This window comes from Nyctereutes procyonoides, unplaced genomic scaffold, assembly GCF_905146905.1.
Source record: "Nyctereutes procyonoides isolate TBG_1078 unplaced genomic scaffold, NYPRO_anot_genome, whole genome shotgun sequence".
In the NCBI taxonomy this organism is placed as follows: domain Eukaryota; kingdom Metazoa; phylum Chordata; class Mammalia; order Carnivora; family Canidae; genus Nyctereutes; species Nyctereutes procyonoides.
The window spans coordinates 7,739,043-7,879,881 of NW_026575020.1; the positions used below are offsets into that span (position 1 = coordinate 7,739,043).

Genomic DNA, 140,839 nt, shown 5'->3' on the forward strand with positions numbered 1-140,839 from the left:
GGGATAGGAGAGGAAGAAACGTGAGCCCTTTTCCAACATGTTCTTATGTAGGTTAGTCAGAAGTATTTATACCAAACACCGAAAGCTAAATCCTAAATGCTGAAAGCTGCTGCCCGTGTTACCACCGGCCCAGAATATCCCCGACGACAGTGCTGGCATTGAACTCTTCACAATCCTTTGTTTTTCTCATCAGTTACATGGTTTACCTTCTGCTGCTTTGTTATCTAGCTGGGGGGCGGGGGGGGGGGGAACTCAGGTGAAACTGGGGTCCAGGATTCTAACAAATGACTGAGCATGCCTGGCCTCCACCCGGTTGCTTTCCGCAGGCTTTGCTCCTCTCAAAGCATTTTAAGCCGCGAGGTTAAATCCTCAACGTCTGCTCTCCACTTCCCAGCTTATTAAAATGGTTCTTCTTGCCTTCTGTCCCTGACCAACTCTCCCCCCCTTTCAAGACTGACCCTTTGATTATCAGCATTATTACTACCTAAATAGCCATGCTTTTTTTTTTTCTTTTAAACTCTAGCTTCACTAAAAATATTCCTTCCTCTTCTTTCCTCCTTCAACTCTTGGCGCAAGCACCTAGATCTCCAGGGGTCACTTGGGCTAAACGGGGTTCACCGCTCCTCTGACTCTGGTACCTCACCGGCCCCCGCCCCCACCCCCACCCACGGCTCTCAAACCCGCACAGAACCGGGGAAAGAGGTGGGCGCTCACCCTAGAGCGAAACTGGGAATTCTTTGGAGCTACCGCTGCTGGAGAATGGTTTTGCCTCCTTCCGCGAAGTGAAGGACTTGCTGCTCTCTACGGGCAAGGACAACGTCTCCTCTACCAGACAACAAACTTCCTGAGGATGGACGCTACCCTTTTTAGTTCCTTTTACACGCCCCCATTCCCATCACGTTGAGACACAGGATGGCTTTTGAAATACAATTTCTTGGGCAAAATATCCCTTCCCAACTTTGAGGTTATACGATAAACAGGAATGCCCTTTAGCCAGTTAGGCAACGAAGGGGTTAAACTTCAGCCACCTGACGGATTCTGGGGGTTTCCTTCCTCGACTTCAGAAATTAAAACGACCGGGAAGGGAAATTTTGCCCAAGGTAAAGATGAGAACCGTTAGCTTCTACCGTCAGGTTTCAGCCCCAAACAAGAATGGCTGCCCACGTCCGCAAAATGTACCAACCCCCTAACTAAAAATGGCTGGCCTGGATTTCTACCACTGGGCTACTTTCTGCCCAATTCAAAAATGGCGCTCACTAGCCTCAGCAAGAGGAGCGAACCTCCCAGCACCCTCTCCGGCCCGCAGCGTCAGGTGACGCGAGCCCCAGCCGGAAGTGAAGGAAAAAGCGCCTCAGCCCGCGGCGCCTGCGCAGAAGGGTCTAGACGCTGTGAAGCAGGAGGCACTTGGGATCGTCTGCAGGATTGGGACTGCTACAGAGGCCGCCACGGAGCCCGCCGGAGCCACCGTTCCTGCTGCTGCTGCCGCCGCTGCCCGAATCGGAACTGTCGGGCCGCAGCCGCCGGCAATGCCGCGAAGGAAGGTGAGGGGAACAGGACAGAAGGGATGGCGGGTGTCTGAGGATAGTCGATTGAGCAACGTGACGCAGTTAGCCACGCCTCACAGTGGTTGGGTTCCAACTTCCCGCTTCCCCGAACCTAGCTCAGCAAGCCTCCCTCCTGTCCATACCCAACAGAAAAATGTGGGCCCGATCCTGGCCTCGGCCTGTGCTTGCAACTATTCCCGCCCTCTGCTTGCCTGGCTCGGAGGCGTTCTTCTCGGTAATTGGTCGCTGAAACGCCTAGAAGCATATTGATTGGCTGGTGGCACCGCCCATTTGGGTCCAACGGTCACCTCCCCGCGTGCGGGGGCGGTGTCGGGGCCCGGCCCTGCCGCGCTCCCACTGGCTGTGGAGAACGATCCCTCCTCTCCTGATTGGCTTGGCTTGGCAGTCTGTCCCGTGGGGGCGCGGTGTAGCAGTAGCGCCATTGGGTGGCGCGAATCCCCGCCCTTCCGGCCGCTGATGCTGATAGGTGCATAGGCGGCGTTTTGGAGCATCCTTCCTTTCCAGGCGGGGGGCACAACAAAGCAGAGGACTGGGTGGTAGGGAACCAGCGCCCACTCCCGGGGGATCCCACTCAGGCCTGTTGCGTCTGAGCCCGTAATTTTTCCCTATTGGCCCAATTGGACAGCGGCCAGAAAATGCCGTTTGTAAAGCAAAAACTTTCTCGAGTTAGATGGGATTTCTGAGGTCACCTAGGGACACCCCCATCCCTTTTCTTTGCAGCTGTACAAACAGGCCTGATGGAAGTGCCCCAAGCCACTCCCATTAGGCAGTAGCCGACGGAGCCAGGACTACAGAACAAATCTAATTCAGTTCAACACATGTTTATTGACTACTTGCTACTGTGCTAGTTGCTGGGGATTCACGAATTAATTAGACATGATCCCTGGCTTAAGGAGATCACAGTCTGATGGGGAAAACGGACATAAAAAACTGTAGAAGGAGCTAGTAAATTCTCTACTTGGGGGTATATACTAAGTATTGTGGGAGGGAAGTGAGGGAGCAATTAAGTATGCTTTGGAGTAAGATGGGAAGTAGATGGTGGAAGCCAGAGAGAAGAGCTGAATTCCAGGGTCAAACCAGGAGGGGATGGTCAGGGATCGAAGTATCTAGGTAATTGGACTAGATGACCTTTAAGACTCCTCCCTTCATCCTAGGGATTTTCTGTGACTCTGGAGCCTCTGCTCCTTTCTGGGCAGGTTACCCTTGATATATTTGGAAAGTTGTGTGGTATTCTTGCTCATTTCTGCAGAAATATTTCTTTTCACAGAAGTTTTCAAATAAAGTATTTGTATCTTTTATCTTCTTAAATGGTCTACATTGGTAGACGGTATTTATGTTAAGGCTCACCAAATGCTGGAATAGTATTGGTGCCTTGGAATAGGTCCACAGTCCCCTTTCTGCAGTTTCCAAATACAAAGAGCTTTTGAAAATGTAAGTGTTTTTAGTAACTTACTTGGTTGGCTGAATCTGTCCTGAACTATCCTGAGGCTACTTAGAGTTTTTGTGTCTCTTTGGGTGTGATTGTTTATATGTCCTGCTGTAGAAATACTAATGTGTTTGATGATGGGGTGTTACTTGCGGGATATATGCAAAATATCTCTCTTCCAAAAAGCCAAAAAGTTATGAATTTCAAACACAACTGGCCCGAAGGGTTTTGAATAGAAAATAAGGGGCTTGTAGTTTGAAGTTTTGTTTGGTTTTCTAAGCAAATTCTCTATCCTTTTTGGCTTGGTAAACAGTATAGTGTTAATGTTCAACTGTTAAAAGTTACTGTATGGCTAATCAGGGTTCAGGAAGCTAATAATTGACAAATAATTATTAATTAAAGAGATGATAATATCTGTTTTTGAGTATCTACAAGTCTTCGTGTGCAAGCTGCCCTTTTTTTTTTTTTTAAGCACTTTGGTATTCATGTGGAGAAACTTCATAGTTAGACCACATAAGGAAGAAGGATTTTAGTCTTTAAGTTCTCTTGGTATCAGAGTTGTGGACCATGATATTTTGATGTAGATGTTTAGTAGATGTTTAAAATAATGTGATGGCTGTTTGTGGAGACTTTGAACAAAAGCTGCTCTAAAGTTAAAAGGACTCTAGCATTGATTTCTCACCACCATGGACTTTAAGTGCATAGTTATGTCAGCCAGACCATTTTGAATCGGGTACTTTTATTTCCAGTTTGTAGTACTGACTGATAAATGGACTTACTACAGAATTAGTGTTAATAAAGTAAGAATTAATTCTCTTTCGTTCATTTAATAAAGGTGCTTTATTTGTAGGTTGTTCCATTTTAAATGCCTTAAGAAAAGAGAGTTTGGCAGTTGAATCCTTCCTTAGTATTTTCAGTATCATGGTTCATTTTATTTCCAGTGTTAACACAAACCCACAGAGTAAATGCTTCTGTGCTAATGTCTGGATCTATGGTGTTACAGAGGAATGCAGGCAGTAGTTCAGATGGAACCGAAGATTCCGATTTTTCTACAGATCTCGAGCACACAGACAGTTCAGAGAGTGATGGCACATCCCGGCGATCTGCCCGAGTTACCCGCTCCTCAGCCCGGCTGAGCCAGAGTTCCCAAGGTATAAGAATTCATTCTTCCTGACCATGCCTCATAGCCAACTCACTGGTCATTATACTATTGTGTTAATATGGAAACTGGTCTGGTCTCTTGGCTTGGTGTAGGTGACCGAATCTGGTAAAATGCAGAGTGTATGACTGCAGAAGTATCAGGTCTTTAAAAATGTTTCTGTTTGGGGTATTGTCCAATTTGTAGATCCAAAGGAACTATGTCTAATATAATGCTGTGTGACACATGTATGTCTTAAGTCGTTTAACTTTTCCCTACAGCTTTTCCATCAGCATGGAAATGGGAATGCCATCTCTTTACTTTATTAGAATGGCTTAGACTTAGGGATTTAAAATAGTATCTTGAACTTGTTTTGGGAGGATGTTCAATACTTCTCAGACTTCCAAAACTTATATTTATTTCTGTAATTTAGCCAGACACAATTAGTAGATATAACTAGTTATACCAAACTATCAGTTGCAAATACCTAGAATTTTGCTTTGGTAGTAAAGAACGGAGAATCTCTGTGTTGAAAGGTAGTTTGAAGGTTCTCTAGTACAATTAGCCATCTGGGCTTAGATTTGGAGGGTACCCCTGATCCCTCCTGGTTCTGCTCTGGGATTCCCTATGGTGGAAGGAAGGTTGTAGTTAATACACAAAGCTGATGATCAATAGGTGATAACAAATTAAGGGGGAAAATTTGTAATATGCTTCAAGCACATTAGTAGTGCCAATTTTGTTATTGCTTTATGAACACATTGCAAAAGGAGAGAAAAACAGTTTTTTAAGCAAGAAAATGGGAACATTCTCAACAACCGTTCTTAACTTTATTTTTGAGTTTAACATTTCAGCTGGAATGTAGCTGTCGTCTCTGGATTCTCAGTTTGAAAGTTTTTATTTTTTTTTTAGCATAGTGAGAATTTTGATACATGACTGCTGTAATTCAGATATGATGCTGTACTAGAATGCCATGATAGAAAAAAATCATAGTTCCTGCCCTTAAGGTGCTCACACACAGTTCAGTGCAAGATATAGATGTTTCAGCTGATCGTGGTCATGTATTGTGGTAAGAGCTCTGAGAGGTTTGCATAGAGTATCTAGGAAGCTCAACAACTGCCTCCAAGAAGCAGACAACTTGGGGCAGGTGTCCAAGGTGGAAATCCTAAAGAATTTAAAGATTTTTTTTTAATTTATTCATAGAGACAGAGAGAGAGAGAGAGAGAGGGAGAGAGAGAGAGAGGGAGAGAGAGAGAGAGGCAGAGGGAGAAGCAGGCTCCTTCCAGGGAGCCTGACGCGGGTCTCCGGGATCATGCCCTTGACTGAAGGCGGCGCTAAACCGCTGAGCCACCAGGGCTGCCCGGAAATCCTAAAGAATCTAACAGGAACTCACAGTTGAAAGATGGGAAAATGTTATTGTAGGCAGAGGGAGCAGTTTATGCAAGGGAAGAGACATAATATTCTTACAAAGCATAATTGATCATCCCTGGACATCTGAAAGTTGTAAATATTAAAAACAGCTAGGAAATACCTGGGTCCTGGGTCTCTTCCTTTTTTTTTTTTTTTCCTGGGTCTCTTCCTAGTTGTACTTCATAACTGTGGAGTTGCACAACTTCTAGGGATATTGTTCACAATGTAGTCTATGTAAGGTGGCCTTCTCAAAAGCAAAATGTAGATTCTTATGAATTGAGCCTAACCTAGCTGTGTACTAACTTTTTTTTAACCCAAAAGTTTGAAAATTTCAGTTTTCTTCTTTGGAGAACTGTAAAATTTACCTATCCCTTTAAGATCTTTTGTCATTTAAAATATGCTTTAATTTCAGCTTTGAATCTTTTTCTAGTTCTTTTTTAAGTGTCATCAAATTAGAGATGTAAAAAGGATGCTGGGTGCTTCAGAATAGGTTTTGTTATTTCAAAGAATCCCAAAAGCTATGTTCTTGCCTCTTCATAAATCTATTATGACTTTGCTTCAGAGTATCCAAGAGGGTAATCAGGAAGAAAAGAACCTAAGCGATCCCTAAGGAAAGGAAATATTTGTATATTGTTATATCTTTAGTAGTAGAATGTCTGTTTTAGTGGATTGGAATAAGGGAAGAGAGGATACAGCTAATATTTAGAAAGCGCTAGATCTAGGTACCAGAAGTCACGTTAAATGCTTTATATGAAATATCTCACTTCTCATGGTAAATGTGTGAGGAATGTGCAACTAGTATTTTGCCTTTTTTATAGATCAGGACAAAGGCTTGAAGAGATGAACTTGCCCAAAATGCTATATAGCTAGTTGGTATGGTGGAGTGGAATTGAATGAGAGTCAGTCTTGATTCCAGAAGCTAAACTATTCTATACTATATATTTTTTTTAAAATAATTTTTATTTATTCATGAGAGACGCAGAAAGAGAGAGAAGGGGGCAGAAACACAGGCAGAGGGAGAAGCAGGCTCCCTGCAAGGAGCTCGATGTGGGACTCGATAACAGATCCTGGGATCACACCCTGAGCCAAAGGCAGACGCTCAACCACTGAGCCACCCAGGCGTCCCTATTCTATACTATTTTGTACCTCTATACCTGATCTTGGCTCTTTAGCTTATATTTTATTTAATAAAATAGGTATTTTACCTATTTGTCAGATTTTCTGAAGCATAAAGAGGAGGGTATACATGCTAATAAATCATATGGATAATAAAACCCAAATTTCCTTCTTCTCTAATTGTTTTATTATCTCTTAAAATTGGGGATCAGATTCCAGTCCTGTTCGAAATTTGCAATCTTTTGGCACTGAGGAGCCTGCTTATTCTACCAGAAGAGTGACCCGTAGTCAGCAACAGCCTACCCCAGTGACTCCGAAAAAATACCCCCTTCGTCAGACTCGTTCGTCTGGCTCAGAAACAGAGCAAGTGGTTGACTTTTCAGATAGAGGTGAGTGAGTATGGGATGATTTGGTCAATTACAGAGAAGATCTGGTCAATTTTTTCTTAAGGAAGGCTTGGGGCCACTGCAGATAGATGCTTTATACTGACCAAATTCAGCTAGGTAAATGCTGTTTACCTGATTGCTTTCTTGAATATCTCACTGAGGATAGTTTTGTATTAGAGTACTCTTGAAGACTAGAGTAATTAAATTATTAGATTGGACCCATAATAGGCAAAAGGAACTGGAGCCCTCTTACCTGTAGATGAAGAAAGTTTGAACCAGATTTTCTTAAAGTCATGCTTGTCAGTCCACTTATCTCTGTTTTTTGAGGAGAGTGATCTTTGGTAATGGGGGATGGTGAGCTGTTGAGATTGTGATTGACCAGCCCAAATTAGGCCTTAGAGCAGCAATTACAGACTGAGCAGCATCTAGCCTGCCAATATGCTCTGTTAGTTTGCTTGCACAACGTTTACCTTTTTTTTTTTTAAGATTTATTTATTTATTTTAGAGACAGAGATGGTGGGGGGCAGAAGGAGAGGGAGAGATACCAACAGATTCATGTTGAGCGGAGCCCAAGGTGGGGCTTGATCTCAGGACTCCCAAGATCATGACTTGAGCCAAAACCAAGAGTTGGACGCTTAAGCCACTGTGCCACTTAGGTGCTTCAGTGTTTACATTTTTAGAAGTTTGTTACCAACATTTGAAAATAGGGAATTTCACATCAAAACATAAAAACCTGGGTTACTAGTTTCTTTTAAAAACTGGAAACTCTGGGAATGTGTGGTGGCCATTCACTCACAGCATTGATTACTGGAGTGGAAAAGTAATTGTCTTCTTAAGGTGGACAGTCGGTTCTCTATTTGGCCTTGCCCAGCAAGTGTAGGCATTTGGTTTACAACCCATGATTTACAATCCGAATTGTTAGATTACTGACACGCTAGCTCGAGAGTCAGGTTCATTCACACTCACACCAAGTCACTCATCAAGGAGGACACCTGTTTTCATTTCTCTTCCATCCTGTGTGTTTCCTGGAAGGAGAGTTGGATAGTCATTTTAAAGAAAAATTTACTTCCATCCAGTTTTGACTACCTGTGATGGGGGGCTTATGAGAAGCACAGATAAGTGAAATATATTAGGTAAACCCCAAAAACTGGATTTTACTTAGGATGTAAAGTAGCACAAAGGAATGATGTTAGTTTCATTTTCCTAGTAGCTTTATAGCAGATAAGTGGTTAAAAGTCACTGGTTAAATGATAGCCATAAACTCTTCTGAATAGTAAACCTAAATGAACCCCATTTATGAGCTCTCCCAATTGCTTTGCTTTAGAAACTAAAAATACAGCTGATCATGATGAGTCTCCACCTCGAACTCCAACTGGAAATGCCCCTTCTTCTGAGTCTGACATAGACATCTCCAGCCCCAACGTGTCTCATGATGAGAGCATTGCCAAGGACATGTCCCTGAAGGACTCGGGCAGCGATCTCTCTCATCGTCCCAAGCGCCGTCGCTTCCATGAAAGCTACAATTTCAATATGAAGTGTCCTACTCCAGGCTGTAACTCCCTAGGTGAGTGTGACCAGCTTTCTGACACCTGTGTTCTATGGTTTTTGCCCTCTGAAATTAGGATCATGAAGAAATGTTTCATCTTCTCTTGTGATCTAGCTCTTTAGGTTCTTCAGTGGTGCTCAGAATATCACTGGGTTGCCCACTCAAACAAGAAGTATTTTTGCTTCTTGGTCTGTAGTCAATAAGAATAGATCTGGTTGCAAGGACATTAAGTGGGATGCACCCACCAGTTTATTGAAAGCTCCCTGTGAAAATTTCCTCCTCTTTCCTGCAAAAATAAAACCGAAGACCAGTTATCTTCAAAATGGCTTGTTGTGTGGTACATAGTTGGAGCTTAATGAGGAGTATAAGCTAATGCAGAATATTGGTTGTATGGTTAGAGCTGATAAGGAAATGAGAAAAACAGATTTCTTCTTGCACGGCCATGAAACTAAAAGGGCACAGATGAGACCCTGGTCTTTTGTGACTTTGGTGGTTGTAGGTCTTCTATATTTGATAAATATAAACCAGACAAGTATCTCTTCTCAGATAAATGAGTATCTCAGTGTTTTTTTTTATGACCTTTACCTTTTACTGACAGATTCTTATGATGGTTTAAACCTTACTAATGCTCCTTAAGTGAGCTTCATTCCAAGTGTTGGGCTTAAGTTTTTGTCTAGAGTTGGAAGGCACTGATTGACATTACAGGCCTTTCTCCCCTGAGTCTGCTTCTCAAATCTGTGAACTTTTCAACCTGGCCGGCCATCAGGTTCAGAAAAAAGTTAGAGCAGAGTAAGCTGTTGCTTTGCAGGCCCACAGTATGTTTTCCCTAGCATTTAATTTATCTGGATCTTTTCCTGGTCTTCGCACCACTTTCTCAGATAATTTCAACTCCTCAGGATGCATAGAGTATAATAAGTTCCCCTAAACCATCACACCAGTCATCACTCAAAGAAAATAATTGTTTCCGGCCTAAATCAGTATCCTTGGGTAAATGATGAAAAACTAAGAATAGACATCATCATATAAACATTAGTATTTAAGAGTTAGCTAATGTACTTTAAGATGGTAAGGGGATCTACTTTTCATATGGCAAGGAAAGAGACTCAAGCTCTGCTAGTCACTATCCATGCTTCCCTAAATTCTTACTTTTATGTACTCTGCCACATACCAGACACCGTTTTAGTTTCTGGGGGTGTAGCTGTGAACATGTCAAACAAAGTTCCTACTGTCATGGAGCTTATAGTCTAATTGGGAAAGGCAAGACAGGTAGATACATAATACGTCAGCTAGAGATATTTCCTTGAAGGAAAACGAGGGAGTGCTGAGAGGGTAAGGTATTGTGCATATATACAAACCATACACACACAAACAGGTGGTAAGGGTATGGGACACGAGAATGCTTAAGCAGTTTGAAGCACACTTACGGGCCAATATGCCTAGGACAGAGCAACCAGAATGGATAGGAGGAGATGAGGTCTGCGTTGGACCTGACGGTATGTTATTTATGCTCAGTCCTTAACCTCCTTGGTGGAGTAGATGAAAGGATAAATATAAATCTGTTGCATCAGAGGAAAGTTTACTTTGACTTCTCGTATTAATATACTGGCAAAGTTTGAAACATATGAACCTGAACTTCCAAAATTATTTTTTGATCCATCTGTTTAAAGAATACAGAGAATTCATTACATTGATAGTTTATAAATTTTTTATTTTTATTTTTATTTTTATTTTTAATTTTTTATTTATTTATGATAGTCACACAGAGAGAGAGAGAGAGAGAGAGGCAGAGACACAGGCAGAGGGAGAAGCAGGCTCCATGCACCGGGAGCCCGACGTGGGATTCGATCCCGGGTCTCCAGGATCATGCCCTGGGCCAAAGGCAGGTGCCAAACCACTGCGCCACCCAGGGATCCCTTATTTTTATTTTTTAATAAAGATTTTATTTATTCATGAGAGAGAGAGAGGTAGAGACCCAGGCAGAGGGAGAAGCAGGCTCCATGCAGAAAACCCGATGTGGGACTAGATGCCGGGTCTCCAGGATCACGCCCTGGGCCAGAAGCAAGCACTAAACCACTGAGCCACCCAAGCATCCCATAGTTTATAAATTTTTAAAATTGTCCAGTATGGATTGATATTTAGATTATTTCTCATTTTATCTATTTTGAATAATACTGTAATGGAAGTATTATATGTATGTATTTTAGTGTCTTGCTAGAAAACCTGTAGGAATAAATTTATAGCAGTAGAATTGCTAGATCAATAAATTAACTGTCCCTTTTTAACACTTTTAATATAGACACATTAAATTGGTTTTATTTCATATATTCTAAAATAAGACATGACTTGAATAATTTACCCAGAAGTTATAGATACATAATATTTTAGAAATATCTATAGAAGTATGTCTAAGAAATATCTATAGAAAGAAGGGTTTCTATAACATTGACACTTTACATTTTATACATGATGTTGGATCACTGAGGGTAGTTTTTTCTATGCAAGATAAATTGAATGGATCTCCAAAAATCACATTTTTAATAATATAGTCCTGGAGAAATGGCAATCTACATATCATGTATTGATTCCTTTCTCCCCCAATATGTGAATTATTTTCATTCTTTAAAGCTTACTCTAAATCATGTATGATTTTTTAAATCCCGTATGATTTTTTAAATCCCGCTGTCTTCATTACCCAGAGGTTTTGTAAACCCTTTGGTTAAAGAGACTTATAAAAAGGAAATAATGTTCAGTTCCCTCTGTGTTTCCCAAAACCACATGAAAAATAGAAAAGTGAAGAGGTATATCCCTTAGATAAAATGAGCTTTCTATATTATTACTATTAATGTCCTCTCATAAGAGTGCCTTGTGGTAACTTCCTATTTTATTTCAGTGTTTAGTTTTAGGTGTACAATATAATGATTCAGCAATTCTATATATTACCCAGAGCTCATCAAGATAAGTGTACTCTTGAGCCCCTTTAAATCTATTTCACCTCTTTCTCCCCCCCCCCCAACCCCTTTGGCAGCCACTAGTTCTCTGTATTTAAGAGTCTGGTTTATTCCTTTGTTTTGTTTCTTATATTCCCCATATGGATGAACTCCTATGGTATTTGTCTTTCTTTAACATATTTCACTTAGCATAATACCCTCTAGGTCCGTCCATATCATAAATGGCAAGATCTCATTCTTTTTTATGGCTGAGTAATGTTCCTGTGTGTGTGTGTGTGTGTGTGTGTGTCTGTGTCTGTGTATACATATATACATATATATGTAGAACACGTCTTCTTTATCCATTTATCTATGGATGGACACTTGAGTTACTTTTGTAGCTTGACTATTGTAAAGACTAACTGCCTGTTTAAAAATCTGATTACAGAAGAAGAAGCCTAAGTCTTTTATTTATTTATTTATTTGTTTGTTTGTTTGTTTATTTGTTTATTTATTTATTTATTGTTTTGGAAGCCTAAGTCTTTAAACAGAATCAGCCCCCTTCCAAAAAAATGAATATATTTAATCTAGGTCAAAATTGCCAAAATATGTTTATTTCCATAATAGAAGAGTCCATTTTCTTCTTCATTTTCCATAAGTTTCTTTTGGATTATTGCAAAATGCTCAATTCAGGTTTGATATCATTGCATAATAGGAAGCAATACTTAATATCGATATAACTTGATAATTTAGCATAGAAAAGTTAAATATCACCAAAAGAAAATGTTGTTTTTGCTCCTTTTTAATAAATGTATGGCTTTACGATTTTTTGGAATTTGAGAAATACATAATCAGAAGAACAGAAGGAACTACTACTAGTATATTGAACATACTACAAGTATATTCAAAGATTGCCAGATGCATTCTGTGGAAGAAAATAATTTTTTTAAGATTTTATTTATTTATTAATGAAAGATAGAGAGAGGCAGAGACACAGGCAGAGGGGGAGAGAGAGAGAGAGAGAGTGAGAGAGAGGCAGAGACACAGGCAGAGGGAGAAGCAGGCTCCATGCAAGGAGTCTGACATGGGACTCAATCTCGGGTCTCCAGGATCAGGCCCTGGGCTGAAGGCAGCGCTAAACTGCTGAGCCACTGGGGCTGCCCGGAAGAAAAGAATTTATTGTGGGTGCAAGTTATGGCCCTAACATCACTTACCTTTGGTAGATTCAATCTATGATCAGATATATATTGGATAAAAATAATATATTTGGAAGGTAACACAATTGGCGTACAGAGAACTATCACTTTATGAGCTTACATCTTTTATCTTGAGATTAAGTTTTTCCTTCTTTTAACAGGACATCTTACAGGAAAGCATGAGAGACATTTCTCCATCTCAGGATGTCCGCTCTATCATAACCTCTCAGCTGATGAATGCAAGGTAATTGTATTCATTACTTGACATATAGTTATCCAGTGAGTGCTTACTTAAGGTTTGTCAGGTACTCTACTAAACACTGGGGATCCAATGTGAACAAAATAGGCAGGGTCCTTTTTCTTACATTCTAGTGGAGGAAACAAAAGTACAGTTGTTTTTTTAAAAAAATAGTCAAACAGATAAAAGAATTATAGTATGTAATGAATGCTTGAAGGAAATAGGGAGATTATATATGGAATACTTGGAATATCATCTTGTAGTGCATTGATACTTTCCATTGAAAGTTGACTTCAATGACAGCCAGAGACCTATTCCATTAGGAAATAATTTGCGTAAATATGTGATCTCAATATTTATGCATTAGATTCTCTTCTCGTGAATCTGTGAAGACATTTTGCTCTTTAAATTTTTTCATAATTATTTTCCTTTCTCTCTGTTTCTACAGAATACTTTTCCTTTTTGTTACCCGCAATCACATCTACTCTTGGCTAGTTCTTGTTTTAAGTTCTTGAGAAATATAGTCCTAAATAACCTTTGCGATTTGAGGGTAATAGATTTAGGAGAGTCTGAGATCCTATTTTATATGTTCTGTGTGGGTTGCAGCTACCAGGAATGGAACTAATAATGGAGAAAGAGTTGAGAACGTTCTTAATTAAATGGATTGCGTGGGTAGTATTTGGACAGGTTATCCAAGCTCATTACATCAAAGTATTAACTGTTGTTCTTGTGGCTGTTATTTTCTGACAACGCCAAGGTCACAGATTTATTCCTGTCTGAGCCAGTTTTATCCTAAGAAAAATTAGAATCCCTAGCTAATATTAGTTCTTTCTGATTCAGGAATTAGTTCTCTTATTCAATAGCTAGACCACACGATGGGAAATTACTTTATGTCTTCTATAGTCTTTTAACAAAGTATGTATACTTTGAATTCTTATATGGATTTTAAGGTTGAAGACACTCTTATTTTTCTTCAGTCCAAATCTCTTGTGTAAGGAGAGTCATTATTTCTTCTGCTCTGTGTAAGAGCAAGTGGTAGGTCTTCCCATTAGCCTGAGACCAAAACGTCTGCATCAGAAGCCAGCAAAGCACTAGGTCTTTCTCTGAAAAGAACTGTGGTCTCTTTTTTGAGAGCTATCCTCTGCTTCTTGTCTTTAAATATCCTGATCTGATACTGTGGATGGTTTCACATAGAAGTTTTCCTAAGGTACAACTTTTTAAATTGTTGGCTTGCAGCAATGTGAACAAGTTACTTTAAGCAATTTATTTTTTAAAAAGAAAAATAAAAATTTCAGTTTGAGAAAGAAAATTCTGGAAAAAGAAGGAAAGCATTTCTTGAATTTTTCCTCAGTTTTTTTCTTCCTCGCAAGAGAAATCAGGCTCTGCATAATCCATCTCTACTACTGGAACTTGGAGGATCCATGGAATTTCTGAAAGATACATATTTTTATTATGTTTAGAATTCCAAATGGAAAAATTAGACTAATTCCTTGTATTTATTGAAAGCTTTGTAGTTTTAAAGTACTTGCATATACTTGATTACCCTTGAGTTTCCCGGTAAACGATTGCAATCAAGAGTATTACCATTTTTATTCAGTTACAGATTGCCGTGACTGCACACTGTGCCAGGTATCTGAGGATTTTCTGACTGAGAAAAGACTGTGTTCAATGAGCTAACTTTCTCATTGGGGGAGGCAAAACACATACAAATGAATAAAGAAGAATTTCATGCAGTGATAAATGTGTGAGGAACAAAAAACTAAAGATACAGAGATACGGCTGTTTTGGGAGTGACGGGAGTACGGCACTGCTTTTGTTCAGGTTGTTAAGGAAGAACCTTGCAGAGGAGTTGGCATTGGACCTGAGTCATGGCTGATGGCAAAGAGACTGTTGTGTGAAGATCAAGGAGGTGAGATGTAGGTGGAAGGACAAGCAAGCACAAAGGCTGTGAGGTGGGGATCAACCCTATGTGGAGTTTGAGGGGCCACAAGTAGGAGTAGGCCAGTGTGGCTGGAGCATGATCAGAAATGAGGAAGCAGGATCCAGATCCTGAAGGACCTTTAGGCCTTGGCACGAGGAGTATGTCTTTATTGTGATGGCTGTGGGAAGCACTCGGACGGCTTTAGCAAAGATGTAATATCATTTCATAAATGCTTTTTAAAATCACAGCTTGTTTGCCTGTGGAAAATGGACTGGAGAGGGTAGGAGTGGACGCAGTCGACTTATTAGAAGGTTGCTCCAAAGCTCAGGCAGTAGCTGGTGGCCGGGACTAGGTGCTGTATCATTGGAAATAGTAAGAACTGATCGGATTTAGGATATGTTTTGGAGGGGGCCAGCCTGATAGACTTGCTGATGGATTTGATGAGGGGAGAAGCAACAGCAAGGTTGACCTTCAAGTTTTTGACTCGATGGTGGTTTCAAAAGTGTTGCTGTCTGTCGATAGAAGGAATATTTGGAAGGAGCAGATTTGTGGGAAAACACCAGTGGTGGTGGTTTGACTGTGCTAAGTTTTTGTGTGAAGTGCAACAGCTGGTTGGTTGTGAGCCCTCATTTCCGGAAGGTGAAGTAGAAGCTGTTGGACAGCTCTGATTGGTGTTAAGATCACAGAACTGCAGAGTTGAGTTTCCCCATGGACTTGACCCCCAGCTTTCCAACCTTTTCTTTGCACCTCTTCTTGCGCTTCCTTAGGTTTCTTGTTTCTTCTTCATTGTGTGGTGGAAAGGGTCCAGGCTCAGTAATCAGACTTCATTAAAATCTTCGCCTTACCACCATGTAGCTGTGATGATTTCACTTCTCTAATTCTCAGTTAATGGCTGAGAAAGCAGACCGTGAAGCCTGCTTTACCTATTTTTGTAGAGATGGTGATAAACTCGAAGACCCTTTGAAAGTAGAAGCACAACATAAATTCAAGGGATTACCATTGTATTCTTATGCTTTTAAGTAAACTTAGTCTTAGAAGCAGGTGGATTTATTGACATTGTTGATGGTTGCAGGTGAGAGCACAGAGCCGGGATAAGCAGATAGAAGAAAGGATGCTGTCCCACAGGCAAGATGACAACAACAGGCATGCAACCAGGCACCAGGTACGGGCCTTGTTAAAGCTCTGGCCGCTCACAGTCTGAGAGCCAAGTCTTGGATCTCCTCTGCCTGGGAACAGGCATTAGGTCTAACCATGCCTCTTGTTCCCCATGGTAGTTCTAAGTGACTCATACTCAGTTGTACGTTCAGAAGCATATTTGCTTTCCAGATAGTAAAATTTCATGAGACAAACACTTTTGCTTCATAAATGAAGGGCTCATGTTGTTTATGAAAATAATAGTAATCGCAGATAGTCCTGATTATTTTAGAGATTACACTTGCTGCTCCATGTCCTCATGTTGCATCTCCTTTTTAACCGTTTGTTACTTTCAAACTCCCTCACTGTGCTGGCATGTTTCCGAGGTCACCAGTGACTTGTGCTTATTAGCATTTGACTCTTGTTGATGGTCTCATTTTTCTTCTACTTCTCTCTTGCCTTGGATTCCAAGATGCTGCTTTGCCTTAATCTTTCTGCTTCTCTGAACATCCTGCTTATTGATTATGCTTAATTCCTTGTTCCTTCATGAATGCCTTTGGTCTTTGCTCTTGCTGTCTTTCTGCCTAACTTTGTGCCAAGAAGAGATTGTGTTTATCCTTCAAGGCCTTGAGCATCTCTCAGCTGTTGTAGGAATTTCCCAGATCTCCTGCCACCGGGGACTTTTTCCTTACGTATTCCATTTTAAGGTTCTCAGGATGCTGGCTTAGCACTTGTCACATATTGTATATACATAGCTCATCATATGGATGTCTGTTTTTGTGGTTAGATTATAGGTGGATAGCAGAGGAAGCCTGGTGAGGAGGGAGAAGTTTGGGTTTGGAGCCAAACAAATCTGGATTTGAATACTGTGATTCTGTTATGCTAGCTGTGTGATCTCGGGTAGGTCAGCTAATCTCCCTAAATAGTATTTCCTTGTTAATAGCAAGGAGTGAATACTACCTACCTGGTAGGGTAGTCATCTAACAAATACCTATCCCCAGTGCTTGGCAGGTAATAAGCACTCCCATGAGTGGTAGCTGCGATTCTTTTTTTTGTCTGTCTGGGGTTCTCGTGTTACTCAGTTTAAAAGTTTTATTCATTCTTGTATCAGTGTCTTGGAAAACAGCAAACATTCAAGAAATGCTTTTTGAATTGAAATGATCTTTATTTTATTCCTGTTGTTTTGGTGGAGGCTTCCCTCCTTAATTTATGTTTTATTTGGTTTACTACTAAAATAAGTACATTCCTGAACCCATATTAACTGACAGTAACTATGGTGGTCTGGAACCCAATTTCAAATTTTAAAATCATCATAGTATTTACAGAGTGACTGTAACACGTGGCATTTTTTTCCCTGCCCACATTGTGTTGGGTTTTGTGTTGTTACTTTCATTTTGAAATTTACTGACATAATGCATTTTCTAGCTAGCTTCTCAGTGTCCTCTTATTGCCTTTTAGGCACCAACAGAGAGGCAGCTGCGGTATAAGGAAAAGGTGGCTGAACTCAGGAAGAAAAGGAATTCTGGGCTGAGCAAAGAGCAGAAAGAGAAATATATGGTGAGAAAAAGTTAAACAGCATGAACTCTTGCTAATCGCATTTGATTGTTTTTGGTTTCTAAACTCTGCTTTTCAGATCTGCCATTTGGTTTTCTCCAGTAGAAGGGTCCACCTCTGGCCCTTAAAGTTTACTACCATAATCCTCCCTCAAACTGGGTTAAGAGTAGAAACAGGAGGTCTTTGAAAAACAAAATGGTCTTATAATTTAGATAAACAGAAATTCAATCCTGTAGTTGTTTGTAAACCTCTCTTTAGTTGTAAAGGGTTAAATTTAGCCATTGAACAAATACCAGGATGTTGGAGATGTCTGTATGTAGGAAAGTATCTTAATGGGAAAACAGAATTCCTGCATGATAAAAATTAATTGGGTGATACAGTCTGTAACAAGATTTTTTGTGTAGTATTTTAGCTTTCTTCCTAGTTTTAAAAATAATGCACATTTGGGCTTATGGGTTTTTTTTAAAGATTTTATTTATTTATTTGAGAGAGAGAGCTTGAGCAGGGGGAGGGGAAAAGGGAGAGGGAGAAGCAGACTCCCTGCTGAGCAGGGAGCCCAAGGATTCAGGGCTGGATCCCAGGACCCTGAAATTATGAGAGCCGAAGTCAGATGCTTAACTAACTAAGCCACCCAGGTGCCCTAAAAGTAATGCATATTTGTAATAGGAAACACAGAACACAGGACACCTAGGTGGTTCAGCAGTTGAACATCTGCCTTTGGCTCAGGTCATGATCCCTGAGTCCTAGGAACCGGTCCTGCATAGGGCTCCCTGCAGGGAGTCTGCTTCTCCCTCTGTCTCTGCCTCTCTCCTCTCTCTCTCTCTCTCTCTCTCTGTCTCTCACAAATAAATAAAATCTTAAAAAAAGGGGGGGGGAGTACAGAACACATAAGAAAAGTATACATAAATAAACATCAATCCTATACCCTAAAAAGTAACCATGGTTAGCATTTGAGGAGATATTTTCCTAACCTTTTACATAATGCCTTATTTATGTAATTTGGATTTTACTGTAAGTACAGCTTTGGATTCTCTGTTTTCACCTAAATAACTTGAACTATAATTTCCTCATTTCATAAAAAATTTTTCAAAAAATTTTTGCTTAAAATTTAACTTAAGTATAAAGATTTATGGTAAACATAATTTATAAATACATGTGAATGATATTTATAAATGTGGTAACAAAAAAAAAAACAAAAAACAAATGTGGTAACAAATGTGTTTCCTACTGAAAATACCAAAAATATTAGAGAAGAAAAATTCCAATAAAAATCATCCTCTGAGATAAGACACACACACCCCCATGTGTTTTGCTATATGATCTTTTGTCTTTTTCTGGTGTGTATTTTTATTTTTTTCATGGAGTTGGAATATTGGCTTATTTAGGCACCAGATTATTTAATGTATGGTTTGTGAATACTTAGCACAGCCTCACTAAAGCAAAAATATGCCAAGCCATGTGTTTACTTTTTTGGTCATCCCCACTGCCTTGAAAATGATAATCTTATGAATGAAATGGAAATGGACCAGCAGGAAATGGGTGGTGGGCGAATTTGTAGCTAACCGCCTACGCCAAACTGCTGGGTTTGTAGAGGGGGAGGGTTCCCGTAGTGCGTTGTCAGGTGCGAAGTTGTAAGCTTCCCTCTGCCTAATTCAGTGTTTTTATCTACAAATAGGGTAGACATGGAATAAGTAACATGATAATAGCATTTATTGAGTGGTTAGGCACTGTGGTTATGTTGTTCCCATCATCTATGAAATCCTTTTTGATGGATGGTGTCTTAAACTATTACATAGGTAAGAAAACGGAGGTTTATTTTATTTATTTATTTATTTATTTATTTATTTATTTATTTATTTATTTATTTATTTATTTATTTATTTATTGAAAACGGAGGTTTAGAGAGAGAATTTGCCCAGAAATCATATGGAAATAGAGTTTCTGAAGTAAAAGCTCCTAAAATTTACAAACATCTACTTTCCAATAATTTGAGCTAGGTTATTTGGATCCAACCATCCTGTTTAAAACTGCTGGATAGGATTTTTTAAACTTAAAAAAATTTTTTTTAATTTTTTTTATTTATTTATGATAGTCATACAGAGAGAGAGAGAGGCAGAGACATAGGCAGAGGGAGAAGCAGGCTCCATGCACCGGGAGCCCGACGTGGGATTCGATTCCCGGTCGCCAGGATCGTGCCCTGGGCCAAAGGCAGGCGCCAAACCGCTGTGCCACCCAGGGATCCCCTAAACTTAAAAATTTTTTGATTAAACTAGAAGAAATATTTAGAGCCTGAATCTTAGATGGCATTCCAGATTCAAAGGACGCCTGGGTGGCTTATTAGTTAAGCATCTGCCTTTGGCTCCTGGCGTGATCCTGGAGTCCCTATCAGTTCCCGCATCCTGCATCGGGCTCCCCACATGGAGCTTGCTTCTCCCTCGCCTGTTTCTGCCTCTCTCTCTCTCTCTCTCTCTCTCTCTCTCTCTCTCTCTCTAAGTCTCTCATGAATAAATAAATAAAATATTTAAAAAACAACAACAAAAGATACAGGTCACAGGGGCCCAGAAGAACTGGAAGAAATTGTATTAGAGGTCAAGGTACTGGTGAATGTTTTTTTCATATGCTAATATACATGTGAACTCTATAATGTTCTCCCTGGGATGAGCCATCCACTCCTCTTAACAACCATTGTCTTCTATTCTCTGGGTGAGAGGTGGAGTTAGGACAGAGTGGGAAGGGCTAGAATCAGAGGTTTAAAAGAGAAGTTTCCTTTGTGGCCTTTCTTTCCGGTGCCAGCATACTTGTCATGACTACCATGGTGAGATTTGATGCTTAGTGAGAACTGGCTTATTTTTATGCTACTGATTTTCTATGGATATTGCCTCTTTCTTCTTCCTTAATATTTATTTAGTACAATGTTTTTTAAAGGGGCCAGCTTGTATTTCCCATGCACTGGGGCTGAAGATCTCAGGCAGGAGCTTCAGGCCCCGGGTGGAAAGGGTCATGGATGCAGCGACCACAGAGACAGAATTTAGCAAGGACCACTTAGTGCAGATACCCTTCCTTGTTGCGGCTTTTCCTTTTAGTCTAAAATCTCAGACCCTAAGTCTCAGATTTTGTGGGGTTTTTTTGTTTTTGTTTTATTCTTAAATGTGAGAGTATACACCAAGGCTCCTTCCGGATTTCAAGATTCTAGGAATTTTTTTTTTTTTTTATTAAAGTCTATTTTTTTTTTTTTATTTATTTACTTATGATAGTCACACAGAGAGAGAGAGAGAGAGAGAGAGGCAGAGACACAGGCAGAGGGAGAAGCAGGCTCCATGCGCTGAGAGCCCGATGTGGGATTCGATCCGGGGTCTCCAGGATCGCGCCCTGGGCCAAAGGCAAGCGCCAAACCGCTGCGCCACCCAGGGATCCCAAGATTCTAGGAATTTGTAGTGCCTTTGGGTTTGTTATATTTTATTTATCTGTATTGTCCACATTTTCAGATGAAGGAGTGGAGGCATAGAATTCTGACCCTCAATTTGCTCATTTAGAGAAGAATGAAACTGTTTAGAAAGTGTAGGAGCATTTTCTTTCTAGATTCACTGGGTGCATAATGGTTGTTTTTGGCATTAACCTGATAACTGTGTCTTATGCTCAGTCCTTGGTGCCTAGTAAAATGCCTGGCATATAGTAGGCACTAAACAAATAGCTTGGGATCCCTGGGTGGCGCAGCGGTTTAGCGCCTGCCTTTGGCCCAGGGCGCGATCCTGGAGACCCGGGATCGAATCCCACGTCGGGCTCCCGGTGCATGGAGCCTGCTTCTCCATCTGCCTGTGTCTCTGCCTCTCTCTCTGTCTCTCTGTGACTATCGTAAATAAAAAAAATAAAATAAAATAAACAAATAGCTTATACTTGTGGTTGGCCCTCTGGTTGGCATTGATTGAAATGAAATAGATTAAGTTCTTAGAAGCAAGGAGAATCACACTCTGATTATTTTCCTAGGAACACAGACAGACCTATGGGAACACTCGGGAACCTCTCTTGGAAAACCTGACTAGCGAGTATGACTTGGATCTTTTCCGAAGAGCACAAGCCCGGGCTTCAGAGGATTTGGTGAGTATTAAAACCTTCAAGCTGTGGACCACTTGTGAAGGACATGTAGAACTGCCAAGAAAAGTGATCAATCAGTTGATGAAGAATTAAATGTCCTTTACTGCTTGAATCTCTTTCCCCGCCCCCCAGGTATCCTTTTATCTGATCGTCCTCCACCCCATTCATATTTAAAATTAATTCCCTCCCTTCTCTTTCCCTGATGGGTTTTCCCTCTACACCTCACCTCCCAGATGGACCCGTTTGGTCGAAGTGTTGAGGCTGTGTGAGACTATAGATGGCCCTTGGTCTCCGTTGAGCAATTTGCAATTCTGAGAGCCTCTAGATGTTTGCTTAAGCCTCTCCTGTTCTCTTAACACTCTCACCTCCCCGCCACCCCTCCAGGAACTTATCTTTGCAGGCTTTCCTGAGCCTTCCAGCCTATCCCCTAAAAGAATTGAACAGTGAAGAGAAATAATGGAAAAGGCTGGCTATGTGTTTTAGGAAATTAATCTATGACCTGGTCAAGTTTAACAGTTAGTTTCCCTTCGTTTTCATACCCTAGGAGAATTTCCAACAACTTTGTTTTAAAAAAATTTGTGGTACCTCTGATTTAACAGGTTAAATGTGTTGAGGAATACTTTGGTTGTAGAGTGAATATCTTATTTACTTTTTTTTTTAATTGCATCAAATACTTCATTTATAAATCCTCAAATAGACTTCTCGGAAACTTGGAGGCAGCAGCCTTTGGTGGCTGCTTTCTCTATCGTGCTCTGGAACAGCATTTCCTATCCCAGCTCGCCACCTGGTTAGGATTAAAAAATTCCTAGTATCCGCTCCTAGCCATTGAGTAGAGCTTGATATTCACAGATGCAGATATTTTCTACTTTATCTAGAATTTAAATTCCAGTGTTACAGCACTGTCTATGTTTCAGAAGTATTCCTAGATAATCTTTTCTGTTTCGTTTTAGAATGTTTTGTAAAAGTGGGGCGTTTGTATTCGTGGGAGATTGCCTTTATAAAACGGTTTGTTTGGTACAGCCTGATTAAAAACAAAATTTTACCAAGTACTTGTTATGAGGTTCTAGAGATGAGGCCCACTCAGAGCAGGATAGGGAGCAGAGGAAAGCTGCAGTCTGTACTTGCAGGCAATGTCAATGGTGAATTTTCTAGAAGCCTTCCTGACTAGGTCTAGGTAGGTAGTCCTCTTTAGTGCAAGCTTCTCCTGAGTTAGAAACCAATTCTGTCATATTTTTTCACATAGCCTAGCATGGTGACATGCAAACAAGTGTATTGCCGGCTTTTTAAAAACAAAGATAATCAATTGTAATCTTCCGACTTTTTTTTTTTAAGATTTTATTTATTTGGGGGAGAGAGGGAGCAAGAACGTGCGTGGGCACATAACACAAGCAGGAGGAATGGCAGAGAGGAAGGGGAAGAAGCAGGCTCCCCACTGAGGAGGGAGCCCCATGGGGGACTTGATTCTAGGAACCCCCAGGATCATGACCTGAGCTGAAGGCAGATGCTTAACTGACTGAGCCACGCAGGCACCCTGTAATCCTTCTGCTTTTTGAAATCTATAATAGGAGAAGTTAAGGCTGCAAGGCCAAATCACTGAGGGGAGCAACATGATTAAAACAATTGCTTTTGGTCGTTATGAGCTCGACACTTGGTACCATTCTCCTTATCCCGAAGAATATGCACGACTGGGACGGCTCTACATGTGCGAATTCTGTTTAAAATACATGAAGAGCCAAACGATACTTCGCCGACACATGGTAAGCTTTCTGGGATTCTGTGATGGTGATAGCCATGACCTGTAGGAGCTCTAGGTGCTGATGTCTATCTGGGTGAACCTCTGTCTCACCGCATCTCTCAGTGGTCCATAGTAATGGGGCAAAGGCGTAGGAAATTGAAAGCCGCATTTCAGGGTAGGGAAGATTCACCCTGTATGGCATGGCTGGTGCTGAGTGGTACTCCAAGCAGCTGATGTCCCGTAATCACATCCTGTCACACAAATTTCCTTGTCTTTTTTCTTGCTGCCTGCTCTTCACCATTTCTCCTTGGGATATAAATTCCCTCTGCCCACAGTTTTTATGTGTCCCAAACTAGATAAAAACAAGTAGACTTCATTGGATGGACTTCATTAGACAGGGACAGGACAAGGTGACTCACTTTGTATCCATAGCAACCAGTGTGGGCAGTAAGTGCCCAGTAAATGTGTGTTGAATGAATGCTTATTTAAAGGAGACAAATTATGAAGTGAAAAAAATGGATCCTTTGGTATCTTCTGAAGTTTGGTTCTGTCCAGTTCTTAACATTGTCAAAATAGGAAGAAAGACATGATACTCATTTTATTCATAAAAATGCTCACTAGGTAAAATACCTTAAGCCTTAAGCCATTTTCCTTTCCTTAGTTGTAGAGTAAAAAAATCTTGTCTTAAAGGAATTTCTGGGAACTGGGATGGGAAAAGGGGAAGGAGCCTTCTTGGGTGGGGCACTTTCCTTTTCCTGTTTCTGTAGTCCCAGAGTAATTTGGCTCTAAGATCTTTTAGGGTTTCCCTCTTTTCCCTCCCCTTCCACCTTTATTTCTGGGATTTCTGCATGTCGAGCATCTACAGCCCAGGCTTTCCCACAGTTTCTCTCCCACGCTTCTCCCCAGTTGGGCTGGGGGATAACTTTTTGTGTTCCCATCTCTGGAACACATGGTCTGGAGTGTTGCAGCCTAGAACTGCCCCTATGAATTAAACTCTACAGACGTGTGCACACCAGAGTGGAGTGGAGGAGGACTGCCTGAGTGATGGGCCAGGGCTAGGACTGGTGGGGAATAATGGAACCAGAGGACTGGTCTCTGCTGCAGTTGTAGACCATGACGATAAAATAAAACATGGTTTTGCTGTGTGAAAGTAAGTCTTACTGTTGTAAACTGCTTACCATGTAGGTTTTAATTCCTTTTTGTTTCTGGTTATTCAGTGTCATTAACCAATGAAACAGCCCCAAAGGGCAAGACCTCTAGTACCAGAAGGTAAAAAAGGGTTTGGAAAAATTGAGGGTCATATAAACATTTTGAATATTTGACGATTTGGATTACCTGAGGTACAAAAATCAAATTTCAGGAAATGAAAACCTGTTTTTTTTTTTTCTTCTGTACGTCTTCTGATTCCCATTGCTGAAATGAGCCTTCTTTGGTCATTTTACTAATGATTTGGCTTTTGTTTCTAAACAGTTGTTGCATTAGTTGGGTTATTGTTGGAAAGAACCACTGTGAATAAATGGGTGGATATAGGAACAGGCTAGGGATAGAGCTTTCTTGAGGCAATTCCAGTTAGTATTTGGATTCATATGTGACAAATTGGGCATGATTCTTGAGTTGACCAAGTCACAATAAAACTTAGTAGAAAATGTTCCATATACATACATTTCCTGAATGATACTTTTTAATGTATTTACATAAAACCTGTTAAGAATTCACCTATTTACAGCAGTGGCTGGCTGCATTAAATCTTAGCAACTGAGGGTGAGGAAAGGGGCACCTTGTACCACCTTGTGGCCAGATGCCCACCCACCCTCGGGGTTTCTTGATGCTAAACCAGGCTACCTTGCCCTTTTCTTTTTCTTTTTTTTTTTTTTTTTAAGCTACAGAAAGACATGCTAAGACTATTCCTTTTTTTTTTTTTTTTTTTTTTTTAAATTTTTTTTTTTTTTTTTTATTTATGATAGTCACACAGAGAGAGAGAGAGAGAGAGAGGCAGAGACATAGGCAGAGGGAGAAGCAGTCCCCATGCACCGGGAGCCCGACGTGGGACTCGATCCCGGGTCTCCAGGATCGCGCCCTGGGCCAAAGGCAGGCGCCAAACCCCTGCGCCACCCAGGGATCCCAAGACTATTCCTTATATAACAAAAGAAACACTTTGGTGGAGGTTAGTCTTGATTGTTAGGGGGCCTCTTTTCTAATCCAAAGGAAAGACTAATGGTTAGGTAGTAACAACCTTTACCAGTAAAAGTGAACGTCAGGTATTCCTGCCTTCACTTAGCAACTCTAAGCTGCTAGAAATAAGCTGCTTAAGAATTTCCTGTTGGTGCAGGGCATTTTATAATCGAGGGTATTTTTTGTTTATCTGGCCTTTACATAGTAGATGATTTTAATCTCCTGGATTGAAACAGGGCCGGAATATGATCTAGAAAACTTGTTCTAAACTGCTATAAAAATACTATAAGCACATTACTATGATTTTAGAAGCCTTTAATTGTTTTACTAAAAAAAAAAAAAAAGAAAAGAAAAAAACAATTCTTGCTGTATGTTCTCGAGTGTGTCCAGCTGCCTGTCATTTCTGCTAACTAAATTGACCTATGATTCATTTTTCCATTTGAGCAGCAGTCTCATTGGGAAAGGTTTGTTTCCCTGATAATGAATTCCATTCTCTTGCAGGCTAAATGTGTGTGGAAACACCCACCTGGCGATGAGATCTATCGCAAAGGCTCCATCTCCGTGTTTGAAGTGGATGGCAAGAAAAACAAGGTAGGGAGGTGTGGTGGCGCGTTTATATTCACAGATTTCAGAAGCACTTTGTTCCATCTCGGTCTCCCATTGTAAAGAAGATAGGACTCTGCTGTTGACCAAGCACACTCTCTGCTTCATCCACAATGATGCTACGATCCTTAATTTTAGGCCTTTATCTGATAAGTTTCGAAATCCCTGGCCCACACATAAATTCTGTTTCTGCTTCCAGATCTACTGCCAAAACCTGTGCCTGTTGGCCAAGCTTTTTCTGGACCACAAGACATTATATTATGATGTGGAACCCTTCCTGTTTTATGTTATGACTGAAGCGGACAATACCGGCTGTCACTTGATTGGATATTTTTCCAAGGTCAGCAGGATCTGGAGATTAAGAAGCTACAGGCCCAAGCAGGGTGATTGATGTTGGCATTTGGGGACCCAGATCACTGACAGGAAGAGGCAGTATCCTGGGCAATGATGTGACATCCCTTCCCTTAAGGGTTGGGGAGGAGGGTTGCGGAAATCCATGTATAAAAGATTATTTAATGAAAATACAGGATTTTTATTAAAAGCTTCTGGTTTATTCATTTCTGGACTTGTGGGTTGGAGTTTCCTTTTAATTATTGGCCAAGGCCCTGCCTACTAACCCTGAAGCCCACATTTTGTAGTCAAGCCAGCACTCCTGGCTTGGCCCGTTATTAGCCTAAAACCAGGAATCTGTTCCTTTCGCCTGGTTTTCTAGCTGGGCTTCTTCTGTGATACTGCCACTGTGCTTTTGAAGGCTGAATGTCAGATTTATTTTATGATTTTTTAATATAAACTATTGAAATCTAATTCTCATAGCACACAGTCCACTCAGTGTTTTTTGTATCATCAGAGTAGTGCAGTAGCCACACAGGCCCTACGCTCCGTTTTGGTTACCCCGGAAAACAACCCCTAAGCAACACTCCCTGTTTCCACTCAACCCCTGCCAGCCCTCTGTCTCTGTAAGTTACCTGTCATGAATTTTTTTACCTAAAAGAAACCATACAGGCTGTGATTTGATTGTTGACTCCCTTTCAAAATGGGGGTTTACTGTTGGGGATCCCTCTCTTTTCCAGTAGGCAACTTCCTTTTGAAAAATTAACATTTACAGATGGGTTGCCCTGAGCGACTTGAGCAGTTGATACCTACTTGCCCTGGCTATGTGACTAGAAAGAACTCCATCGGCTCCTCTCAGCAGAGACTAGTCTCAGAGCAAGGGAAAGCCTGGCATTTATGGCTTTGGCCACAGTAAAGGGTGTGGATGAAACAGCTGTGAGCCTGACAGCCACTCCCCAGGACCAGTTAACCAGATATTTTGCAAGCAGCCTTATTTTGGGTTTGTGGGACTGCTGACACCTTGGTTTCCAGACCCTTGTGACCTGCTTTCATCTGTTTTGCTCTTGACTTTAGGAAAAGAATTCATTCCTCAACTACAATGTGTCATGTATCCTCACCATGCCTCAGTACATGAGACAGGGCTATGGCAAGATGCTCATCGATTTCAGTAAGTGGATCTGCTAAGACCTGGGCTCCAAGAGGTATAGGGGCTACCTGAACTGTTTGGGGTATGTCGCATGAGTGCTGTAGTTCGAGGCATGCAGTAAGTGAATGAGTATGTGGAGAGAATCTGACCATCATAGGGTCAGCCCTGGTATATCTTGACCCTTAAGTAAATTCGGGACTCAGTCGATACCTGATAGTAGGGGAAATAAAGGGTAGGAAAGGAAGCTCTTGAGGATTATCCCTATTTGAGACTTGGGAACAGCACATACAGGCATAAGACTTCAAATCTGTTCCTTGATTAAGGATTGCAGTTTTATAAGGACTTGCCTAGTAGCAGTCTGTATACCTGATAGAGGCTTTGGCCTCATTAAGTGTATTCTGTGTTTGGGAATTTGCCTACTCAGTCAAAATTTTTTTTTAATTTTATTTTGTTATTTATTCATGAGAGACCGAGAGAGAGAGAGGGGCAGAGACAGGCATTGGCACTTTTGCAGTCTATTATTGCCATACTTTTCATATTTTGTGCATATCGTTGCTGATTTTATTTTATTTTATTTTATTTTTTTAATAAATTAATTTTTATTGTTCAATTTACCAACATACAGAAAAACACCCAGTGCTCATCCCATCAAGTGTCCCCCTCAGTGCCCGTTACCCATTTACCCCCACCCCCCACTGATTTTATTTTTTAAAAAATTTTATTTATTTGAGAGAGACACAAAGAGTGTGAGTCCAAGGGGGAGGGGAGCAAAGGGAAAGGGAGAAGCAGGCTCCTGAGTAGGAAGCCTGACCTGGGACTCAATCACAGGACCTTGGGGTCATGATCTGAGCTGAAGGTAGATGCCTAGCCTGACTGAGCCAGGGAAGCATCCTTGTTGCTGACGGTTTTTTTTCTCCCAAGATTTTATTCATGGGAAACGGGGCGGGGGCCATAGGCAGAGGAAGAAACAGACTTCCTGCAGGGAGGGAGCCTGATATGAAAAGTTGATCGATTGAGGACCCTGGGAACACGCCCTGAGCTGAAGGTAGATGCTCAACCATTCAGCTGCCCAGGCACCCCCTGGTTGCTGATTTTAAATTGCCCCGAGGTGTAGGGCTGAGAAAAGCCATCTACAAAGGCTGTTGTTGAGTGCCTTACAGAGAAAACACTGGTATTAGAGTTCATTCAAGCATTGGTGTTGGGCTGGAGTTTGATGCTAATGAGTCCAATGTATTTTTTAAAACATATTAGTAAACAGAAACACATAAAATGAGATGACCATAATGATGGGTTGTAAATATGACCAGAGACTTTGAGAAACCTAACCCTGTTTCCACTAGGAGCAGTAGTAGTTCATGTTTGCTAATTCAGTGCTTGCAGTGACTTTGCAGAACATAACTACTATAAATGATGAGAATCAACTATATCTTATTCGTTGTTCACTGTCATACGACATTTTAGTCAGAATTACAGTTCTTAGAGTTAGCCTTCCAATTGTATGTTTATACCCCCTGGGAAGTGGTGAAATCAGGAAATGGCATAATCCATGGGGGGATGGGTAACTATATCTTGTGTATTTTGGAATAGGTGTTAATACTTTTTTTATAAACTTCATTTCATGTTTGAAAATGTCCATAAAATGAAGGTTTTTTAATTTTTAAAAAGATTTTATTTATTTATTCATGAGAGACACACAGAGAGAGAAGCAGAGACACAGGCAGGGTGAGAAGCAGGCTCCAAGAAGGGAGCCCGACATGGGACTCCATCCTGGGTCTCCAGGATCAGGCCCTGGGCTGAAGGCGGTGCTAAACCACTGAGCTACATATGTTTGAAAATGTCCCTAAAATGAAGCTTAAAGAAGAGTTGGATAATAAAACTCGCTGTAAGTGTGATTAGCATCTCCTGGCCAGTCTTGTTACACCTCTATTCTCAAGCTCAATTACTTAGACATCTCTAAAAGATAAGCTCTATTTCATGTCTTAAAAAACCAAATTGGGCAACCCAGGTGGCTCAGTGGTTTAGTGCTGCCTTCAGCCAGGGGCCTGAATCCTAGAGACCCAGGATTGAGTCCCATGTCAGGCTGCATGGAGCCTGCTTCTCCCTCTTTCTATGTCTCTGCCCCTCTCTCTCTCTCTCTCTCTGTGTGTGTGTGTCTCTAATGAATAAATAAAATCTTTAAAAAAATCCAAATTCCTTAATACTTTAAGTTACAGTATTCAGATTTCCCCGATTTTGTGATTTTTATTCCTTTTAAAGAAAACAACATGCAATTATTTTTTTTTTTTAAGATTTTATTTATTCATGAGAGACAGAGAGAGGGAGGCAGACATAGGCAGAGGGAGAAGCAGACCGCAGGGAGCCTGATGTGGGACTCCATCCTGGGACTCCAAGATCATGCCCTGAGCCAAAGGCAGACACTCAACTGCTGAGCCACCCAAGCCTCCCCACATGCAATTATTCTTACTTAATTGCAAATGGAATTCACATTGGAATTGATAGTTATGACTTATAAATTACTTTTAATCTGAAAGTTCTCACTCTAACTCTTGTAATTCTAACCTATTCGTTGAAAGCAGGTTAGTTTTCTGCTAGCATTTTGCAGAGTGGATTTTTCAGATTGCATCCCCATAATGTTTAACATTCAAATGTTAGAACCAGAGGCTTTGTGAGATCCAGCATTGAGATAATAATCTATAAAAACTGAAAAATCTCAAATAGAAAAAGCGATGTAATGAAATGGTTTCCCATCTCTATTCCTAGTCTGCACCTACAGATTACCATTGTTATTAAAGTTTCTATCTCGTGGAACCTTGCAGAGTTTTCTTACTGACTAATACAACTAAATGCAAACACACCATTCTTCCCCTGTGGTTTATCACAAGGCAGCACACTGTACAGCAGCCACCCCATATTTCATTGAATATCTGATGCATAATTGGTACCATGAAGCAGCCTGTCCTTCTCAAGCCTTCCGTGTTGGCACCGTGGTGTTTGTTATTAGAATGAAATACAGTGTCTGCATTTTGTTCCCCTGTAGGTTACTTGCTTTCCAAAGTGGAAGAAAAAGTTGGCTCCCCGGAGCGTCCCCTCTCTGACCTGGGGCTCATAAGCTATCGCAGTTACTGGAAAGAAGTGCTTCTCCGTTACCTGCATAATTTCCAAGGCAAAGAGATTTCTATCAAAGGTTGGTTTTTGGCTCTTTAGGATAGCTGGTACACAAGAAGTTAATGCCAGGAAACATTCCAGTTTCTTCATTGCAAAAAGAAGGCCCCCTGGATGTGGGCCACTACAGAGATCTCATGAAAGTTGCCTAAGGATTCCAGAGCATTTGGCCCTTTGGTAATGGCTATATGATTTTGGTTTCACAAACCTGGGGTAGTTAATACTTTTGTTAAGAATTAAAGTCAAGATAAAAGAAAAATGTTGCCTTTTTTCTAAGTCTTGGCTAACAGAGGAACTGGTAAGACATCTACGTTTATGGAAGGGTTGAAGAAATCCGGTCTGTCCTGTCTCTGACCATGATCTCAAGGGGCCAGAGTGATTTCTTCCTGTAGTAGTTCTCTTTCATAGTTATTAGGACCGATCAAATAAATGCTTCGTAAACTTTTTCTGAACAAGTTGGGTTGAGTATCAGAAATCCCAACCATCTGGGTTTCCTTTAAGCAGGGTAGGGGGCTGGTGGGGGTGGGTGTCTGCACTTTGGCCCAGTTCTTAGGAGTGCTTCTATTTCAGAAATTAGCCAGGAGACAGCTGTGAATCCTGTGGACATTGTCAGTACTCTGCAAGCCCTTCAGATGCTCAAGTACTGGAAAGGAAAACATCTAGTTCTAAAGAGACAGGTAAAGTTTTGGTCAGCTGCTCACTCAGTGCTGAATGTCTCTTGAGGCTTAGCAGAGTAAATGGGGCTTTAACACCTGAAAGGTGTAGCCTTCACTCCTTTTTTAAGATTTTATTTATTTATGAGAGACATACAGGGTGTGGAGGGGAGGGGCAGAGAACACAGGCGGAGGGAGAAGCAGGCTCCACGCGAGGAGCCCAATGTGGAACTCGATCCCGGGTCCCCAGGATCACACCTGGGCCGAAGGCAGTGCTAAACTGCTGAGCCACCCGGGCTTCCCAACAGCCTTTACTCCTTAAAGGAGTTTGTCTACATGTACCTTTTACTGGGTCTCGTTCCCTTTTTCTTTTTTTTTTTTTTTTTTTTTTTTTGGTGTGCTGTGCATCGATGCCTGTTAGGCTTATCTCCTATCTTATCAGAAGCTTTTAGTAAGCTGTCTCAAATTTGGATGGCACAAGTGAAGGAGCTCAGTTAAGCAGTTTTGTGTCACACAGTACTTCTGTCATTTATGGTTTTCTTAGATTGGAGCAAATTGCCCACCTGTTAAAGAGGAGTCCTCATTAACTCCAGAGCTTGTGGAAGTGCACATTTTTAAAAATTTATTTATTTTTTTAGAGATATTTCTTTAGGGCAAACAGGGGTCAGGGCAGGTAGGGAGAGAATCTTGCAGACTCCTTACTGAGCATTCAACCTAACTCGGCTTGGTCTCATGAGATATTAAGGTCACCGCCTGAGCTGAAACCAAGAGTCAGGTGCCCAACCGACAGAGCTGCCCAGGTGCCCCTTGTGGAGGCGTTTTAAATTCCTTTAACAAATGCCATCTCAACCAATGCCCAATTTCAACTTGTTTAAGTGGACTCATGTTTAATAAGGGAAGGTGAATAATTTTCACTTCTTTCTGAGGAACACAGAAGAAATGGATTGTAGGGGAAAGCATTTTCTAAATCAAAAGAGAAGTTTTAATACCTGCTTCACTCCTTAGTATATTATTAAACCTTTGATTCCTTCTTCATTAACAAGCATTTTGGAATCCATATATAAAGGTATTTTCATTGAATGTGTATAGTCATTTTTCCTGTTGTTCTCCCGCAGGACCTGATTGATGAGTGGATAGCCAAAGAGGCCAAAAGATCTAACTCCAATAAAACCATGGATCCAAGCTGTTTAAAATGGACCCCTCCCAAGGGCACTTAAAGTGACCTGTTACTCTGAGCCAGCGAACCCCAGCAGTAGGAATCCGTACCCTAGGGATCTGTCTGTCATTTCTGTTGCTCTTGTGATTGGCAAGTACAGTATCCTTTGGGAAGGCCATCCCCCTCAGGACTGTCCTGGCTCCGACCCTCGTGTACACTGCAGACGCTGGTTCTGAGGAACTGTTGTTTCGGCCTCAGTGAGGTTGCCTGGATGGGATCGCTGTTTAGACTTGAGTGCAGATCCCTCGTAGCACTGACCCAAGGTGTTCTGTTTGGTACTGTACCTGTCCAGTCACTGGTTCTCCTCATGTCCTCTAGCCCCATGAGGTTGTGTTGTGTCTTCTAAACTTTGTACTAGTGCTTCTTGCTGCCCGGATACCAGACTTCAAACCATGGTTGCCACCACCAGGACCTTTCCAATTACTCCTTACATGCGGTTTTTTTGGAAGAGCAGGGAAGAGGTAACATTTCTGAGTGTGTGTACTAGGAGGGGTCCATTCCTTTTGGATTTTATCTCACTTGAAATTTTTTCTGCCATTTTTATTGAAAGGCCGGTTTTTGATCCGTGTCAAGCTTGACAAGAGACCAATATTTTTTAAAACTCTCCCAGGGATTCGTCTTGGTAACTGCACATAATCAGAATGAAATGGAGAGAATTGACAGGTGGTGATTCTGTAATTTGATTTGAGTTCACCTGTGGGCATCGTGTGTCAGTGGAAGGAAACCAGTCCTCATTGCCTCACCAGAAAGTGCCCAGCCCTAAATGTTTTCCTCTCTCTTAAGCCCTTGCTCCTTTTTACATTGGCAGGGGCTAAACAGTGTCCGGTTCTCCCTTTCATGCTGCATGCTAACCAGTTCATCAGACTGCAGAAACCTACCCCCCACCCCCCACCGTACCTGCCAGTCTCATCTGGCACATCTGTACTTTTGCATTGATTTTTTTTTTTGCCTAAACCTCCTTGGAGAAGTAGGAAATGAGTGCACATGACTTCCAGATCTCCTCTAAGCCCATGACTCAGCAAAGCAGAGTGCCACCCCCTCCCAGTGTTTGCTTCTCTGACAGTGCCTCGCCCTCCCTCTTGAACTGAAGTGCTCCTGCCCTTCCAAGAACTCCTCCTCCATTTCCTTTTTGGGATTTGCCACCATTCCCCCTGTTCTCTGCTCTATTTTTGGTTTCAAGCAAAGGAAGAAATGCTCCCTCTAATTTCTCTCCAGCCCATTATAACCTGCTATCTTGGGGCAGCTTTTGATGTATGACATGCCACCCTTCCCAACTTGGTCTTCTCCAACACTGCTGTCATCGTGTGGAGCCCTTCCCACAATCCCGACTCTGGTCATTTGTGCCTTTCTCTTGTCATCTCTGTACACTACTTATACTCACTGTGGGTTGGGGGGAGCTAATTTTAAGCATGTTCAGTGGCAGCTCCCTGCCAGTTTCAGTGTCACTGTTAAAGTTTATCCAAAAGCAACTTCACTGGGGGTTTTCTTAAGGGGTAAAGGTCTTTTACCGAAGCTAACCCTTCCCCACATGTGGTAGAATGTGCTGTTCTATATCTACTCCTCAATAAAGCATGTTCTCTGCTCAAGCCTGTTTCATTCAGGAGCTCTTCTTTGTGTCTGAAAAGGGTGCAGCTGACCTGCTACTAATAGTGAGTACACCTGGGGTTTACTTTCCTCAGCAGTGAGCTGGCTGTTAAGGGATGTGGTTTGTGGCTGTGGAGGGTTTTTTTTTTTTTCCTGTGATGCAGGCTATCTATAGAGGGAGTGATTATTATGAACTTGTCTAGTTGGTAGGACAAATTCTGCCTCTCTTGGTTGTGACTAATAGATATGCATAACAATGACTAGTAAATATTCCTTACCTTTTTAAAACCTGTATGCCCAACATGGGGCTTAAAGTCACGACCCCAGGATCAAGAGTCACGTGCTCTTCCCACTGAGCTCAACCCCATGCCTCAGTGTTATTCATCTCTAAGTTCATTTTCTTGTGATTTCAAGGGCAAAGGTACTGACTGTACACCAGACTTCAAGTGTCCTGATCTCTCAGCATTCCAGTCTCCTGGTTCCTATTATCCACCCCCAGGTTTTCGAAATGTGAGGGAACAGAATTTCCTTTTGATACATATATGACAGGGAGATTTAGTCATACATCATTCTAAGAGTGTAGAAAGGGTCTTTTTTTAGGCTCAAGCTTCCGAGAAAGTGACATACGGGACTCTAATCTTACAAAGGAAAACCTTTAGTTTATCCATTGGGATTAGGTTTTCAACCTTACTGGCTTATGGTGAGCAAAACCATCCGTGCATATACAATTTCCACCATACAGGAAAGTGTCAGCCTCCCTTTTCCTGCACTGGGTAAATGTTATAGGTTAATGCAACGGCTTTCAGATCCTTTCTGCTGGTAACTCCACTGTTGGGCTCCTTCACACAGCAAGTCCACAATACCTCCTGGATCTAACTCCTGAAACCTTCTAAGTAGAGCACCTACTCTTATTTCCAGTGGAAGAAGGGAGCCCTGGCAGGTGCTAGTTGCTTACTATATGCTGGGCACTGCGGGCAGCCTTCCTACTATCTCCTCTCACCCTAGTGTCAGCCCATGCAGTAGTAATTTACTCTGGTTTTGCAGGACACTGGAGCGTAAGGTGATAGCAACAAAGAATTCATTTTGGTCTGTCCACCTTGAGAACTTCGGCCTCCCCTCTACCATTTGCTTTCTGTTTTTTTTTTTTTTAGTTCATTAGTAATAATTCTTCATTCATTGAAGAATGAATGAATCATGAATTCATTCATTAGTAATAATTCTCCTTGCCTTTTTAGATTTCCTTGCTTCAGCCATAGGCCTCCATGCTTCTGGTGGGTGCCATTGCAAGAAAAAGTGGTGGGAAATTCCAGATGAAAGCAGGGATTTTAGTTGATCCTATTAGTAGCCATTGGGGGCCCAAGACTTGAACCAGGAAGCCCCAGCCCCAGATTCTGACGCTGCTGCCGATTTAGGAAAACTATTCAATAAGGACTGGCTCTTCTCTGGTGTCCCTCACCACACCTCTGTAAGGTGGACGTTCTTCTCTTGGCAAAGGTGGAGGCTCAGTGGTCTTGCAGCTGGATTATGGGAACCAAGCCCTGATTCTCAGATTCCACATGCATTAATGCCATCTTGAGGCCTCTGATGCCTCTGCCTGTCCCTATTTCTCACAGGGGGGAATAGTGAGTCAAATCATTGGGTTTACCCTTTATGTAACAAGAGGATGCTTTTGACTTAACTTTGTTTTTTCCCTGCAGTTCTAGGCAGATTTCCTGCCTAGGGTTAGGAATGACCTCAGCGGAATTGATGTGAGGACAGTTGGTTTAGATCAGGGTTGGGGCTTCATGTCAAAGGCTGCTAGAAAAAGACCACAGCTTGCTTACAGCACACACTCTGGGATTACAGAACAGAAAGCATCTTAGAGGTCACTTCAAGGGTAGTTCTAAACCTGCCTTCGTCTGAAGAGCCAATTGATAAGCCAAATGGCCCTCCAGCAGCAGTTTGTGTGTAGTGCCAGGATCAAGCAGTATCTCAGCAGGGCTCCTTTACCTTTTTTTTTTTTTCCTCTTTAGAACTTTTGAGAAAAATCCTAGCATTGGATCTGTGATGCAAAAATGCACGTTTGTCTACAGTTCAGGAAATGGAGCTTTCGAATTCCATTCTCATACTGGGATTAAGAAAACTTTGGTATAAGAAAGCTTCTGTGAGCAGTTGTGAACCTTGCCTTCACTCACTCTGAGACCCTCAGCTGGGATGTGAGTGTGCAGGCTCAAACCAACAGGTACCACTGAGTGAAGTGGAGTGACCACCGAGGGATCAGGCCCAGCCCTTTGTGTCTCCACTTCCTCCCATGCTTCGCAGGTGCATGTATATACAAAATGCTGACCAGGGTTCTGTATGTTATTAAAGCAAAAACTCCTTTGCTTGCTAAATACGTGTGTGTGCTAGGAATTCTGGAAACTACCCTTTGCTATTGGTGAGGATCTTGAATTCTAGTACCAGATCCACGTAGTTTGCCCTAGAACTTTCTGCTACAGACTTGCATGGCTGCCTCTTCGACTGTTTCCTGGGGTTAGTAGAATTGCCCACTCCTTTTGTGGCACCTTCTAAGAGAATGCCAGTGAATGTCACTGAGAAGGAAACAAAGGACTGCCCAGTGGTGACAAATATCTCTAGGCTGTTCGTCTCTTCTGTCTTGTGCAGTAGTTGTCCATGCAGGTCATACTGTCACCATTTGGGGGCTGGGGTCCAAGAGTGGATAAAATAACCTGCTTTTTTGGCAACATTGGCCATGCCTCCTCCCAGCTGTTCTCTCTAAGAACACCTTTATCTGTTATAAGTCCTATTCATTCCAAGAAGCTACTCTTTTCTTAACTGGGTATTTGTTTCTGGGAACAGCTTGTATTCCAATGGTATTAGAAGTCTACACTCTTGTCACACACACACACACAAACCTAGGTCATCTCTAGAGCTGGCCACCAGCAATTTCTGCCATTTCTGGGTATGTGTTCTGCTTCCAATAAGAATTTTTTCCCTTCTTGAGTGGACTTGACTTTTTACTTGTTTTGACTAATTGGATGTGTCAGATATGATATTCTGGCAGCTTCCGCTTTGGCTGTCGGAAACCAGCTGAAGTGTTTCCACACCAAAAGCCTGAGCTAACGTAAACAGAACTGTGTAAGAGACCATGCATGCAAGGACCGAGAAGCTGTAGCCAGTAGCACCTGAATCCCAGACCTCTCCAGTGGAACACAGCTGAGTCCTGCCAACCAAGGGAATTGTGAGAAAGGCTCATAAGCCATTGTTTTTGGGATGGTTCAATACACTGCAATGGGTTAAGTGCAGGAAATGAGAGGACTAGAATTCAGTTTGGCTTGGAGGTCCCATCTACCCGTTGCCTGTGATTGGGAATCAGATGTGTTGGGCAGAGGGACACCACCCTGTGTAACTCTAGGGGGTGTGATTCCTATTCCATCCAGTGGCACCCTGGGAGCCAGTTCAAGCCCTGTTTATTTGCATTGTCAGTCAAGGTGGGGCTGAGGCCCCTCCCTACCTGGCCTGGGAATATTAGCTACCTCCTTACAGAAGGCGATCGAAAGTGAAGGTTCTCCTATCGAGACGTGGCTCTCTCGTCACTTCTCTGCTCATCCATCAGGCTTCCCCTTTCCTCATTGGATTAAGGTCACACTGAGCCTCGCTTTCAAGGCTTTCCATAAGCTGACAGCCTACATAGCTTTCATCATTCTGACACCTAACTCAAAGTACAACTGGATTAGCCTTTATCCCTTTCCCCCTTTTTACTGGGAAATCTTCCACTTCAACAGTCCTCCCAAGCCCGTTGAACGCAGTAGTATGGGCAAAAAGGATACTGTAGTCATATACTTGGAAGACAGTTAAAAAGTATCAGTATGTTTCTTAACATTATAGCTTCTCAAAACCTCCCTTGGGGTTTTCCTAGAAGAGGACACAGTAACATTCCCTAAAGTGATCTGCTCTGGAAGGATCCTCCTGAGAGACTGGTTTGCTGGAGGCAGATATTTGGAAGTTTCTTTCCTAAGAGTCAAAATGGCCCCGCTAAAAAATAATTCCTTGTGAAGTCTTAATTCTGCCAGAGATTGGTCTGTATGATTACGGCATAGACCAAGTAAGGTAGGGAGGGGTTGGGTGTTTGAAGTGAAGGCACCTTGGCTCAAATCCTGGCTCTGCCATTCTCTGTGTAACCTAAAGCACGTGGCTTTTCATCTACGGAGTAAGGATAGTAATTGTGAATGGAAATTGTTTTTGCAGCATGCCTGATTTGTACAAAACACATGGCCCTTGAAGTGTCTGTAGGAGACCTATTAATACATAGAATTTCTAATTGTGATCAGTGCCATGAAGGGACAAGGACAAGGTGTGTGAGTAGAACTAGAGGGATGTAGTTGATCTCAGTTACAGAGGAAACCCTGTTGGAGGAAGGGCCTTTATCCTGGACCTGAACAATGAGGAGATAGTCCAAGGAAGAGTGGAGGGATGGGGGCAGCGTTCAGACAGTGGAGAGCACTTAGGTATAGATCCCACTGTAAGCAAGCCCTTGGTGTGTTCAAGGGCCTGAGAGAAGAGCCAGGCTTGTGAAGAATGACCTGTGAGCACTGGGCCTTGGAGGCCTTAATGAGATTTAGGTTTATCCCAAGATAAACTCAGGTTTATCCCAAGAGCTGAACTGTGGTCAGCAGGGGATGGCAGGACCCAATTTCTCATTTTTAAAAATATTTGTGACCACACACAAGCAGGGGGAGCAGCAGGCAGAGGAAGAAAGAAGAGAAGCAGCTTCTCAGCTGAGCAGAGAGCCCAATGCTGGGCCCTATCCCAGGACCACAGGATCATGACCTGAGCCAAAGGCAGGTGCTTAATTGACTGAGCCACCCAGATGTTCCACCCTCCCCCCCACAATTTCTCATTTCAAAAGGCCATGCTCCAGGTGGAAAATGGATGGAGGTGGGTCTGGCAGTAAGAAGGGAAGCAAGGAAGTCTCTCAGGGCTGCTTCCCTCCAGGCAAGAGCAGACTGGTTTGTATTAATCATGGTAGTGGAGGGGGCAGGAATTTGAGACGGATTTTGGAGAAACCAAGAGCTAGGGGACATTTTCAACGTTGGGAGTGAGGAGTGGAGGATAACTCCCAGGTTTCTCATTCATAGAGCAGCAGGGCACACAGAGGCACCATTTCTGGAGATGCTCACCACTGTGAGGACTGGCAGTAGGTGAAGAGTTGAGCATTGGGACATGCTGAGTTTGAGAACTACAGGATGCGTATGCAGTAAGTTTTAGCTGCTATTGATTTCAGGTACCTGCATTAAGTTTGGTTCCCTCATAGCTCTCTAGAGACAGACCTGGCGAGGACAGGAAGTGTGAGTCCTTTGTCAAAACATTCTCCTGGGATGCCTGGATGGCTCAGTGGTTTAGTGCTGCCTTCAGCCCAGGGCGTGATCCTGGAGTCCCAGGATCGAGTCCCACTTTGGGCTCCCTGCATGGACCCTGCTTCTCCCTCTGCTTGTCTCTCTCTCTCTCTCTCTCTCTCTCTCTCTCTCTCTCTCTTCCTCTCTCTCTCATGAATAAATAAATAAAATCTTAAAAAACAACAATAACAAAACTTTCCAAGGACCTCTGTGTGCCAAGTGCTAGTGCTGGCACTGGGATAAAGATAAATCGGATGTGGTCCATGTACTCAAGAATTAGAACATCATATGTTAAGTGTTGTCATGGAAGAATGTGCAGGGTACTTTGGGAACACAGGGGAGGGGGTGAATGGGTGGTTCCCAACTTGGAAAGGCTTTACAGAGACATTGATCTCTGAGTAAGAACTCCCTAGAATGGTATGTGCAGAAACCAGAAGCTTGATGGAACATAGGTGGGTTTGAAAAGGACCAATAGAGCAAGGCATGGGCTTTGCACATCTCAACTCCCTTGGAAGGTGTTAGGTCTCCAAGGACAGATTTGTCTTCTACTTCTTCCATCTTCCTGGTCCCATCTGGGTTCCTGGCAAAGTGCTGGCACAGAGGGAAACTCACAACGTGTTTGGGGACTCCAGTTTCTCTTAAACGTCCCAAACTTCAAAAATAAAATCTTTAATCTTTGAGGATCCTTCAAGTTTGGTTATGACCTTGAACTGCCTCTTGGGCTCCCAGTACTGGTGGGTGGGGAGATGGGGGCTGGTGGGTGTGCACCAGCCACTGAAAGTAAGGAGTTGGGGAGTGGATCTGATAAAGAGTGTGTTACCTGGGGGATCCTGCTGTGGTGTCTGGAAAGGGCATGCACTGCCCCACTCCTATACAGCTCACTGAGAGTAAGGTAGGAGGAGGAACACTGGGGAGGCCTGAGGGCTCACAACAAACCGTCTCTCTTGTTCCTTCACACAGCCCTCCCTGCTTATTACCAGCCTTGCCCTCCACAATTTCATTCTGGCTGATGTGTCTCTCTAAGCATCCTAGGGTCCTCTGTGTCCTCCCCATTAACCACAGTGACAGTGGTCTCCCCATCAGACTGGGGACTCCCTGAGGGTAGGAAATGTTTCCTTCCTCTGGAGCTCTTCCCAGTGCTCAGAGCATGACCAACTGCCCATGTTCCAAAAGGAAAGCCTTTAGTTGAATAGCCACGTTATACACGAGAATTGATGAAGGATCTGGGACCCAGTTCTCCAGGTCAGAAGACCCAGGGATTTGGGGCGTTGAGATGATGACTATGAGTAGGGAGAGGGTGTCTGCTTTCAGGCGGGAGGCTGTCCTCCATACCTGTGTCCCAAGCCTGTTTTCCCACCTGAAGGTGGGAACCAGGGCTGTTGACTATTGCCCTTTGCAGTTCAGGAAAGGCCCGACTCCTGCCTGCGTTGCCAAATCACTGGGCAGAGTGTGGAGCCCAGGCCATTCCTGCTCTCTGCTCTGTACCAGAGAAGAAACTACTCACTGTTTGTCCATTTATTGAGCTCCTACTAGGTCGCAGGACAGGAGACATAGAAGTGGGTGACACTTGGCCCTGCTTAGCAGTGAGATAGGGACTGAGCACTGAGGGAGGGCAGGGTCACTCCAGCTTGCAACTGCAACAGTGCATTTGTGCATCACTGCTGCTTAGGACTGAGGATAGGGAAGGAACCGCAGTGAGTTCAGTGAGGCTGGGTGGGACACACCATTATCGGGCACAGGAGACACATGGAGAAGAGGTTGGTGTGGCTGGCTGTCAGCTGTAACATCCAGGGCAGGAGCAGGGTTTAGTCCTCTGCAGAGTGTGTGGTGGGGGCTCTCACTCTGGCCCCTGGTCCTCATCCTCTCTGCCTGGGGAGAGTTCCGTACATGACTGGTTACAGGAACCTTGTCTGTATCCTCCACCCTTGGAAGGCTTCCCTAGTCACTTCTCCCTGGGCCCTCCCTCCATCTCCCTAACTCAGGCTGTAGATATCTGAGGCAATCCATTACAAATTCATCTGCCGTATCTTCTAGTTCTCAATCTCAAGTGGCTCCAGGGCACGGATGAGCCAGCCTTCAGCTATTCTCTCTAAAAGGAGGTAAGTGGTAATCCAGTATTTGAAAGTCCAAAGGCCCTCCTAGAGATGCCGAAGGCTCTGTGGACTAGGTGATGGGAGACCCAGCTTTAGGCCCAGCTGCTCACTGTGACTTCGGGCAAGCTGCTTTGCTTCCCTGAGAAGGGGATTCCTGCCCACAAACTGCATGGAGGGACATTCATTTCTATTTTGGTACTGGGGTGACTTCCTTGGCCCTTAAAATAGAACAGCACAGACATTGAGAAAAGAATCTCGGGGGAGAAATAGAGGGCTTGCCATCTCTGTTCCCAAGAGCCTATATTGGAAGGAGCAGGTGTTCTATCAGGGAAGCTAGAAAGGCACCCTGCTAGAGGATGCATTCCAGGGGAAGGGGTCAGGCATCAGTGAGGGCAGACTGGAGCTCACTATCTCTGAGCCTCTCCCATGGCGGCTGCCTTGAGCTTCTGATCTTTCACCCCTGCCTGGTTCACTTACCTAACTTCAGGCCTGTTCATCCATTTATTGAATGTACCCTTGGACCCACTGGGGTTGTGGCCCCTGCCAGAAGGTGTTAGCTGATAACTGCTGAGGGTGTGACCCCTCCCAGAGTGATCCACACAATTGTTGAAGACAGGAAATATCTTAAGACTAAAGGCATGACTTTCTTAACAATCACTCATCAGTGAGGGAATAAGGGGGATATTCCAGGGTCTGAAAAAACATACATCATTCTCTGTGGCTTCAGCTGGTCTGAGAGGGGAGCAGAGTGTGTTGGGGGTGGAGAGGGTGCAGCTTCAGGACTCTGGCTGTCTCAAATCTGGATCACCAAAGGGACCACTTCCCTGCGCCTCAACTGCTCTCTTCTACCGGACATCTGCCTAATGGCTTGTGGGGAGCCTGCTCTGGCTGGCTGACTGCCTGGCCCCCACCATGGAAACTGGCAGCAAGGCATCTGGTCACTTTCTCATGAGGCCCTTGCAATCCACCAGAGGCTCTCACCTACCTTCTGGAGATGGCCCCACCCTGCCCAGGAGGCCCTGCTCCGTTGGTCTTTGCTGGTGCCCTGGTGGTGGAGCTAGAAGACACAGAGAAGAAAGAGGGCAGCAGAGTAAGGCCGTCCTGGGACCCAAGAAGGGCATGGCAGGGCCAGGACCAGAGTTGGGGCCTCATAAATGCAGTCCTTCCTCAAGCATCCTGGGAGCTGGCGGAAAAACCGTGGATTGGTTCATTCGGTGACTGATTCCTTCACTGAAGTCCACCTCTTTCTCCCTCATTCTCCCTCCCTTTGCCCTTCCTTGCACAGACACCTAGTGGGCACCTCTAATAGCAACTGCTTGTGTTACAGGCACAGAGGAAGTGGCAGTCCTGCTACTGCCCATGGTGGGAGGGGTTCTGCTCTGGGGACACCAGCCACATGACCCTGCAGTGTAGTGCAGGACAGCGTGCCAAGGACAGCATGGCGCCCAGGCCGTGGGGACCAGCTCCGTCCGGGTAGAGCCCACAGTCGGGGAAGGAGAGGTGGGGCTTGGAGGATGTGGTGAGTCGTCAGAGCATTGGACTTGATCCTCACAGAGCACTGAGGGTGTGGTGGCTAAGGGTTGGTTGGTTTTCTTTTGATTTTTTTTCCCCCTTTACAGCAAAGATTTTGAGTGGCGTACTGGCTGCTCAGATTTGCACTTTTCAGATCCTTCTAGGTGCAGTGTGGGGAATGGGATTGGTTCGTTTTTCCAATTCTAGGCTTTAGACCCAAAGTGATTTTGAACCTTTGGCAGAACTAGATTCATCCTGTCTCCTTATCCCTGCAACTCCTCCCCCTGTATGCACAGACCCCCTTTCTAAGGAAACAATTGGGAAGCCTAGCAAGTGGCCAAACCATGCTGGCCTTACCTCCTCCAATGCCAGCCTGGGGTGCCCCTGGCCAGAGCATCTCCCCCACCTCCCTGACTTGTTAGTGGCCAGGCCAACTCAGCCCTCCCTAGGGAACGTGCTGGGGGAAGAAAGGTCTGGGCAACACTTACCTGTTCTTCTCTCTGGCTGGATAGGAGGTATTCCTGGGGGAAAGAGAAAGAAGGAATGAGGGCCACACTGCTTCCCTGGGGGCTTGGTGTAAGGTGGGAAGGGCTCCTGGCTCTTTGGGGTTCGATGCCTTTGGTGGGTAGTCCGTGGAATTCCAGTCACTTCCCACTGACCTAGTATGCCTGGGCCATTTGGCTGCTCCAGGCAGGAGACAGTGGGAGAACCGGGAAGTGCAGAGACTTCGGAGTCACTGGTGCCTGGCCGCTGTTGGGCATCCTTGGAAGAGTATTTAACCTATCTAAATCTTAGTTTTCCCACTGGTGCTAAGGGGGACATTGTTGTGAGATGTCACCACATGTCAGCATACTAGGTGCTCAGTATATCTCTCTCCTCTGTCCCCATCTCCTGCTCCTCACAGGGCGTTGGATTTGGAAGAGAATCCTGAAGCAGCCCAGTCCAGAACACATTGTGTGGAGGAGAAGACTAAGGCCAGAAGTATTTGGTCACCAGCCAGTTTTCTCTGTTTTTATGTGCATATTTTTCAATTTCAAAAGCAGTCTTTGAGTACATGCCCACTGTAAAAGCAATCAAGTAATGAGAGGTTTATACAGTAAAAATTAAGGTCCCTTTCACTCTCTCTCCCTTACTTCCACTTCCCAGCCTAGATGTGGCCACTGTTGATGGTTTGATATTTATCCTAGAAATTTGCCTATGTATTTGCATGTATGTGTGCGTAAATATATTGTTTTTTTTATTGTTTTAAAGACTTATTTATTTTAGAGAGAGAGTACAAGCAAGGAAAGAGGCAGAGGGAGAGGCAGAGAGAGAATCTCAAGCAGACTCATCACTGAGTATGGAGCCCGACTCAGGGCTCAGTCTCATGACCCTGAGATCATGACCTGAGCTGAAGTCAAAGAGTTGGACGCTCAATCAACTGAGCCACCCAGGCGCCCCAAAGTATGAAGTGTAAAGAAAACCAATTGAACAAACAAGTAGGCTTCTAGCATGCATATCATTATGTAACTTGCTTCTTCCACTTACCTGGTATCTTGGCAATCTTTCCATATCTTTCCACAAATCTGTCTCATCCTTTTTAATGGGCACAAAAGCTATGGGTGTGCCTAATATATTTTGACTATTCACCTATTGATGGTTTGTTTTAAAGATTCATGTGTGAAAAAAAAAAAAAAAAGATTCATGTGTGAGGCACCTGGGTGGCTCAGTTGGTTTGGTGTCTGTCTTCAGCTCAGGCCATGATCTCAGATTCCTGAGATCGAGCCCCATGGTGGGCTCCTTGCTCAGCCAGGAGCCTGCTTCTCCCTCTTCCTCTGCTGCTGCTCCCCCTGCTTGTGTTCTCTCTTACTTTCTGTCAAATAATAAAAATCTTTAAAAAAAATATGTATTTTTTGAGAGAGAGAGTGTAGGGTAGGGAGAGGGAATCCCAACCAGACATGTATATGTATTATATAGATAATATATATATACACACATATGTTTTATGTATATATATATATACAGTTTTCTCTTTTTCATTGTCAATGTTTTATGTATATATATATACACACACATATATACACAACATATATATATATATATATATATATATATATATATATATATATATAAAACATAAAACGTTGACAATGAAAAAGAGAAAACTGTCCAGACTATTTGCTCCTTGTCCCCCTGGGACATGACTCCCACATGGAGAGAGCCCTAGAGAACACGGGTTCAATTTAATATTTTTCCCTGAGTCAAACAGAATCGACTGGAGCTTGGCTGGTGGCTGTGCACTCATCTAGACACTGATGTCCAGCTTCACCACCTGTCTCCAGAGTCATCCCTAGTGTCAACTAGGGATGCAAGGGCAGCAGCAGGGTGGGAGGCACTGCTCTCACCCTTAAGGTGACTGCACCCCGACCTGCCAGAGATTGTCCCAGGTTTATCACTATAGCCTGCCATAATGAACTCTCCAAAGCAGCAGGGTTTGCTGATCATTCATTTGGACACTATTGCATGGGCGACACCTACCGGCCCCTGGGCTTGAAGCCGGGCCTCTGCTTGGTGTCTCCAAATCCACTCAAAATCACTCCCTGCTGGGCAGCACCCACCTTTGTCACTCACCTCCCACCCGCTTCCCCATCAGCCCAAAGAACTGGCTTGCTTTGCCCCTCTTCACCTCCTGGAGCTGGAGCTGGAGCTGAATGCCTGGGATGCCACCGTCCTGGAGAAGCAGAGAGTTCATCGTTAGAGCTGGGGGAAGGGGAGGCTGGGGCTGGAGATGGACAGGGAGGGCCACCTGAGCGACAGCAGTGTCACACCACTTGCTCTGTGCTGGCACCTGGTTCTGGTGCATTCTTGACACAATACTGCGCCTAGGCACAATAATTCATAGTTAACATTCCACCTACTACATCCCTAGCACCAGTCTCAGCACTTTCATGTATTAACTCATTTAATCCTCACTGAAACCACGCCAAGTAAGAACTGGTATGGTCACCATTTTACAGATGAAAACACTGAGGCACAGAGACATTGGTTTGTATGAGCTCACCAGCTAGGATGTGAGAGACGGAGCCAGATTTGAGTCCCAGTCATCTGGCTCAAAGACTCAAATAGTGCAGTCAAAATCTCACTTACTTTTCAAAGCCACTGTATGACATGGTGAGTATGATTTATCCCCACTCTACAGATGGGGAAACTGAGACGTAAGTGATGTGTCCAAGGTCACACAGGAAGTGGTGGAGGCAGAGTCTGAACCCAAGGAGTCTGACTCCAGAGCATGGGTTCTGCGCCATCTTAGAAAATGTCTCCAACATAGACAGGTAGGGGCAGCTGATGAACTCATGATGGGTACCCCGTAGGCAGGGTGGCGTCCCTGGTACCCCCACTCTCACTGCTGCTATCTTCTCTTCCCCCCATACTCTCCACATTGTCCCAGATTTACCCTAGCCCACAGCCTGGGCCTCCCAAAGGGAATAGGGTATGGGGCCTGGGATGGAGGCCACTCGTCTGGGCAGAGACATTTTCATCCTTGAGCTGATGGGGTGGAAGTTCTGGGCCAAGGGCTCTGGATTGAAGTTCTCATTCTTTCCATCAGCCTTTGTGATGTTGGCCAAAAAGTCACCTCCATTTCTGGTCTTAAGCTGAGCCCCCAAAGGGCTTGCTTAGCTATGCTGAGAGGGAGAGATGCATGCTAATGGAGAGGATGACAGTGGGTGACAGTCATTAGACCATCCTCACATCTCTCTGTGCCCTGAACCTGCCACAAAGCCTAGAACACAGCCTGTGTAGGATACAGAATGCTGAAGAGGGGCCCCCTCTCTGACAGTCTGAGAAGAGGGGGAAGGACAGGGTCTCCTTTTCCAAGAAGGCTGAAGACAGACAGCTAGAGCCCTAGAGTATCCCAAACCACCTGCGAAGAGGATGGGACCTGGGCTTGGTTCAGGGGCACATTCTTCAGTGCCCGTCTTTCCCAGGGGTGGCACTGGAGCACCTGAGACCCACAGGGACATGGCTGGGGTGTAGTGGGAACCCCTTTGCCTCTCACGGCTGACCTGGTCCTGACATTCAGGACCAGGAGTGGGTTGTTCTCTGAGCCCTGGACTGATTCAGTCACTTCCACTCTGCAGCCCAGGATGTCAAGGGCTGGGGCAGCTTGTCTTGGGCAGGAGTCGCTGAGCCTGGCCAGGAACTGGGAAAGTCTCTTTGGAGATTTGGACTCCTTTCTGAAAAGCTCATGAAAACCACGTTGCCTGGGTAAAAGGCAGCCTTCAAATGCAAGCTGGAGAGGATAACTACTTATGAGTTAAATAAGACTTAAGTTTCTCTCCCCACCTCCCTGGGTTTCTGAACGCTGGTTCCATTTCCTTCAGGAAAGATTCTTCCCCTACCTGAAGGCTTCCTTATGCATTCAACCCAAATCCCTAGCTCAGGGATAACTGCAGGTGAGGGAGCCCTCAGAGCTGGCAAGGTGATCAGGTCATCCTGTCACCGTCTCGTTCCTTCCTTCCATTGCCTCACTTGTGTGAATGTTTCCTCTACTCCCACTCTTATGTCTTGGCAAACAGAAGAGGCATGAGACCCAGCTGCAGGGGGATGTGCTCACAGGTGGAAAGCCCAGCAGCACAAGGTGAAGTGGATGATGTAGAGAGCTCCCTGTCACACCGCTCAGCTTCCCTGGGCCAGTTCCTATGGTGATTGACTCGGACTCTGCAAAGCATGTCGAAGCTTGAGAATGGGGCACCTGGGTGGCTCAGTGGTTGAGCATCTGCCTTTGGCTCAGGTCATGATCCTGGGGTCCTGGGATCGAGTCCCGCATCAGGTTCCCTGCGAGGAGCCTACTTCTCCCTCTGACTATGTCTCTGCCTCTCTCTGTGTGTCTCTCATGAATAAATAAATAAAATCTTAAAAAAAAAACTTGAGAAGACTCTTGGGGATCTACTTCCCTCTCCTCCCATTTCACAGGTGTGGAAACTCATGGCCAGAGAGCATCAGCGACCTTCCCAAGGTCACACAGAGCCTGCAGAGAAGCTAGGACTTGAACCCAGGTGGGTCCTGCTGTGTTCTTTACTACACACATTTCCACATTCAGACAGAGCAGGAAGGAAACTCACCACAAATGGCAGTTCTTTCGATGGCTCTTGCAGTGGCCCCAGGGTCCTAACCATCTCAGGACTGGGAAAGCCAGGCTCAGGTTCGCCCCATCTGCCCTCCTGAAAGCCCCCACTGAGCACTGATCCTATTTGGTCTGTTGGCCTCGCTCCTCTGTCTGCTTGGGAGCAGCCCAAGTTCAGGATCTTTGTCTTCAGACGGGTGCAACACAAGCCGTGTGCCGAATTTCGGGATTTCTCTCCAGTGACAGCATTCAGGTCAGTTTAGTAGAAGACAGTGGCAATCAAACTGAGTACTTACCAGGAAATAAGAGTTTCTACACGTGAAATGAAAGAGTGATCCTGCCCCAAGTTGACCCCCTTGAAAGGAAATTCTGGAAAATGTCCTCTGATGCATAGACAGACACACCGAATCTGACCTTGGGCAAACGTGCAGTCGTGCTCTTGAAGCTGCATAACCTTGTACACACTGTTTGACCTTTCCGTGCCTCAGTTTTCTTATCTGTGAAATGAGGATAGTAACGGTGCCTTCCCCACAAGGTTGATATGAGGTTAAACTGGTTAATACTTAGGAAGCCTTTCAAACAGTGCCAGGAACATAGGATGTGTGAAATAAAACACAAACCCTCAGATACATACTCACACACCATTGCTGCCATGTACATGTGCCCCGGCCAGGCCAGGCAACGTGGCTAACGATGCGCAGCCGTGGAAGGGATCCACCCCGCCCCCTCCACAGCAGATCAGCCCCGAAGTACCTCCAGGGTCAAGGTTATCCAGGACCCTGCTTCAGCTCCCACTGCCAGGTCCTCGGCAGCTGTCCCAGTGCATGCAGACAGCCCCATCAGGAGAAGCAGGGGGACGCAGAGCAGCATAGCAAGTACAGCTCTATCCTGGGACCTTCTGGAAGCCCCTCTTGGCCTGAAGATGCTGCCGCCAACAGGCCTGCGTCCTCTCTCTGGCTCCTTTAGTGTGTGTTTGGGGGCGTGTGTGAGGGGGGAAGCGCCACCTATTCTCTATCCTTCCAGCTACCCTGCTTTTCCTTGGGCTTATCTGGCCCCTGGGGCCACTTCCTGTGACTCCCGTCCCTCCTTCTCTGGCTGGCTGGAAAGGCCGATGATAGGATGATACGAGAGGAGGGTCCAGACCTCTTCCACTGCCACCCCTGCACTTGATCCCAGGGCTTAGCACTCTGATGCAACACTGGCCTCACCTTTGGCTGCATTCCCTTGGTGGCAGGTGCACAATGGGGCACTGTGTGGGGGCCTGGCTGGAAGCCCGAGGGGGCCTTGTCATCCTGGGCATGGGGCGGAGGACTGTGTGGCTCCTCCCTTCCTGGTGCTCTGCTCCCCTGTAAGAGAGGCCTCGGCTCCAGAACTCAATGTTCTACCACTTGTCTCCCCATCACAGCGCACCCCCTTCCTGAGGTTCCCCTCCATCGGGGGTTCCCATGTACATATAGAAATGGACATCTTGCCCTAAGAGAAGTAACATAGCACTTAAAGGAGTAAAACTCCTCATAAGGAAGAATTGGAGTTTGCTAGAAAAATGGCCTCCTGCTCAAGTGTCATCAGCTCTAAATTACTTCCCACTGCTGTCAAAATGATCTTTCTAAAGCCCTAACCTGACATGTGTCTCCCTGTTTACAGCCTCCCAATGTCCTCCTATGGCCCGTGGCATAATGTTCAGGCTTCCTAGCATGGCTTTCAAGGCCCTTCTCTACTTAGTTCCTCCCTGTCTCCCATCCATCCATCCATCCATCCATCCATCCATCCATTCACCCATCCCTCCATCCCTCCAACCATCCATCCAACCAACCATCTACCCATCTCTTCACCCCTCCAACCATCCATCCCTCTATCCACCCATCCCTCCAACCATCCATCCATCCATCCATCCATCCATCCATCCATCCATCCATCCATTTTTCTGTCCATCTGTCAGTGTAGAACAAGGACCCTGTGGTCAGAGACCTGAATTCCAACCCTAGCTGCACCACTAAAAAGCTGTGTGACCTTGACACATCACTTAACCCCTCTAAACCTTAGAATCCTCATCTGTAAAATGAGATTAACAATATAATTTATTTCCAAAGTTGCTGTAGAATGAAATGAGACCATGTGGGGTGCCTGGGTGGCTCAGTCATTGAGGCATCTGCCTTTGGCTCAGGTCATGATCTCGGGGTCTTGGGATCAGAGCCCCACATCAGGCTCTGCTCAGTGGGGAGTCTACTTCTCCCTCTCCCTCTGTCTTCTTTCTCTCAAATAAATAATTAAATTTAAAAAATTTTTAAAAAGAAATGAGGTTATGCATCCTTAGCACAGAGCAAGGAGGTAAATATTTCACACTGTTAACTGTCATTACTGTTACCATTACTGCCTGGGTGAGGCACGGGGTTACAGAGGATGAATAAGATGCCAACCCTGTCTTCCAACATCTCATAGTCCAGAAGAGACCTATGGTTGGCAGGAAAGCTATGTTCAGCTTCGTACGTGCTGGCTTAGAGAAGGACGTGCTCCCTCCCCATCTGCCCCAAAGCCATTCCCTGGTCCTAGACAAACTGCACCATCTGTTCCCAGACGAGACTGAGACTCCCTGCCCCACGCCTTGACCTTGGCTTATTGCCTCTGCCTGAACCTCCTTTTCCACCTGGTGTATTCCCACCCATTCTTAAAGGGCCTGCTTCATGGTCACCTCCACAGTAGAGTTTTTCTGAGTCTATTCCTGACTCCAGCAAGAATTGATTGGTCCTCTTCTTTGGCTTTCCCAGTATCTCCCGCTTACATCTCCAGTGGCTCTGCGCGGGGGTGGTGCAGGAGTGGCAACCCAGAGGGAGAATGGTGTGAGGCCTTTGCTCCCCTGGAGGAAGGTCTGTGCTCCATTTCTCCCAGAGGGGACGGCTGGGCGAGGGCAGCCCTGCTGGTGGGCTGTGTTACGCCAAAAGCTGAGTGCAGCTGTGATATAAATGTGCTTGGCCCACAGTGGGTCCTTAAGAAATGTGCTGTCACCCTGAGTCCAGGCCAGTGATAGCAGAGATGGATGAGGGCAGGTGTGGAGGTTTGGGGGCAGATACCCCCAACATACCCCCTCCACTCCCCTCCAGCAATCTCTTTGGTGAATCCCAAACTGATGGCTTGAGAACTACGGCATGTGCTAAAATGCAGATCCCCCAGCTCAGCCTGATTCTGGCTCCAGCAGCCCTGGACTCTTGGTCTGTCCCAACACTCCAGATGACAGTCACTCAGCTTCCCACTGAACTTCCCCAAGGGTGTGGCCTTCCACTTTGGGTTTTCCACTGTTGTTGATGAGCTCTTCCTTACAGGGAAGAGTTTCGCTTTTCATCTCCTTCATTTACAGATGTAGTATCTGAGGCAGGTTGGGCTTGCTCTAGGTGACAGTAAGAATTGGTGGCAGACTAGCAGCCCAGACCCCCGTCAGCTGCTTCTCACCTCCCACCAGGGCCTCAGCCTCTAAGAGCAAGCAATACAGGGCTGGAGGCAGAGTGACAGCATGGGTCGCTGGGTGGGGGAGATGGCTTCCCATTTTGCAAGTCGAAACAGGATGACTTTAGGACTTAAGAAGTATCCTCAAGCCTCAGTTTCTCCATCTGCAAATCGGAGCTGCTGCTCATTGGGTGGTGGTAAAGACTTGATGATTTCCCCAGTTTTAAAGGGCTCAGCACAGTGCCTGGAGCATCGTATGCCCGCGGTGAATCCTCACTTGTTTTCCGTGATCATTCGACCTCTGGAACCCTGGGCCTCCGTGGACTCCCGGCCCCGCCAGCGCAGAAGCCGCCCCGCGTGGGACAGGATGTGGCGGGTGCACAGCGGGCAGGAGGCAGGGGCCACGGGGCCGAGGAGAGGGCGGCGGGAAGCAGGGGAGAGAAAATCCCAAAGGTCCGGAAGGCCGAGAGCAAGGCAGGGCACCGGCTGGAAACCGCGGCTATTTGCAGCGCTGCCTTCGGGCTGCGGTCTCGGGGCTGGCGCTCGCTGCTCTGGGTCCGAGCCCGCCGCCCCGCCCGGTGCCCTCGGCCACCCCGCCCCGGCCCCGGCCCGCGCGCCCCGCCTCGCCGCGTCCTCGCGGCTCCAGCGGCGGGAGGGCTGGGGCGCGAGCCGGGCGCGACCCCGGAGGGCTGCGTGGAGGCGGGTGCGAGCCGGGCGCGCGGGGCCGGGGCGGGCGCGGGTGGCCGTGTGGCCCGCGGGGCGAGTCGCGGCCGCGGCGAGGCTCCCGGGGCGCCGGGTGGGCGCGCAGCATTGCTACAGGCTGCGGTTTGGCGAAGACCGCGGAGCGGAGAAGAGAAAGGGCGCGGGAGGGAGGTTTTTTTAAAGCTGAGGGCGAACAGCGAGGAGGGAAACACGAGAGGGGGGCGGGAAGCGGGCAGGAAGCTGACGTTTCCCGAGCGCCCACTCGGTCCCCAGCAGGAGGAGGCTGGGCGCACCGAGTCGGCCGCTCCCGCTCCGGGAGGCCGAGCGCCGCGGCTAAGGCCGCCCAGCGGGGGTGTGGCGGCGTCGGGATTCGAACCTGGGGCCCTGGCGCCGCGCGCTCCCTCCCCTGGCCTGAGAACGCGGACGCCAGCCGGGCGGGGGCGGCGGGCCGGGCCGCGGCGGGGCGGGGGGGCGGCCACCCGGTGGGGACACCTGTGCGGAGGGGGCGGCAGCCGGGCGGACGATCGGCTCCCGCACCCCGGGTGACGCCGCAGAGACCCTGCTTCAGACTTTCCCGCGCCCTTTCAGCGCTCCCGTGTGGAGCCCGGTCTCCCCTCCTAGGTCTCGGAGTTGGCGGATCCAAGCCGGGCAGGAGCTGGGGCCGGGTCCCCACCGTCCGTCCTGTGCAGAGGGGGACAGGAGGTAAAGGAGGGGCCCGGCAGCCTGGCCCTCCCAAGGGAGCGCAGTGGACGACAGGGAGCGCGTGATTGGTGCAAGCTCTGAGAAGGTCCCCCCCCCATCTTTGAGGTTACGCCCCTGCATTCATTGATTCTGGGCTTACTGAGCACCTGACAACATGAGAGTTGGCCCAGAGCAGGGGTGAAAGAACCAGACAAGCATTTAGAACAATTTTATTTAATTTATTATTTTATTTTATTTTTAAATATTTTATTTATTTATTCGAGAAACAGAGAGAGAGGCAGAGACACAGGCAGAGGGAGAAGCAGGCTCCATGCAGGGAGCCAGACGCGGGACTCGATTCCGGGTCTCCAGGATCACACCCTGGGCTGAAGGCGCTAAACCGCTGAGCCACCCGGGCTGCCCCATTTATAACAATTTTAACCCAGCGTGGAAAGTGCCATGGAAGGGGCATTTGGGGGAGAAACCAAGATTCCTGGACCCCCTCTAATGACACGGCCCAGGCGCATGTCCGACGCCTGTCCTAGACAGGACACTGGGTTTGGAAAGGTGGGTCTCCACTCCCGAGAGCACATGAAGCAAACAGAGCGGTTGCCCTCTGTGTCCAGAAGTTGTGCGGGCAGGTATCTCTGTGGGGTCGTGGCAGGTATTTGCACCCCAGCCTGCCTGGTTTTTGACATCTAGCACCTCGGTTATGCCTGGAATATCTCGGGAAGGGTCTGAAGTTATTGCTCAGTTTCAGAAAGAAATTCTCAGAGTCCCGAGAATGATTCAGAGCAATCCCTGACCTCACCCTGCCATGGAAGGTGCATCCTGGCCACGGGGCCCCTTCCTCCCTAGGTCCCTGGCACCTACTCACATTTTTTTTTTTTTTTTTTTGCAGTTAGGCTCTGTAAGGAAAGAAAAATATACGTGGGAGGTATGTGTTCCCAAGAAGGATTTGAGTCAATAGTAGAAGCAAAAGCATAGCAGAGTGGTTAAGAAGGAGACTCTGGGTTCAAATTCTGACCCATCACTTACCATCTGTGTGACGTCACGTTATTTAATCTTTCTGAACTTCACTTAACCTTATCCCTAAGGTGGGAATTATGATATATTCACTTCAAAAGGTTGCTGAGCTGTTTAAATGAGATAATGCATAAAAGAACTTCATGCAGCACCTGGCACATTGTAAGCCTTTAATAAATGGTGGCAGTTATTATTGCCATTAATAAGATAATGTAATGAAGCAATAGCACTTGTCCATGTTTTATGGGAAAGCCCGGATTAAGGAAAGTCATTTAAGGCATTCCCTGATATTTGGCCATCAGATCGAGAATTTCATAAGGATGGGGACTGGGCTTCTCACGCCTCACTGGGAGTTCCTTGTGGCCAGGTCTCTTGGACAAAGTCTGGTATGCCAGATCTTAAAGGTAGGGTTCAGAAACTTCGGGTCTGAGAACCAAGGGAGGCATGGGAAACCCCCCTTGTTGGGGGATGTGGCTTCAGCCCCTGCCCCTCACCGTGGAGGGGGTTGGGCAGAGAGAAGTCTCTCTCCTGAGTGTCTGCTTCTCCCAGAGCCCTTTATGTGTATAGAGATACCCAGAGTCTGACCCCATTAGTGGGAGAGGAGAAGCTCATGATGTAAATCGGTCTTTTCTTCCTGGATCTTGGTTAGCGAGTGTGGGAGAAAAGTGAACAGCTAATTGAAAATATAATTATAATGCACTGTCCTTTGTCTACTGAGTGGAGCCTCCAAACCCCACTGTCTGCGGAACAGTTTGTTTCTCGAGTCGGTGAGGACTCTGGAGCCAGCCACCCGGAGACGGCACCCACTGGTTGGGTAACTTGGCTGGCTGGGGCTCGGCGGGAGGCTCAGGATTGAACCTCTGTCCCGTTTTCCCTGACCACTGTCTGGAACACCTGAGCTGACGGAGCTCAGAGAAGAATGCTGAGTTCAGTGAGATCCTGAGCAGGCTGCTGGGGAATCAGGGAAGGAAGAGATGAGGCCAGACTGGGGAGTGTGAATGTTACCCAGCAGACACTGGGGACTCACTGGAAGCTTTAGAGCAGAGGATTTATGTGGGATTTGGGGTTTTTTTCCCCTTCATGGGTTCCCAAAGCCTCCTCCCCTCAATGAGGTGATGAGAAGGAAGGGCTGGGAGTGAGGAGGAGCTGGAGGGGGAGGGGAGCCTCTTAGGAGGTAATTGTAATAGTCTAAGGAGAAGGGGGATGGAGAGGTGCGGGTACGGGGTGTCCTCAGGTCTGAGCTCTGGAGGGACGGACAGGGGAAGCACTGGGATGATGAAGAGGAAGGATAGGCTCTGGGAAGGAAGGAAGCAGACACTGGGGACTCACTGGAAGCTTTACAGCAGAGGATTTATGTGGGATTTGTGTACTTCTGGAATGGGAGTAGGTAAAGGGGGGTTTCCACAATCTAATCAATATCCTAGAATTACTTGGATATTTTACAATGAGATATGTACATGCATTACTTTCACAATTTTTTTAAAGATTTTATTTATTCGTGAGAGACACAGAGAGTGAGGCAGAGACACAGGCAGAGGGAGAAACAGGCTCCCTGTGGGGAGCCCGATGTGGGACTGGATCCCGGGACTCTGGGATCACGATCTGAGCTAAAGGCAGATGCTCAACCACTGAGCCACCCAAATGCCCCTACTTGCACAATTTAGAACAAGATAGGAACTGCTCAGACTGTACATTAACAGGAGAATGGATAAGTCGATTGTGGCCATGGAATACTACACAGCAGTGAAAATGAATAAATTGAAATGCATGTATCAACTCGAATAAAACTTATCCAGTGTTAAGCAAAAAAAGCAAGTTGTGGGAGGATACCTATCATGACTCCATATATGTAGAATTAAAAAACACTAAAAATATAGATCCATATTATAAATGGACACATACACATGTATATATACATAATATATAAACATATAAAATACTCATGGGAATAACTGATACATTCAGGAGAGAGCTTCCAGGTGGTTTCAGTTTTCCCCGTAATGACTCATTTAGTAAGCTCGGTAGTGAACCTTGAGGCTTGCTATCCTATTATGTGCCTTTCTATGTGCCTGATATAACTAATACATTTGAAAAACAAGATGAGAAATAGGAAAAGCCATGGGGGAGAAGGGTTTTAAGAAAGAGAGGAAGGTTTGGGGTGCCTGAGTGGCTCAGTAGGTTAAAGCAACTAACTCTTGGTTTCAGATGGGTCCAGGTCATGATCTCAGAGTCTGCTTGTCCCTCTCCTTCTGGTCCTCCCCCCGATTGTGCTCTCCCTTTCTCTCTTTCTCAAATAAATAAATAAATAAATAAATAAATAAATAAATAAATAAATAAATAAATAAATAAAATCTTAAAAAAAAAAAAGAAGAGGGGAAGGGTCAACAGTATGAAATGAGGTAACAAGCCCTGTAGTGAAGTATGGGCTGTAGGAGGACCCTGGGTTTTCCTGGGGTCAGGGACTGCCCACCAGCACTGGGGGCACAGAGGCAGAGGGTCTGCTTCAGTGTTCTTGCTCAGAGCCCTGACAGGAGGGTTCTGAAACCCCATTATCAGCCAGTGGCCTGCCCAGGGCACCCCACTCCCTCTGGCACATATGGGAAACTCTGAGGCTCTTTGATGTTGCAGAGGATGGTATAGGGAAGTTGTCCTCATCTCTTACCAAAGAGTGGTTGCAGGTACTACCCTAGGAGAGGCTCCCTGAGGACCATGGAGGTGACAGCAGCCCTGCCAGTCGGTGCTGCTGGGGGCACAGATTGGCCCTGAGGCAGGGGGATGACCATGCTCACTTCGGCAGGAGTCAGCGAGTCTCTGGCACCCAGAGGGCGGGTGGGCGAGGACAGTGTTGAGGCTTGAAGGTTTGAGGAGGCAAAAGCCAAATCCTGGTGCCCAGGCATGGAGAGTGGGCGATGCCCAGGCTTGGCAGACCGCGGGCTGAAAGATGCAGTGCCAAGCTGGGGCGAGGGGCTGCCAGGGCTGGAGATCAGAGGAGTGGATGGGGGAGGGCCCAGGCATTGTCAGGGCTTGAAGCAGAAGGGCCGCCGGGGGCAGGGTGGGGGGGAGTGCGGAGAGTGGGGGATCAGTGAAGCCAGCGGGTGGCCAGGAGGAAATGGGTAGTGCCAAGGGAGCAATGGTAAAAAGCTGGTGCCAGCCTGGGGCTGGGGGCAGGAAGGGGAGGCGGCGAGGGAGCCCTAGAGCTTACTCTTTCCCTGGGTCTCATTCAGTTTTGCAACAAAAACAGATGCCTTCGTTGATTAGTTATAAGACCACTGGTGGTGAGTTTCAGGGTTCACAGGGTCCTTGGGGATCATGTTTTCTAATCCCTTCTTTGTTTCTTGTTTTTTTAGTATTTCTTTTTTTTTTAAAAAAAGATTTTATTTATTTATTCATGAGAGACACAGAGAGAAAGAAGAAAGAGAGAGGTAGAGACGTAGGCAGAGGGAGAAGCAGGCTCAATGCAAGGAGCCTGATGTGGGACTCGATCCCGAGACCCCAGGATCATGCCCTGAGCTGAAGGCAGCCACTCAACCACTGAGCCACCCTGGCGTCCCTTCAATTCCTTCTTTGTATAGATGGGGATTGTGTTGGCCACAGTGGGGAGGCTGGCCTTCTCAGGGCCACCCAGTGAGTCTGGGGACACCTGGGTGTCTGTATCATACCTGTGGGGTACCAAGTGGGGTGCTAGGAGCTGGGGGTGGGGGGCTGGGGTGCCTGGAGTGAAGGGCTACAGTCTTGGCCAAGGGAGCCAGTGGTCTTGCTGGGGAGGCGGGCCAAACATATCCAACCCTAGCCAGCTGTGGGAGACCACATGCACCCCTGGGGCAACATTTTGGGGCAATAGTGGAGTGCATCTCCTGTGAGCTGGGACCTCTGTAGCTTTGGCAGAGCTCAAAAAAATGGGGAGACACTAAATCCATTAAGAATTCATTTTCGGGGGATCCCTGGGTGGCGCAGCAGTTTGGCGCCTGCCTTTGGTCCAGGGCGTGATCCTGGAGACCTGGGATCAAATCCCACGTCAGGCTCCCCGTGCATGGAGCCTGCTTCTCCCTCTGCCTGTGTCTCTGCCTCTCTCTCTCCCCCTGTGTGACTATCATAAATAAATAAAAATTAAAAAAAAAAAGAATTCATTTTCAATGGAAATCAAATGGCCTATGGTGCTAGAAAAGACCTTGCAAGACAAAAGTACATCACAAAGGTGGGGTTATTGCTGGGTATCTGGAGCTGATCTTGGTTACTCAGCTGTCATAGGGGGTCAGGGCATAAGGCGTCTGATCAGCAGATAATCCTGAGGCCTGTATGTCTGTTGGGGGACAGAACCAAGGGCTTTCTTTTAATTTTCATCGGTTTCGGGCCCAGGAAACGAGCTGCCAGCCGAGGACAAGGCTCAGTTGGGAAGTGCCCCTGGAGAACATCGATCCCCCTCCTCATTTTACACTGGAGCACACTGAGGCCCAAGGAGAAGTAACAATCTCCAACACAACTTTTTTTTTTCCCCCACATTTCATTTATTTCATTTATTTCCAAGGTGTGTCTAAGGCTTTGCATGAAGGTGCGCTTGGCATTCTGGGAAGGTGTTGGCATGAGCTGGGATGCCCCAGAGGGCAGGGAATGCTCCTAGATGGGTGCTCAGTGGGGTGGGCCTGATTGGGCGGAGATGGAGGGGTGGGGATCTGCCGTGTTGTCCTCTGGTCAGGGAGGGGACCCAATGGAGGCCTCAACCTCAGGACCCTCCCACAGGGCCCATTCTCCTGGGAGGGCCTGACTGCTTTGGAAGGGCAGCCTACCGCTGGGGAAGGGTGGGGTGTCCGGCAGCTCCCAGGGGCTGCAGGATGGGACCCATTTAGCCTCCGTAGTCATCTGACCCCCATGACTCAGCCTTGGCCCTGCCCATGGAGGGCAATGGGCCAGTCTGAGCTCATCACCGCTGCCCGGAGCAGAAGTGGTAAACAAGTTCACCCTCTGCCTCCCGCCCCTGAGAGGAAGCAGGAAAGAGGGTGAGGTGGGGGCCCTTAAACATTCCACCTGGCCCAAGCCAGCCTCATAACATGTCACGGGTGTCCACGGGACCTGTGCTGGGCTCTTGCAGGTGGGTGACATGTGCGGAAGTGTGTTTGTCTTCCCGCATGTCCTCAAAGGGAGCTGTGGCCAAGCTTCTCTGGGGCTGAGTTGGCCAGGATTCATGGGGACCATTTCACCCTATCCTTGTTGTCTGGGGGCCACTGGCTGTAGGCTCATGAGGCTCGGCCTGAAGGCTGGGGGTCCTCGTGGAGTAATACCTGGTTTGATCTGCTGTATCTCTGCCTCTGGCCTTCAGGCCTCAGGGCTCAGACTCATGTGGAGGGGCGGGTGGCGGCTATGCCCTCTGGGGACCTCTGGGAGACTGCAGACGAATGTTCCCGGACTATTGCTTTGGCCCGCAGCAGCCTATGTGAGGGCTCCAGCTTCAGCAGGTCCCCTCTTGCTGTGGGCCTCTGGCTCCGTCTGTCCTTCCACTTCACTTTCTCTCCTTCTGTCCTGTTCTGCTTCCTCCCCCCCCCTCCTTCCCTCCCTCCCTCAGGCCTTTCTCATCTTCCTCCATTTATTTTATACCCACTTTCCCCACCTTGCCTTCACCTCTCCTCTCAACCCAGTAACCGGCATTGCTCTTGGGAGCCGCCAGATGGCAGCAGTGCAGCGTGGGTCCCGTCCTTGCTGGGGGCTCCTTCCCTAGCCCCCCACCCCCCACCTGCCCCTGCCGCCACACCAGTGTGATTAACCACCTCTAACCCTTCACAACACCCACACCCTGCCCAACGCTTTCCGGGGACTTTAAACATGGAGGAAAACAGAGCAGCAAAATAGGGGCAGGGCCAGGGTGGGGGCCAGGAGCTCCCTGGAGACGCTCTAATATCCTTGGCAGGGTCACACCTCACCTCTGCTCCTGGAAACTGGGAAGTCCTGGTGAGCATCCCCATGCTACACACGAAGAAGATGAGACCCAAAGAAATGAAGTCACTTGCTCAAGTTGGGACCAGTTTCGACAGAAACTGTACTGTTCTATGTACCTTCATATTGTCTCTTCTAATGAGGCTGAAATGTAGAAGAGGCAGCCCCTGTCTGCCTTCTGGGAGCCCCCAGGCTGCTGGGGGAAACACAGCCCTGTCCTAGAAGCCACAGAATGGGGGAGACAGAGGTGAAGCCTTCTGGGGTCCCCTAGTGGTGTTGAACTAAAGCTAGGTGAAGGTAGTTGGGTCAGGCTTCCTGGAGGAGGCAGCAGCCAAGACCAAGGGAAGGGAGGCGGAGTAAGGGCAATGCTTTCCATGGCAGCTATCAGGTCAGGAGCTGCTTGGTGAGCCTCATGTATGGGAGCGGATGGGGTGGGCTGCTGCAGTCCTGGAGGCAAGGGAGGGGACGTGGTGGCCCCAACTTTGGCCAAGCTCCTTTACTGGCCCCTTGCCCTGCCCCACCTCCTCACTCCCTGTCCCACTGGGAGGCCAGCAGTGGGCTGGGGACAGGAGGCCCAGGGTGGGGTCCCTTCCCCAGGGCCTGAGCAGGATCCTGAGCCGGCTGTGGCAGTGCCCAGGAGCCAGAGAGGAGCCACCGCCCCCCACCCCCTTGGGCCCCTCTGTAATTAGGGCTATTTTTAGGCCCCTCTTCCTTCCTATTTCAGGCCTCTGGACTGGGCCGGAGAGTGGGCTGTCCTGGGGCCGAGGGCTGGAGCCGCTAAACTGGGCCGCGGCGTGGGAGCTGCAGCCACAGTGCAGACCACAGCGGGGGCGGAGTCCTGGCGGGGGAGGGGAACCAGGACGTGGCCAGGCCCAGGGCAGGGCCCGGTGGGGGCGTATCTTGGCTCCCCTGACCCCTCCCCAGGCCCCTCACTGCTCTTCCCCACACTGGCCCATCTCCTTCAGTCCTGTTGCCCCCAGCCCTGCTGATTGGAGGCAGTAAGCCCTGGGACTCCGGCGCTGTGTGTGGACATGCAACCCGGGCGTCCTCAGGACTATCACCCTAGGTGAGGTGCCCAGCTTGTCCATAATAATGACAGCATTATTGAGTGCTTACTGTGTGCCAGGTACTGTCCCAGCACTTCATCTATATGAACTCATTTACTCTGTACAACAGCACTAGGAGGTCAGTGTTATTTAATCCTTATTTTACAGACAGGAAAACTGAGGCTCAGAAGTAAAACATTTTTTTATGTACCAGGCTTGGTCTCACGTGTCCTGCTTTGAGAAATCCTTGTCTTTCTGAGGGGGTTAGTTTAATTTAATTTTTTTAAAGATTTTATTTATTTATTCACGAGAGACACAGAGAGAGGCAGAGACACAGGCAGAGGGAGAGGCAGGCTCCCTGTGGGGAGCCTGATGTGGGACTCGATCCCAGGACCCAGGGATCACGACCTGAGCCAAAGGCAGACACTCAACCACTAAGCCATCTAGGTGCCCCTCCCTGATGGGGTTTCAGGAAAGCCTGAGAGACACCACAGCTTTCCTCTTTGTCTACTTCCAGACTCCATGCTAAGTTTCCCAGTGCTCAGTCAGGCATGGCTCCTGCTGCCGATCGGCCTGTCCATCGTCCGAAAGCCCATGGCCTGTCCTACAGGCGGAAGGGTGGGTCTCGCCCAGCTGGTTCCAGTTAGGCACAAGAAAGCTGGCGAGGGGTATATTTAGCCCTGGTTTCTGGAGGAGCCAGAGGTCTTTCATCCTTGGAGGCACTGGCCACAGTGGGCCTCGGCCTGCCAAAGCTGGGCTCATGGGCTGCAGGGCAGGCAGGCTTTGGGGCAGGGAGTGGGGTCAGGGAGGAGAAGGGGCATGTCTCTGAGGCTGAGGGAAGAGTGACAGTGCCAACCAGGGCAGCTGAGGCCTGCCTGCCACGCTCAGGATGTGTTTCTGTAGGCGCGAGGGCTTCCATGGGAGGTGTGGGAGCTATGGGATAGGAGGGCAGGCCTGGGGGAGACCTGCCGCTTGCCCCCTCTGGCCCAGGCCCAGCTGAGTCCTACCATGTCCATGGCATGGGGCTCATTATTGGGGCTTTGCCCTTGTCTGGGAGTGTGGGGGCCCATTCTCAGTGGGCGGAAGGTGGGTAGGGGGCAGAGTTCAAGAACAGGAAGGGGGGTGGCCTTTTTGTTCAAAGGAAACTGATGTGTTTGAGCATTGATGTTTGGAGAAAGTGGGAGGGCTGGGGGGCAGCTACATATATGTGCAAGAGAAAAAAGAAACAGGCACACAGAGGGGCAACTATGATGTGCCCAGTGGCACTATGCAGTGTGTTGGAGTGCGCAGAAGGCGCCCACCTGCTGGACTCGGCAGCACGTGCCCCCGGGCAGTGGACAGTCCCTGAGCACCGTGTGACAGGGCCCTGGGCTGGAATTCTGTGACGGGTGGGTGCCTGTGGCCGGATGTTGGTGGTGTGCAGGGCTGAGATGACCCACAGGTGACCGTGGCATTGCTCTGCTGTGGGGGACCGGGATGGCACGTCGTGATGTTTCTGGGGGGCAGCGTATGAGGATGGTGGTAGATGAGGGGCTATGTGATTTTGTGGGGCTGTGTAATTATCCCCCTGGATGTTGGTCTCTGTGTGTGTGACTGCATAAACACACGTGTGGAGGCAGTTAGGGACTCTGGCTCTGAGTGCGTCTGTGTGTGTGTGTGTGTGTGAGTGTGTAGACTGTCATTCTGGGTGTGACGGGGTATGTGAGTGTGCCCTGGGCTAGCCACCACCAGCCGGCTTTCCACTGCAAACAATGCTTGCTCCCGCTGAGGGTCATGCCCTGTTGTCCTTCCGGGGACCCCCCACCCCAAAGCCACAGCCCCTCTGGGCCTGAGGGAGGGAACCCTACGAGTTGTAAGCATCTGTCTCTCCCTTAATCCTCTCACCCCACTCCCTCCGACCGTCCCCACAGACAGCAGGCTTCTACCTGCCCCAGGGCGGGAGGCAGGGGAGAGAAAGAGGAGCCTGCCCGCCTGCCCGCCGCCCCCTGTGTCTCTGCGCGCAGACAAAGAGCTCACCCTGGTCTCTGTGGGCGTCTGGGAGACGCTGGGGGGATTAGCTGCCCGCGCCGCCCTCTCCCCACCTCGTGCCAGCCCACCCGGCTGGCACCAACACCTCGGAGCCCAGGGGCGGTGCCCTCACCGCAACCTCTCCAGCAGGGGGAGGGGGGCCGGAGGGGGTGGGAGGTGGTGGTGGTGGGGGGGGGGAGTATACGTGTCTGTGTGTGTGTGTGTGTGTGTGTGTCTCCTCCCCCAGAACCCCAGCGGAAGCAGAGGTGCACCCCCTGAGAAGCAGGTCCTGAGACTCACACCTTCCATTAGGGTGGGGACTGGGTCTCCACTTGGTTTCTACTTCCCCATCAGCCTACTGGGGCCTACCAGGCCTACCTCCTTGGTGTCTTTGAATATCATTCCTTGCACCCCTCCCCCCCACCGCTGACTGCTGCTCAGACCTTCCAGTTCTTTCCCTTTGCATTCCTGGGGGAGGGCCTGATGGGCCCTGGTGAACCTCAGAGCCAGAGAGAAGGGAGTGGGCGCCTCTGCTGTGTCAGCATTGGGTTAGGAGGGATGGGCTCCAAGGAGGAGACTTGGGAATATTGGGTCTACGCCATTCATTGTGAATCTGGAGAGCTCTGGTGGCTTCTCCTCCGTCAGGGAGAATGAGAGTACGGTTAGAGTCACTGCCTCACTGCTTCGAGTCTAGCCCTGGCTTTGTACTGCGCCGAACCCGATGTGGTTCTCTTTTCATGTTGACTCTCATTTGGATTTTCTCCACAGATAGGGCAGGTATTGCTTCTTTTCCCATTTAGAGATGTTTAGACTGAGGTTCTGAGAAGTTAAAGGATTTAGCTGAAGTCATGCATCTAGAGAGCAATAGAGCCAGGATGGCTTGGCCCCCAGGATCTTGCTCTGTATCAGGAGAGCCCCTTCGGCCTTCACGTGGCCGGGCCTCTGCCTCCTCGGTTCCTTGTCCCTGCCATCCCTGAAAAGTCTGCTGTCTTGAGAAACCTGGGAATGGAAACAGGTCAGCGGGAGATGACCTGGCCCCTCCCTGAATCACACCCCAACCTTAAGCAACAGGGATCCTTTCCCCAGACAATTTTTGCAGTCCTCCTGTGCTTCTGGGGCTATTTGTGGAAACTCCCTTCCTCTTCCTGACAAGTGGGTTAGGATCTACTTTGTCCTAAATGCCTCTCCATAATATTTTCTATGAAAGTGTGATTCTGGGATCCCTGGGTGGTGCAGCGGTTTAGCGCCTGCCTTTGGCCCAGGGCGCGATCCTGGAGACCCGGGATCGAATCCCACGTCAGGCTCCCGGTGCATGGAGCCTGCTTCTCCCTCTGCCTGTGTCTCTGCCTCTCTCTCTCTCTATCTGTGTGATTGTCATAAATAAATAAAAATAAATAAATAAAAAATAAAAAATAAAAAAAAAAAAGAAAGTGTGATTCTGTAGGGTTAGTCCAGTCCTGCTGTATATGGGGCCTATCTCCTTTAGTTCAGTGTTTGGTGGAGGCAGGGAGGCCCGGGTGCCATCCCTTTCATGGGAGTATGCTGCCAAGAAGGAAGCTGGGATTTCCCAATAGCTGGAAGAGGCCATGGAGACTGGGAGCTGGCTCAGTGCCTTGAAAATAAAACAGGATCAATACATGTAGATAGACATACAGTGGTGAGTGGGTGGATAAATACATGGAAGAGGGTGAATGAATGCACAGGTGAGGGGGTGGGAGTTGCATAGGTAGGTTGTGGGTGAGTGAATGGATGGGTAAGTGAGCAGGTGGGACACGTGGATGGGTAAGTGTGTGGTGTTTGAATGGATGGGTGGGTGAGTATTTAGGTAAATGGATATATGGGTGAATGGCTGAATGATAGGTGGGTGGAGGATGGATGGATGGATGGATGGGTGGAAGGGTAGATGGATAGATGGAAGGACAGATGGAGATGGACAGGACAGTGGGTGGATAGGTGTGTGAGTAGATTTGTGGCAGAAATCTTAGAGCCTGGGGATGCCTTTAGAAGACTGCCTATACACAGGGAATGAATTTTCCACAAATACTTTGGTTTTGGACAGCTCTCAGTCATTGGAAGTGATGGAGAGAAACCATGTCATGGAAAAATCTAGAAGATTCTGATTGGTTGCAACCTGATTTATGTCATATTCAGGGGGAGAGGTGGACAACTGGCTCTCACCTATGAAGTCTGAGGGTCTGAGCATTCACGACCTGTCAGTCACACTGACAGATGTGGCTCATCTTGGGAGTCCAGCTCTGACTTTTCTCTTGCTCTGCCAACACTTTTCTTCCTTCCATGATGAGAAGGACAGCCTCTCCTTTCAGATGGATACAGAGGGCCCACAGCACTGGAGTGATTCTCCTGGGTCTCTCTGGCAGATTCCCTCCTCCCCTAGGGCCAGAGAAAGGTGACCAGACTGTCTGAGGGCCCAGTGTTTCCTTCAGGTTTCCCTGAGATTGATTAGCCAGCACAGAGAGGCTCAGAATCATGGAGGTTAGCCTGGCATCTGCCATGCGGTGTGATGCTGTCAGGTAAGCTGCCTGACAACAGAAGGGGAACACTGGCAAAAACTCCCTGAGCTGCTCCCCGGGATGAGAGGAGGCGACCGGAAGCTGAGGCAAGACATGGAGCTCAGATGCCAGGGACAGGGTGTGCTTGGCAGGGGGATGGGTGGGGTGGGCCGTTGCATCATTTCTCTGTCCCATCCCAGGTACCAGGCCTCTTCTTGGGTTTGAGAGGACTCTCTCCGTGGCCCTTCTCTTGGAGGGAAATCTTCCCTGGGGAGAAGGAGGACTCTGGATGGCCCCACTTTCCAGGATAATTTTTTTTTCATTTTTTTTTCAATTTTTTTTTTTATTTATTTATGATAGTCACAGAGAGAGAGAGAGAGAGAGAGAGGCAGAGACACAGGCAGAGGGAGAAGCAGGCTCCATGCACCGGGAGCCCGACGTGGGATTCGATCCCGGGTCTCCAGGATCGCGCCCCGGGCCAAAGACAGGCGCCAAACCACTGTGCCACCCAGGGATCCCTTTCCAGGATAATTAAAGGAGCTTCCTGTAGAGTACCTGCTGGATGCCAGCACCTTAATACATTCTCACAACTTCTTTTCAAGGTGGGGAGCATTTCTCTGTATCTAACGGAGGAGGAAACTGGCTCAGAAAGGTAAAAGAATGTGCCGAGGGTTACCTGTCTTGGAGGCCATAGTAAAATCAAGATTCCTATTCAGGTTGGCCTGGCTTCTCTGCCTCATGAAGCCTCTCATTTCTGAGACCCCCGCCCCCTCCCGGAGTCTCAGGTTTAGCTGCAAGGAATGGGTCTAAGGAGCAACAGCTTGGAGGGCACAGTGGAAAGACCTAGGGGGAAGTTTCCAAAAGGACTTCCTTGGCTACTGGAGGTAGAACCCTGGAGCGAGCGGACAAGGAAAGGTGTAAAGTCACATTTTTTATTATTTTTTTAAAGATTTTATTTATTTATTCATGAGACACACACACAAAGAGAGAGAGAGAGAGAGAGAGAGAGAGAGAGAGAGAGAGAGAGAGAGAGAAGCAGAGACACAGGCAGAGGGAGAAGCAGGCTCCATGCAGGGAGCCCAACGTGGGACTTGATCCTGGGTCTCCAGGATCACGCCCTGGGCTGAAGGTGGCGCTAAACCGCTGAGCCACCCAGGGATCCCGAGTCATATTTTTTAGAGACCATCTGTGGTGGTCTGAAGCTGAAAGGGGGTGGGACCCCCCACCTGGGTGGAACTTGGAGTCTTGAGAGTGAGGTTTTCTGGATTGGAGGAAAAAAAGCAAATCATGAGGACAGAAGCTGGGTGGTTCAGAGCCCAACGCTGTACCCCCAAAGTGGGTCTGGGGGCTGCCAGGACCTACTTTCTGGGAGATAGACAGGGAGATTGTAGCTGCAGGAACCGTGAGGAAAGCCTGCCCCCTTCCCAGGCTGGCAGTCCTTGAGGCCAGAAGCCTGCCATGCCCCCCGGGGGTGCTGGGAGGGCACTGGGGGGGGGAGGGAAGCCTGAGCTAGAGCTCAAGGCTCCGAGGCTGGGGACCAGGAGGCTCAGACCCCTGGCCAGTGGAGCAGCTGGGTGGAGGGCTGCGGGCCGGGGCAGGGGAAGGTGGAGATGGGAGGTCCAGGTGGGCCTGAGCAGAGGGCGGCCCCTCCTGTGTCTCCCCTTGTCCCCCTGGCCTCCCTCCTCTGTCTTTGATGCTTCTTACCACAGACTTCAAACAGGCTGCCCTGGGCTTCCACCGCCGTCCATAATTAGAGCCTCTCGCTCACTCCCGTCCCTGCTCTGATCTGGCTCTGGCTCTCCCGTAGCCTTTCTCTCTCCACCCTTTCCCCTTCTCCATCTTTCTCTTTCCCTCTGCTCCTAGTTGTCTGGCTTTCAGGCTCTAGATGGTTCCCCCGGCATCCCCAGGTTCGGGTTTTGCCCCCCTACCCCTCCCATGAGACTCAAGTCTCTTGCCTCTGTCTGACTGTCCACCTGGGTTTTCTATGTCTTCCTTGCTTCCTTTTCTTCTATTTTTTCTTCTTCTTTTTCTTTCTTCCTTCCTTGTCTTCTGTATCTCGACCAACTTCTGTCTGTGTGTCTCTCCTTTCCCTTCTCCCTTTCTTTGGAAGTCATCTGTACTCCCTTCCCACTTTGAAGGCTGCCCTTGGCTGTGCCTTCTGGGGTTGAAACTGGCCCCCGGGGCCTCCCACCTCTCCCTGGACTTCCCTCTGGTTTTTCTGGCCAGGCTGACCTCCCTGTCTCAGGGGCCACTTTGATGGCCCTGTGGCAGGTGATGTCTTGTCCATTCTCTTTCCTAGGAGAAGGGGCAGTGTCTCACCAGGAGCATCTCCAAGGCCTGGGAAATAGGGGATGAAGAACCCTACAAAGCCCCACCGCCCCAAATGCACTGGGGCTTGGGTTGGACCTTGAGCCCTGCTGGGGCCCAGGCATCCCTAGCACTATCTGCCAGTCAGGCATAAGGGTTCCCCACCCTCTGGCCAGGAAAGCGGCTCCTACCCTCCTGTGTCCCACCCCGAGGGCACGTGGTATCCCAGACCCAGGCCCCCTTAGAGAGACTGGCCTTGAGGGACAAGTGGTCTGGATGTGGATGGACCCCCTAGGGCAGAGAGCTGGGTTGGAGCCCTCCCTGACACTGCAGTTCTGGACTGGCCCCGTCTGCCCTGGGCCTGTGTCCCAAGGACACAGTGAGGGGGGTGATGATAAGAAGGATGTGACTAACTCCTAGGTTGGACATGATGTTTTCCAGCTAGCAGTGCCCTTCCCTGGTCATGTGGGAGCCTCATGACCTCCAACATGGGTGGGGAATGAGGTGACCACATCCTTCTTATAGAGTAAGATTCTGAGGTTCAGGTATGCCCCAGGTGCTCCCTCAAGGGGCCCTTCCTAGTGGGGGAGGGCAAGCTGACAGGGCTGGGGGCTCAGAGCCCCATGAGAGTCTGGGTTCCAGACCACTGGGGGGCAGGCAGGACACATAGGTGCTTCTGGTCAGGTATAGGTTCTAGGCAAAGATGGGTACCCACTGGGTAGATGGGAGCTCAGGAGTTGCGGGGCTATACAGGAACCCCAGTATTGGGCATTTCTGGACAGGCCTCAGGAAAGACCATGCCTGGATCATGCTCAGGGGATCAGGAAATCGATGGGCTGAGGGACCTCTCCACCCCAAGTTGGCCCGACCTTGGGCAGAGGGGGGTTGCTCTGGCAGGCAGCCCAAGGTGTGTGAGTGTGTTTGTATGCATGATGGTGAGGGAGTGTGTGATTATGTGTGCGTGTGTGACAGGGTATACACCAGCGTGAGTTGACTGGGTGTGTGTGCACATGCTTGGTGTACGTGGGACCATGCAGGCAGGCGTGTGAGTGGGTGTGCTTGTGTGAGTGCAGGCGGTTGCAGGAGCCTGTTTCTGAGTGCAAATGAGGGAGAGGGACTGTGTTAGCCCTGGTGAGTCCCAGAGTATGTATGACTGTGTGTGCGAACTGCCCTGGAGAGCGTACACAGAAACACGAACATCCCCAGATGTGAGCAAACAGGTGTGAGAGTGAGTGCACGTGCCAGGTTCTCTCCCCATCTTCCCCATCAGCAGCATCTGGCCACCTCCCCTCCCCTCCTGCTGGCCTTCCCCCCTTGTTCCTCTTTGAGAACCAAGTGCCAGAACCACTCCTCAATTCCAGAGGCACCCTGGGGACACACTTTTCTACCATTGCTGGCAAGAAGGGGGTCCTCAGAGCCCAGGTTGGAGTGGCTGGTTCAGGAAAGAGGGATGTGGGTGCAGTAGCAGCCCCAATCTCTGAGGCCAGGGCTCAGAGGAGGGGAGGAGGAAAAGTGGTCTCCTGGCCTCCTTCTTCCCCACCTTCTCAGGGCCCAGTGCTGGATGGGAATGAGAAAGATTGTTCTGAGCCATCATCTGAGTCCTGAGTGTGTGTGACCATGCCACATGCCAGGTCAGGGAGGTGGCTCCAGCCTCACCAGCCCCTGTGTCTCTGGATCTCTCTTCCTCATCTGTGAAGGCTTCTCCTTGAGGTTCCAGCATCTGGCTCCCTGGTTCTCACCCTCTTGCCTACCCCAAGAACTCTGGCCTGGTTTCTCAGCTCTGCCAACTTGGCAGGGCCTCCCATCTGAGGTTCTGGCTGGGGAGAAGCCTGGAAGAGTGAGGGAGGCTTTTTTTCCTTTCTTTCTTTTTGCCTTTAGAAATTAGGGATTTGGGCTAAGGTTGGCGTGCTCACTCCAGACAGACTTGTCTGAGCACATCTCTGCTGCAGGGAGGGACAGCTCTTTCTGCCACCATGGTCCCAGGGGGTGGGGGAGGTGGCCTTGGGCACAGTGGTAGAAAAGCATCGTGACCAAAGCATGCAGCCCGTGCTCTGGGGAGCCCTAGTATTGGGGGGGAGCAGCCCTGGCCTGGGGAACCCTCAGTTTGATGAGAGAGACTAGACACACTGGATGCCCAGAGAGCTGGCTCCACGTGGTGAAATAAGGACACGACCACCAGCCAGACAGAGCCTGGAGATGCACAGCGCTTCCCAAGGGCTGGGCTTCTGTTCTTTGGATAAATGAAAGTAGAAAAGGGAAGAAGGAAAGTAGGAAGAAAGAGAGGACGCCAGAACTGGAGGGGACAGAGGGACAGATGGAAGTGAACTGTGAGGTCCTGGGCAGCTTCCTGAAAGCCACTGGGATGCAGAGACACCTGTCTTCACCCTGAAACTCTGCATGCTGTGGCCTCTGGTATATTTTGACCATCGCGGCCTCACCAGGACCCTCCAGACTGTCCCTGCTTCATCCTCTCTTCTTTTTGCCTCAATCTCCCATTAATATTTTGTCTCCTCAGCCTCCAAGAGGGCTGTGGAGGGGCTCCTCGCCTGCCCCTCCTGAAAGAGATGACTCAGCCTTGAGGAAGAAGCAGCGTCCTCAGCACCTGAAGGCAGCATGGGAGACTCCTCAGCCTGGGACCCCCACCTTCTCAACTTCTGGTTCGCTTCCTCGTGGCCCCCACTCCCTCCTGCCCTCCCCAGATCCAGGAGATCCTAGCCTATCTCCCAGACACCTTCCCAGTCTTCAGCCGGGGAGGAGGAGTGCAAGGGGGTGGTGGCAGTGCAAAGAGCCACCAGGTCATCTCTGTGGGGGAGGTGGGGTGGGGACACTGCTGTGGGGAGCTCTGGAGAATGGAGCCCCTGGGGGTATCTGGGACCCACCCATTCCCAGGTAGCCTGCTTGGCTTCAGCCTCAAAAACGAGGCTCAGAGAACCCTTGTGGCGAATGCGTGAGTGGGTGGAAGCAGGCTCCAGGCCTCTCCCTCCTGGATGGTTCCAGCACTGTGAACCCACTCTGCCTTCCTGTGCCCTGCATTCCTCCCCAGGGCCTTGTCTTGGGAATCAGATGAGGGAGGGCATCAGGTGGGTCCTGAAACCTGAGACTGGTTTTCCCCCATCAGCTGGGGGAGCAGAGAGTAGGGAATATATATTCCCATCTGACTGTTTTCAGCTTCAGGGAAGAGGGAAGTGGTGGATATGACCAAGGGTAGAAGGATCTAGAATTCCATTCTGAGGGTAGGGGGTGGCTGGGTGGCTCAGTTGGTTGAACTTCTGCCTTCAGCTTGGGTCATGATCCCAGTATCCTGGGATTGAGCCCTACTCACCTCTAGTCAGGCTCCCTGCTCAGCGGGGAGTCTGCTTCTCCCTCTCCATGCTCTTGTGCTCTCTCATTCTCTCTCTTTCTCCCTCCCAAATAAACAAATAAAGTCTAAAAAAAAAAAAAGATCCCGATGGTAGGTGGGCCCATTCCCTCCGTGCTCTAAGGTCAAGGTTCTAGAGGGCTGAGTGGGCTGGCCCTTCGCCAAACATTGGATTTGTGAGCACTCTGCAGTTGACAAATTCTGATCAGGACCTCTGATCTCATTCGGTGCCGGAGCTGGGCGGTCCTGAGCCGTGGGGCGGGGGATGGAGGGTCGGCTTGTTTCCCCCATTCTGCAGGTGAGGAAGCTGAGGAGGGGGGCACCGGGAGTTCAGGAAGAATGCCTGGTGCTGCGGTCAGGGCCCCCCCTTCCCACTCTGCCTTATTATTTACCACATTCAGGAAATCACTGGGTTTGGTCCTTAGAGCCAAGAAAGCCTCAAGTCCCTTGTGGATGTGCTGTGTGTCTGCTTCAGAGCAGGGGTAGTGGATGGGTTCATCTCAGGCTGAGTCCAGACCCCTCTGCACCCCAACACAGCCACAGTCCCTGGGCACAGTCCCTGGGCCCCCGCAGCCTGGGCACTCAGGCTCCCCTCTGGGGAAGTAGTGCCCTCTCTCCAGGGGCCATGCCCTGGCAGCCACTATCTTGCAGCCCTGGAGGCTGGCAGGAGGCACAGGGTCCCAGGCTGGCCCCAGACGAGGCTGCCCCTCCATGCGTGGGTGGGAGATGCCAGTGGGAGCCCTTTGATCTGGTGCCATCTTACCCAGAGCTGGGTGCCAATGCGGCTCCCTGTTGGCGGCTGGCCAGGCCACTCTAGAGCACATTTTTCTTTGGGTGACACCCTCCTCCCCATCTTGGCCCCTGGTCTTCCCTCTCTGCCCCCCCCCTACAACCCAGACACCTCAACTGACCATCTCAGGACCTTTGGTCTTCCCCTTTCCTGCTCTGTAATGAGCTTCCTCTGGAGCCAGGCACCCAGCAGGTATATCACCCAGGTGACCTCCTCGATTCTGCCTGAGAATAGGTCTCCTTATGCACTGTTTCAGGGGATGAGGAGCTGAAGCCTGGGAAAATAGAGTGATTCACCCAAGGTCACACAACAAGGCAGGTGGCAGAGGTGGGGTTCAGTCTTTCTGGCTCCAAGGTGGAGAGAATGCTACAGAAGGAGCTCAGAGCTTGGGAAGGGCTTTGAATGCCTCACTGAAGAGCCTCAACTTGATTTTGCAGGTGTAGATTTTCCTGTTTTTAAACAGGAAAGTTACACAGCAAGAGCAAAGAGCCAGACTGCCTGGGACCAAATGCCCCTAACACCTACCTGGCTGTATGACCTTGGGCAAGTTACTTAACCTCTCTGTGCCTGTTTTTTCATCTGCACAAAGAGAATGGCAATAGTGCCTAGGCTTGCTATGAGGATTAGGTGAGTTAATGAGCCTAAGGCGCTCTGGGCAAGCAAGGCACACACGAAGCACTTTATATTTGCATTAGTACTGGTGGTTCTCAGTGGACCCCTCCCTCCTTCCTCCCTTTCTTACCACCTCCCCCTACCTCTCACTATCCTCTCATTGAGGAAGGAGAGACACTGCCTTGAGTGAAGAACTGAGCCTGTGACCTGCTGTGAGTAGAGGCCCCCGTGGGCCTTGCAAGCTGCCCAAAGCCCTTGCTCTTCTCTTGTGACTGACAGGTGCCTGGTGGCCAGGAGGTATTTACATTTGAGTCAGGAAGGGGAAGTGGGGCAAAATGGAAAAGTCTAAAGTGATCCCAAATAGCCTTCCTCATGACCAGATGTGGCTCGGGTCTCCTGAGAAGAGGCCTGAGGGGGATGCATCCTTGTCCGGGCTGTGTGGGTAGAGAGGGACTTTGGGTGCTGAGTGAGGGGCAGTTGGGGTGCACTTCTGTTGGGAGGGCCCGGAGTAGCTGGGCTGAGAGGGAGGGAGGAGCAGGCTAGGGAATGATGGGGGAGGCTGGGAGGGGATTGAAACCCACCCCTGGGCGGGAGGTGGGAGGGCAGGCCTGCAGGCAGAGGAGGCCCGCCAGACAGAAAGGTGGAGACAGCGGCCACCGCCCAGGTGGGGAGATAAGTGTCTGGAGAGGCTCCCAAGCCACCCACACACTGTGTCCCCTAATCCCTGCTCACTCCTTCAGAGGCTATGGCCTTCCCAGAGCTCGTGGTCGGCTCCCTGTCATCTCTTAGGAGCCCATCCTTCCACCCTCAGCTGGAGCCAGGACTGGGGCTGTGGGCAAGAGCCACACGGTGGAGCCCACAGAGCACAGGATGGTCCCCTGGGTGACCCAGCTGGAGGAGGGTCCCAAGGCCTGAGAGGCACATGGCCTTTCCTGGTGGTGTCAGGGGGCAGTAGGTGAGGGGGTGGATAGGATGTTAGCTGTAGGACAAGGGGCTGCCTCCCAGTGGGAATTAATAGAAGAGCAAATCGTTCCCTTCCTCCCCTTTCCCCCTCTCTCCTTCCCTTTATTCTTTTTCTAGCACTGAGTACTTTTCCTGACACATAATGGGCATTCAATAATTATTTGAATTCATAAACAGAGCTAGAGGATGGTTTCTGCTGATGACCTAATGCCAGGATCCAGCATGTTGGGCTGTGAGGACAAAAGTTAGGGTGGGAATTGGGGATGGGGTTGCTGGTGGCAGTGGGTGGGAGACAGAGAGACAAGACATAGGGGTGAAGCCCAGCAGGAGACCCAGCAGGGATGGGTCAGGGGCCTGAATCTTTTCTCATCAGCTGGGATTGGGCAGAGGAAAGCAAGAGAAATGGGTGAAGGACTGGAATATGGCCGAAATATGGAATATGAATGATAACATTCTTTTATTTTTAAATTAATCTCACAAACAATTAAGAGATAAATAATTGGATTGGACATAAAATTCCAATTATGTCCCTTGAATTTGGAGCTTCCCACGCTTCAGCTATGGAAACACCACCATGACAATTGCTACAATATGGGAGTGCCTGGGGGGGGGCGGTCAGTCAGTTAAGCATCTGCCTTTGGCTCAGGTCATGATCTCAGGGTCCTGGGATTGAGCCCTGCATCAGGCTCCCTGCTCAGCAGAGGGTCTGCTTCTCCCTCTGCCCCTTCCTCTCTCGTGCACTCTCTCTCTTTCTCACTCTCAAATAAATAAATAAAATCTTTAAAAAAAAAAAAACAATTTCTGCAGTATGGGATCTTTAAAGTTGCCTAACTTGACATCAACCTACTTTATTATTTTTTTTTAAGTAGGCTCCATGCCTAGTGTGGAACCCAACACGGGGCTTGAACTCAGACCCTGAAATCCAAGATCTAAGCTGAGATCAAGAGTAGGATGCTGAACTGACTGAGCCACCCAGGTGCCCCACATCAACCCACTTTTTAAACCTAGCTCCTCCACCCCTTTCTGGCTGTGTGATTTGGGCAAGTCCCTTGACTTCTCTGTGCTTTCTGGTCCCTCATCTGCAAAGGGCGTGTAATAATAGTGTTCCCCTCATTGGGTAATTGGGAGGAGCACATTTTTAGTTGTAAAGCAGCTAGAAGTGGGCCTGATGCATGGAAAGTGCTATGTAAGTGTTTATTAAAAAGAAGTAAATAAACACTTCTGAGCAATGACATCTGGGAGATTGTGGCTTGGCACACCCGGTTATATTTTCTCACACATATTAAAACAGTGAAGTATTAACTATTCCTCTGCCTAAAGTCCTTCCACACCACCACAGGGAAAAGGTCCTGGATGCAGCCCCCACTGCTGTCTGCGCCCTGGTGTATCTCCCGTTTCAATCCCTGCTAGCCTTAGTGCATACCCTCTTCTTGTGGGTCCCACTGCAGCGTCCTCATCAGCCTCTTCACCTTGGCCTTGCCTGAGCTCCTCTGCAGAGGGATGGCCCGGCTGCTTATATCCCGTGTCTGCTGTTGGGAACAACACCGCTCCGTGGGACGTCACTGTTCCCAAGAGGCACCTGTGGGGAGGGGGGGACATCTGTGCTGGGACTCTTCCCCAGGAGCATTTACTCCGGAATCCCAGAGATTCCGTGCTCCGCCCCAGCCGAGCCCCTGCCTTAGCCTTCTGCCTTTCCTGAGCCTGGGAGGAAAGGGAGCCCGGCACTGAGCATGCTAAGCAGGTAATCCTGAGGCCTGGGCATGCTGCCTTCAGTTTACCCTCTGGGCGCCTCCGGTGGGATCAGCTGCAGGACTTTCATTTGCCTGTATTTGAGGTTAACCGCCTCCCTTAATGAGGCTGGGGATGGAGAGGGCAGGTGGGGAGAAGGCCCTGAAGGTGCGAGGGGTGTGATGGCCTCTCTCTCTCTCTCTCTCTCTCTCTCTCTCTCTCTCTCTCTGAGGCCCCCAGGGTGGCTGTGTGGGGTAGAGTGGAGGAAGAGAAGGTATCTGCCAGCGCACTACCTCCTCCTGCTGCCCCTCTAGGATCCAGGGGAAGGCATCACCAATGCCATGGGATGCACAGGGGACAGGCCCTAACACACTTCCCTCCACTTGTCGGAAAACCAGAATTGTAGCAGGAGGATTCAGGGGCAGACCCCAGGGAGGACTTCCCACTGGACCCAGAGTGGGTAGAGGGGCCGATGGAGGATTCCGATGGTGTGGACATAGCCATATTGGTCTGACCCAGTGGCAGTCTAGACGACCAGTCAGGCAGTGAGGCCTCCAGCTCTGCAGTGGGTTCAGGTCAGGATGGCCGAGTCAGAGAGGGGATGGCTGGGCTGCCTTCCTCCACCTGCCACCCCATGTCTATAGCCCAGGTGTGCAGGAGCACCAGTCTCCACACGCAAGTCTCCATGTCCCGGTGTGTCTGTGTGTGTCTGTGTGTGGATGTGTGTGGGTGTGAAAGAAGAGAGAGCTGCTTCCTTCGTCAGACTAGGGGCTCCCATGGCAGTGTTGTATGTCCCCCATAAACGGGGGTGGGAGGGTGGCTCCCTGAGGGCAGGGGCAGTGCTACCTGGGTCTCCTACCTGCACTCACTCTACCCAGGGCAGGCCTCCAGGCCCTGACCCCCTTCCCTGCCCCACCCCCTTGGCCTCCTGAGTTCTCTACCTGCCCACTCTCCCTCCCTCCCTCCCTTCCTCCCTGTGCACATGCACCACCAGGAGACTCCCTTTGAAGTCTTGCTGAGTCGTGTTGTTCTTATGACAGAGTAAACAGTATGGCAGAGCCAGGGGCTGGGGCCCTGGTAATGAGGCTTTTCCGGGGGAGGGGGCCTGAGAGGCTCCCATCAGATAAGGCCAGTCCTTTGCTGCCTCTCTATTTGCTATTCTAATGAGGGACGCAGCTGAGAGACAGGTGGGTCCAGGCCTGGCTGGGCATGGGGCACCTGCCTGCCAGTCCCGCCAGAGATGGGCCAAGTGGCCCTATGACCTCCAGGGTCTCACGAAGTCCTGTGTCCTAGAGAGCCTTCAGAACCTGCAATGGAAGGCAGGGACCGTGGTTGCCTCTTTCACCCCTAGTAGAGCCTTGGCTAAGCTGTTAGAAAAAGGATTTAGGTCAGACGCCGGGAGGAACTTCCCAGGTCATAGGAGTACGTGATGTTATCCGTGCCAGAGCTGGGTCTGCAGTGGGGCAGTTAGGGGATCCATCCCCTGCTCCAGGCTTTAAAGGGCTAGTCTGCTGGTGTGGTACTGGGGAATACAGGGGGGGGGGTGAGCCATGGATGGGAGAAAGAAGATGGATGCTACAGGGTGAGCACTGAAAAGATTTGAGGCTCCTATGAGGCTCATATATGCACAAAAGAAATATGATTGGTCCTCTTCTGGCTCGCTCATTTTCCTCTTCCACAAGTAATTCTCAGGTCATATGAAAATTCTGGGGAGGGTAAGACCTGTAGTGTGCTCAGCTGAGGCCTGGATCCCTCCATGATGATGAGGAAGGGCACAGTCCAGCTACGGGTGAGTTGTACCAGTAAACTTCATGGAAACCTACAGGCCATAATATTCATCCTACAGGAGGGGCCACAGGACGTCCCACGCATGCTCCAGCCTCCAGACTGAGTGCACCACTGCTGTGCTGGAGGCTGCCTCTGGAATCATATTCCCGGGGTTTGACAAGGGCACTCACTCTGCTCAGAGCAAGCCTCAGTTTCCCCACCTTTGACATGAAAATAAGAATCATAGTGTTTCTCTCATTGGTAGAATGGGAGAGAGAATTTCTGTAAAGCCCTTAACACAGTCTTTTTTTTTTTAAATTTAAGATTTTATTTATTTGGGACACCTGGGTGGCTCAGCAGTTTAGCGCCTGTCTTCGGCCCAGGGCCTGATCCTGGGGACCCGGGATCGAGTCCCGCGTTGGGCTCCCTGTGTGGAGCCTTCTTCTCCCTCTGCCTATGTCTCTGCCTCTCTGTGTGTGTGTCTTTCATGAATAAATAAATAAAATCTTAAAAAAGAAGATTCTGGCCTCAGTTTCTCCCTTCTTAAATGCTGCCTCCTCACTTCTCCCCCTCCCCCGCCAAGCCTGCGCGGTGAGATAATGTCTAAGAGATACTTGGAGTTACTTGGAGGAAGAGGCCAGACAGTGAGTGACCAGAGGTGATTATCTGGCGTGACTAAAGCAGTGGTTTCCCTCCCCCCAGACCGGGCAGAAGGGAGGGGGACATCTGAGGTCATGCTCCAGGAGGAACTTCCCAAGAAGGGCTAGAGCTGGGGAAGCCTAACTTGGGTTGGGGGAAAGGGAAAGAGGAAGGAGGCTGGGAACTGGGCTTCAGGTGGATTTTCACTGGGGGAAAAAAAAGCCACTGCCAATAATAAGTCATCCCATTTAGGAGGGGCTTGGAGGCAGGGGGCTGGCCAAAAAGGCCTCCCCCGTGGCATCTCAGTGCCATTCCCCCTTTGAACGGCCAGGTCTCCAGCTCAGCTTGCCTCCACTGTGGACCTTGTCCTCTACCCTTGCCCTGGACCCCTGTCCTTCTTCCCTGCACCTCTCAGCCTGGACCGAGAGCCCTCCTAGCTTCATCTCCCCATCCCACCCCTGTGCTGGGGTCAGCAGCCCAGGTCCAGATGCCTCTTGTCCCTTGAGCTGGGAAAGTCCCTACAGGGGGAAGGCCTACTCTCCTCCTCTCTCTCTCCATCCTCTCCCCTCATGCCCTCTGCCCCCCCTTACCCCCAGAGTTCTGCAGAGGGCTGGGTAGCTGCCTGGGGGGTGGTGGGACTGGGCGACTGGACTCTCATCCGGCTCCCCTGGCCATCCGGCTCCCCTGGCCGCTTCTCCAAGGACCAGCCTGTCTGGGGAAAGCGTGCAATTCCCACTTAGGCCTCTGGGTGCTGCCCGACAGCTGTGCTTGGTCCCTCCCCTGCAGGGCCCTGGCACCTGGCAGGTACTCACCTTCACTCTAACCTTCTTCCCGCCCTCCCCAAAGGGGCCACCTTCGTTTAAAAAAGAGAAGCAGCCACTAATGCTAAATATTTTCACTAACCTCACCTTGTTTGCTCCTAGTTATTAGTATTAATGCCTCCCGCTTTGCACATGGGGAAGTTGAGGCAGAGTGAGGCCAACAGCCTTGCCCAGGCTCCCACAGAAGGGGCAGGAACCCTGACAAAGACTTGGAAAGACAAGGGCGCCTGGGTGGCTCAGTGGTTGAGCGTCTGCCTTTGGCTCAGGGCATGATCCCGGGGTCCTGGGATCGAATCCCACATCAGGCTCCCCATGGGGAGCCTGCTTCTCCCTCTGCCTGTGTCTCTGCCTCTCTCTGTGTCTCTCATGAATAAATAAATAAAACCTTTTAAAAAAGGAAGGAGGGGAGCCTGGAGGGAGCACTTGATCTGTAGGGAGGTGCCTCGTGGAGGGGGCTTCTTCCTCCCCTCCTCCCCCATTTGACCTCCCACTCTTGCCCGCCCCCCCCCCCACACCCCATGCATGCCTAGCACTGTCTGAGCAAGGCCTGAGGAGGTGAGGGCAGCTTTAAGGGTGGGGCTGAGAGTACACTACAGGGTATGGTGTCAGCGTGAGTGGGCCCCAGTTTGCTGAGTTGAAAAGCTGTGGGTTTGAGTGACTGTGTGTGTGTGTGTGTGTGTGTGTGTGTGTGTGTAGACCCTATGTGTGTCCGCTGTGGTGGGGCCTGTCCCATTGAACACGCAGGGACTGCTGAGGTCTGGCCTCCCCCCAACTCCCCATGCCGGGGCCCCTGGGGCAAAGATCAGGCTCCTTCTAAACCCTCTGCCTAGGCTGGAGCAGGTGATCTGTGAGTACTCAGTGGAACTCAGACTGGATGGGAGGGGCTGGCCTCTCCCCGGTGTGAAAAGGGTGTCTCCAGAAGCTGTCACCTCTACTCTACTGCCTAAAGGCAGACAAGACCCTCTTCCCTGCCCTGCCTCCTCCCCTCGCCCCCCTAAGATATGTGTATTTAAAAAAAACTTGTTTCATCTAAGAAATCTCAAAAGTGCTACATGCTTGTTATAAAATTTCAACAATGCAGGAGTCTACAGAATAGAAGAGCTGCTCTGTAAGCCCATCCCCCCATCACGTAACTGTGGTTAATGTTGCTGTGCTTCTTTCCTCCCCAAACTTTCTAAACATAAAACCTTTCTTTTTTTTAAGATTTTATTTATTTGTTTGATACAGAGAGAGAGCATGAGAGAGAAGGCGCTTGAGAGAGAGAGAGAGAAAGAGAGAGCACAAGTAGGAGGAGGGGCAGAGGGAAAAACCAACATGCTTGTCCCGCTGAACAGGGAGCTGGACCCAGGGCTTGGTCCCAGGACCCTGAGATCATGATCTGAGTGAAAGGCAGACACTTAACAGAATGAGCCACCCAGACCCCACCCCTGAAACCTTTTTTTTTTCTTTTGCACACAAATGGGACTTTACTAATAGTGGTAGAACAAATCGTTCTTCAACTTGTACGTTCCCTACCTGCATGCACAGAGGGTCCCATGTTGAAGGGCTACCAAGGATCCCCTCTGTGGACGCAGTCTAACTTGGTTAACCTCTCCTATTAGAGGCATCTAGACAGAATCTGATCTTTCATCATCACAGTAACACTGAACAAAGATGCCTGTCCGAGTACCTCCCTGTTAGTGGGAATGTGCTTCTGTAGAACTGACTTCACGCACAGAATGGCAGTACAGTGGATGTGTGCATCAAGCCATCTGATAGACGCTGCCCAAGTGAGTTATGAGGTCGCCACCATCTCTAGAGGAGGGCATCCTGCCTTCCCCCTTGGTGATACAATCTTGGGGTGGGTCTGCCCATTTGGGAGGTCCTTCCTCAAGTCTGACCCAGATCCCCTCTGCTTTTTTTGGAACAGCTGAGCTGTCCCTTATCAAAATCCCCTGGGCAGCAGAGTGGCACTCAGCTGGCTGGGTGGTCTGGGGAAGGCACTTTCCTGCCTCCCAGGTCTTAATATCTGGGAAGTGCTTGGACATCCTCTCAATGCAAGAAATTTCAAAGCACTTCCCAGATACACATTCAGGCTTCTCTTCAGAGGCGAGCAGAGGGCTGTCCCTTCCATAATGGGAAGCCAGGTGGAGGTGGGGCTTGGGAGAAGCCTGACCCTCTCCTTAGTTACCTGGCATTAGCTCCTGCCCTCACTCCTCCCACCGGCCTGTGGTCAGCCTGGACGAAGGTGCAGGCATCCCGCATGTGTGCATCTGTCTCCAGGCTTACCTGATCACCCAGCAGTTCAGAACACCTGGGTCCTTGGGATGAAGAGGGTCAGAGGAGTCAGCATTAACCCTTTGTGTGTTGACCCAAACCACAGAGCTGTGGGTTCTCAGCCAGAAACCAGCCACTGGTTCAAAGACAGAATCTTCAGAGCCACACTCAGTGCTTTCCAGAAGCCAATGCTGATTTCATTCTTCTCTGCACTCACACAGCACCTTCTTCTACCCCCAGGCACTGAGACCTACAGTGGCATGTCTGCTGTGTGTGTGTTTGTGTGTGTGTGTGTGTGTGTGTGTCCTGGAACAGACAAGAGACAAAGCCCACACAGTGTGATAAGTGCTTTGACTGGAGAAGCAGCAGCAGGAGAAATGGATGGTGAGAGACTCACTCACTGATGTGGTTACCTCAATTACCCCTAATTGACCCTACCCTGCCCTTAGCACTCTAACCAGCCAGGGGAAGTCCCAGGCACGAGGGGCAAAGCCCTAGGTGGTTTTTACCAGGAGCCAGAAGGCTGGGTTCGAACTCAGGACTGTGTGACTGCAAAGCTCCACCCTGCCCCACATCGGTCCATCACAGACAGAAGTGCTGTTGGGAGGGGGTCAGGCCTAGGACACCTGGTACAGGTGTGAGCCAGTGAGCGAATGAATGCCTGAACGGCCACGGTTGCCAGTGTCTATTTCATGGGTGGTCCCCTCAGGCACATCTCCCCAGGAAACCACACTACAGGGCTGCAGGCCCCTTCGCCTCTGTGCAGTCCAGTACCTTCAGCGACCTGCACTCTTACCTGGCCTGGGCAGTGTCCTGAGAAAGCAGAGAGAAGCCTGGCTCTTCTGGAGAGCTGGGGGTGGGAAGGCTGGGCGGAGGTGCCTCTGGGTCCCCAGGGGATGTAAAGAAGTCATCGTGGCCCTCCTCCGGCTTCCATGGCAACACTTACCCTCTCCTTTGTCCCTCAGACAGGTGGGCAGGACAGCTTCTGAAATGACCAGCCTCTAGCACAGAGCCACAAACCCTTAGTGGGTTTGCAATAATCATTAAACAAATGTAAAAAAAAAAAAATAAACAAATGTCATGAAAAGAACAGAGACTTTGGGGAAGGGTCTTTGTTATTCAGGCCACTAGTCATAGGGAAGTTCCCCCACTGGTCCCACTGTTCTCCTTGGGGCTGCAAAAAGCTGGAAGGCTTTTGCCCACGTGGTTTGAGTCCCCCCAAACAGCACCATCTAGGAACTGCTCATTGGACTGGTCTTTGCAGACTTAAACTTCTGAGAATCTCTGATGAGTTCGGGGGTGGGGACTTTGATAGGGAAAGCCATATAAAATGCAGGTTCCTGGGGCCAGTGAATTTCAGTGCAGGGACTGTGGGAACCTGCATTTTGAACAAATGCTCTCCTGATTCTGAGGCAGGTGCATGATCCATGCTCCACCTTTTGAAAAACCGAAAGCTCTGTGCCTATCTCCCTGAATGCTGGGAAATAGACTTTGGGTAAAAATCTGGTCCTTTTCTTTCCAAGAGGGGCCACGGTTTACTTCTAGGGAACAAGATCTCTGGAGCCACGGAATCCTTGGAGGGGCTTGGGTTTGGTCTCTTAGAGCCCCTCCCACACTTGCTGAGACCTACTGTGCACGAGTACCAGCATTGCAGCAGGCCCAGGAAGCGTGGGTGTGGGGCTTAACCACCCAGAGCAGTGAGAAGGTCCCAGGTAACAGAGTGAGCCCATTCTTGAAGAGAGCTGGGCTTGACATGTCGCTTGGGCCACTCTGGAGACTTAAGAAGCTTACCTCCAACCTCCAGGGGGTCCTTCTTTGGGCCTACACTAAATCTCTGTTGCTGCAAAGGATAATTCTTATCGAGGTAGTGCTAGGGGCTGGAGTTTTTCTTAGGTCTAACATAGCCTTGGTGGCCAGGAAGCAGGGTGAGGATAGTAGAATGGCACCTCCACCCAAAGCAGCTGCCCACCCCCACCCCCTGGTAAGGAAGGAGGTGATGGTGAGGCGGCAGTCACATCCTGAGGTTGCACTTTCTGGGTTCATCCTATGCTGAAAGCCACTCTCTCCTTTTCTCCTTAGTGAAAACCTCACTCCTTCCTGAGCAGCATCCAACTTATCCATTGGGGAAGTTCTTCTTGATGTCTGATTGTAAGCTTTCCTGCTTACAAGCAAGACGTCTTCCCTTTCAGACTGAGAGAAATAAAGAGACCTGACTCTCATTGGCCTCCTCCTCCTCCTCCTTCTTTTAGATTTTATTTATTTATTTATTCATGAGAGATGCAGAGAGAAAGGCAGAGACATAGGCAGAGGGAGAAGCAGGCTTCCTGTGGGGAGCCTGAGGAGCTCAATCCCAGGACCCCCGGATCACGAACTGAGCAGAAGGCAGATGCTCAATCACTGAGCCACCCAGGCAGCCTTGTTCTCCTGCTTCTGCAGTCTATTAAAAATGCCCCCACCAGCAAGTCAAGCCTTACCGGCCAGAGGAGCTCCTGACCTATTCCTATCCCACTTCCTCCTCTCCTGTGCTCCCCTCCTCCAGGACTCCCCTCCCATTCCCATCCTGTGTGGAATGTAGGGAACCACCAGTTCCTGCTGACGCCCTCTCCTAGAACTCCAAGCTGGTAGGGGGGCAGTGGAGGGGGGATGGAAGGAAGACCAGTTTTTCCAGCCCTGAGACCAGCCTGCCCCTGGGGGCTCCTCCAAGCCCAGTAGGATGGCAACCCGGGCCTCCCCGGAATGTGGCAGATCCGGCTCTTGCTGCTGAGACAGAGAGAGGTCGGAGGTAGCCAGAGTCCAGGGCCAGTGAGAGACATCCCCTCCCACTCAGGCTGGGAACCTGTGCCAGCAGCAACCCTCCCACTTCCAGTCCCCTCCTCTACTCCGCCAGAGAGCCCACTCACCTTGGCCAGGCCACCACTCCTTTCCTTGGCCCAGTCTGCCCTCCCCTATTTCCTTCTGCAGGCAGGGCCCCCTCCCCACCCTCCCTTTCCATCCAGCCTGACATCTGCCTTTAGGGCCCTTCTGGGATTGAGGAAGGCACTGCTCCCTCCAGACTGTATGAGCCCCAGGCTCAGGGAACCTGACTTTGGCAGGACCCGGAATAGTCAGTGCCCAGGAAATACAAGTACCCCCCTGCCGGGCTGCTGAAACATGAATACATCAGCCAGAGGCAGCGAGGGACAGCCTAGGAGGACAGGCTCACTGTGCCCCCCGCTGCAGACATGGCTCATTGGTACCCAGCCTGACCTTGCCAATGCAGGGCGTGGAAAAAAAGTGAGGAGCCCTCCCCAACTTCTCCTGTGGCTCCTCTGGCCTCTCCATCCCCTACCTCCCATTGTTCCCCCAGCATCAGCCCAGCATCTTCCCCTCCTCCTGAAACCCCCTTGTCCCCAATGCTGTCTCTGGCTCAGAGGCTCAGAGCCTCTTCTCTCTGCTTATTGTCACTGCTCCTGGGAGCTCTCTCCTCCATGAAGTCTTCCTGGAATTCCACCGGTTGAAACTCTTCCTCCTTTTCCCCCTCAGCGAGTCTTCACCATATGGAGCCTTGAGACAAGTGCCTCCTCCCCTCGACCATTCCTGCCTCTGCCTGGGGGTTGGAGTCCCCTCCGGTAGGTGGTGGGCCAGTCTGAATCCTGGGGGTTGCTCTGAGGTGAGCTGTCACTGGAACAGCAGGTGGAGGGGCAAGTTCTGATTAACACAAGGCCAGGACCCACTCGGTTTGTGAAGGTCCAGTCTGGTGCACAGTAGATGGGGCTCTCCACACACGGTGTCCTCAGCTGGAGTGACAGTACTACTCCTCACAATGATGCCTGCACTTTATTGAGCACCTGCCATATACCAGGCTCTGTGCCAAGAACTTTACATGGGGGACACCTGGGTGGCTCAGCAGTTAAGCGTCTGCTTTCGGCCCAGGGCGTAATCCTGGAGTCCCAGGATAGAGTTCCACATGGGGCTCCCTGCATGGAGTCCACTTCTCTCTCTGCCTATGTCTCTACCCCTCCCCCGTGTGTGTGTGCCTCTCATGAATAAATAAAATCTTAAAAAAAAAGAACTTTACATGATTTTCCATTTAATCCTCCCAATGACCTTATCTGGTAAGTACTATCATCATTCCCATTTTACAGAAGAGCAAACTGAGGCTATTAGCTTCCTGTGGAGGAAACAAAACAAAACAAAACAACAAAACCTTACTCTTTTTTTAGACCCCAATGCCTAGCATGAACAAGCAGATGTTCACCTGACATGAGATCTGGTTAGGGCGGTAGAGGGCTCTGTGAAAGGAGGTAGACCTAGGTATCCTCCCTCAGGTGCAGAGATTCTAGAATCCAGAGGAGACAGTGCCAGACAAAGCACTGGCCTACCCTCTGCTTGCTTCCCAAGAATTCAAGAAGGAGAAGGTAGCAGGGAGAACTTTGGGACAAAGCTAGGTGGAGCCTCCTGAAGCACTGGCCCCCAGCTCTGTGCCTGCCCAGCGATGGTGCTCTGCGGCTGTGCATGAGGGTCAATGAGTGTGTGCAGCCTCTCAGCACCAGGGTGGGAGGACCTCCAGGATGACCCGCCAGGCCCTCTGTGCCTTGAACCCTCCATCCTGTGTCTCAAGTCCTTCTCCCGAGGACCCGGGGGAGTCCCTGGTGGGTGGGGTTGCTGTCAGGCCTGTGTCGTGATGTTCTGGGCAGAGGGCGGGGTGCAACACAAGCCCTGACCTGGTTGGGCAGGTTGGCCCACCCTGAGTGGCACCTGTGACCAGGTGCCAACTCCACCCACCGCCCTTTGAAGTCATCCAGCCTATACTCAAGGCCTAGCCCCTCTTCTGGGTCACCTCCCTCAAAAGAATTGGGGTCCTCTCAGGAGAAAGCTCCTCTTGCCTGGGGCCCGCTCCATGCAGGAGAGGGAGGCAGGCCTGGGCCTGGCTGGAGGAGATGGCAGTCTCCTTAGATCTGTCTCTACAGGGACTGGCAGGGGCTGGGCCAAGGAGCTGAGTGAGGGGACCAGCGAAGGGAGGGGACTAATGATGAGGGCTTTGGAGTGGGGAGCTCAGTGACAGAGTGATTTCTGCCAGGGAGATGGGGGCTTGTCAAGGAGGCGTTCTCTTGCTGACAGCCCATGGAAAAATCCTCTGCTGCGGCCCCAAAATGAGCCTGGGGTACTTAAGCCTGTCCCCTCTCCCCTCCCCCATAGATTGCTCTGCAGTTGGCATTTCTGTTCTATGTAGGGTGTTGGGCGATTGTAGTTTTAAGACAAGCCCCTTGGGCACCTGGGTGGCTCAGTGGTTGAGCATCTGCCTGTGGCTAAGGGCGTGATCCCTGGGTCTTGGGATGGAGTCCCACATGGGGCTCCCTACAGGGAGTCTACTTCTCCCTCTGCCTGTGTCTCTGCCTCTGCATGTCTCTCATAAATAAATAAATAAATAAATAAATAAATAAATCCATCCAATCTTAAAAAAAAAATAAAAAAGACAAGCCCCTGGATACCCCCTCCCCGCCAGCCCCTTGACTCCGATCTTCATCCCTCCTCAGCCCCTGCATCTGTCTGCGCAGCCCCGGGGAGATTTCACCCCACCTCCGCAGGACTGGGCACGTGCAGAGCCCTGGCCACCATCCACTGCACGACCCAGGTCCCTCTGCCCAGCGCAGCCCGGCGGCCCGGCCGCCCGTTCCCTCCCGCCCTGCCCGCCCCCGGGCAGACCTCTAATCGGCCGGGAGGGAGCCTCCTCTGAAAACCATTAGGCAGCCGGGCCCCAGCCCTGCGGGCCTCCAACCCGCCCTCCCCCCGCCCCTCCCTTTGGCGGGGCCGACGCCCCAACCCTGCGGTCCTGGGCGCCAGGCCCAGGGACCCCTCTGTTTTGGCTCCGGTGCCTGATTTCTACGGCAGGCCCCCCCCTCCCGAGCCGCCGGAGGAGGAGCTCAGCCCTTCTATCTGGGGCGTCGGGTCCGCGCCGCTCCCGCCCCATGCCCCGGGTTTGGGGTGGCCGGAGACGCGCTGGCCTCCAGTCAGCTGCGGGGTTCGCGGGGCTGCGACTCCTCCCGGGCTGCCCCCCCTCCCGGGCTGCCCCGCCCCGCCCTCCGGCACCCCGACCCAGCCCCAGTCTCCTGCCTCTTTGCTCCCCCCACACCCCCCCCCCCCGCCGCCCCGCCTTTGCTTCACCCCAGTGCCTCCTCCTCTTCCTCCAGGAAGCCTGCCCTGAGGCCGAGGCAGCACCTCCTATCCTTGGGGGAGCCCCCACCCCGTTTCTGCCCCCACCTCCCACCCGTGGCACCGAGACCGGGCTTGTGCTCTGGTCTTGGGCAAGCCAAGCCACTTGACCTCTGCGAGGTTGTTTGCTCAACTGTAAATAGGGCTATTAACCTGCTGCCTTAGGGTGTTAGATGAGCTTCGCCCATAGGTGTCCGGTGATCTTATGGTGTAGCCACGAAGGGTGGGGACCTGTATCTCCCTTCAAACTGGTCAGGGACTGTCGCCTTCCAGCTTGTGCCCACGCTGGTCACGTTAGGAGAGAGGCCAGGATAGGCAGTGACCTCTCTGCTTCACAGGTCAGTATAGGCATCAGAAGCAGGTGTTTCCTCTCCTGTCCTTACTGGCCAAGACAAGGAAAGGCAAGATAGGGATGCGATGTTGGAGGGTAGGCATCTCTGAGCATGGAAGGTGGGGAGGGGACATGGCATCCTTCTCCCCAGAACTTTCGGTTGACAGGACTCCAGATTAGGGGGGCCAACTCCCAAGGAGAGTGTCCCTCACCCTCCTCTCTTTATTCAGGGCTCCTGCAGAGAGGAGGTTGGGTTCTCAGCCTCTGTCATCAGTGATTAGCAGCTTTGGGGGGGGCTCCCCCCACAGGCCCTGGTGGCCACAGAAGTGACATCTCACTGATGGCCCAAATCACTCACTCAGAGGCTGGAGGGAGAATGCTTAAAGAAGATGAAGAACTGGCAATTGCGGAGCAGGCTCGATTTTTGGAGCAAACACAGTGGAGTCAACCATCCCCTAATCAAGATGGATGGTAGGAATGGCAACAGAAATGTTTATTACATGAAGCAATATATATAATTTTGGCTGAATTTTGTTCTTCTCCTCATGAAATTCCAATCTTTTTCAGTCAGCCTCATTGGTGTGTGCTAAAAAATCAGAGTTTCCATTTATTGTTGTCTATCATGCGCCAGAAACTGTGCGAAAGATTTGACAGGCTCCAGCTAGCTTTGCTTCCACATCTCTGCTATTCAAGATTAATTCAGGGCAGTATTATTGAGCATCTACTATGCTCCAGGCATTATTCTGGGTACTGGGACTGGAGATACAGTAGTAATAATCATAACAAAGTCAGCCAAAACTTCTGCCCTCTTGGAACTTACATTCTGGTGAGGAGAGGAGGAAAGAAATGTGAGAAAACAGATGTGTGATGTCAGGTCATGATAAGCACTCTGAAGAAAACTGAAGCAGCATAAAAGGACAGAGAGTGGTGGGGTGGGCTTCCTGGAGGTGGTGATATCTGAGCAGAGATCTGTGTGAAATGAGGCAAGAGGAACAGCCAGTGGAATGGCCCTGAGGTCGGTTGCTTGAGTGGGTTCTGGCACGTTGGCACAGCAAGAAGGCCAGTGTGGGGGGCAGCAGGAGCTCAGGGGAGCATGGGTGGGGGGGCTAGGCGGGGTGAGGAGAGCAGTAGGAGGAGTTTATGAGGAAGGTAGTATTGTTAGGTCCATTTTACATGGGGAAACTGAGGTATAGAGAAATTGAGTACTAAGTGCGGAGTCTGGGCTATACCAGGTCACCACCACTTAGGCCAAAGTGCTTAATCATAGCACCCTCCTGCACCCCCATGTTGGTCTACACTCAGTGCAGGAGCAGGGGTGGGGTTGTGTCATATCACCAGGCCTCCACAGGCTCTGGTACTTTAGGGTTTAAATATATGTGATGAAAAAAAAAAAAAAAGGCAGACTTCCAACATAATAGTAATGTCCACATTTGAGTTTTTTTTTTTATTTCAAATATTTTGTTTATTTGGGAAAGAAAGAGAGCATGAGGAGAGGGTGGGGGAGGCCAGAAGGAGAGGGAGAAACAGACTCCCCACTGAGGGAGAGCCCAACACAGGGCTCATTCCCAGGACCCCTAGATCATGACCTGAGCAGAAGGCAGATGCTTAACTGACTGAGCCACCCAGGCACCTCCACATTTGAGTTTTGTGTGGGAAACCATGCTTTACCCACAGCCCCAGAACCTTGCACAGAGCAGGGCATATTGTAGTTGCTTAGCAAGTGTTTGCAAAATGAGTAGAAGAATATTCATTTTGAAGCAGAGACTGATTTTTTTTTTAAAATCTTATCTATTTGAGAGAGCACAAGCAGGGGGAGTGGCAGAGGGAGAAGGAGAAGCAGACTCTCCATTGAGCAGGGAGCCCAACAGGGGCGGGGGGGAGGGGCTTGATCCCAGAACTCTGGGATCACTGATCTGAGCCAAAGGGAGATGCTTAACCGATTGAGCCACCCAGGTGCCCCAGAGACTGATTTTCTAATGAGGCTGACAGTTTCTATAAAGAGGTTAAGGGGATCCCTGGGTGGCGCAGCGGTTTGGCGCCTGCCTTTGGCCCAGGGCACGATCCTGGAGACCCGGGATCGAATCCCATATCGGGCTCCCGGTGCATGGAGCCTGCTTCTCCCTCTGCCTGTGTCTCTGCCTCTCTCTCTCTCTCTCTGTGACTATCATAAAATAAAAAAAAAAAAAAAATAAAGAGGTTAAGATTCTTGCTGTGGGAGGGACCCCTAGAGACCAAAGTTCAACCTCACTGGTCTGCAGATGAGGACAAAGGCAGTGTGACAGAAGGTAAACAACACAGCTGTTTGGGAAGGTGTCGGGGGTGTGCCAGGCTCTGTTTTGGTGCTCCCCAGCATTGGAACTGCCAAGGCTCTTTCTGGATTGGAGCAAAGAGTTTGGATTGGCTTGAATTGGGAGCAGAGAGCCGTGAGGGAAACCCCAGTGCAGAAAAAAATCTGAGAAAAACAGGGCATGTTTGGGAGTTAGGGCTGGAGAGCTTGGTCTCACATACAGTCAGATTAGTAAGGGAAGGGAAGAAGTGATGGTCCAGGAGAGCTTTCCCCAGCATTCCCTGACCACCTGTTCATGCCCCCCAACCCGGATCTCCTCCACCTGTTTTCTCTCCCTGAGCTTCTCCAACAGAGACACTGATGTGCCCTTAGCCGCATGGCATGTGCCAAGGAATGCCCAAAGCCACTGTGCATTTTCCTGACACATGTATTTAACCCAAAGGTTTTGGAGGAAAAAAAGAACTCAACTACAATAAGTGGGCACCTGGGTGGCTCAGTTGGTTAAGTGTCTGTCTTCGGCTTAGGGTCACCATCTCAGGGTCCTGGGACTCAGCCTCCAGTTGGGCTCCCTGCTCAGTGGGGAGCCTTCTCCCTCTGTCCCTTCCTGTGCTTGTGCTTTCTCTCTCTCTCTCAAATAAAAAAAATCTTAAAAAAAAAAAAAAGAACATGTTTTAGGGGTGTTTGGGTGGTGCAGTTGGTTAGGCAGCAGACTCAGTGTCAGCTCAAGTCCTGGGATTATGCTCAGCAGGGAGCCTGTTTCAGGATGCTCTCTCTCCCTCTGCTCCTCCTCCTGCTTGCTCTGGAGTGCTCTCTCTCCTTCTCTCTAAAATAAACAAATCTTAAAAAAAAAAAAAGAATATGTCTTAGAGCTTGCTTTTTATACTAAAACAAACTTGGAAAAAAAAAACTTGGAGATAATATGGAGTGCAATGCACATGTAAATATGTACCTGTCTACTCAAGGTAAAACAGAGGCCGGAGATGAAAGTATTTGAGTGAGTTGCATCGAATGGTGTCTATCTCCATAAGCTTCTGCTCTTACAGGTACCCCAGGAGGAATTTTGAGAAATACTGCTTGCCCATAGCTCACCCCCCATTTGGGACAGGTCCCACTTTGGAACGGGGGCAGGTCAGCCACAGCATGGAAAGACCGTCCAGAGAAGGCCAGAGCCCAGGCGGAGAGCACGGGCCACTCCCTCGGACAAGCTGTCAGAGCCCTCCCGGGACAGGAGCGGGTATGCAGGGAGTGTTGGTTTCTAGGGAAAGGTGTTTGGAGCTAGTTTCCTGGCGGCAGTGGCAGAAGGGGATGAGTGTGTGTCCACAGGGGCTGGGAGGTGGCAGGTTTCAGCAAGAGGAGGCCTGAGCCACCGGCCCGGGCTGGTCCTGGCACCGGCGCTCCTCCCAGGGCCTGCTGTGGACTCACTCTGCGCACCATCGCCACCCGGGAGAGACCGGCCCAGGTGCCAGCCAGAGGGGTGCCCGGGAGGAGGGCTGAGAGGGAGGCAGGTCACTGGCTGAGAGCAGGGCAGGGACTCTGGAAGGATCAGTCCTGGAGATGGTGGGAGGGGAGGGGAGGGTAAGCCACGCAAACTGGGGCTGGGGTGTGGGAGGGGAGGGGAGGGTAAGCCACGCAAACTGGGGCTGGGGTGGGGCTGGGTAGCTCTGCGGAACGTGGAGCTTCCTGGAGTTTCCAGTCCTGGAGAGAGTATTTCTGAGCAGAGGAGTTTACTGAGCAAAGGGCTTTCTGATCTCCCAGGTGGGAGGACTGGGCCTGTGGGACAGTAAGATTAGGGGAAGAGGAAGGGCCCTGGGGCATCTTGTTCCTTGGCCATTTGAAGATAGTGTGGTACAGGGGAGGGAAGGGCCCTGCTCTGTGTTGGGGGTGGACAAAATGGCCTTTAGTGTCACCAGACCAACATTCCTGGGACTCTTCCTGAGACCAGACACTGCTCTAGAAACGTTACCTGAATCAACTCATTTAATCCTTAGAACAATCCTGCGAGGTGGGTATTCTATGATTGCCCATTTTATTTTTTATTTTTTATTTTTTTAATTTTTTTTATTTATTTACGATAGTCATACAGAGAGAGAGAGGCAGAGACACAGGTAGAGGGAGAAGCAGGCTCCATGCACCGGGAGCCCGACGTGGGATTCGATCCCAGGTCTCCAGGATTGCGCCCTGGGCCAAAGGCAGGCGCCAAACCGCTGCGCCACCCAGGGATCCCGATTGCCCATTTTATAGATGAGGACACTGAGACATAGAAGGGTTAAGTCCCTGGTCTGTTGGAAATGCAGATAATGGGGATCCCTTGGTGGCTCAGCGGTTTAGCATCTGCCTTCAACCCAGGGCATGATCCTGGAGTCCCGGGATCGAGTCTCACATTGGGCTCCCTGCATGGAGCCTGCTTCTCCCTCTGCCTGTGTCTCTGCCTCTCTCTCTGTGTCTCTCATGAATAAATAAATAAAATTATTTTAAAAAAAGGAAATGCAGATAGTGTCTAAGAATCTGTGAGGAAATCAGGCAAAAGATAGAAACAGAGAGCCCTTCAAGTTAATTCATTCTTTCATTCATTCGTTCATTCATTCAGTGGATGGAGACCCGGTCCACCAGCTCCATGTACTGGGTTTAAGGGGCCTGCTGTAGTACTCACAGTGCTCGTCTGTGGCAGTTTCCCACTTCCCAGGTGTGGGAACTGAGGGTCCAAGGGGTGACCTATGAGCTCAAAAGTTGTGTAATACTAGATCACGGCCACAGAGCAAGTAGCAGACCTTGAATCCATACCTGGGTCCGTGTGACTCTGGGCCTGAGAAAGAGCTCTCGTTCTTAGGGCAGCGAAGCCCACAAAGCAACTAGGAACTGCAGGAAAATAGGAGGTAGAGGGTGTTTCTAAGAGAGATCCAGGGACTTTCTTGCACACAGCTCTTCCCTTCCAGCGCTCAGCTCTCTGGAAGCCTGACCCTGCTAGGAGAGGCTTCTCTGCTCTGCCAGGGAGGACCAGAGAGGCAGGTGAGGGAGGGAGCACCAGGAATCATTACAAAACAACATCAAGTTGTTTATGGGACGGGATGGACTCCAGGCAGCACTTGGCCCCTTCTCCCCCCACCACCCGGCACCCCCCATCTTGGGCCACAGAGTTGGCTTCCTCAGTCATCTGGCCTCCTGAGCCCCCTGCCTCCGGGGCTCTGCCCTGTTCCTCTCACCAGGAGCCCTCCACACCTGGTCCTGCATGTTATCACACCAGGTGATTTCCTTGCCTCCCGGAACCTGGTGGCTCATCTCCCCCCTGCAGGGCTGGCCACTCCCCCACTGGTTTCCTGGAGTGGAATTCCCCCCAAGGGAGTAGCAAATCACAGCAGGTATGAGCCTTGGGAAGCTTTGGGATTTAGGGTGAAAGGTGGCCTTGGAAAGTTCCTAAAGACCATGCCCAGGGGTAGGACTGGCTTAGCTCTCCAGTGGGGGAGATCAAGAGGGAAGGGGGCATGGGGATGGATGGGAGGTGTTATCTTCCCCAGGACTGGCCAAGCTGGAGCACCCCAGTGCTCTTCACCTCTCCAGTCAGAAGTGAGGTCCCTGGGCACAGGGGCCTGTGCCTTGGGCTCCAAGGTTACTAGCCTTGTTTTGGCTCTCTCCTAGCCTCTGCCTATGACTGAGGACTCCATGTAGTCTACAAAAGTCCCCTTTGTAGACTACAGACCCCCAGATTTCCCTGGGCCCACTCTCAGGGTCTACATGGGCTTTTCCCTTCATTCCATCTTTTCTTGGCCCCAGAGTGGTTGTTTGGAAAGGAGGTGAGGTTGGTGGGGCAGGGGGAGGATGGACCTGGGTCGGTGGACTAGGGCACCGAAGCCCATGTGCATGAGCTCCATTTCCTGGTGTAGGACAGAGAAGAGAGAATTTTTAATTTTTTAAAGATTTTTATTTATTTATTCATAAGAAGCACAGAGAGAGGCAGATACATAGGCAGAGGGAGAAGCAGGCTCCCTGAGGGGAACCCAATGCAGGACTCGATCCTAGAATGCCATGACTTGAGCCGAAGGTAGACACTCAACTGCTAAGCTACCCAGGTTCCTCAAGAAGAGAGAGTTCTAAAGCCTGGGGCCTCCATTTATGCTCCCACCCTGGATCACCACCCCCTGACCCGCCCCACCATCATCCCTCTTATCCTACCTCCTGGAACCCCCAAACCTCAGTAGGTGCCCGTTTTCTTATCACTTTCTGATCTGCATTGGAGAAAAAGAGGTTCAAATGGAGTGGAAGATGTTCACCAGCAGCCCTTCTGCTACAGTCCCAGCCTCCATAGGGTTTTGGGTATAAGTATTTAAGGGGTCAGTTTGGCTCCGAGTTGGATGAGGGACAATGACTCTCCTTTGCCTCCCCTCATCAGCATCCTCAGAGTTTGTGGTCCTAACGGGTCACCTTGCCTTAAAAGGTCCCCTCGCCTCCTCTCCCCTCCCTGCTCTTTTCAAGAATATCTCCAACCCTCTGCCAATGTCACCCATTCCCAAGGAAGCAGATGGCCTAGCCTCTTTCCCTCCCTGTCCCCCTCCCCAGGGTCCCCAAATTGTGTGGCCCTCAGCACCCAGGGCCCCCAGGGCTGGCAGAGATAGAGTGAAGGCAAGCCCAAGCCAACTCCTGGGGTCCTCCAGGGAGAGAGGGTATGTAAATCTGGCCTCATCCTCTCTCCTCCAGCCTGCTGTCAGCTGGCCAGCCCCATCCCCAGAGCAAAAGTGCTTCCATGCGGGAGGGAGGGAAGCCTGCTCAGTGGGAGAAAGATGGAGCTGGTCCCCCCACGTGTCAGTGAACAAATTGGGCCAATTTGGTGTGATTAGTGAAGAATTCACATCTGGCCAGCAGAGTCCACCCCCCCCCACCCCCCCAGCCCAGCCTGGCTCCTGCTCCCCATTAGAAGCTATTTTCTCTGACGGCTCCATTTGTCTCTGTAGTGGGGGATTTGACAGCTCCCTGCCCAGCCTGGGGGGCCTGGCTCAGAGGGAGAAGCCCAGGGCTAGGCTGCTTGCCCACCCCCTTGACCTGATGCCACAAGGGATGCCATGCTCCACACAGGGCCCAGGCACCTGTAGGTCCCATGTCTCTGCTGTGTGTGTGTGTGTGTGTGTGTGTGTGTGTGTGTGTATGAATGTAGATCTATAGTAAGGTAGGGCCTGGGGAGCAGCATCTCTACACTTCCCTACCAGAGCATCTTGCACAATAATGGTTATGCTCTGAGATCAACAGAGACGTGTGTGTGTGTGTGTGTGTGTGTGTGTGTGTGTGTGTGTGGTGGGTGGGGGGAGGTAGGGGTCTGGTGTTTCCTAAAAGAAAACAGCTGGGCATGTATAAGGGAGGACCCACCCCCGCTTCCTTCACCCCTTCCCCACCCCTCCCAGAGACCCTGCTACAGCTACCCCTCAGGAATGCCTGTGGACGGCTGTTGCACAGCTGGAAGGCTGGCCCCCAGAAGTGGCTTCAAGGTAGTGCCATTGGGGGGTGTGGCCTTCAAAGCCTTGGGTCTTCCTCCCCCAGCAGTGACCCCAGGTTGCCTGTGTCAAAGGCAATTTGGGGCTATTTAAAGAAGCCTGACCTAGAGGTCACCTGGGCAAATCTCTTCCCTAGGGAATTACCACCAGATGGCAACATGGGGCTTGTCTCCTGGAAGGTTCTCCCTCGTTGCTCAGGAGTGCCAAGGCTCTGCTGGTGTCTGGAGTGTGGATGGAGGCGGAAGTCCAGGACCCGAGTCCTAGGATGGGGATTCTCCTTGGAAGAGAGAAAACTGCGGGAAGGAAGAGGTCTTAGACTTCAGCATAGGTGGCGAGGTGGGAGGGCTGCTTTTCCTTGTGATGTTCTATTGTTTGGGGGGCAGGCAGGAGCTTCTGAGGCCCCCACCATTTTTCCATTGCCACATAGATATCTAAAGAAAACCAGGCAGAGTGAGGGGATTAGACATCTGTGTTCTCTCCAATCTCCAAATCTGCCCTGAGAAATGGGGAACCAACTGTCCCCGTTTACCCCAGACTGAGGGGTTTCTGGGATATGGGACTTCCAGCGCTAAAGCCACAACAGACGTGGGCACCCTGGGACAGCTGGTCACCCCTACTGAAGCACAAGCCCCAGAAACCAGGTGTGGAGGACAGAGTAGTTCTGAGGTCTGTTGCTTGATTTCTTATTGGATTTTATTCCATCCTTATCTGCTTTTAGCCTCACGCCTTATTATTATTTGTAGCCTTCTTTTTGAGGTAATGTGTCCAGTGTTGGATGATGTCCAGATCTGGGGGCTGATGGGGCTGAGGGTGAGTAGTTTGGCAGTTCATCTCATTCCTGCTGGGGACATGGGCTTGGGGTCCTCAGCCCAGCTGGCCTGCTCTCCTGGGGCACCAGCCACTCAGCACCCCCATTTCTACTTACCAGATGAACCATCAGAACACCCACTGTGTGTGGTTTCTGCAGTTATTATCCCATTTCAGAGATGAGAGAACTGAGATGGAGTCACTGGCCCTGGGGCTGGGTTGGGGGAGAGTGAAGCAGGGTCTCCTGGTATCACACTGCCCCACACGGCACCTCGCCCCATCTCCTGTTCAGGTGAAGAGGGCTGTTTTCTCGAGGTCAGGAGAAGCCCCAGGTGGGGGGGGAGTCCACTGCTCCTCCCCCCAGGATGGCCTCAACCCCACTCCTCAGATAGGAACAACAAAGTTAACTGAGTACTGAGGAGGGAGGCGAGCACCCTGGCAGGATTCCAGAGGCACAGAAGGGCTTCGTTAAACCTAGAGATCAGACCACACTTATACCTGTTCTCACAGCAGCAACTGGCATCCAAGGGATGGCACCTGAAAAAGCCAAGATGTGAAGGAGGTGCCTGGGCGGCCTTGCGAGGGAGAAGAGGCCAGCAGGCAGAGCCGTGCTCCCGCTGTCCCCGAGCTGGGTTGCTCTGCGGCTGGTCCCCACCTGCTCCTGCCCTCACCCACCTCTCCTCTGCATGCCCCTCGCCCCTCAGCCTCCCCTCCCTCTCCTTTGCCACACATGCCCAGTGCCCTTGGAGCCCAAACAGAAGAAGGCTAGAAGCCAGCGCTGAGCTTGCACTTCAAATTGAACTTGAAGTGCCAGTTCGAAGGGGCATTGGAACATTCTCGGGAGAGCTTTCTGCTGGCTTACTGGGTCTGATGACTGTGTGTCTACTGAGGCATTTGGGAAGTTGTATAGTTTAAGGCTGGGTGGCTGAGCTCCTTTTTCTGGGCTGCCCCAAAGGGCCCTTTCCCAGAAGGCTTGGGTGGGCAAGCTGATGCTGGGGAGGGTTTGTCCCCTAGAAGGGGCAAGTGTCCCATCCCATATACTAGTCCAGAGGAGGGGTGCAGAGCCTTGGGGGGAGCTCCACTCTGGGGACAGGCTTTTCTTTCGGATGTAGACCTCACTATGAAGTCACACTCTGTCTAGTCCTATTGGCCTTCTTGGAGAACCCCCCAGGAGGAGGGGTGTATTTCCACCACTTTCTCCGACCCACACTCCCTCTTGTCCTGACACTTGGTGTCCATCCTGGGGAAGCCTGAAGGTGGGGTGCTTGCCTGTTTACACCCTGTTAGAGTTTGCTTCAAGCCAGAGGTGACTTCCTGTTTCCACCAACAGGCCCCAGGAGAGATGAAAGGCAAGGGCCGGTGAGTTCCGGGAAGAGGAACTGAGGATGGCCATCCTGCCACCCTGTAATGGTTGGGTTGAAATTTATGTGGATAGCCGGAGCCGAGGGAGGACACACACGGGGCACAGAGGCCACATTCCCAGGGCCCTGGGCCTTGGTCTGGCTGTGCCCACCCTGTCCTGACTCCCTCCTGCCCGAAGCCCGGGGCATCTCTCCATCCCTGGTTCCCGACCTCACAGGGAGGCTGTGGCTGCATCCGCTCCTCCTCCGTCCCCCCCACCCCCCAGCAGGGCTGTCCCGGTCCCTCTCCGGGTACAGTGCTCCCCGCAGAGAGCCGGGCGCAGCGGGAGAAGAGGAGGGGACCAGCTAGCCGGCACTGCCCTCGGGGCGGCCGCCCCCACCCCTGCGCGGCGGGCGGGGCGGAGGCCGGGCGCCCGCGAGGGGCTCGGGAGAGGCGGCGGCTGTCACTCACGCACTCACGCGGGAGGAATGCAGACGGCAGGGCTGCCCTGTGGTCACGTCTCCGCCCCACCGACGGAGGTAGGCGCCCAGGTACCCAGCCTGTGGGCCTTGGGAGCCCGCCAAGCTGCTGATGAAAGGCGCTGCAGATTAACCCTTTCTTGGCCGCACCCCCTCGCTGCCGCCGCCTGCCTGCCGGGTGGTCGCCTACCGCGAGGGGCGCGGGGCCACGCGGGCGGGGGCGGGGGCGGGGCGCGCCGGCTGAGTGGGCGGCCTTGCCCTGGGGCGCTGGCCTCGGGCCCCCTGGGGTTTGGGGCCAACCCAGCTCAGAGACTGGCGGCCAGGGGGACGGACGATGACCCCCCTCCCCCCCTCGGCCTGCCCCCCCCCCTCCTGGAAGGTCCCTGTAGCTCAAGAGCACTGGACAGAGAGTCCAGAAACTCAGGTATTCATCTGACACCCACATCTGAAGAGCTGAGAGGGTCGGCTGGACTGATGGATGCAGGGAACGTGGGCACCGTGCCTCCAACTGAAGCATTTCAGGGTCAGCCTTATTTATTTGTGTCTGTCTTGGTGGCAACCTATATTTCTCCCCCCAAGCAGAATCTCAGGCAGATGCTTAGTGTATAAATCCAGCAAAGTGGAGGGTTTCTGGCTGGAAGAGGGAGTGAGGTGTGCTCTCCCTCCGACCCAACTCCTGAGACTGCCTAGGGAGGGCTCCAGGGAGCACGGTTTGGAAAGCTCTCAGATCTAGGTATGGTGTGAGAGCCTCTTGGGCTCTAACAGCTTTCTCTTCCTTTTGTCTGCATCTGCTGGGTGATGGGGATGCTTCTCTGTTCAGCGGGGGCTTTGCCACCCAGGCATTTGCTCCTTGGCCAGGGCTCGCTGTGGGGGCATTCTGTGATGCCCTGGGGTCTGTGCTTCTGCTTCTAGGGTCTGTGGGCTGTGTCCTGCCCTCCACTTGTGATTATCATCCAGGGACCTGTGCTCCTCTCTGCACCCAACATGTTGCCAGACCCAGTGCTTCCCCATAAACCCCATGTGTTTTCCAGACCCTCCTCTCTTTCTCTTCTGCTAAGAGTTGCAGGAATCCAGGTTTGCATTGGGGTATCTTGTGGGCAGGGAGAGGAAGACAAAGCTTTTGGAGCTAGACCTGCCTCTGAGTTCAAATCTCTTCCCCTTTCCCATCCCCTAATTGCAAGGACATCTCCCAGAGACCAAAGCACTTTGGTAACCCTCACCAACTGGCCCTCTGCCCCTCTGCCCCCCTGCTGGGGAGCTCCCCGGTCCCTTCCCCATCTTTTCCAGCCAAGGTGGGGAGGGGCGCTTCTCCCCACCTATGAGGGGTGGGAGCTCCAAGCAGGGACAGGAGGCCAGGAGGCCCAGTGCTCAGCTCTAACCCCCATCCACCCAACCACTCACTCTTCAGTGGTCTCGGTGAGCCTCACCACCCTGAGAGAAGCTAAGCCACCTGATGCTGGGGTTCTGCAGGGGCAGGGAAACAGAGGCTTTGGCTCGACTAGGACAATTGGAGAGTAGCCATCAGGAAGGACTGAATGTCCAACCTACCACGTCCAAATAGAACTCATCTTCCTCCAAAACGGCACCTGGATAGGCCCCAGCCAGCCTAAAGGCATCACATCCCTAGGACTGTACACTAGAATTTAGAAGCCACCCCTCTTCACCATCCAGCGGGTTACTAAACCTCACCCTTCCTGCAGCAGTAGTGGGTTCTGGGGTGCCTGCTTTCCTTTCTACTTTGATTACTCTGGACTCAGTTGAGGCCTTTTTAAACCAGTCTGAGACTATTGCAACAATGGTTGGTTCCCCTGGCTCTAGGGGAGCACTCCCCCAACCCCCGCCCCATCCCTCCTTCACAGTGCACTAAGAGGGATCTCAGCACACAGGTTGCAACATGCCACTCTCCTGCTCAAAAACCTTTGATGGCTCCCCATTGCCAACAGGATAAAGTCCCAACGTTGCCTAGTATTTACAGCCCGCCCTGATCCGGTGCCAATTTACCTTTCTAGCCTGAGCCCCCGCTATGCATTTCACAGTCTTCAACTCGGGCTACATCCAGCGGCTTGTTTTACTCTAGTCCTGCTGTGTACCTCCATGGCTGAGCATCTTGGCTCACAGACAGGCTTGTTCCTGGCACTTATGGTATTGTGGGGGAGAAGGATTAATTCCGTAATCCCATAAATAAATATATCCTTACACACTGCAATAAGTTCAGGGTGTCTTTAGGAACACAAGGAGAAGATATAATGGGGGTGGGACCTATTTAGACCAGGGACTCAGAGAAAGCCTCTAGGCAGAAGAGGCACTGCTGGGTGTTGGGTTCAAGTGACCTTTCGCTTCTTGATGCTCCAGGAGGTTATCTTTGATCTTTTGTGGGGATGAATTTCCCTGTCTGCACACCCAGATTTCTGGGCATCTCTGCCCAGCTTGTGTTTCATTCTGTCTTGAACGAACTGGAAACCATTTTGTGTGTTGCAGTCACTAGGTTTGAGCAACTGAGGGAAGGGAGCATTGCTTGATCATGCTTAGAACACCACCGTTCGGCCCACGGCTGATCTGGAACACTTAGTAGGCCTTTAATGAAAGCGTTTTTTAATTTTGTGGTGAGGATGTAGAGACCTCTGCATTGAATGCTCAGGGAAGTAGATCTTAAATCAGGAGATGTTCTCTGAGAGGTAGTCAGTGAGGTTTGGCATGGAAGCCAGGGGTGAGCGAGATGGTGTTCCGGGTGCTCCACTCTCCACCTCTGTCCCCTCTCTGTCCCAGTGACTCCTGACTGACTGAGATTTCTCAAGTTCCTCGGAATCCTTCCAATTCTCATCTAGGAAATAGCATTCCGTTTAGCCGGCTCCCCTCCTGCCTAATCCCTCAAGCCCACCCTCCTCCACCACCCCCTTCCCCCAGTGATCCATATTTGGATAGAGAGAGGAATGGTGGGGAGGGAGTTCTCTTTCCTGATGGGAGACTGGGTGCTGGTATCAGAAGCGTGGGGGTTATCAGCAGTGAATCTGAGCTGCCTTCAGCATCCGCCCCCCCATCAATGGTCCCAGCCACCCCAGACTGCCCCCTGCAGGCTGCTCTGCCAGCCAGACTGCAAGTCTTTCCGTTGGTGGCACCCCCACCGCTAAATACCATGCATTTCCTCCTGGACAGGGCACAGAGGGAGACAAGGGGTTAGCCTGTGTGGATTTGAGGAGGGAAGGACAGAAGGAGATTGATTTGGGAATGGCCCTAATCTAGAGGCTGCCTCTCCACACACATTGCCCTCCCCTGACCTCACCCATTTCCAGATCACTGGACACCAGGCAATTCCCGAGGCTTTCCAGTGTCCTCCAGCTTCCCCCAGGGACTTTACCATTAATAGAGAATTTTGGACCTAAGCAGGCAGTGGGGTGAGGCTTTTGAACCCATACGGGTGCTGGGCTAACCCATCAAATCCCAGCCTAGTCCCCTTAGGTAAGGTCCCCCTGCACCAATCCTCCAGTTTGACGGGGAGAGCCCAACCCCTGCCTCAGGGAGACCCCAGTCTGAGGGCTTCGATCTAGCCCCTGTTGTAAGGATACTCCCGGGTGCTGAGTGTCAACAGGATGAAAGCAGGACTTAGCCGCTTTGCCCCTCCTTGTGGGGCAGCAGCTAGGAAGCCCCGGCAGGAAGTCCCAGTGAGACCTGGCTCCCTCCCTCCCTCCTCTCCTTTACTCATTCCTTTCCTCAGAGAAGCCCTGTGTGGTAGGTAGTCTCCCAGCACTCTTTCTTGCTGCAGAGGCCAGGTGAGCTGTGGTGCCGGCTATACAGGTGGCAGCCAGCAGGTGGGGGAGGAGGAATGTGCCTGGGGCCAGGCAGGATGCCACAGGACAGTCCCAGCAACCCCACCCCCTCCCCGTGCTCACACCACTGCAGCTTGCCTTGGTCCTGGTCCCTATGCCAGGGGTTATGGCCAAGTCCTGGGTTCCAGCTACCCCTTCCCAGGAGACACGGCCTCCAGACACATGGGGGATCTTGTGGGGCAGTAGTCATAGCTGCAACTGGTATTTTAGGAACACTGGCCTTGGACTGGCTTGTTTAATCCTCACAGTTAAATATGGCATTCCTCCCATTTTATAGGTAGGGACACCAAGGCTCAGGGTGATGAAGTCACTGCTGTGGCTTGCCTTGTGCAGCCTGACATGGAGAAGCACCATGGTGGGGAGTGGGGGTTGGGGGTGGGCACCTGGGTGGCTCAGTGGTTGAGCATCTGCCTTCAGCTCAGTCGTGATCCCGGGGTCCTGGGATCCGGCTCTTCAGAAGGAGCCTGCTTCTCCGTCTGCTTGTGTCTCTGCCTCTCTCTGTGTCTCTCATGAATAAATAAACAAAATCTTAAAAAAAAAAAAAAAGCACTGGGTGGGGAATCCTGGGTGTTGGAGGGACAGGTCATCTTGAGGACTCATAGCCCCCATGAGGTTGAGAGGGGGGGCAGAGGTTCAGTCAAAGGGTCTTTCCCAGCCCACCAAGAAATTTTTCCCTCCAGAGAGGAGTAGGTATGGGTTGGGGATGTGGACAGAGGGGCAGCAGATCAGCACCCCACAGTCCCATAGCAGGGACAAGGCATTGAATGTCCTCCACCTGCCTCCTCCCTCACCTTTCCCAAAGCTGAGGGAGCCACAGTGGCCCAGATGTTCCACGGCAGGTGTCACGGGCCCAGGACAAGCAGCCCTGAGACTCCCCCCCACCATTCGCCTCATGGTCCCTCCTTGCTGATGCCTGAGAATGTGGGCAGGGGCGCAGAACAGTGAGTCCAGGGCAAGACTCCCCAGCTTCGCTCTCCAATCTGTCTGCTCCCTCTCCCTTCCACCGCCAGCACACACACCCCCCACCCCCTGCTCCCTCCCCACCAGCTTTCCTCCCAAACACTCACTCATTCATTCCCCAGACCACCTACAAACCACCCATTTGCCCAGACCACACAGCTCCTGCCCAGCTCAGCTCCTGGGGATAATGGCCACGCCACCCCCACCCTCCCAGGACCCACCCCCAAGCCTAATTACCACCTTGCCCCCCCCCCTCCGGGCAGGCAAGGGGGGCACTGACCTCCGTTTATGCTTGGAAATCTCTTGGGCACAGGAGGCTTGTTTTCCTCTGGACATCAAGGGGCAGGAGCAAATTAGAGACCCTCTGGGGTCCCTCCCACCCCACTGCCCTGTCTCAGGGCCCAGGCTACTGGGGCAGGAACAGGAAGACAAGATGGCAGAGACCCCATTTGATCCTCTGTCCTCTGGGCACAGCGAAAGGATGGAGGGAATGGACCTAGCTACCCTCAGGGGCGAGGCAGGGAGGGCTCCCCAGAAAGAGCCCTGGACCAGAAGTCAAAGACTGGGGTCCAGTTCAGAGCCCTACTCCTCACCTCTCCACACCCACTTGGGCCTCAGTTCCCTAGTGAGAAAGAGAGGATGTCCACAGTCTAGGAGGGCTCTCTGGGCTTGAGACCTGAACCCTAGGTGACTGAGAGGCTGACTACGGGTGTCTGCACCACTGAGGGACCCCAAACAAAGAAGGGGGGCACGACGTGGATGGAGATAGCAGCCAGAAGAGGGCAGGAGGGCAGGACTGGGAGACAGAGCAGGATGAGCCTGACACCTGTCAATGCCAGGTGGGAGGGGGGACTGGGTGCCATGCAGGTAAGGAGTGCAGAAGTGGGGAAGTCCCTCTCTGGCTCCCGGACCCCTTGTGCTCTTCCCACTGCCCCCACACTTCCTATAAGCAACTCGGTGGCAGGAACGGACCTCCCTCAAGTGGCTTGTGATCCCGGAGGGGCCCTCTGTCTGCCTTTCCCACTGCAATGTCCACAATGACCCGAGTCCCAGGAGCTGCTCCATGAGGGCAGGGACCAGTCTACTTCCAGTGCCAGCGTGGGCCCTGGCATGTAGACGAAGAGCAATGAATGTGGGCTGAATGGACGAGGACGGAACAGCTTCGGGGAGATTGAGGCAAACCCAGATGTCTGAGCTTCCCTGTGGCTGCAGGGGTTGGGGTTGGCAGGCAGAGTGCTGGGCGGGGGTGGTGTTGGTGGGTTCAGCCTCACCAGGCATAGCCGAGCCAGGCCTAGGCCCTGGGGGCCAGGGCCACCAGGGCTGGGCCAGGGCAGATGAGGTGGTCTTTGTGGGGTCCCTCGCAGGATCCCTCCTTCCCCCATAATTACTTCTGATTAGCTTTACCACAGCAGCCAGGCTGGAAAGAGAGGGGTGTTTGGGACAGGGGGGGAGGGGACAAGGTGGAGCAGAGTATGCAGGACAAGCCAGGGCCCCCAGCTGAGTGTGCACTCACACACACACACACACACACACACACACACAATCTGGAGACTTCCAATAGAGCCCCATCTCCACAGGCCTGAAAGCAGCAGTGATCCAGAGAAATCAGGCCCTTTATTTTTAATTTTTTTTTATTTTTCTAGATTTATTTATTCATGAGAGATACACAGAAAGGGGCAGAGACATGGGCAGAAGCAGGCTCCCCACAGGACACCCGATGCAGGACTCGATCTCAGGACCCTGGGATCATGACCTGAGCTGAAGGTAGATGCTTAACCACTGAGCCACCCAGGTGTCCCGAAATCAGGCCCTTTAGGCACCTCAGCCTATGTACTAACTCAACATGTCCCCTCCAAAGTTCCAGGGCCGGAAGGTAGGTGGGCACAGCTTCTACACTTGATCTTAGCCAAAAGGCCGAGAAGCGATGTGGGCACAGCTTCTAGACAGAGGACAGAATAAGCACTTCAGGCCAGAAGGGAGCTTGCCAGGCATGTCCACCATGAGGACTCAGGACCCAACCCGGAGAAGTCCCTGGAGCCCCTTGTCAGTACTCAGAAAGTTCTTCCTGGTGCGCAGTTACCCTTTCTGCCTGGCCCGTGTGAGGCTGAGGATCTGCCCACAGTCAGTGTGTCCACCGCCCTCACCCACCCACTCCTCTTAAAACAATTCACTCTAGGGCCTTCTATGGAGGCCAAGAGGCTTGGGTCCCCTCCTCTCTGACCTGGGGGCAGGGCTCTCCTTCCCACTTCCTTAGCAAGCCAAGCAGGAACGACAGCTCAGGTGACTCGCTCAGGTCACTCCTATTCCCCTGGTCTGAAAAGAACGAACCCCTGCCTTCAAGGAGCCTCCAGTCTGATGGAGAAACACAATATACAAACGGAACCGACACTCCTGACCCTGTCTCCTCCCCACTCCCTAAAAGGGAGCTGAGCTTGCAGGGGTGTGAGGGACCACAAGGCGGCCCCCATCTGGGGGGGACACGCGCCGGCTTCCGGGAGGAGCAGCTCCGCTCCTCCGTGGCGGCGGGCTGCTTGGAGGAGGCGGCGGGGTCCGGCTGCGCGCGCCGCGCCGAGGAGGCCGCCCCAGCGGCGCTCCCACGACCCGGGCAAGGCTGTCTGGGCGCCGTCTCCGGTCTCGGGGCCTGCGGTCGGGGCACCGCGGGGCCGTGTTTGAGCCGGTCAGCTCCCCGCGGAAATTACAGGGGCGCTCGGCGCTGCGGTCGCGCCCCCCGGGGCAGCGCCCGCCGGTTGGAGGCGTTTAAATTGAAAGCAGCTTTGGGGAGAGGGGGCGGGCGCGGGCACCGAGCAGGGGAGGGGGCGGCCGGGCACAGCGACCCCATTGTCTGCGCAGGCCGAGGGGCGGAACCCTGCGGTGAGCGCGGCGCCCCCTCCCCGCGCCCCGGCCCTGCCCGGCCCCGGCCCCGGCCCCGCGCCCGGCGCCCCGCGCCCCTCTTCCACCTGAGCTGCTCCCGCCCCTCTGGCGGCGCACGCGCCCGCTTCCTCCTGGAGGCCCTCCCAGACTAACACGCCCTGACGGCCTGGGGTCCCTGAGTCCCAGAAGGTCAGGAGATGTGAGCTGCGTCCTCTACTAGTCTCGGCGACCTTGGGCAAATCTCCATCTCTGTCTGGGCCCCAGGGTCCTCGGTAAAACAGTAGACCCTTGACCCTCTCCGCTCAGCTCCCTTCGTTATTTTAATGGTTTGAGCCGCCGTAGGGAGAAACGTTATGAAAACTGGAGAGCGCTGCACCCATCTGAGGAGCAATAAACACTGAGAATACCGCCCCCACCCCGCTCCTGTTCTTCACTGCGCAGGTTCATGTGAACACGAGTGTGTTTGTGCTGGAACACAAACTGCTCCTGGGGGGGCAGGAGTTAAGTAGCCAAGAGCATGGAGTGGGGAAATCATGGCAGACTTCTTGGAGGAGGGGAATGTGGAGCAGGGCTAGGAGAGCGTGAAGGGAGCAATACTGGCCTCCTGGGGGGATGTCAGGAGGAGAGGCAGGAACCAGGAAGCAGGAGAGACTTTGTCAGATGAATATGACATCCTGCTTGGGGACTGCAGCCAGAGAAGTGGCTTGGGGAGAGCTGCTCTTTGCCCATTTTTGGGAGGGAGACATGTTTCTTGGGAAGACAGGTTGGTGGTAGAGCCTGGTGCATCCCTGGGTCGTGGGGGGAGTGCGCTGTGTGCCCTATTGCCCCTGGAGTGTGGGGACCTCCCCTTGGCCCCCACCCTGGTTCTTTTCCTGAGGGCTTTGGAGCCCCAGAGACTGGTTCTTGGGCTCAGGGCAGCAGGTGCAGGAAGCTTGGCTTGTTTCCTTTGCTTCCAACAGCAGCAGAGGAAGGTTATTTGCCAGGCTTGGTGACCAGGGACATGCCCATTTGTTCCACACCTGGCACAGCCATATGTTTCTACTCTACTTCCTGGAAGTTCCTCGTGGGCAGCGAGGTATGGAAACGAAGCCCATGGGACCAGCTCCCTGTTCTGGGCACCTGACACTTACACACTTGGTGGCAAGATGGAGAGCTGAGCCTGGCCCGAGGGAAGAAGAATCTGTAAGGGTTTCCTGAAATGGGGATTGAGGAGCATCCCCGGAAAAAAGGGAAAGAAGAGTGTGAGGCCAGGGCAGAGGGAGGTTAGAGAGGCCAGGCTGTGCATTCCCACCAGGCAAGTGTCAGATAGAACTGGACTTCCTTTCTAGTCCCCTCCCCATGTCTGATGCCCCTCTGGTCCCCACCCTTCCTCCGGAGCACAAGAGTCTCAAAGGCCTACAAGAGAGAGGACTTCAGGGGCACAGTGGTTGAGCATCTGTCTTTGGCTCGGGTTGTGATCCCGGGGTCCTGGGATTGAGTCCCACATCGGGCTCCCTGCATGGAGCCTGCTTCTCCCTCTGCCTGTGTCTCTGCCTCTCTCTCTCTCTGTGTCTCTCATGAATAAATAAGTAAAATCTTTTTTTTTTTTAATTTTTATTTTTATTTATTTATTTTTTTTAATAAGTAAAATCTTAAAAAAAAAAAAGAGAAAGAGAAGAGGACTTTGATTTGACAAGTGGTATAAGATGTACCAGTGGGCTTTGGGACACAGACTGGAAAGGCATGCTCACGGGCCCCATCCTGTCTTACCTCCTCCCCCAACCCGAGCAGCTGCTGAACCCAAGCTAGCTCACTTACCCCTCCCCCTGCCCCCACATGTCCTGTGCATGTGTGCCAGCTAGGCACATGACAGGGATGCCGTGGAAAAGAACACCTCTTGCAGGCCTGCAAGAGGTGGTGACTGTCCAAAGTAACCTGACTGGTTAGGGCTGGGCCACCCCTGTTGGGAGAGCTGGCCAACCTCAAGGAGCCTCCCTGACTCCTAGGCTTGGGGTATACTGGACACAACCTCTCTTGGGAACAGGAGCCCAGAAGCTTCATACACACCGCACCTGGCATTAGCAGCCAAATAGTAACAGGACTCCATTCCCCATCTAGGCTGAGGGCCACCAGAAGCCCTCTGAGAGTGTTTCTCCTGCCACTTTCCTCCAGCTTGTACGCATCCACACCTCAGAACCCAGACTGGCATCTGCACACAGCACCACTTCTAGATCATGAATGAGCCTTTCCTGAGCCCACCTCTCACAGGAAGTGCATCAGGTCAGGAAGGGATGGGGAAGTGGGGAGCTAGATACCCATGAGGCCTTAGCGTCCAGCCCCCACAACAGTCTAGACCTGAAAAGACAGTGTCCTATTTTATTCGTGTCCATCCTGCATGGCCCCAGGGTCCTAGAGGTCAAGGCTATGAGCAGCTGAGAGAGAGAGAGAGAGAGAGAGAGAGAGAGAGAGAGAGAGAGAGAGAACCGAGGCTGAGGCCTCTACAGGCCCTGGGCCCCAACTGACAGGCTCATCATGGGCCTGGGGTGACTCCCCTGATTAAAACACTTCCTTGGGGCCAGGAATGGAATTTTGGAGCGAGGGCATCAGGAAGAGGCCTCCTTACCCACCTGGGTCATCCTTGTCATTGAAATGCCCAGAGGTGGTGCCACAGACAGAGACTATTACAGAGGTGTCCTTGCTCTTGGGAACTCAGGTCTTAGAGTTCCAGAAAGGGCAGGCTGGAGAAGAAAACCAGAAGGTGAGAAGGTGAACTGCCCCAAAGACTGTTGCTAAGACTGCAGCTCTGAGGTCCTGAGAATATAGGAGCCTGTGAGGTTAGGGTCCTGAGGTATTGCAGTTGTAGTAAACATCATCCTAAGAAGAGGGCCAGGCACTGTTCTAAAACCTTGCATGCATGATCTTGCTCCCTGCTCCACAGTGGGGGAACTGAGGCACAGAGAGGGTAAGTTAGCTTGTTCCCTGAGAATCGTGGGACGGTGGACCTAACTCATGTCTGTCTGACATCCGAGCTTGCCTCGCTGTTTCCCTGGAGCTACTATGATCCCAAACCCCGCTCTCTGTAGGGTCCCGGGTTCTGCAAATCGTTAAGTCCAAAAACCAAGCCCTGACTCGGTGTCTCTTGCAGAAAAGCATCAGGTGGGAGAGGTGGATCCTGGCAGGGGAATGGGCTACGAAGACAGTCGCCTGTCCTCCTTTGGGTCCCAGAAAGCTTCCAGGGGTAGGAGGATGGGCAAGAGAAGGCAGGAGGGGAAGAAGGTATTTCAAGATGGTTAGGGGGCATGGCTATTTTGTGGTTTAGTTTGGTTTAAAATTCTATTTATTTTCTTTAGTAATCTCTACGCCTAATGTGGGATGCAAGCTCACGACCCTGAGATCAAGAGTCACCCATTACTCCTGCCAAACCAGCCAGGTGCCCCAAGACATGGCCATTTTGGATGGGAGGGAAATGACCTTGCTTGAGAATGGAAGGCTGGAGGGACGCACAGGGGGCAGGGCGGAAGAAGGGAGTCTGGTCTGGCTGCATTCCCTCCTCCACCAGCCCAGGGGCTCAGTGTCTGAGGACTCAGACCCCAAGGGGCAGATAGGGCCACATCCCATGACTCTCTGAGAAAGCCTCCTGGTTCTTGGCCCCTCCCCCAGCTGCTCAGCCCTCTGCTCCAGGCTGGAGGCCACTTCTAGCCACACTCAGGCTGAGCCCCAGGGGAAGGGCCCCTGCAGCTCCCCCCTTCAGGGCTGATTAACAGCAAACAGCTGGAGGTGAACATCTGCTCTTCTTCTCCTAGGGGAGGCCTGTCCTTATTCCCTCAAACTGTACGGAGCCTGCAGACATCACCCCTCCCCACAAAGGAGACAGGAGGCTGGACAGAGAGAAGAGAAAAGATAAACATTCATCAGTAAACATCCCCATTTTGCGGAGGGGAAACTGGCACAGGCAGGGGCGGGTACTTTCCTGAAGTCCCACAGACCTCAAGACTCAATGCCCATTGGTCTGGCCCCGAATCAGACTTTCTCCAGCTTCGAGGCGCTGGGGGGCTGTTCCCAGCAGGTGCAGCGCCCCCACTTCCGACCCCCATCCCTGCCCCTTGGCCCATGGGTTTACCCACGAAGGAGCCCAAAGCTCCACAAAGGAGCTGTGGTGTTGACTGGGTCCCTCGGGGAGGCGGAGCTGGTAGCAAGGCTGGCTCACTCCCCCCCCCCCCCCTTCTTGCTGCTGCAGCTTTTCAGCTTGCAGGCAGGTGGGCATGGCTGACTTCACGGAGAGCCTGCTACGTATCAGGCACTGGGGTAAACATTTCAGCACATGACACGTTTCATCCTCTTAACGGCCCCATTGAGATAGGTCCTTTCCCTCTACCCACTTTACAGATGAGGAAATCGAGACTCAGAAATCTGAAGTCATGCCCAAAAGCACAGAGCTGTAAGCAGCAGAGGTAAGATTTCTCTGGAATCCTCTCTTATAAGCTCTACACCACTCCCTTGGGTGATGTGTCCCATCTCCCTAAATTGGGATCCAGCTAGATTGGAAGAGCAAACCCTTTTTTGCCTGCCCTCTGACCTCCTCTCACCTCCAAGAAAAGGACTGGCCTGGGCTCCGCATCTAAGACATGAGGCCACTTCTCCTGGCCCCCGGGGAGTGCTGGGGCAGCAGGAGGAAGCCAGACAAGTTATGAATCCAGCCTCCTGTCTGCTCTTCCCTGTCATACGCTGGAATTCAGCTCCCTCTCGGATCTGAAGGAAATGAGTCGAGGGATAGAGCTGGCACTCGGGAAGTAGATAAAGGTGCAGGCTCACATCCTGCTACCTGCTTGCTGTGGGCCCTTGGGCAAATTACTTAACCTCTCTGTGCCTCAGCGTTGACATCTATAAAATGAGGAAATAAGACTACCAGGCTCATAGGGATAATGAGAGGATCGAATCGCAAAGAGTGGCAGTTTGGAGTAGTGCCCAGCGCACAGTAAATGCTATTATTATTACTTATTATTATTACTAGAGAGAGAACTTTTTAAAAAGGGAGGCCTGGAAATATGGGCAAGTCTATAAAAAAGACATGGGTGATTTTGGGGGGATCCAGATTTCCTCATTTTTCAATGCTGAGGGTTCCCGAGAGGGAAGGAAAGGGTGGATGGTTTCCAGGTGACATTCCTCCCTTCCCACCCCCATCCCCAGGAGAATAAAAATTCCTCACAGGTTTCTGTGCTTTCATGTGGAGCCTGCCAAGCCCTGGCCAGCATTCCTCTGCCCCTCCTCTTGGGTTGGGGGCTGGCGGAGGGGGTCATTAGCCCCTTTTACAGCTGTGTAAAGTGTGAGGGCAGACGCCTGTCCCTGAGGTCCCAGGTGGGACCAGCTTGAAGCAGGTGGCTTTGAGGCTGAGGGCTCAGGGAGGAAGCCCATATGGGTGGCTGTTGGGACTACCTTCCACCCCCACACCAGCACCTGCAATGTGTGCTGCTGCCTGTGATGGGGACCTGCCAGGCCCAGGGGTCGGGGGGGTGGGGGTACCCAGTCTGGTCATTTCCTCTGCGATAAGGCTTCATATAGACACCAAGGGACAGGGCCATGTGGCCCCAGGGGAAGGAACCTTGGTTCTTTCCCTGCTGTTGCAGTTCTCAGGCAGCTCAGGGTGGGCAGGACCTAGAGAGACATCCAACCTGACTGGTCAGATCTGGGGAACCAGAGGAGATGGAGGGGAAGCTGCATAGGTGGGAAGTAAAGGGTGGGCTTCTTAGAGGAGAGGGTAGGAGGGATCAGGACTCTAGAAGGGAGGATCAGGGCTGGAGCTTGCAGGCTGGGTGCAGGGAATATGGAGACCTGCCCTTTTAACCCTCCATCTCAATGCATACCTGTCCTTCCACACCCATCCCTCCATCCCTCCATCCCTCCATCCCTCCATCCCGTGATCCATTTTATGTTTACACGTCTGCACAGCCCTTTCCCCATCAGCCGGAACTGTCCCACCATGGGATGGGTTAAATGGCAGATAGTGAGCTTGCCCTCACTGAAGTTTTGTGAGCAGCTATTGCAGGGAGGAGCCCCACCCAGGGTGAGGGTTACCCTAAGTGTCCTCTAAGATGTCCTTCCTGCTCTGAACTGCTGTGAGGACTTCCGCCTCCAGTTCTGCCCTCTGAGAGCCTGGAGTGCGTGGCTTTCTCCTTCAAGCCAGCTGCTTCCCCCATTTCTCTCATCTCCTTCCTGCTGTCTCCAACTCACCTCTCCTCCCTGCTGAGGCTGGGGCCCTACTACAGCCCATGTGGACTTTGGTACCCCTCCTTCTAAGCCTCCCCACTGCCAGCCCCGCTGGTGCTGCGGCCAGGCTTTCTCCAAAGGACCTTGCTGGAAGTGTGGACTTCCCTTGCTCAAAAGCCTTCCATGGCTTCCCATCGCCTGCAGAAAAACAACCAAATTCTTCCATCTGCCTCTCTGAGTGAAACCCAGGCTCTGTCACTTTTATACGTGACATTTGCTCCACCTACTGTGCCCTCCTCACGCCTTGCCAACCAACTCACTCGGAAAACAAGCCCCACTTCCAGTCTAGGCTCGGAAAGCCCTCCTTGCTGAAGGCGCTGGTGCCCCATCAAGACTGGGATTGAGTGGTTGGGGTGATTTTCTTGATGTTTGCACCCCCAACACTCAGAAAGGGCTCAACACATATAAATCAACAGTTATTGGAGCCAGCGAGTGAATGAACAGTCTCCCTTCGGTTTGCTGTGTTGTTATTAATGTTGATATGACCTCTAATGCTTTAAAAACATTCACCCATACCCTCTTCAAAACAAATTCTGCAGACAGTTACTGAGCCTCTGTGGCCACAGCATGTGTGGGGCACTGTTCCAGGCCAAGCCTGCAGGGCTCCACAGTCCCGTGGGGGAGGCGGACGAAAGCTCACCTGCCAAGGTCCAGGCCACCGGGGCCTCCATCCCCACTTCAGAGCTGAATTACTGAGCCCAGAGAGGTTGAATCTCTGGTCAACCAGAGCTAGGTCATCCAGCCAGGGAGTAGGGGCATGTGGCCAGTCCCCAGACTGCCACCTTTCTACCTGTGGCCCACAAGGGTCCTTTTACCCAGCACCACCTCCAGCCCAGGACCACCCAACTCATGTGGCTGCTCAAGGAGGGGATAAATCTGTAATGCTGAATTTCTTTTTTTTTTTTAATGATAACAAATGAGGGTTGCCTGGGTGGCTCAGTCAGTTCAGCATCTGCCTTTGGCTCAGGTAATGATCTCAAGGTCCCAGGATGGAGCCCCGCATTGGGCTTCCTGCTCAGCAGGGCATCTGCTTGTCTCCCTCTGCCCCTCCTCCTCCTGCTCTTGCTCTCTCTGCCTCTTTCTCAAATAAATAAATAAATAAATAAATAATTTTTCAAAAAGATATATATAAGTGTTTCAAATAAAATGATAGCAAATGAAGCTCTTTTTATTTTTATTTTTTAGAGAGAGAGAGAATGAGGAGGAGTGGAGGGAGAGGGAGAGAGAGAATCTTAAGCAGGCTCCATGCCCAACTCAGGGCTAGACTCAGGGCTGGACTTGGGGCTGGCCTTGAGGCTCGACCTCACAACCCTGAGATCATGACCCTGAGTGGAAATCAAGAATCAGATGCTTAACCAAGTGAGCCACCCAGGTGCCCCATTTGCAGCTTCTTCATATACTTGGCATCTTTTTGATTGGGAATCCAGAAAGTGCCCTAACTAGGTGAAAAGCTATTTCTATATGGACATGAAAAGCCATTTCAAGGGCAGCTTCCCCAGTAAAACCAAAGTTGGGGCCACTCTAGGTCTTCCACCTGCTTCCTCTGTTGCATCTTTCCTAAAGGGAGATGGTTACGTCTCATCTCTCTGGGCCTTCTTCCCACACTGGCAACTCCTACAATTTAGGGGCTGGGTCCCTGGTACCCCTGGGCTGCCTCTCAGAGCAGAGAAGTGCTGCGTCTGGACTGGGAATTTATTCCCCTGCCCTACCCAGGAATCCAACCATAATGCCACCTGCTGGGGCCACCGCCATCTCCCCATCCCCATCCCCTCTCTGGCCCCAGAGGGAACAGGTCTTCAGTGGGGAGATCTCTGCCCTCTGGACCTGGAGGTCCTGCCTCTCCTGCTGTAGAACAGGTTCCCAGCACCACCACCCCCAGCCTCACCTGCTTGGCTCCTGTCCTGGGGGACATAGAGATGTTATCCCTGGGGGTATGGACCTCAATGGGGGCATTGTTCCCACCAGATCCAGAGTAGGATCAGGGAGGGACAGGGCAGAGACTGGGAATGTCCCAGGTGCCACACAGGCTGGCTTTGTCCTCCTCCCCCTCCTCCTCTCCCCTCCCTCCCTGCCCTCCTCTGTTGCCCCCTCCCTCTCACTCCCACCCAGACCACAGACCCTCCCCCAGGCTCCCTCCTTAGGCTTCTCCATAGCCTGGGGCGATGCAGCTGTTGTGGGGGTGGGGCTCAGGATGGCCTTGGGCAGTTTTGCAGGAGCAAGGTGTCCCCTCAAAATGACAATGCTCTTTGGAGCTGGGTCTCTGCCGGGGGTAGGTCCAGTTCTGTCTGCCCAACTTGTCTGGGCGTGGCACCCCTGTCCGAGGAGCACCTGTCTGGTCCTCGCCCTAGGCCTGCCCCTTCTTTTCCATGTGCCATCCAGACTCAGCCCAATCTAGCTGCCCCACCAAACTTCCTGGCCCACAGTAGTGGGCCCCCAGGAGACAGGATAGGCTGTTGCCAAGAGCTGACCCCCGACCAGGAACTCTGGATTCGGGTCCCAGCTTTGCTGGTCACTGTGTGACCTGGGTGAGTGATGGCACCACTCAGGCTTCTCTGGTCCCATTATAAAATGACAGCATGGGACCATCCTCCCTAAGCTCCCGTTGGCCTCCTGAGAAGTAGAGGCACTGCTGGAGACTGGCTGGGAGAGACAAGGGCCCCCACCTCCAGGCCCTGCATCTCCATCCTGAGCTTTGTCCCCAGAGCATGAGTGACAGCCAAAGAAAGCTAATGGAAATTCACACGCGCGGCAAGTGAAACTGATCTCTAGCTCCAGATCCAGTTTCTCCTCCCAGGCGGCCCCCAGGCCTCCCTCACACCTGCTCTGGTCCCCTTTGTACCTTAGGCCAGCAGCGCTAGCTGTCTTTCATCCACCTCCTGCCCCATTCACGCCTTAAGCCTGGGGCACCGCCTCCCACCTCCTGGCTGGGCCAGGCTGCTGTAGGCTGGCCAGGCGGGCACCCCCCTGGAGCCCAGCTTCCCCGCCCCCCCACTTCTCACCTGGAGAGATCACAGGGGAGATCAGGATGGGGAGTGAGAGGGCAGGAGGGAGGCAGGGTGTCCTACTGGATGCGACAGGGAGTTCTCAACACTAGGGGTTTTGTTTTTTGGCTGAAAAAAAAGTATAAATTCGAGAGGACCTCTTGGAGGAGGGGCAATTTCTCGCAAGGATTTAGCACTGTTTCTGCCCAGCAGTGCCCAGGAGCAGGCCCTGCCTTTCTGTTGGGACTGGTCAGGGCCATCCATTTATTTATTCAGCACATATATATTGATGTTGACTCTGTTTTGGGTGTTGGGGATACAATCCTAAAGAAAACAAAGCTCCTACTGATGAATTACTAAACTCTATCTCTGAAAGGAATAAATAATATACTATATGTTAATTAATTGAATTTAAATAGATTTTTTGAAAGAGAGAGAGAGAGAGAGAAAGAAAACAAAGCTCCTGCTTTCACAAGTTTATATTCCAGAGTAGAGTTGTGGGAGACGGACACAGATCGATAAGATGTCTGTTGGTTATAACTACTTACGAGAAAAGTTAAAGCAGGTTCCAGGATAGGGAGTGACCAGGTGATAGTGTAGATAAGTTGCTCAGCAGGCCTCTGAGAAGGTGACATTTGAGCAGACAGCCAGGTGGACAGCTCCTGGGAGACATCTCAGGCAGAGAAAACAGTAATACAAAGGCCATGAGGCGTGAGGCCAGGAGAGCTTGAAAGCTTGCCCTGTTGATAGAATCTCGAGGAGCCCACTGTGGCTGGTGGGGAGCATGAATGGGTGGTGGAGGGTAGGGGGAGGAGATTGGTCTGGAATCAGATCGGTAAGGCCTTGCAGATTGTAGCAGTGACTTTGGATTTTAATTAGAATGAAATGAAGTAATGAAAATAGCCAGGGTGCCTTTCCTTTGGGATCTCTGGGAGGTTCTAGCAATCCCCCCTTCCTTACTGCCTCTCAGAATTAGGGAGAAGCTAAGAGTTAAATTTGGGGATCAGGGGCACCTGGGTGGCTCAGTGGTTGAGCGCCTGCCTTTGGCCCAGGGAGTGATCCTGGAGTCCTGGGATCGAGTCCCAGGATCAAGTCCCATATCAGGCTCCCCGCATGGAGTCTGCTTCTCCCTCTGCCTGTGTCTCTGCCTCTCTCTGTGTCTCTCATGAATAAATAAATAAAATCTTTAAAAAAAAAATTGAGGGACCAGACAGACCGATGCTTACTCATCCATTGTCCATCCATCCATCCCTCCATCCCTCCACCCACCTACTCACCCAGCCATTTATTTAACATCTATTGCACACCCATTCTGTGCATGGAGCTGCCACTTCCCTGCTGGGTAAATTGCCCTTATCTGTAAAGTAGGGCCAGCAATAATTCTTTCTTACTTCAGAGGACCAAGCGAGAAAAGTGCTGAAATCACTTAGCACAGCACTGGCACCTAGTCAGTCAGTCTTTACATGCGGTTGCTGTAGGCCAGCTGGGAGAATTTACAAGTTCCCCCACACTAACCCTCTTTGACTGGAGGCCCCTCTGAGGAGGCCCCAGAGCTACAGGGAGGGAGAGAAACAGTGATGAGCTCTCCAGAGGCACCAGGCTAGAGGGAGAGATGCTGAGTGTGATGGAGGGTAGCATGTTTTGGGGATAGGATATGGTCCCAAAGTCCCTAACAAGCTGGGATGTCCAGCTCTGTGTTCAGTAGACCTTAAGAGACCAAGAAGACAGCCCAGGCCCAGACCCTCAGTCCACAAGAGAAAAAGTGCCACCACTTTCATAGGCTCAGGGGTCCCATTTTGAAAGTACTTCGAGGGCAAATCCCCAAATCTCAGGAGCTCCTGGGCAGGCTCCCGAGTACCTGGGGAAGCTACCTCTTGCCCCGGACATCTGAGTGCTGTCAACATAGAAAACAGAAAAACCCTAATTTTGAAAAAGTTTACAAAGCTGCACAGCCAGTATCCCATAAATCTCGCTCGCTACCCTCCCCTGCACACACTCAGGGAGAAGAGATGAGTGGGTACAGACCCAGGGGAGTCTGTCCTGTGTCCACCCTGCTCTGGGGAGCTCCCCCAAATGGGGGCCACTGCTCTGCCTTCTCAGAGCTCCCCTGGGCTCTCCTGCCTTCCCTAACTCCCCCAGCCCTGCTCCTTGCCCTCTGCCCTCTGCCTCCTGCCCCATGTGTGGTGTCAAAGCCCAACAGAATGTTCTCTCAGGGCTTCTGTTCTAGTTCGCCCCCTTCCCTTCTCGGGCAGCCCGGCACTTGGGCTCCCCACCTGTCAGTCTTTCTAGTAAGATGATGTGCTCTGTCTTGTGTGAGGCTGGAGGGGGTGGGGATAGGGGAAGCAGCAGCCAGAGACAGAAACTTAACTTCTAGGGAGCAAAACCTGGAAATAGCCCAGGCTTTGAAGCCCTGGGGAGTCAGACATGTTCAGCAAACCTGCCCCCAGCACAGCCCTGCCCTTGGCCCCTGCAAGTCACTTCATGTTCCCTGGCCTCAGTTTCTTTATTCGTAAAAGGCAACAAGACCACCTGCAGGTGTGGGGCTGCCGGTAACCTGGAGGTCACACACGTAAAAATCCTGGTGAAGGACGTGCTTCACACATGGCAGTTGGCCACAGAGGAGTTGGAAGGCACAGCCCCTCACCAAGGGGGGCTTCCAGGCCCAGGCTGGGGGTGTGAAAGCCAGGAATCTACTGGAATGCTAGCGTTCCCTTGGCTAGGGCAAGGATCCACAGCTTTCATCAAATTCTCCAAGGGGTCCCCAGCCAAAAAAAATGAGGACAGGAGGATGATATGGCCAAAAACCGTAAAAATAGTTGAAGAAGTTAAATCTAGAATTTGTTCATTTTTTTAAGAACTCGGGTTATTCAGACAACATGTTTGGCATGCCTACTCTGTGCCAGGCCATGTGGGGAAGTCGGTGACACACAGGGAACCTCCTTCCCGCCAACGTGCTGCCCCTTCAGTGGGGAGATGAGCCCCACGGGGGCACCACGCTTTGCAGTTTATAGGGCACCTCATCTGGGTCATCTCCAATGACCCTCCCTGCTTCCCCAGGGGTGAGGCAGTGCGAGGAGGGTGGGGGGCTGTTTTACAGACGATAACGTCGAGGCTCAGAGATGCTAAGTGACTGGTCCAGGGCCACACAAACTGATTCGCCAGGACTGAGGGCCCGGCACCCATGCCTTCCTCCTGGCAGGTCCACCAGCCCACCGGGAATGGAAAGCAGCTTCTTTGGCCTGGGAGTGCACGGGGCTTCCTCTCCTTCCAGCCTTGAGCTCCATATGGGCTGGGTAGGTTCTCCTCCTTCTCCTCCTGGCCCAGGATGCTTGATACAGCCCATCTGCTGCCCTCTGCCATGGGAATTGAGGAGGGGTGGGGGGTGGCCTGGGTAGGACTGCCCTTCCAATGACATGCAACCACTGCCTGCATTTTCTTCTTCCTACTGCTGAGGGATGCAATCTGGACTTGTTGGCAGAGGTAGGCTGACTTTGGAGTTTAAAGATGTGGGGTGGGGGGGGCGGCTTGTGTGTGAGGTAGCAAGGTGTGGTTGTGAGACATGGGGGGTCACCTGCCCAGGGACCTTCCTTCCCCCTCTAGCTTTCCCGCCCCCCTCCAACACACAGTCTTTTTGATGCTGCTGAGGATAAGCCAGGCTCAGCCCACGCGAAACTCTTCGCACACAGCTCCAGCTCCAGGCGGTCCCTGAGCCCTCGTCAGGGCCTGGCCTGGTGCCGAGGTCCCAGCCCAGGGCAACGGGCAGCAGTGAGGGGCGGGAGGCCCAGCGTGTTCCAGTATTTATTTATTTATTTATTTATTTGAGGACCCAACATTTACACATACCTGGCTCTGATTACTCCCCCAGGGCCGGGAGGAGGGGGACGCTGAGGCCTGGGCCTTTGATGTGCCAGAGAGGAGATGGCGAGATGGGGAGATGGTGCTGGGAGTCTCTGTGGCTCTGGGGTGTGTGTGCGTGGGGGGAGCCCTGGTGATGTCACCTCGGGAGGCCGTGGATGGCAGGCGCCATGGCCAGGCCCAGGAGTGAGCAGAAGGGGTCGGAAGGTGGGAAAAAGGAGGGAGGCTCTTCTTGGGTGGGACCCTTGGCCCACAGCCAAGCTGCCTTGCCCAGGACCACTGCCATTGCCTTGGGTTTGGGAGCATATATGTCCTCCAACGGAGAAGGAGAAGAGGCTATCAGGCTGAGGAAGGTAAGGAGGAAGGAGTTGCCAAGGTCCTGTGGCAGGGCCCAGGTCCTCCACCACTCCACTCAGTACCTCCCGCCTCCCACCCAACAGAGAGGCCTAGACGAAGGTGACACTACCTGAGGAGATCAATGTTCAGGGGTCAGGGCTTCAAGGTATAAGCCAGAGACCCACTCAGAATCACCAAGTGCTGCCAGGATGTGTTCTATAAGTGGGTTCTCCTGTCTTCCAAGTCCAGGGTTACCAGGGGGGATGTCTGCTGAGTGACAGAGGCACTTCTTCATAAGCTAGTGAGGGAAGGAAGGAAGAGGGAAAGAGTGGGGGTGGGGAGAGAGGGAGGAGGGAGGAAAATGTTGACACAGATGCAAAGATGGAAAGCCAGGAGGATCCAATATTCACCAATTTTACTACTGAAAGTCTTCTGTGGGCGAGGCACTGATCCAGGGATGACAGAAGGAGTGAGACACAGGGACGCTCCCCCATCCCTGGGCTGCACAAGAGGAGTGCAGGGCAGAGAGGGTGCCAGCCTTTCACGTAGATTCATCTGTTGTTAATATTTACCCCTTTTGCTTTATTTTGTTTAAGATTTTATTTATTTATTCATGAGAGATACAGAGACATAGGAAGAGGGAGAAGCAGGTTCCTCACAGGGAGCCGATATGGGACTGGATCCCAGGATGGGATCACACCCTGAGCCAAAGGCAGACAGACACTCAACCACTGAGCCACCCAGATGCCCCTACTCCTTTTGCTTTATCTTTCTCTCCTTCCCTCTATGCATTTGTGTGTGTATGTTTTTTTTCCCTGAACAATCTGAGGGTAGGTTCCATCTATCATGGTCCTTTATCCCTAAATAGTCCGGTGTGTATTTCCTAAGAATAGGGATGTTCTCTTCCTAACCACGGCACAGTTATCAATCTCATAAATTTGCTTTGGTACAGTATTTTATCCGATCAACCATCCATATATCCATGTTTCAAATTTGACTGGACCTGATATCCTTTCTGGGGTCCCCCCCGCCCCCGCAATTCACAGGGATTGAGGAGGCCCCAGAGCTACAGGGAGGGAGAGAAACAGTGATGAGCTCTCCAGAGACACCAGGCTAGAGGGAGAGATGCTGAGTGTGATGGAGGGTAGCATGTTTTGGGGATAGGATATGGTCCCAAAGTCCCTAACAAGCTGGGATGTCCAGCTCTGTGTTCAGTAGACCTTAAGAGACCAAGAAGACAGCCCAGGCCCAGACCCTCAGTCCACAAGAGAAAAAGTGCCACCACTTTCATAGGCTCAGGGGTCCCATTTTGAAAGTACTTCGAGGGCAAATCCCCAAATCTCAGGAGCTCCTGGGCAGGCTCCCGAGTACCTGGGGAAGCTACCTCTTGCTCTGGACATCTGAGTGCTGTCAACACAGAAAACAGAAAAACCCTAATTTTGAAAAAGTTTACAAAGCTGCACAGCCAGTATCCCATAAATCTCGCTCGCTACCCTCCCCTGCACACACTCAGGGAGAAGAGATGAGTGGGTAGGAGAGGCACTGCATCAGTTCTTTTATTTTTAATATTTTATTTATTTATTCACAAGAGAGAGGCAGAGACATAGGCAGAGGAAGAAGTAGGCTCCCTGTAGGGAGCCCGATGTGGGACTCCATCCCAGGATCCTGGGATCATGACCCTCGGGTCATGAGCAGATGCTCAACCACTGAGCCACCCAGGTGGCCCTGCATCAGTTCTTCCAATTATTCCAGCCAGTGAGTCCCAGGCTCAGGCAGGCCAGGAGTGGCCAGTGGTAAAGTGAGGTCCCAGTCCCCGGAGCCTCTGGGATTGATGGTGGGTAGCCTCTGGGATTGATTCCTGGAAGGTGAACTCCTCCTTTCCCTCCAAGGCCTTTTCTGGAAACAGACCCTTCTGAAGGGCTCCGGCCCCTTCCCCACATTCTTGATCTGGCTGGAGCAGGGCCTTCCAGGGCAGGGCCCCTACCTAACTCCTTTCCCGCTGAATCCCCATGTCAAGAGCAGTGCCTGGTACCCAGTAGGTATCCATAAGTATTTGTAAAATGAATTAATGAATGAACGGTTCTTTTTCATATTTGTGAGAACAAATCAGCACTTGTATTATATGGTTCTAAGGATCTACCAAACAAATCACTGGGTGGCCAATTCTGGGGGCCTTAGGATTTGCACAGCAGTGAGTGGGACAGACTTACTCCATCTATTGGCTAAATGCAACAACCTCCACATACCACCTATTGGAGAACATAAAAGGAGCATGAGAGAGAAAGTATGGTGGGGTAAAGAGGGGTCCCAGGAAGAGGAGTGACCACCTGGTCTTTACACCTGCTGAAGGCCTGATGGGTGGAGCTTGCAGCAAGAAGACTCATGATTTGACATCAAGAAGGACTTCCTAGTTTACTTTAGTATATCTTGGGTGGTGTCATTGTTGACCTGTCCAGAGGCAGGGGGATACCAGAAATGACTTCTTGACCTTTTCAAATGGGCCTTTGGGGCCTCCCAGACCCATCTGAGGCTCTGCCCACCAGGCGTGGGAGGCTGGACTGTGGATGGTTAGCTCAAGCTTGCATCCTTGGACCGTGCCAACCCGACCAAAGGTGCCCCATACACTGCCTGGCCCGGGATAGTGTCCAGACTTGGTCCCTAGGGTCCTCCCACCCCTGCTGGACAGCGGCCTCTCCCAGTGACTCAGCCCTGACGTCGTGGGGCGAGCGGAAAGGCCAAGGGCGTGGGAGGTGGTGCCCCCTCCCTCCTGTCCTCACCTCCCTGGGCTCAGTCCCCAAAACCTCCTTTCCTCCACCAACCCTAGCCTGTCTAACCTCCTCATGAGTTTCCCATGAGCCTATGTGCCCAGAGCCATTGCCCTGTCCATGGAGACATGCCCTGTGTGTGCCTAGCATATCCCAAGAACTGGAGTCCCAGGGCTCCAAGCCGCACAGTGTGCTGGAGCTCGAGGTCGGGATCCCACCACCTCTCCTCAACCTGGCAGCGCCACCCTATGAGGGGGTAGTGGGGTGCCCGCTCCTGTCTTAGGAGGCCTGGGGCAACTTGGTTCACACCCGGAACTCTCTGTGGCCCCAGACCTTGGATCTGCTCACCTACCCCTGCTCTTGAAGGCCTCCTGTAGGTACGTGCTCTCTGCTTTGTGGTTTCCCCCAAATGGGAGGGGGTCCTGGGACTCGCGCTGCTGCCCACTGCGGCCAGTAGACTCAGGCCTCCTGCTCAATCCAGCTCTGTCTTGCCTGTGCACCCCATCCCCTCCCCCACTTCAAAGCCCAGAGCCAGCAGGCACTAATTACACGCCCCCCCACCCCTCTCGCTCGTTAAGTGTTATTAGCCCCAGTTTACAGATGAGGAAACTGAGACCGGGAGGGAGGTGGAGGACGTCACCCCCTCCGTCCCCACCCTGGCCCCTGAGCCAGGACTGGGGACCCTGCCAAGATTCCCCTTCCTGGGAGAAGCCGGGGCACAGTGCCCGTTCCAGCTCCTGCTTCCTGTCCTTCCCCAGGGCTTCTCTGTCCCTTGAAGCTAGCTTGACCTTGGGCAGACAGCTGCTGAGCCCTGGCATGGGGTGGGCAGGGAGCTTCTCTGAATTCGCATGCAGGCAAAATGCAAATGAACCCCCCAATTATTATAGAGTCGGGGCGGTGGCACTTTAGGTAATAGGACTCGGGGGGTGGAGGGACCCCCACCCTGCTGCTCGTCAGCTTGCCAGAGGCCCCTGCTGTGAGGCTGGTGATGCTGTCACCCTGAGTGGGGCTGGGCTGGGTGGGGCTGGGTGGGATGAGGTGGGGTGTGTGGGGGAAGGGGTGTTGACAGTGGCAAGATGTAGGAGGGCACTGGGACGCCGGGGGCTAGGTTAGACCTTCCTTCAGGGACAAGAGAAACCCCATGTCTCAGCCTCTCCTGGGGAGGGCAAAGGCTAGCCTCTGTGGTCTGGGGGTGAGGCCAGCCCCTGGACCCCATTTGACTCAGCCAACCATCCTCTGTGACCTGTGAGATCTTTGAGGCACCCCCCCACACACAAAAGGGAGGGGACAGACTGTCCTTTTTGCAGGGAAACTGAGGCCCAGAGAGGGGAGTGATTTGTCCAGTTGGGAATGTACCGTGTGGAGGGAAAAACACAGAATTTGGAGAATTATACGGTCAGTGAAACACTCCTGAGGCAAAAGCGGAGGCCAGGAGTGGGGAGTGCAGAAGTGGTGTGGGGGCTTTCCAGGGAAAACGCGTGGCTCACAAAGCTGTAACCGTCCCAAGTGCTGGGATCTTGTGGTTAACTTCTTCAGGGCTGCTGTGGATGGCTGGGGGCTGGGCCTGTGGCAGAAAAGAAATACTCATCTGCTCACTAGCTGAGTTTTTCGGTGCTAATGACCCCAGAACACACAGGGGTTTGAATTGCAGCAAGAGAGACGGAGGGTAGAGTTCAGGAGAACTTGGCCCTTTTGTGGCTGAGGGCCTCTGAGACAGGCACCTCACTTAGAAAGGGGCAGGCACCCTGCCTTGTCTGCTACCTTCCATCCTTTCCTGGGGTGCGGGGGCATCCACCCTCCAGGCTACCCCCAGCTCTTCCCTCACAAGGCCGTCTTCGGAGCGGAATGAAAGGCTCATGGAGTTTGTCATCTTGGGAAGATCCCACATCCGGGAGAACGGGAGGTGACGTCACCGCAGCTTTGGGCCTGGTGTGCGGCCACCCCTGGCTGAGTCTTCACCCCTGCAGCTGTGGGGGTCTCAGCTGAGATCTTATGGGGGGAGCTGTGCAGAGAGGCAGAGTCAGGAAGCAGAGGGAACTAGAATCAAAGTCTGGCTCCTGCTCCTCCCTTCTGTCCCCACCCTGTCTCTTTCATAGGCCTTTCTAGAACAAGATGTGTCTCTTCAGGGTCCTTTTGGCCTAGCAACTCTTTGCTAGTGACCAGGGCCAGATGAAGTGATTTAGAGCAAAGAGAAGGCGGAGGAGCCTGCTCTGCATGACTCTGTGGGGGTGTCAGTGTCCTTCTCTGATCCTTAGTCCCCAGTTTTCAAACGAGGGACCTTGACCTGAGCAGCGGCTTCACACCAGTAAGGATTCCCCACTGTTGAGACCTGCATAGACGGGCAGTTCACAAGTTGGATCTAAGCAGACGTGCTGTGGGTACATCAAGGGTGGAGTCAAGAGTGGGCCTCCTCTCCAGGCCCCCACCCCAGGGAAAGCCCTCCAGAGCCCCCACTGCCACAATGAGTCTCTCCTTCTTCTTCCGCCCTCATCAGCAGAAGCTCAGGCTTTTCCCAGGACACAGCTCCTGAGCCTTATATTAGTGTCAACGGGCTACTGCCCACCTCTTTGAGACTATAAGACCTTCATGGCAGGGACCGGCTTCTCAGGGACTGATTGGCCAGCTCAGTTGTGAATGCGATGGGAGCGGAGTGTCATGCAGTCTGGGCTGCTACACTGCTCTTGGTCACCCCCACCTTGGGGGAATTTGGAGAATGCCCCTGTCCTCCAGAAGGCCCAGCTGCTTCCATTTGGTCCGGTAGACAGATGGGTCCAGATGCCCACCTATGTGTTAGAGGCCTTGGTTAAGGCATTCCCGCCCCCCCCCCCCCCCGCCGGCCTCAGTGTCACCAGGATCACCTCCAAAGTCCCTTCTACCTCCAATGTTACATCAAATCTATGCTCAGAAACTCATCTGTCGAGCTGTCTTTTCTTTGATTTCTGGTTTCATCTCTCCCCTAAATGACATGAAACAGGCGCAGTGGACAGAGACCATGTCTTGTCTCAGTCACCCCATCACTAGGCACAGGGTCTGTGCTTGAGCATGTGTCCTATAAAGGGAATGGCTGAGAAGAGTAGTTGGTGGGCACCTGGTGGGAAGGGAGGTGCAGGAGGGGAGTGTCTGAAGATAGTGACTGATGGGGGAGGGGGGTTAAGTAAGAACAGCATGAGGGAGGGAGGTGAGTCAGTGTCTACATCCAAAGATTGATCAAGATGGTAAAATGGAGTCCCAGAGGGCATGATGGCTGCTCGTGTTCATACAGCCAGTTTGGTGGCAGAGCTTGGGCCCGAGTCCTTGACTTCTGCCTTCTGAGTTGCCAGGCTGGTGCTGGAGAGGTTTGGAGGAGGATCTGAGAGAGGGCCTAGAGGGAGGGGGGCTCTCCTTGTCCTATGTTGCCTCCCCTCAGACTGAAAGAGGGGCTGCACTCAGTTCTCCAGTTACAAGGAGCCAGGAACAACCTGAAGGGAGGGGTGGCCTCTCTGGATGGTGAGGGGATCCCAGGCTGTGAAGTGGCTAGTGAAAGACTCAGAATCTGAGTTGGAAGGGTCAAAGGGCAGCATGCCACGGCCCTGCCTTCCTTTGGGATCCCAGAGGGGTTCTGAACAAAAGAGTGAGATCCTCTGCTCTAGAAGTCTTGGAGAATCAGGGGAAGCCTGGTGAGATCAGCCTGGGGTGGTGGCAGGGTACAAGGTCCTGGGGCCACCCAGAATGTACCCAGCCCCGTGACCCAGGAAGGAGTCCCAGAGTCCCAGAGTCCCAGAGAGGGTCCCACAGAGCCAGCCCACCTCCGGCAGCTGGCATCCTGGGCAGTCTGCCTTACACCTTCTCTGCCATGCCTGTCATCTTGATTATCCAGTGCTGTCCCTAGGGGAGGACTGAGAGGTCAGATGATTTCAGGCCCTCACCCCCTCAGAGGGGATTAGAGCAATCACACCTATTGGGGGCCAGGCTCTGAAACTGGGGGTGTGCATCTGGGAAAATGCCAGGATGCATTCTTCAGGGGCTGATACCAGGGCCCAGCCAGCCTATCCACCCTGCACCCCCCACCTTTCATCAGCCCTGTTTCCAGAGCTGTTCTCCAGGCCATTTGTTCAAAGAGGCTGGGTGGGGAGTCCCTGGGCCCAAGCCTTCCCTGTCTGCCCAGGACTCCTGTTGCTTTGACCAGATACCAGGGCTCTGTGGTTGAAGGCCTTCCTCGGGGGAGACCAATCAAACCCTGAACTTTTCAAACTACAGTTTGGTCTGGGCTGGCAGGGAGCCCTGCCCAGAGAAGGGGTGACAGTAATCAGTCTGATGGGGGGGGGGCAAGACACCAATGTACTCAGGGTATATAGATATAGGGAAGGACAGCAGTGTGTAGACAAGTGAGTATGAGAGAGCCAGACACAGAGGGAGGGGGGCAAATAGAATTTGGGTTCGGAGTCGTGGCAGGCTGCATGGAAGAAGGGCTTAGAACCTGAGCAGGGGAGGGGAAAGACTTAGGAGAAGGGGGAGCACCAGGGGATGACAACCCCGAGCTGAGGAGGATGGGAGCTGGGAGACGACCTCTCAGGGCTCCGAGGAGCTGCCCAGAGCAGAGCTGGGAGCCTGGGAGAGAGGAGGAAGGAGGACGGGAGGCCTGAAGATGGGTCCTGTGACCCCAGGCAGAGGGGCTGAAGGGGTGAAGGGAGGCCGCTGAGCCCTCCCAGGACAGGGGGAGGGGTGGGGGGATACAGGGGCCCAGAGGCAGTCCTGGCCCAGAGCCCTGACGGTGCTCCCCCTCCCGGTGCCCATCCCGGCCCACCCCAGCTCTGCCCAAGGCCAGCCGTATCCTGGCCCCCGGCTCTCCCCGAGCAGAGCCAGCCCCTAGCCGTGCCCGGGGAGCAGGGTGCCGCAGCTGCGAGAGGGTTCTGCGTGGAGCCTTGGTGGGGGTTGATAGGAGACTGCCAGGCGCCGCTTAATAGGATTTTAATTATACAGCTCCAGCAAGAATTTTTTCCCCCCTGGGCTTGGGCCCTCACAGATACCTCCATCCCCACCTCAACATCTTCCCAGCCCTGGCAGCCTGCTCTCCCAGGCCCCCGCTGCCCGCCCCCACCCACCGTGGGGGGCTCTGGCCTATCTCCTGGGGGCTTCGTTCCTTTGAGGAGCAATTCTGGGAGGACACCGGCTCCCGGGGAGGGCCCCACCATGGGAAGCTCCTCCAAGACCTACATCCAGGGCTGTGCGCGGCCAGAGCTGCCTTCTGTGTCGGGCACAGAGGGTTGCCCCCCTTCCACTCACTGTGGACTCAATGCTCATCTTTCCAGGGCGCTCCACACCAGGCCCTGCCACGGTATGGTTCGCCGGTGACACACCAGCTCTGGGAGGCATGCAGGGCAGGTGGGACGATAATTTCCATTTTATGAATGAGGAAACTGAGGCCCCAAGAGTTTAAGCGCCATGGCCGAGAACACCATGAGTAAGGAGTCTGGACTCCAAGCTCCAGGATCTGGCTGTAGCCCTGCCCTGCCCACCCTCCACTCCACACTCCAGCCGGAAGGAACGACGTGCAGGTCTTTTTAGAAATCTTTTCCCCCCTCCTCTCTCTGTCTGTCTCCTCCTTACCTCTCAGGTATGAGATGTTACCTGCCCGTGAGTCCAGGTTAGGGTCCAGCATTTTGCCAGCGTAACCCCATTGTGCCATGTTGGATTGCCCAACTGCCTGGGCACTTGCTAGATGTCCCTTGACCCACCGAGACAGACCTCCGTGATGCCCTCTGGTCCCGCACTGAGGGCCCCAACCAGCTGTACCCTGACCCCAGTACCCTCTCCTGCAGCTGGCCTGCTCCCCCAGCCTCCCGGTCAGGTGGCCGTGTGGCAGGATAGTGAATGGACTTTCTCAGTGGCAGTCCTTTCTTGGGGGGGGGGGGAGCTTAACTATATTTTTAAACATTATTTTTTTCTTTTAGTTCTGTTTTAGAATAATTTTAGATGTGCAGAAAACTGGCAAAGACAAAACTGGGAGTTCCCATCCACTGCTCCACCCAGTGTCGCCTGTTGTTAACAACCTGTATCACCGGGGTACCTTGGTCCCAGCCAAGAAACAAACATTGGTAGGTTTCTATTAACTAAATCCAACGCTTTATTTGAATTTCACCATTTATTGTATCTTTTGATTCCACAAGTAATTAAGTGAATACATTCTTGCATGAATGAGTCTCCATAATGTAGGAAAATAAGCAAGAAAATATAGATCTCTCTTTACCAACCCCCCCCCCCCGCCACCCCCTTCCCTCTCCAGGGGTAACTCTGCCCCTCTATGCACATATGGGTTCTTCTAGCACCCCCGCTGCCCTCATCCTCTGTGTGGCGTGAGACAGTGGCGCTCCCTATCCTCTCCCCTGCTGCAGCGGGTGCTCTCCTGCCCAGGTCCTGCCATCCCTCTGGGCTCTGCTCGACCCAGGCTTCCTCTGCGCAGTGCAGCTCAGAGCTGCTCCCAGCCCCCAGGAGCGCCTCTTCCTCTCACTGTCCACTTTGTCTTTGTTTCCCTGCCTTTGACCAGCAAACAGTTGGGGGTGCCGCGGGTGGTCCTCACACCCTGCCGCTCCCTCCTGAGCAGCTCCTGGAATGCAGAGGGTACTCTGCAAAGAGGCTGGGGACAAAGAAGTGAACCAGAGCTTCAGGAAAGTCACCTGGATGTAACCCCAGCACTGCGGTCAGGAGGTACAGAAGACCCAGGGTCTGCCTTCAGGAGCCCCCCAGCCTGTGCAGGAGGCACCCATATGGCCTGGCATGGCTCCTGGATGACCACGGCCCACAGAGCTCCTGCCAGGCCCACCTGTCTGTACACAGAGGATGTCCAAGCCTGAGGGTGGGATGTGGTTTCTGGACAAGGCCTCTACCCCTGTCTGCCAGGCGTGGCTTCTATTCTTTTCTGCTAGAGGCAGGAGGGTGGCCAGGTTATGCCTTAGCCTCAACTCACCTCAGCCAGAGGAGGAGGCTATTTCCCAGACTTCTTTGTCTCATCTGTACCTCTGTCCACAGCAAGCCCTAGAGGGCAACTCGTAGCTATTGGTCCAGCCTACCTTCTCCCCATCAAAGGATCTTCTGCTTCCCTCTCAGCCTCCCACCAGTATCACAGAGAACTTATCTTGTGCCTCCTCCCCACCTCTGCTAGTTGGCCTCACCCCACACTTTCCCCCTGGCCTTGGGCACAGGGCTGGGGCTGGAAGGGGCTGATGCCTATGGCAACAACCCATCCACCTGAGAAGCTACTCATCCTGGCCTGCCGCTGGTCAGTCCAGCCACCCCCCTGCCTCAGCGCTGCCAAGCTCAGGCAGAGAAGAAAATCCCAGTGGGGAAAGTGCCTGTCATTCCCAATGTCTGTTCCTCTGACCATGGGGCCACGGTCTTGTGGCCTCCACCTTGGCTGCCTGGGCCCCCAGGTCAGAGAGGACAGGGCAAGGACAGGGCTCCTGGGGGTGGTGAGGAGTGGTGGAGGGGAAGGGTGTACACTCCTGCTCCAGGGTGAGGGGGAGCGTGTCCCCAGGCCACCCCACCTTGCAGGGTCTGCAGCAGGAAGCCCAAGCCCTGGGGGACACGGCTCGCAGCCCCATGGGGCACAAGCCCAGGAGAAGCTGAGGAGCTGGCCAGCCCGGGGGGCGGGGGCCTGCAGCGTCGCGGCCGGCTGCTGTGGCACGAGATGAAAGGCCAGGAGTGGGGCTGTTGGCAGCCGGACAGGCGGGAGGGTGGAGGCGTGGGGTGGGGGGAGGGGAGATAACCATCTGCGAGCGCTGCCAGGTGTAGACATGGAGTGTGGAGGACGCGGATGGAGTTTTAGCCCTTGGGATCAGGGCAAGGAGCCTGGAGTTGGAAGGGTTCCCTATGAGGTCATCTTGTCCAGCCTGATACCTCCAGGCACTGGGCCCCAAACCGAGCAGGCCCTGCTGCAGACGACTTCTGGGGCTGCTGCTCCTCCCGGGCCCCAGCCTGTCCTCCACCTCATCCCAGCCCCAGCAGTGCCCCCACCCAACGTCTTTACGCTTCAGCATTGCCCTCCGTGGGGAGGGTCGCCAGCCCCGGCCTCTGGCCAGGCACTAGCTAGCTGCCGGAGTGGGTCAAATAGCTCAGCACTGGGCCTATCCTGAGCCCCTTTTGTCCATGATTCTGAATTTCCCTTCCTTTAGCTGTCTGATGATTCGTCCATGTTCCCCCCACCCAGCCTTGGAGAGAAGGTTCTAGACACCCACAGAGAAAAGAAAAGGGAACTTTCTTGCTTCCTAAATATTTCTCAGAACCTCTCTTCAACATTCTATACCCATGTCTTCTTCTGTCCACACTTCCATCTTTTCTCACCCAGAAATCACTTCAACAGTGTCCCCCCTAGAAGTCCCCCTAGACTCCTCACTTCCTTCTAATTCTTTCCCGGAAGTTTCCACAGTGGTTTTGCTAGCATGAGAATCCAACCATGTCTCTTCTCTGCTCCGCACCCTACTATGCAGTACCACCCCGGGAGCCAGCAAGAGGACCTCTGCTCCAGGCACCCTTAAACAGAAACACGGCCCTGATGTTGCATTTGGGAAGGAGCCCCTTACGTGCCTAGGTCAGGCAGGATCTGGTACCGCGTGTGCATGGCGCAACCAATGACTCTGAACATCTGGTCTTGCAATGAATACCGATCAGACCTGGAATGGGGAAATGTTTCTTGCTCTCAGCTCTTGAAACAAAAAGCAACTGTGTTTGTTATGTCCTCAGAGTGTGCCTCTGCCAGTGACAGAGATGGACATTGTACCAGTGCTTGGGTGACATAAAAAATATATGGATGTACTTGATGAGTCCTCCCTTCCAGATGGCGTACAGGCAATGGGTTATTTTTGCAAAACATTCAAGAAAATTGCAAGGGATTCTTATATGATAAAATATCCTAGTAGGGTCAAGCGTCCCTGTTCTTCTCTTTGAGTTCCAGAAATGCACACAAATCAGCATGGTATCTGAAATAGAGATGCATTGCAGGTGAGAAGCATTTTACTCTACTGAACAGTCCTAACTCTTCATTTTATAAATGGGGGTCTAGGTGTAATATATGAGAAATTTGACAGGGAATCTTTGTATTGGCAATTTGATAGGCACCAAATGTTGGAATGACAAAGCATCATATTTTATAAACACATCCTATCCTATTTAATTATAGTTAAATTTTTTTCAGTAAAAATTTATATTTACTTCCATAATTTTAATTTACTATTTTGATACTCATTAAGAACAATTTATATTTTGTCTTTCAGTTTTGATAGTTACACGAGAATATTTTAGCCACGTAAATACTCAGCTGTATAAAAACCATGGCTTTACACAAGTCTTAAATTTTGTTGTTAGGAAGGCTGATTGTCAAGGAGGGCAAGAAGAACATATTTTGTTCAGCAGTTTGGCCTCTCGGCTTGTGGGCTTCTGCTGGTACCCTTGTCCCCAAACATTTTAGGGGTGGCAGGCTTCATTGCTCCCCTTTCCTTATTGGACTCATCAGTGTGACCCAGAAAGGCCTCCACAGCCCAGCTTCTGCCTGCTTCTCTAGGATGTGGGAGTTCCCAGGAGAACATTCTGTACCTGCCCTGTGCCTGAGGTGACCTCTCCTTGCCTCGCCATTGTTTCAGTGGGAAAATACCAACTCATACTTCTAGTCTGAGCCCACATGTGCCCTCCCCAGCAGGCACATAGGTGCTCTTCTGAGTGCCCCACTGCTTGGAAGGTGCCTATTAACACAGTCCTTTTTTTTTTTTAAGATTTTATTTATTTATTCATGAAAGACACAGAGAGAGGGGCAGAGACACAGGCAGAGGGAGAAGCAGGCTCCATGCAGAGAGCCTGACGTGGGACTCGATCCCAGGTCTCCAGGATCAGGCCCTGGGCCGAAGGCGGCGCTAAACCGCTGAGCCACCCGGGCTGCCCTAACACTGTCCTTTTACCATGGAGTGGGGCTTGTAGGCTGCCTCCCTTGAGGACCTGGACCCTCTTGTGGGCAGGGAAGGGAAGGCTCAGGGAGTAGGCAGGTGCTTCAGTGGGAGGAGACAGAGGGTGTGTGGTGACCAGAGTTCACTGCTAGGACCACTGAGGCTCTGATACCTCTGAAGTCTGTAGAACTTCAGAGGCTCTAAGGAAACAAAATTCAAACTAGTCAAGACCTTGGTCTCTGCTCAGGTCTAAACCACCGAGGGGACCCCAGGGAGCCAAGTCCTATCTGTGAGGAGGTTGGCAGGAACCCTCACCAGCCTCCCTGCCTGTCACTCTATAGTCATGGATAGGGGAGGGACAGGGGAGGCAAGATGCCTGGAGGTAGCCAGAGTGGGCTATAGGGTCAGGATGGCTGGAAAGAGGCAGAGGTCAACCAAAGAGACGAACCAATACTTTTGTCATAGTCTCTGGCTCCCTGCAGGAGGATCCTGTTGGCAAAAATGGGCTGGGGGGCAGGTGGAGTATGAAGGAAGCACTGCGGTCTCTCTCTCATCAGAGGACGGCTTCAAACATGTTGCAACCCCAGTATTTATTGGGCACTTACTATGTGGCAGCCACTGTGCTAACATGGTTTAGCTCACTTCCCTAGGGAACCATAGCCTGTCTGTCGGTGTGGCATTAGACACCATCTCATCCAATCATCCTGTTTGACAGAAGAAGAAAACTGAGGCTCAGAGATGGATCGGGGGTAGGGTGGGGGTGACTTGCCACAAGATGAGCAAGAGGCAGAGCCTAGACTGGGGTCTGGGTGTCCTGACTCCGTGTCTGGGCTGCTCTCTCACTATCCCTGGGACCTTCAGGATGAGGATATTCTCTGCCCAGAGTAATGGAACCCACAGCAATGAGGACATATCCCCTGTCCTCAGCAAGGTGGTAGGCCCCATGGGAGAGCTTCCTGATGCTGCCATCTTCTGCACCCCACCTCAAGCATGGTCCATAATGCAGAGTGACAAGGAGCACGTTCAGCCTGTTTGCCCTTTCTCCCATAGATTGGAGAGGCTGGCCTCCCTGGGCCTTGCCCCTGCTAATGCAACCATCTCATCTCTCTGAGCTCCCAGCCAGCCTTTAGCTCCCCTAAGGACCAGCACCCATGGGATCCTGCTTCTTCAACCCAAAGGCCAGAATGAGGGTCTGAGACAATGCCCAAGACTGGAAAGTGAGGGGTTGGGTCCCTTGTTTTACCTTTTTTTTTTTTTTATCATCACTATAGTCATCAACATCCTCCCAACAACAAAGAGAACTCTGTACACGTCACTGCTTCTAAGCCAGTACTATTATTTGCTCCATTTCTCAGCTGGGAAAACTGAGGTCAGAAAGTGTCAGAAAAGAGCTGGCTCCACAGTCTGTGGGAAGGGCATAAAGCCAAGCAGTTCCACCCTATCTCTAGTAGCCCTGAGCGACAGCCACTGGCTTCTCCACCTGAGAAGCCTGCCATGACCCTTGCCCATGTCCTGCCCATGCCCTAAGGCTGTGGCTTGGTCTCCCAGAGCAGCTGCTGGGTGCTGGGTATACCTGTGGACCCACCAGAGGGGGAGCTGGGTTTCCTCCTCTCTGCTTCTGCCCTCTGGCTCATCCTGCCCATGGCTGTGCCCACAGGATGTGCCACGAATGGACAGAAGCTCTGCTGTCATTCGGCCAGCAGACGTGGACTTGAGCTCTTCTTGTGTGCCCCACACCGCACTGGGCAGACAGTGCCAGGCCTGCGCTCCATACCCCTGGAGCTCCCTGTCTGGTGGGGGTAAGAGAGAAAAAATCAGTGACCTCCATTCACTCTACAGATGATGAGCCCTGTGTGCCAGGTACTATTCTAAGCACTGAGGATCCACGAATGAACAGAACAGCCCCAAATCCCAGGCCTCACAGAGCTCAGATCCTAGAAAAGGGAAACAGAAAATAATTAGAAGAAATAAGCAAGTGATACGGCCTGTAGAAGGGCTTGTGCTGTGCAAAAAAGTAATACAATGAGGGGGTCAGGGAGCAGGAGGCAATTACATCACAGAATGAACTGGTGCTGTGACAGTGTGGGGGCTCCAGAGGAGTAGAGAAGGGACCTCGGACCCCTTTGTCCTGCTGGGCCACTACTCTGGAGGGAGAGGGAAGCAGACTGGGAAATTGGGAGCTCCTGAGTCTCAGGCCAGTGGTCCCTATGCATCATGGTAGAGTGGGAACAGTGGAGCCTCCTGAAACAATCTCTTTTTTAAGATTATATTTTTTAATGTATTTATTCATGAAAGACATGGAGAGAAGCAGAGACATAGGCAGAGAGAGAAGCAGGTTCCCTGTGGGGACCCCGATGTGGGACTTGATCCCAGGACCCCGGGATCACGACCTGAGCTGAAGGCAGATGCTCAACCACTGAGCCACCCAGGTGCCCCTGAAACGATCTCTGACAGCCACCTGTGTCAGAACCCACAGTCTCGGGCAGCCTGGGTGGCTCAGGGGTTTAGCGCGGCCTTCAGCACAGAGCCTGATCCTGGAGACCCAGGATTGAGTCCCACATCAGGCTCCCTGCATGGAGCCTGCTTCTCCCTCTGCCTGTGTCTCTGCCTCTCTCTCTGTGTCTCTCATGAATAAATAAAATCTTAAAAAAAAAAAAAAAAAAAAAGAACACACAGTCTCTGTGAGTGCCCAGAGTGCGCAGGGACAGGCCTGCACACACATGGTCACACGCTCACTTGGACATGGATGTGTGTGCAGGTGCGTGCCATTGAACAGACCCCCGATCACTGAGCATCTGTGCTATTTCAAGCACCCTGTCCCCAAGACGCTCGGAGTCCTGTGGCAAAGAGAAGTCATGGAACCGCAGCTGGCATGAAGGAGGGAATGCTAAAGGCAGAGCCACAGAGCAGATTACGGAATACTGCCAGGAGGCAGCAGAAGTTGAACCAGGCTGGGGTGCCTTCAAGGGATTAAGCCCAACTAACTATAGCCTATCTGCAATGAAATGAAATGGGCTAGCTCAGAAGGCAGTGAGTTCCTCACTGGGACCTCAAAGGAAGCTTGGCCACCACTTGTCAGAGGATTCACCGACTGGATTGGGGGACAGTATTGATATCTTCTAAGATTACTGGGGTCCTGTGAAGTTGGGGGAAGCCCCTGAAGAACTGGAAGGAGGAATGGCGGGGTTAAACACTTAGACTTTATCTTAGAGAGGGCAGTGGGGAGCCATGTAGGACGTTGGAGCAGCAGAGAGACACGGGAAAGCTGGGTCTTAGGAAGTTGAATCTGTGTAGGACCAGACTGGAACAAGGAGGGCTATGGAAGGGAGAAGACCAATTACTATACTAGCCAAACGCCCCAGTGGGTGTGAGTGCATGTGAATACATGTACAAAGTGTGTGCAAGCAGAAATCTCCAATGACTAGACAACCATCAGTTGTGAGAATGCTGATTGGTCTCCAGTCTTAAGGCAGGGATTAAACAATCCCTCAGCCCCGTTCCCAAAGTTTTAGTCACGTGCACAAGTCCATGTGGCTGTGTGTGCACGTATGGTACATGTGAGTACACAGTTGATCCTTAACACGGGCTTGGACGGCATCGGTTCACTTGCACATGGAATTTCTTTTTTAATAAATACAATACCATAAATGTATTTTCTCTATGATTTTTAAAAAATATTTTATGTATTCATGAGAGATACAGAGAGAAAGGCAGAGGGAGAAGCAGGCTCCCTGCAGGGAGCCCGATGCGGGACTCGATCCCCAGACCCTGGGATCATGATCTGAGCTGAAGGCTCAACCTGACCCTGGGATCATGATCTGAGCTGAAGACTCAACCACTGAGTCACCCAGGCGTCCCTATGATTTTCTTTTCTTTTTCTTTTTCTTTTTTTTAAGATTTTATTTATTCATTCATGAGAGACACAGAGAGAGAGACAGAGAGGCAGAGACACAGGCAGAGGGAGAAGCAGGCTCCATGCAGGGAGCCCAATGCGGGACGTGATTCTGGGACTCCAGGATCATGCCCCGGGCGGAAGGCAGGCACTAAACCGCTGAGCCACCCTGGGATCCCCGCTAGATGACTTTACTGTAAGAATACAGTGTATAATGCATACAACATACAAAACGTGCATTAACAATTTATGTTACCAGTAAGGCCTCTGTCAACAGTAGGATATTAGTAGTTAAGTTCCAGGGGAGTCAAACCTATATACAGATTTTTGACTGAGGTGGGAGCTTAGTGCCCTTAATCCCCGATGTTGTTCAAGGGTCTACTAATAACGTAGTTCAGCACCCCTTTATTCGTTGATGGGTCTCTGTACAGTGAACAAAAATGCACACTGTGCTGGTGTTGGAGTTGGGGCAGCTTTGTGGGCCTCTGTTTGGTGGTGTAGCTGCAGAGTAAACTTTAAAGATATGCATGCCCTTATGGGAATCTGTGGGAAGGGAAGTTCAGGAATTCCACTGTCACAGGTGTGACACACAGGTATGTGTGTGGGTATATACAGGGAGATGGAAAGTGTGGGGAGGTCCACACGGTGTGCGAGGTTTTGTGAGTGTATTTGGCTCATGCAGGCTCCGATGGAGGACTAACCTGGAGTATGGCTCCAGGTGAGAATGTGATTTCCATTCGGGCTGGGGATACCTGTATTAAGGATTGCTACAGGCCAGGGGCTTTCCTGCACAGCAGCACACTGATCCATCCCATCACCCCGCATGGTACAGACTATTGTTTTCATTTCAACAGGTGGGGAAGCCCAGGATCCAAGAACATGGCCCCTGGGTTACAGTACGATCCAAAGCCGAAGCAGAGCCCAGGCTTTCTGACTCTGAGCCCAGCACTCCTGCCTCAATGGCTACCTCCACCATCTGGAGAGGTGAGTCACCAGAAGACAGTCATGGGTGACAGTGTTCCCTTTAAGCATCTCCTCTCAGGCACTCATACATGTTCAGGATTCCAGGCTGAAGGGCACCTGCCTAAGTTCTCTGCCCCCATCCCTGCCCTCACCCTGACCCCCTCCTGCCACTCCCAGGCTCATCTGCTCCCTGCAGACCCCCTGGCCCCACGGATCCACATCCCTGCAGCCTCCCAGCAGCCCCGGAACAGCTTGCCCGCCCTGTGCATTATCCATATGTTTTCACCCCCAGCTGGGCGCTGGGTTATTGTTCTGGCGCAGGAGGGCGAGGGGGCGGCTTGTGGGCGTAGCGACGCCGGGCTGTCTGCTCGTTCTCTGCTTGTTATTACCTCTCCTCCAGGCTCCCATTAGCCAGCCTGCCCCAGAGGCCTGCGCAGGCTCCCTGCTCCTCGGCACCTTTGTTCCTTAATTATCACTGGGGAGACCCGCTCACCTGCCTGCCACTTTCTAAGAAGCTGTCTGGCTCCCCTTCCCCACGCTGCAACCCCAAGACCTAAGCCCCTTCACCTCCTTGGGCAGGGACTGATGTCTAGCAGCAGCTGGCCCCAGACTTAGGCAGGCTCCCGGCCAATCCGGCCCCTGATAGAAGCCCCTTTTTTTTCTGGTGGCCTCCTCTGAGAACCCCGCCCAGATTGATGCTGTCTTGGATGTCAGGGCTGGAAGGGACTTGAAACTATCATGCGGTTCAACACCTGCCTCCCCACTTACTGCCTGGATTGGGCCACCTACAGAAGGTACTCAATGAATATTCAGTGAGAGTGTGATTAACTTCTGTAGCCTCTATTTGAATGCCTCTCCAATGGGCAGCTCACCCCCTCCCAAGGCAGCCAGTGCCACCTGGAGATGGCTGAGACTTTTGTAAAACCGCTCACCGACATCTCTCCCCGGGGCCCTTGGATTTTCATGGCCCTAAATCTAGACCCCACTTTGCTGTGTTTCTGGGTCAGGGGCTCAGTCCTATCTTTCCTGTGGGGGGTGGGGCTGGGGCAGGGGGTGGGCAGCTCACCGATGCCACCTCGGGCAGGCAACCCCCAGCAGGAGGCTCTGTCCGGGAGGCACTTGATTCTCTTGTTGGACTTGGAGCCTCAGCCACGGCTCAGGCTGGCTCTAGCCCCTGGCTTGCCTCCCGTCTCAGGCCTCTGGCTGCTGTTCTTGGGCGGAAGGTAAGGGGGAGGAGGCACTGGGGTGAGAACCCTCAGGCCAAACAAGCTCTGACAGCCGGCTACAACCGCGGAGGAGGGCGCTTGCTGCACACACAAGCCAGGGCTTTGGGGAGGGAAGGCCTCAGGGAGTCCGGGCAGGAGACAGGAATCTCCCCTCCCCAGCCAGCCTGCCGCCCTGCCTCCTGACCCTTGCACAACTCCCTGCCTCAGTGCACTGTGGGTACGAGAGGGTCAGAGACCGAGCTTCCAGATGCAGGAGCCAGGGATGAGCGGACTCACATGGGTCCCAAGGACACCCTCATGTTGGGACTGTGCCCCCCGGAGGCTCTTAGGGCAGGGGCTTCCCTCCAAGGGCTCAAGGGTGTAGCCAAAGCCTACGACTGCCTTTGGGCCAAGCCTTTGGGTGGCAGTACAGGAGGGACACACACTGGGCCGAGGAGCCCTGTGTCCACAGAGGGTCTCAGAGCCTGGGCCCGGCCTCATTCCCTCCACCCTCCTTGGGGGCCACTCCACTCGATCCTCCCTCCCACCATTATCATCTTCCACTCCAGTTTTGATTCAGTTGGAGAGTTTCCTTTTGATCTCCATCTCTGTGGTCTTCCCAGAGACTGGGGGCTCCCTGAGGGCAGGGGCATGTCTGTCCCCAAGTCTGCGGGCTCCAGGGGAACAGGGTCACGCTCCCTTGTCAATCGGGCCCATGGGGAAGGGTGGGGATTGGAGCCCAGCCACAGCCTGGTCTTGGCTCTGAGCATCCTGGGTCCCAGGAGTGCCACAGTGAGTCCAGGAAGGAGCCTGGTGCATGTCAGAGGGCCCTCTGGACAAACACACCAGCTGGGGGTGGAGAACTCGGGTCGGGAGGCCACCTCCAGCCACTAGACTGTGACCTCAGCCAGGCCGCCCCTGGTGCTCTCCGGATCTGACTCAGTTCCTTCCCAGCGCTGCTGGGCGTCCATCCCCAGGGGCAGCCCCCAGGAGATCCGCCAGATTCCACAGGCCCCACCCAGACAGAGGCTGCCCCCTGCCCCACTTGGGCACCCAGGGGCTCTAGCAGGACTGGAGGGGTCAACAGAGGGCAAAGGTCATCTGCTGAGCCATTGGCTCCACCCCCTCTTCCCTTAGCTCCTTCAGTTTCTTTGGATGTGAATTTCTGTCTAGGTGTTGGTGTGGGCCCTGGTCAGGATCCCCTAACATGCAGGTACCCCCTTACCAGGCTGGGAAGAAAAGGAACCCCCACAGGGCAAACAAGGCAGTTCTATGATAGTCACTCCCTTAGGGGTCTCTCAGGTCTCCCCTCAGAACCTTCTCATTAAGAGACAATAAATGAAGGCAGCTCCCGTAGAATGTTCTCTGAAGCCTGTGTCCAGATATGCAGAAGAGGCTGGGGGCTGCAGGGCATTAAGATCCTGGAGGTGCAGGATGGGAGATGACAGGCTGATCAGCACTCAGCCCCTCAGCCAATGGGATCCTGAGAAACTTAAATCAGAACATGCCGCTCCCCTGCCTCACCCTGCCCTGCCCCAAGTGCTCTCACCTCACTCAAAATAATACAGAAACTCTACAGGCCCTACACCATCGGGACTCTGCCTGCCTCGCGTGCCTCATCTTCCCCTACTCTCCCCCTCGTTCACTGCACTCCAGGCTGACTGGCCTTCTTGCTGTTTCTCACATGTACTTGGCCTGCCCCCTGCCTCAGGACCTTTGCACTTACCGTTCCTTCCAACCAGAATGCTCTTTCCTATACTTTTCTTCATTTTTGTCATTCAGAGCTCAAGAGATCTCTCCTTAGAGGCGCACTAAATGACCTAATAAAAATAGTGTCTCTCTGTCTCTACAACTTTGCTTCTTTCTTCCTCACAGCACTGTTGCTACCTGAAATGAGCTTCTCTTTCATTTCTGGGTTATTGTCTGTCTCCCCGCTAGAACATAAGCTCTCTGAGGACACACTGTATCCCTGGGACCCAGCATGGGCCTTGAGATGGTGGGTGCTTAAGAGATAGCTTTTGAATCAGTGAGCAGCCTGGGAAAGGAGAGAGACATGTGCTGATAGCCCAAGGGCTGGCGGGGTTGGTACAACCCAAAGGAGCTGGTCCTTTGGCTCCCAGGCCTCAAAGGGCGTGCCACGGACTGAGGTAGGAGGAGGATGGGAGGTAATAAGGGAGGCTGCCCATCAGCATCTTTCCAGATGCACCCCAGGCTCCACTCTGAGGGCCAGAGGGGAGGCTAAGGAAGGAGGTACCACAGGCCGCATTCTCTGAGTGTCTCATCTGGAAGAGACAGGCAGAGGTCTTGGAGTTCAGGCCTCTCCACTGAGTTTGAAGCCAGGGCCTTTCTGCTTGATCCACTGTGTCAGGTTCAGTGTGTCCTGAACCCGACACCTTGTCCTTCCCGGTTCCTGGACAGGCAGGCTCGAAGGCCCAGAGTTACTGCTGACTCCTCACTCACCCCTGCCCTCCAGACTTCTTGGTCGATGACCACTGATGAGCGGTCCCCTGTCTGGTCCCTGTTGTCTCCATCAACTCGCTGAGGCAGCTTCACCTCCACTGGCCCCAAACACTCCCAGCCCCTGAAGCAAACTCCACCAAGGAAGGGGTCAGGGAGGGTGGGGAGGAGGGGAGGGGTCCTGCCAGATTCTGACCCCCAGGCTCCAGCAGAAATTGTGTTGTGCTGGCAAGTGTAGGGGCTCTGGACTTCAGCAGACTTCAGTTGTTTCACTTTGTCCCCAGTTCTATGATATTAGGGAAGTCACTTAACCTCTCCAAGTGTCCGTTTCCCCACCCATAAAATGGAGACAATGTATATCCTACTGGGTTTCTTGAAGGTTACGTGGGAACACATAATAAGTGCCTACCAAAAGTCTGGACAACAGTTAACGCTTAATAAATGGAAGGCCCATTCCTTCCCTTTCAAACTTCATTCTCTTGCTCAAGAACCTGCTGTAGCTCCCTGTTTCCTACTGTGTCTGATCGAAATGCCTCTACTCGGCATTCAAGGATCTCCATGTCTGCTCTGAACTTCTTTTTTTTTTAATTTTATTTATTTATTCATGAGAGACACACACAGAGAGAGGCAGAGATGTAGGCAGAGGGAGAAGCAGGCTCCATGTAGGGAGCCCAACATGGGCCCGATCCTGGGACTCCGGGATCACGCCCTGGGCCAAAGGCAGGCGCTAAACTGCTGAGCCACCCAGGCATCCCTG

At 51.1% G+C, this 140,839-nt stretch overlaps 2 protein-coding genes and 1 long non-coding RNA gene across 6 annotated transcripts; 2 read left to right on the forward strand and 1 right to left on the reverse strand.

The window, feature by feature from the left end:
- Positions 1-1,368: 1,368 nt before the first annotated feature.
- On the forward strand, positions 1,369-34,250 carry KAT7 (lysine acetyltransferase 7). 2 transcript variants are annotated; one of them, XM_055327587.1, is made up of 15 exons: positions 1,369-1,541; positions 3,995-4,142; positions 6,865-7,041; positions 8,363-8,602; positions 12,869-12,951; positions 15,939-16,028; positions 17,459-17,557; positions 21,539-21,649; positions 23,212-23,403; positions 26,055-26,144; positions 26,356-26,496; positions 27,561-27,654; positions 30,671-30,817; positions 31,366-31,472; positions 32,564-34,250. In XM_055327587.1, exons 1-15 carry the CDS (start codon positions 1,527-1,529, stop codon positions 32,663-32,665), a joined length of 1,836 nt encoding a protein of 611 aa, XP_055183562.1. In that variant the 5' UTR covers positions 1,369-1,526; the 3' UTR covers positions 32,666-34,250. The 2 variants fall into 2 exon arrangements, with proteins under 2 accessions (XP_055183562.1, XP_055183572.1); XM_055327597.1 differs by lacking the exon at positions 15,939-16,028.
- A 6,360-nt stretch (positions 34,251-40,610) lies between these two features.
- Positions 40,611-49,202, reverse strand: TAC4 (tachykinin precursor 4). The gene is made up of 3 exons (XM_055330736.1): positions 49,086-49,202; positions 45,839-45,938; positions 40,611-41,492 (listed from the first exon to the last, which is right to left on the reverse strand). The coding sequence occupies exons 1-3, from the start codon at positions 49,200-49,202 to the stop codon at positions 41,461-41,463; spliced, it is 249 nt and encodes an 82-aa protein (XP_055186711.1). The 3' UTR covers positions 40,611-41,460.
- Positions 49,203-118,754: 69,552 nt separating this feature from the next.
- On the forward strand, positions 118,755-130,451 carry LOC129514888 (uncharacterized). Of its 3 annotated transcripts, XR_008665509.1 has the most exons (4): positions 118,755-118,909; positions 126,946-127,191; positions 127,588-127,731; positions 128,181-129,324. It is a non-coding gene; the product is annotated as an uncharacterized LOC129514888 (long non-coding RNA). The 3 variants fall into 3 exon arrangements; XR_008665510.1 differs by lacking the exons at positions 118,755-118,909; positions 128,181-129,324 and adding an exon at positions 130,120-130,451 and having other exon boundaries at positions 126,716-127,191; XR_008665508.1 differs by lacking the exon at positions 118,755-118,909 and having other exon boundaries at positions 126,716-127,191.
- Positions 130,452-140,839: the final 10,388 nt, after the last annotated feature.

Excerpts from the sequence above, each read along its gene's own strand:
- TAC4 (XM_055330736.1), bottom strand. The coding sequence starts at position 49,202 with ATGCTGCTCTGCGTCCCCCTGCTTCTCCTGATGGGGCTGTCTGCATGC. Across the intron at positions 45,939-49,085 it reads GGATAACCTTGACCCTGGAG|GACGGTGGCATCCCAGGCAT; the intron begins GTACTTCGGGGC and ends CTGCTTCTCCAG. Across the intron at positions 41,493-45,838 it reads GATGGGGAAGCGGGTGGGAG|GCAGAGAGGATGAGGACCAG; the intron begins GTGAGTGACAAA and ends AACTCTCCCCAG.
- KAT7 (XM_055327587.1), top strand. Across the intron at positions 4,143-6,864 it reads GCTGAGCCAGAGTTCCCAAG|ATTCCAGTCCTGTTCGAAAT; the intron begins GTATAAGAATTC and ends ATTGGGGATCAG. Across the intron at positions 7,042-8,362 it reads GGTTGACTTTTCAGATAGAG|AAACTAAAAATACAGCTGAT; the intron begins GTGAGTGAGTAT and ends GCTTTGCTTTAG.